The sequence below is a fragment of the Phacochoerus africanus genome, chromosome 3 (assembly GCF_016906955.1).
Source record: "Phacochoerus africanus isolate WHEZ1 chromosome 3, ROS_Pafr_v1, whole genome shotgun sequence".
Taxonomy (NCBI): domain Eukaryota; kingdom Metazoa; phylum Chordata; class Mammalia; order Artiodactyla; family Suidae; genus Phacochoerus; species Phacochoerus africanus.
Genome location: NC_062546.1, coordinates 166,231,131 through 166,353,797, shown reverse-complemented (window position 1 = coordinate 166,353,797; position 122,667 = coordinate 166,231,131). Strand labels below are relative to the sequence as shown.

At 36.7% G+C, this 122,667-nt stretch overlaps 1 protein-coding gene across 3 annotated transcripts; it reads left to right on the top strand.

Moving 5' to 3' along the window:
• The first annotated feature begins 8,204 nt into the window (after positions 1 to 8,204).
• On the top strand, positions 8,205 to 90,358 carry PGAP1 (post-GPI attachment to proteins inositol deacylase 1). 3 transcript variants are annotated; one of them, XM_047773132.1, is made up of 28 exons: positions 8,595 to 8,665; positions 13,850 to 13,918; positions 14,532 to 14,685; positions 18,432 to 18,607; positions 31,914 to 32,085; positions 35,734 to 35,891; positions 39,811 to 39,863; positions 40,664 to 40,730; positions 45,953 to 46,058; positions 47,546 to 47,601; positions 49,264 to 49,347; positions 52,709 to 52,755; positions 53,176 to 53,227; positions 57,177 to 57,254; positions 60,964 to 61,039; positions 64,504 to 64,577; positions 64,685 to 64,736; positions 65,467 to 65,533; positions 65,963 to 66,071; positions 68,604 to 68,642; positions 73,129 to 73,222; positions 74,939 to 75,029; positions 75,819 to 76,016; positions 77,245 to 77,380; positions 78,629 to 78,679; positions 79,206 to 79,393; positions 88,697 to 88,801; positions 89,876 to 90,358. In XM_047773132.1, exons 2-28 carry the CDS (start codon positions 13,910 to 13,912, stop codon positions 90,012 to 90,014), a joined length of 2,631 nt encoding a protein of 876 aa, XP_047629088.1. In that variant the 5' UTR covers positions 8,595 to 8,665; positions 13,850 to 13,909; the 3' UTR covers positions 90,015 to 90,358. The 3 variants fall into 3 exon arrangements, with proteins under 3 accessions (XP_047629086.1, XP_047629088.1, XP_047629087.1); XM_047773131.1 differs by having other exon boundaries at positions 8,603 to 8,665; positions 13,839 to 13,918; XM_047773130.1 differs by lacking the exon at positions 13,850 to 13,918 and having other exon boundaries at positions 8,205 to 8,665.
• Positions 90,359 to 122,667: the final 32,309 nt, after the last annotated feature.

The following is a 122,667-nucleotide window of genomic DNA, read 5'->3' as shown; positions in this document are numbered from 1 at the left end:
GTTTTTGGCTGCACCTGGGGCATATGGAAATTTCTGGACCAGGGATAGAACCCACACCACAGCAGTGACCCAGGTCACAGCAGTGACACCAGATCCTTAACCTGCTGAGCTGCCAGGGAACTCCCATTTCTCACTTCTTTTGTTAAGTCTGTATTTCCAAATGTCAATTTGGTGTCATGCATCACGTCAGTCTTTCTGACAGATTGGAAAGATGGTGGGGCCTACATTCTGTTGGCTTGAACCATTAGTCTTTCTTTTTTTACTTTCTTTTTAGTAACAGGAAAGTTTCCTTGACTTTATTGAGGCTAGTACTAGTTTTTCTAAATAGTGAACTATGGAGTTCCTGCTGTGGTGCAACAGGATGGAAGGTGTCTTGGGAGCGCTAGGACACAGCTTGATCCCCAGCCTGACACAGTGGGTTAAGGATCTGGTGTTACTGCAGTTGCAGCCTAGGTGGCAACTGCGGCTTGGATCTGATCCCCAGCCCAGGGACTCCATATGCCACGGGGTGGCCAAAAAAAACAGAATAAATAAATAAATAAATAAATAAATAAATAAATAAATAAATAGCCAAGTGCTATGAAGCACATAGTAACATTATGTTACTTTTTTTAAAGTTCCTATTACATAGCAGGCAATTTACACAGATATGTGCAATCTTCCCAGCAACCCCCAGAATAGATTTATTCTTCCTGCTTTTCAAATGAGGAAGCTGAGGCTCAAAAAAATTAAATGATTTCATAAGTCATAAAAATTGCGAGGCAGAGGTAAAAGTTGAATCAGGCCTCCTTACATTAGGCTTTTAGTTAAGAAAATTCATTTCAAATTTTGAGCTCCTTCAAAACTGCCTCTGCTTCTTACCAGGCCATAAGTAGTTCAGCATAGAAAGCTAACTAATCAAAGAAAACAAGATATGCACAATTCTACCTCAAAATGTAGTTTGCTTCCACCATTATCTCCCTTTTACTGAGATCTTAAACAGGCATTTGCCCCTCAAGTTCAATAGAAACCCTCTGCTCACCCTGTTTTTAGTATAAAAAACATTTAAACCTAGTTTATTTGTTTTTTTCTCAGTGATTTATCACCAGGACCAGGGAAGATATGCATGGATAATTTTGTAGATAAGACACTCATATGGTAAGAAAGGCAAATGTATAATTCTGTACAGGCTTAGCTTTCTGATACTGCTCTATAAATAACCTAACATATTGAGTGACTATTACTTCAGTCTCTAGCTCTCTAAGAGGAAACAAAATTCTTAAAAATTAATAGTATTTATTTTGCCTTAAGCTCCTTTGAGAGATGTGTTAAAACCATAAATGTCTGCATATGCTTCATAAAATATATGAGTTATTTAAATGGATCTATTAATAAAATTAGTTGTAATACTACAACAAGCAATGACACAATATTTCATATATATGCACAGTGATATTAACTCTAGTGGATAGATAGAACTCTAGTAAAACTGATGCACATTTAGCTAAAGTTTGAATAACACACAATGCCTAAGTTCGTCTGCTATCTCCCCATAATCACATTTCTTGACCAATATCTAATGAGTTTGGAAAATCTGAAAATCTGTCTTGGCTAATGTTTTTTGTTTGTTTGTTTGTTTGTTGTCTTTTTAGGGCCACACTCATGGCATATGGGGGATCCCAGGCTAGGGGTTCAATTGGAGCTGCAGCCACTGGCCTATACCACAGCCACAGCAATGTGGAATCTGAGCCGCATCTGAGACCTATACCACCGTTCATAGCAACACTGGATCCTTAACTCACTGAGTAAGGCCAAGGATCGAATCCTTATCCTCATGGATGATAGTTGGGTTTGTTAACTGCTGAGCAATGATGGGAACTCCTGCCTTGGCTAATGTTAATATTCATAAGTATAGAATACTGAATCTGGATTATTGAATTAGAGATCTTCTAGCTCAGGGATCAGCAAACTATGGCTAGCAGGCCAAATCTGGCCCACCACCTGTGTTTATAAATAAAGTTTTATTAGAACACAGGCACATTTATTTATTTACTTACCTATTGTCTGTAGGTCTGTTCATGTTACTACAGCAGAGTTGAGCAGTTGTGATGAAGCCCACAAAGCTGAAAATGTTTATTATCTGTCTCTTACAGAAAATTTGCTGATTGCTGATTTAGTCGAACTTCCTCAATATATAGATGAGGACACATTTAATATTTCCATAGGTCTTATCAAGATCCATACTTTACTTAAATATATGAACATGTGCATTAGCCAAAAACTCACCATCTTTTCCTATGTGCCTGCAGTTTTCAAGGTAAGCACATGTTTGTTTCACATGTTAGTAGTGCATTCTTTTTTTATGTTAGCTAAGCTAATTAATTTCTTTCCTTCCTTCCTTCCTTCCTTCCTCCCTCTCTTACTCTCTTTTTTACTTTTTTTTTGGCCACTCTTTCAGTGTGCAAAAGTTCCCAGGCCAGGGATCAAGCCCACATCACAGCAGTGACCAGAGCCACAGCAGTAACAATGCTGGATCCTTAACCCACTGAGCCACCAGGGAACTCCTATGCTAAAATTTCTTAATTAGTGTTTTACTCTCCAAGTCTTTTTCAAAAATTTTTTCAAATATTAAGAGCTGTTTTACAAAAAGTAGTCTACTTTGGCTATTTGTATTTACAATTAAGATGTGTTTGAATACCACAAATTTTGCATTTCATAGTAAAAGCCCCGAGTGTACCTAAAACCTTTATTTAAAGTATAGGGTATTATTAAATAAATAAAAAACACTTATTCAAAAACACTTACGGAAGAATACCTCCAATTACTGGGCCCTGTATTAAGCATAGGTATTAAAAATGACTATGTCATACCCTCATATAGCCCATGCCTTTGAGGAACTGGAATCCTTTGGGGGAAAAAGACATATAAGCAGAAAACGAACATAAAGAAGACCCTAAACAATGACTGCATTAATCATTCTTTCTGATTAGAGTTATTATTTGAATTTCAGTATTCATTACCTGAAAATATTAATCTAAAGCCTCCTAAACTATGCTTCCATTAAAGCAAATTTCTGTTGTGTACTTTACCCCAAAGAGAATCCACTGGTTTAACTAAATTTTATAAATAGAGGAATACTGCTTATTCTTCCTCCAGCTTTGCTAAGATATAATTAACATATAACGTTGTGTAAAGATGTAAAATATGTTGATTTTAGAGAAATACTGGTTTTATAAAACACATAGCGCCACTAGGTAATATAATAATGCTAAACCAAACTTTCATGATCTATAGCTGTCTATAGTTTTTCGGATCATGATTTTATCCACAGTAGATACAAATCTGTGGAACAAAGAACAAAGCTATGGTGATATTTTGTGCTACTGAATGGAAATACAATTATTTTCCCCCTGAAATCTATCATTTTTTTAATCCCATCCTTTCCCTCTTTCTTATTTCTTTAAAAAACATTTCATTTTAAAAATATTTATCCTTTTCTTATAAATTGTCATTACTTACTTATATTATTCCCATGAAATGTTAAATCTGAAATTCAATAATTTAAACATTTGACAGTTTTGAGGTTGAAACAGATTATTCAGCAAATGTACATAGTGCTTTATATTCAAAAGGTAGTCTTCATCCTTGTCAATGAGTTCAACTCTCTAGGAGAAAACCAATATACAACCCAAGATTTTTGTCTGGTTTTAATAGCAAGAGACAGCACAAACAGAATTAAAAATCTGGATTGCAAGGCTGAGGCTATGTTCCTCTCATTTTGCAGCAATGGAGACTGAACTGGTGAAAAAAGGGTAATCAGGTTGAAAAATCCTTATTTTCTTTTTGATGATCTATTCTCTGTTTCCTTGGAAACAGAGCTGGCAGCCACAGAGTGGCTAGCATTATGTATTCTTTTCAAGCTTTGAAGCATCAAAGAAAAGGTGAGGTTTATGACTGTAATCCATAGAATCTGAATTATTTTCAAGTAAATTAAAAATGAATATTTATTGAATGCCTGTTACATATAAGGTATGAAGAGGTAAAACTAACAAGTTTTGAGGAAAAAGCTTTAAACCAATTAAATGGAATAAATTTTAGTTTCTAAGAGCTAATCTATAATATATACTTTTTTAAGAGGAAACGAAGCTTATTTAAAAACTTATAATGTGAATATAGTATTTTGAGACCAGTATACTTTATTGAAATTAATTTTAGAAAACAAATAGATTCCCACACCAAACAGCATGATTCTTTTCTCCTGTATTCAAAACTATGTCATACCAAGGATTGTTGCTATGTGTTGAGAGGACAGTTTTACCTCCAATAAAGAAAACAGACATAAACCAAAGGAGCTTAGGCAAACCTAAAAGGTTTTCTCAAAAAAAGAAAAAAAAACTGGTATATTAATTAATTTACTAAATATTTCAATTGAGATGTGATTGTCAAATGATCATAATATGGTCTTTTCCTTTGTGAAAGTTTGTATTAATTTAAGTTTAAAAAATCACACCCTTAAAAACCCTGACTGAGATGAGAAGGCAAGAGTTATAGGCAGGGAGGATTTTTTCTTTTTATTTTAATAAAACCTAATGCAAATCCAAACCACAATGAGATATCAACTCACATCTGTCAGAATGGATATTATCAAAATGACAAGTGTTGGTGAAGATGTGGAGAAAACAGAGCCATCATGTACTGTTGGTGGGAATGTAAATTGTTGCTACCACTATGGAAAACATTATGGAAGTTACTCAAAAAATTAAAAATAGAACTACCCTTTGATCCATCAATTCTACTCCTGGATATTTATCCAAAGAAAACAAAAACACTAAATCAAAAAGCTATATACACCCTTATGTTCACTGTGGCATTATTTATAATAGCCAAGATATGGAAACAACCCAAGTTCCCATCTTCCCCTGATAGATGAATGGGTAAAGAAGTTGTGAAATATATCTATATTCACAACAATCTATATTTTTCAATATATTTGATGGCTCATAATATTCATATATATATAATTACACACATTGGAATATTACTGAGCCATAAAAAGAATGAAATCTTGCCATTTATATCAACATGGATAGACCCATCAGGTATTATGCTAAGTGAAATATGTCAGACAGAGAAAGACAAATACCATATGATTCACTTATATGCAGAATCAAAAAAAAATACAAATGAATAAACGTAACAAAACACAGAGTCATTGATACAGAGTGGGGAGTACAGGGGTGAAACAAATAGGTGAGGGAGATTAACAGGTACAAACTTCCAGTTACAAGATAAATGAGAAACAGGTACAAAATGTACAGTATGTAATATCTTTGTCTGCTGGGAGACAGCTACTAGATTTTTGTGATGATAATTTAAAAATGTATAGAAATATTGAATCACTATGTGGTACACCACGAACTAAACATAGAGTTATAAGTCAATAATACTTCAAAAGCAAACTCAGAAAAAGAGACCATATTTGTGGTTACCAGAGGCAGGGGGTGGAAAGAGAAGGAACTTGACAAAAGTAGTTATAAGGTACAAATTTCCAATTATAAATAAGTAAAAGGAATGTGATGTACATGATAAACATAATCAACACTTCTGTATGTTATATATGAAAGTTACTAAGTGAGTAAATCCTGAGAGTTCTTATCACAAGGGAAAATTTTTTTCTATTTCTTTAATTTTTATCTATATAAAATGATAAACTCACTAAATTTATTGTAGAAAAAAGTTCATGATTGTATAAGTTAAATAATTATGCTGTGTATCTTAAACTTTAATTTGCTATTAATTACATCTCAATAAAACTGGAGGAGAAATAAAATAAGATCTAAGCATATTTATATGCTTCAGGGAAGATAGAATCAGAGATATTCACAGAGACTTTAATTTGCTAGAACTAATTTCCTGAAAAGAAAGGAGGGGGTGGGGACTAAAATACAACTAGAGGGATTTGTTTTTTGTTTTTTGTTTTTTTTCCCTTTTCTTTTTAGGGCAGTACCTGTGGCATATGGAAGTTCCTGGGCTAGGGGTTGAATTGGAACTGCAGCTGCCAGCCTATGCCAATGGTACAGCAACACCAGATCCTTAACCCATTGAGTGGGGCCAGGGATCAAACCTGTATCCTCTTAATCTTCTGGGCCACAACAGGAACTCCTAGGGATTTGCTGTTGATGTCTTCTGATGACATCATAAAGACGCTAATGCTTACTACACTCCAGGCATGGTTCCAAGCACTTGACATGTATTAACTGAATTAGGACCAGATGGAGATGATGAACTTGGGAAAGAAGAGCTGAAAGAATATGTGCCTGAAAAGTCAAAATTATTTCTATGAATATGTAGATGAAATTATGTACTCATTATCTGTTAAATGAGAAAGAAAAAATGGTGTAGGCAGCCTAAAATGAGATGGTTTGAAGAATAGGAAAGGAATTTGACCAGAAACACATAAAAGTATTTCTAAACAGTAATTTTGATACACTGGTGTCAAAGCTTAGAGCCAGACTATATCCTTCCAGGGTTCGACATTTATCAGCAGAGAGGGATCAAAAGACAGAGTTCAGAAGGTTGACAGCACTGGCAGAGGGTGGTTAAGTGATGCTCCATAGGGTTAGGTTAGACATGAAATGAAGCCAGGAGGGAGGTAATAATGGGAAAAAAGAAAGGTAGGAATAGAATGATTACAAACAGAGAGTCCCCTGACTCTCTCTTGCACTTCTTTCTCCATGGACAATCAAGGCAGCAGGTTGCCACAACTCATGAAGGCCACGTGAAGAGTGAGCTCAGTGGTTTCTCTATGGAGTAGAGTCCTCGGGAATGGATAGATCCTGGTTACTTAGTGTCGTCCACCAACCAGAATAACTGGCATCACCCAGGAGCTTGTTAGAAATGCAAAATCTTGGGTTCCACTCCAGAACTACTGAATCAGAATCTGCTTTTTTAAACAGACTCTCGAAGTGACTCATATGTACATTAAGTTTAAGAAGCACCAGGATAAAGAGATAAGCATAGCTTTATCCTTGGTTTATTTGTGCTGGTCATGATATGCTAGGGCAAACAAGGAGCAGACATCCTGCCTGTGATGTTCTCTAGCTCTCAGACTCAATGTATTCCCTTTTTAATGTACAATTTAAATCCTTTTCCAAAAGACTGGTCATCCCGCCCCCTTGGCAATAACTCCTCTGCAATTGCACCCCGACCCCAGGTGCTCTCCTATCTGAAAATCATGGTACTGTACAACATAAACTATAAGCTTCCTTTTAGTTTTAAAATTATTTGTTTTTTTGTATCGTAGCCAAACTTCCTCTGCACAGCAAAATTCCCAGAAAATCAGCCCAAGTAAAATGCAATTCAATCGGTGCAATTACCTACCTACACACACACACACACACACCCATCTGCTGTTGGGTCAGCTTTAGAGGGTGCTACCATGTCTTTCTAACTCCAAACATTTTAGTGTTTTGAAGCTGAATATGAATGCTTTTTGAGCTGATTTTTACCACCTTTGTGCAAAACCAAAACCGAAATTCCTCAGATTGAATTAAGTCACTTGAGGGAGTCTGAGTGGAAGCTTGAGCGAATTCGCCTGCACAAGTTAATGTTAACATGGAACCTATTTCCGAAGAGGTGAGGGTGCTGGGGCGCAAGGCAAGTCAGCGACACATTGATTACGCAGATCACCTATGGGGGCGTCCGGGTTAATGGGAAAACCTGGTAACATTATTTAAGAGATCAAGGATGCTTTCTGTGATTTAGGCTTTCATCTTATACCGAGACCTGAATCGTGCCTACCTGCTGGTGGGATTTTTGTTGTTGTTTGTTTTAATGAGCCAGTGCTTTTAAGCGCTGTTACCTACTGGGCCGAGGTCGGCGGTCAGAGAAGGCAGAAAAAGCTATTTGTTCCTGGCTCCAGCTAACTGGTCCAGAGAGCTGCGAATATGCTCAACCCTCCCTGGGGGAAGAAATCGCGGAGGCCTGAGGCGTTTCAAAATTGAACGGTTAGGGTTTTTAAACTGCACAGGGAGAGCTGTTTGCGACGTGACAGTTGATGGTCTCCGGGCTCTGAGGGGACCGCTCCCGTGGCCCGCCCGCTCACTCTCCTTAATCGCCTCTTCCTCTCCACGCCCGCCCATCCAACGCCCACCCCCAAGCCCTTCCCTCCCCGCGCCTCCAGGACTCCCGCGCTCCGCCCATCCCTCGCTAGTTCTTCTCCCTCCTCGTCTGCTTCTCTTTGCGCTTCACTCGCTTTCCATTTCCTCGCGCCCTCTCCACTCTCCCTCCAGCCCAGCCCACTCTGCTTTCTGCTTTCTCAGCCTTCAGATTCGCGCTCCCGCAGCAAACGCCGCCTCCGCTCTCCCAGCGAGGAGCCGGGTGGGAGGCGTGAGGAGAGGCTGCGCGCAGGCGCACTGCGCGGCAGGGGCGCGGGCTGGCCGGGCGTTCACGCAGGCGCGCGCCGCGCGGGCTTTGCTCCTTTGCGGGCTGCGGGGCGTTCCGCGGTTCGCTCGGTCAGAGCTGGCGGCCTCGCGGCACCATGTTCCTCCACTCGGTCAATCTCTGGAATCTGGCGTTTTATGCCCTCATGGTCTTCATGGCGACTCTGGGGTTGTGGGACGTCTTCTTCGGTTTCGAGGAGAACAAGTGCAGTATGAGCTACATGTTCGAGTATCCGGAGTATCAGGTGAGGTTCCGCTTTCCCTTCACCCGGGCGCTCCGCGCCTCGAGCCCCTCCATCCCGCCCCTTCTCTGCGTTTTCCTGCCTCGGCTCCGCCCACTCATCCCAAGCTAGCTTCTGCTTTCTCCTCCCCCGAAGACTTCGCAGTCCCCCGCGGCCCCCTTCTCCTGCCCTTTGTGTCCTGTCTTCACGGTGGGATATTTGATATCCGGTTCCCAGAGCATCCTTCCCGCTGCCGTCGAGGTGGCTCCCCAGACCCTCCGTCCCCTTCGTGGTCCCACAGCCCCAGCACCGGCTGTTCCGAAGGACCGGGCCCGCCGTCGCTGCTCACCTCGAGAAGTGCCGTCCCATCCCCGCTCCCGAAACCCAAACCTCACCCTCCTGCCTTCCTGCCCTAACAGGTGCCCCGGGCCCTCCTTTGCTTCTGAAGCTTTGCGATTCTTCCGCTCCCTCACAGTAATTTGCGCGTCAGCTCTCGCTTTTCCAGAAAGGAACCGAGCTTCTGCACAGCGTGTATTGACCAGATAGTTCCCAAGGCCACCTTTGAGACTTAAGGGTTTTACCTCCTTGTGAAAGGCCAAACTGATGAGTAAACTAGGAAACTGATGAGTAAATAGGAAACTAGTCCTGTGACGGTTTGGCGGAGCCCCCCCCGTTTTGTAGATTAGGGGTCCGTGCGTTTGCATGCATCCTGTGTTGATGCATGTCGCCTTTTCCCAGTTGCGCCCAAAAATCTATTTCATGGTGTTATTTTTGTTTTCTCATTGTGTTTGCAATTTAAGAGAGACTTCTTTCTCTCCCTCTCTCCTTCCCCACCTCTTTCGTTTCATTTTAGATTTCTTCTGTTTAAATTTTATTGAAGTGTAGTTGATTTATAATGCTGTGTTAATTTCTGCTCTACTGCAAAGTGACTCAGTTGTATATATCTTTTTCATGCCTTTTTTTATTACGGTTGATCACAGGATAATGAATACAGTTCCCTGTGCTATGCAGTAGGACCTTGTTGTTTATCCTATTTTGAATGTTTTTAATCACAGTTGCTTTATTAGCATAGTAGACTCCAGGATTTCATTCATGACCAGCTGTAAACGATATATTACACAATCATCTAAAGAAATTTCTCCTGAATGATTTTTTTTCTTTCTAAACTCCTCTCCTAGTTATGGAATATATATTGGAATGAGAACTCTCTACCATAAAAAAGTATGTACTGTAATGCATATTGATAAAATGCAGTTAAAACCGTAGCAAATTTTTTCAATAAGGTGAAGTATGGAGATCCTGATTGTTTCTGTGTACAGATCATGGAGGAGCGTATTATTTGATTATCCTGCTATTATTTAATCTTAAATCTATGTAAGGTTTAAATTGCTTAAGGGCATCCTTTCCTATGGGCAAAATTCAGATTTAGATTTCATTTGTTTTGAAATCCTTACCTTGGTTTCGCATCAGTGCTTATAAGGAAGTGGAAGCATTTGATATCAGATGCTATTGAAGGAAGAGGTTTTAACATGTTACTGTTCTCTCTTAATTTTTATATGAATATGCCAATTTATGTTTATCAGAAGCTATATATGTAGTTAAATGTGTGAGCTTTTAGGTTAGATTTTTAAAAAAACTAAAAATTGAGCTCTTATAATCTCTCATTTTTCTATAGTTAAATAATTAGGAAACTCTATAGAGTGAAGTAGGTCATTTTACTTTTGTACTGCATCGAAGAGTTTGGTTAAAATAAAATCGTTTTGGGACAATACAATACTGATTCCCATTTATTTTTAGATTACCCACAATTTTTGAAGCTAAATAATTATGGGTAATAACTAGATTACCTGCAATTATTTTAATATTTGCAAGAGTAGAAATTGCTTAATGTTGGGAACAAAGCATGTAGATCTCACAGATGCATTTTGTGCCTCATGAAATTGACTGGAAAGACACAAAATTAGTGTAGCTAATACAAAAAAGAGCTGCTGGGGTTTTTTGTTGTTGAGTAGCCTGTATTTAGTTATTTTTTACAGTTTTGAGGTTTTAGACTTCTGTTAATATGTTAGCACAGTAATAATTACAATGCAGGAGTTCTTTATATACATTTTTAGTAGATTTTTGTTTTTGTGATGTAAAAGCGTCTATTATTTGTATCTGACTCTTAGCCCTTTTATTGTGCACATTAGATTGCCTTGTTTTACAAATATAGTTAAAAGCTGCCTACAGCAATGAGTCATTTTGAAGGTGAAAAGTGAAATTTCTGGATAATTGGGGTTATTCTATTAAGTAAGAACCAGTGGTTTGTTAAAAGTGTCCTGAACATATTTTTCATATTGCTTACTTTTAATTATATTTTATAGTAAGATCTAATTGTTCATATATTGATATCCAGCATATGGAATGTCCTGGTTGTTGGTTTTCTTCTCTTTCTTGATGCTTTTCTTCTTTGCCACTCATTTGCATATTCTTTAGCTGAATTTTAGAGGCACTGAAAGATTAGTTGAAACATGCTCTATTTAGTCTTTATTTTAAAGATAAAATATGGGACAGGAATTTAAAACTCTGTAAAAATTGTTTTGAATTTAAAATCCTGTGATTGTCTGTATCAATCCTCTACCTTTGCTTTTCCTAGATTCACTTATTCAGAGTTAACTGAACATCTCACAAACCTACCAGGCAAAATACACATTATCCTTTAAAGCTTCTTGCCTCATTATGACAGCAAGGCAAAGCCTTATTTGGTAGCAGACAGTTTTAGGCAAATTGTAGAATTCAAGAAGAAAACATCTGTGTTGTGGTTTTTTTCATACAATAATTTGTTTAGCTCTTTTTAGATACATGACCTAACAATTGCTTTCTGAAAGGAAATGTTGATGTTGGAAAATACGAATCACGTATTTTGTTACTAAGTGTGATCTTTACGTAGTATATCATTTATTTAATGACTGCTCTGTGTCAGGTATTTTCTAATACTGGGTATGGGTGAGAGGGAATTAGAGACAGACCTTTTGCCTCTAAGTTTGTCTTTATAATACAATGTGGGAGACAGGAATGAAATGGATAGGTAAAATATAATGTGCTAAGTGGTATAATTTCATTTTAAGAGAGTGTGTTCAAGGCCTTTCACAGAAGACAGCAGCCATGTTTGTCTCAGGTGGTCAAAAGCTATAGAGAAGAGGGTTTGATCCCTGGCCTCTCAAGTGGGTTAAGGATCCGCCATTGCCGTGAGCTGTGGTGTAGGTCACAGATGAGGCTCAGATCTGGCATTGTTGTGGCTGTGGCGTAGGCCGGCAGCTGTAGCTCCAATTCGACTCCTAGCCTAGGAACCTCCATATGCTGCACATGCAGCCCTAAAAAGTAAAAAAGAAAAGAAAAGAAAGAAAGAAAAATTTAAAACATGGCGTGTGTAAATTATAAATAAATAGGTAAAATAATTAGAGCCAAGTTTTAAGGGACCTCTCTCTTAAGTGTTTATTATTTTATATGCAGTGAGGAAACACATAAGGTGTATGTTTTAACAAGATTATTTCTTGACAGCAGTATGGACTGTGTATTGTTAAAATCTTTTTGGGGGGAGGGTACTCATTTAAAATAATCAATGTAAAATATATGGAGTCCTGCTAGTATAAATATTTATTTATTTAATTTTTTTTTGGTTGCTCCTAAGATGTGTTGAGGTTCCCAGGCCAAGAATCAAATGCGAGCCACAGCAGTGACCTGAGCCACAGCAGTGACAACGCTGGATCCTTAACTGCTAGGCCACCAGAGAACTCCTAAATATTTTCTGTTTAAATCCCTTGACCTGTTTTTTTCATCAACATCCTTTTTGTATGCCTACATCTTTTCTGTCCTCAATCTAGTCAATACCTACTTTGTGTATTGTCTTTTCCTGCCACTCACTCCCAGCTTGAATTCTATTGGAAAAGCAGTTTTGCCATTGCCTACAACTCCCACTTTTTATTTTTGTTCTACCTCTTTTTTCCATCTTTATACTTTTTTCTGTTCGATAGTATATGCATTCATATTTTTAAATGTATACTTCCTCATAATATATTAAGAAATACATCAAATATATTCTTTTGCTTATTTTTCTGTCTCCAGAGAATTAAATATTTCCTTTTCAATGTATTTTTTTTTGTCTTTTTGCTATTTCTTGGGCCGCTCCCACGGCATATGGAGGTTCCCAGGCTAGGGGTCGAATCGGAGCTGTAGCCACCGGCCTACGCCAGAGCCACAGCAACGCAGGATCCGAGCCGCGTCTGCGACCTACACCACAGGTCACAGCAACGCCGGATCGTTAACCCACTGAGCAAGGGCAGGGACCGAACCCGCAACCTCATGGTTCCTAGTCGGACTTGTTAACCACTGCACCACGACGGGAACTCCCTCCTTTTCAATGTATTTGATAGCTCCTATTCTTCTGAATTAATTTTCTGAGGTAATTTTCAAGTAGTTCAAAATTTTGTTTAGTTAATATCCTAACAAAGAGTAGTGACCTAATATGTATGTACTGTTAAATTGAGAGGAGTTAACTGTTCCCTTCTTCTCTCACATTTTCTTTTTATTTAATTTGTACCTAAAGAAACAAAATACTACATCACTTTTATTTTTGATTATTTACTGTGCATAATTAATAATGGGGCTAATTTGAGTTGAAGTACATGTACATGTATAAAGCAAATAGTGGGTTTGGTGTCTCTGTTTTCAGTATTTGAGGAGATAAAGTTGCTGGTATCTTAAACATAAGCTCACAGTCTCCAAAGATGTTTTCATGGGGTTATTGGCTCTATTGTTTATGGTAATACCCTCAAAGGAATATTCAGGAATTTGCATCAATGACAGGAATTCTGGTTTTTGGAACAGTGATTTTTTTTCCCCCCCTGTGGTCATTAGCATTTAGCTTTCAAAATTCATATAGTAGTTAATATTTTTACCAAGCATATGTACAAGTATATTACTGCTAGATCATTAAATCTATTGATATTAAATAAAATTTACATTCATTGTAACTAGTTTCATTTTTAATAGTTTCTGTGCCTTAAAAAAAAAAGAGCAGGAGAAAAGCTTATACTTTACTATCACTTTTATAGATGCCTACCTGTTGGGGATAATAGTTAAGACCTCATTTATATTTTGTTGAAAGAAATGTTATGTGAATTACTGGCTCATTTGGTATACAATAATATAATTGCAGCGTATTTTTAGGCGTGCTGACAAACCATGCACCTGGTCCATGAAAATTGAAGCAGATGCTAATTCATTGGAATGTTTATGGTAAGAAGAATGTATATGTCTTGACCAAGACATGGGTATAAGGTTCAGATTGTTCAGAACATTGTAAGTTAAGCTTATTAAGTTGAGAGGTCAGCAAGCTGCCTTATAAAACAAACTTTCTTTACTTTGGATGATGTAACAGCTGGAATATATAGTTGGGCCTGAGTGAAAAGAGAGAGACATTACAAAACAGTTTAAAATAGCAAAAAAGAATTGATTTGATAAGGGAAACCTTTCACCATTTTTGAGTATAATTGATAACTGATACAAAATTAAATGCACTTCCAATTATGTTAACATGGAATTTGCTGACATATACCAGTATTTTTTTTCTTGTCAGTGGCTTTTTTGAGTAATTTGTATTCATTAGAATTTCAGGTAATCCCATTTTATGTTTTCCCAAAGACTTCATGGTTTAAAACTCACATAATTCAAGACTGATTCTTCACATGTGTAAACTAAAAAAATAACATTGTGCATTAAGTGTAGTTTTCTCATCAATAATGTTTTATATTGTACTCTTTCAAATGTGTATAATTGAGAGTTGGGAACAGTGAGAGTGAATTGTATTAATAAAACTGATTAAAGTGAAATTGCTTTTTTTTCCTTATAGAAAATAGAACTTCCTAAGAAACTGGCAAAACGCTATCCTGCGTATGAATTATATCTTTATGGAGAAGGATCCTATGCTGAAGAACATAAAGTTCTCCCTTTAACAGGCATTCCTGTTCTCTTTCTTCCTGGTAATGCTGGAAGTTATAAGCAAGGTAAATCTCAAAAGTAAATTTTGAAAGCTGTGAAATTCAGTTGAAGAATTTATCAGATACATATTTTGTGTTAAGTACCATGCTAGGCATACTGAGAGACACAAATATATGACCTTTTGTCTGAGAGAGATATGTGTGGGAAGTATGTAAAGAATTGTTGAAGACCACTTTGCAAAGAGTACGTAGGAGAAAAAAGAGTAAGATGGGATGAAATAAATAGATGATATAGGGATTTGGGAATCAGTACAGAAAGCGATTTATGTTAGATGTAGAGGGTTCAGAAAACAGAACCTAAAGCATCAGTTAGAGAAGTGGATCAGTGGTCTGTGTTATGCTGAACAAGAGGGGAAATTGGTTTCTTTCCTTTGGAGCTATTTAAATTAGATCTAGAAATAATGAGGGGAACAAAGAAAGGGGGGGGGTAGGGAAGTTACATGCATAGATTCCAAATTGAATATTTGCTTGGAGATATAGCAGTTATTTCTGACATAAGAGTTAAGTAATCAGGGAGTAATTTCACCTCAAATATGCTCTTTTTTGTTATTAGATGGTATATTCTTTTATATAATGAGACTAGAATGATTTCAACATTTAGTGTAATTACTTACATGTTTATTTAGCTACGAAGTATTTATGGGATACCTACTATGAACCAGGCAGTATTCTAGATATCAGGGATCCAAAACAGATCAAGACAGATTAAGTTTCTCCCGTTGCTCAGTGGGTTAGGGTTCTGGCATTGCCACAAGCTGTGGTGTAGGTTGAAGCTGCAGCTCCAATTTGACCTCTAGCCGGGGAATTGCCATATGTCACAGATGCAGCCATAAAAAAAAAAGAAAAAAAAAAGTTCTTATTGAGAAGATAGCTATCAAACAAGTATATCAGTACTGTTAAAAGTTAGAAAGAAAAATAAGCCAGAGTGAGGGATAGAGGATAAACAGGGTCAGGAGATGGCTAGTTTAGATGAAGGAGAGGCCAGTATGAGGAGATGATATTTGCATGGAGGCTTGAATGTAGCAAGGGACTGAAGTATGTGACTATTTGCAAGAAGACCCAGAGACAGGAATGTGCTTGGTGCGTTCAAGGGCACTGAGACTAGAGAAAGTAAAAATTAGATGAGGATGGCCAAGTAGTCACAGACTATATCATAAAAGCTGTGAAAGAGATTCAGTATTTTGATCTAGTTGTGATGGGCAACTGTTGGAGTGTTTGGGTAGCAAATGATATACTGTCATTTTTTTGGTTTGTTTAGTTATTGTACTTGAAATATAACACATCTATAAAGAAATGCATAAAATATAACTTCAGTTAAAAATTATTATAACGTGAATAGCCGTGGAACCAAAACCCAAGTCAAGAAGTAGAAGGTTGCTAGCACTCTGGAAAACCCCTATGTGCCCCTTCCTGAATAAAACTCCCTCACTTCTTTCTACATGAAACCACAGTCCTAACTTTGAGGTCACCATTTTCTTGACTTTTTTTTTTTTTAAGATTTTTTTTTTTAATTTTTATTTATTTATTTATTTATTTTGCTTTTTTAGGGCCACACCCGCAGCATATGGAGGTTCCCAGGCTAGGGGTCCAATCGGAGCTATAGCTGCCAGCCTACACCACAGCCATAGCAACGCCAGATCCTTAACCCACTGAGCGAGGCCAGGGATTGACCCCGAAACCTCATGGTTCCTAGTCGGATGCGTTTCTGCTGCACCACGAGGGGAACTCCTTGACTTTCTTTATAGTTTGAGTGTCTAAGTATGCATCTCTAATGCCGTCTACTTATTTGAGGCTGTTTTTAAACTTTACAATGTAAAACATAACCAGTATGTATTGTTTCGTGTCTGACTTCTTCCACTTAACATCGTTTTTAAAATTTATCTAGGTTGTGCTGTGAACTGTGATTCATTCATTTTCCTCACTCAGTGTTTTTCTGTTTTATGACTGTTACTATAGTTTAAACATTCTATCTTTGGACCTTTGTGTTGTTTACATTTATTGGCAGTTACTATAGTGAACATTCTTCTTCATTCTTCTTATCTAGGAGCACATAAGTCCATATTTCTGTAAGACGTAGGAGTGTAATTCTATGTCACAGTTTAGGTGCGTCTTTTTATTTTTACTGGTTGTGCTAACATATACTCCCAGAAACTGCATTATACTACCCTTTGCTCCACTTCCTTGACAACATGGGAATTGCCAGATTTTTTAATTTAACCAGTCTGGTAAGGGTGATTTATTTTTAATAAATGATCACTCTGGCTTTGCTGTGTAGGGAATATGCTGTAAAGAGATAAGCATGGAAGTAGGAAAGATAGTGATTATACTAAACATCATTAATCATCAGGAAACTGCAAGTCAGGAGCACAATGAGATACCATTTCGTACTCACTAGGGTAACTATAATCTAAAAGACGGATAATCGCAAGTGTTGTTGAGGATGTGAAGAAATTGAAACCCTCATACACTGCTGGTGGGAATGTAAAATGGAATAACCACCTTGGAAAAGTTTGGCAGTTCCTCAGAATATTAAACAGAGTTTTATGACCCAGTGATTCCATTATATGAATCAATACAAGAAAAATGAAAGCATAGATCCATACAAAAACTTGTATACAATTTTCATAGCAACAGTATTCATAAGAACTAAAAGGTAGAAACAACCCAAATGTCCATCAGCTGATGAATGATGAATAAATTATGATATATCCATATAATGGAATATTATTCAGCAATACAAAAGAATGAATTACGTGCTGTAGTGTGGATCAAGCTTAAAAACATAAGTGAAAGAAGCCAGTCACTAAAGACTGTGTATTATATGACTTCATTTATAGAAGTGCACAGAATAGGAAAATACGGAGGGACAGAAAGCATATTAGTGAATGCCAGAAATCAGAAGAGAAATGAGGAGTAACTGGTAATGAGCATAGGGTTTTCTTTTTGGGGTGATTAAAATATGTCCAAAGTTGGATTGCAGAAATGATTGTGCAGCAAATATACAAAATATCATTGAACCATGCACCTAACATGATGAATTTTGTAGTATGTGAATTAAATATGTTTTAAAAAATGGAATGACAAACATGTTTTGTTTGCTAAACCATGTACTGTAACTTTTAGTGCCAGTTAATGTAATCAGTTCACAATTCTGTGAAAGGGTTTGCAAAACAAAACCTAAAATAGTAGAAGCAGAGGGACCATTTAGGAAACTATAGAGCAGTTCAAGCAAGAGATGATGGTGCTTGGATTAGAAAGGTGGTGGTGGAAATAGTGAGATGACTTGATTGGGGATATATTTAGAAGGGAGGGCATAACAGGATTTACTGATGATTGGATGTCATATATAAGAAAAAGAGACAAATTAAGCATGAGTGTTTAAACCACTGTGATGAGCTGTGATGAACAGATGTTTCTTGTAGGAATTTTCTCATTCTTAAAATGCTCAAGTGTGACAAAATTCCTGTTTCTTATTCTTCCAAGAATCTTTCCCTTCCCTTTTATCAATTATTGCCCCTACTAAAGGGGATGCAGGCAGAGAATGAATAAACTGTTCACTTTATATTTAATTTTCAAAAATTTAAAATAGAATAAGACAGAACTGCTAAGTTGGTTTGTTCTTCTAAATTGATAGTATTAAGGATGTCACCCTGAAATAGTGGGGTAAAGTTGTTTATTAAGAGACTTTGAAGCAAGAATAGATGAAACTTAAAAATTTTGTTTAATGTGCTCTTTGCCCTTTTCCTTTGCAGTTCGTTCTATTGGCTCTATTGCTCTTAGAAAAGCCGAAGACATTGACTTCAAATACCACTTTGACTTCTTCAGTGTGAATTTCAATGGAGAACTGGTGGCACTGTATGGTGGAAGTCTTCAGAAGCAGACTAAGTTTGTTCACGAATGCATTAAAACAATTCTCAAGCTCTATAAGGTATGAAATAATCATGCAAGTCAATAGTGATCAACCTATTAGTATCTTTATTTTTTGTTAAAGGGACTCAACGTATTTTAAATTATTTATTTGTTTATATAGACGTTGAAGCAAAGGTGGCACAGAGTTTTTGTGTGTGTATGTAGGCAGCTATTATTTGAACTCAGTGATGGGTTTTGAAGTTCAAGTTCAATTTATAAGAACCCTTATGAATTTTAGGAAAACAAATTTAACTTTATAAATAAATTAGGAATGTACTACATTTCCAAAAAACTGTTAGTGTGGTTTTCTGCTTCTAGTTTTGGCTAAATAACTGGTACTAGAGCAGACCACTTCCATACGTAAATGACTATAAAACTAGCCAGGGTATCTGAAGCCCATGTTTTCAGATGTTGGACAACCAAATACTAAAGGACTGTGATCATTGAAAGAGGAAATGTGAGGTGAACCCCATAAGTGCCTGACTTTCTGCCTGGAAGCATTTTCCAGACCACAGGGTAAATATTTAGAGATCAAGCAGAGCAGATTGATATCACTAAGCTGAGGAAGGCAGATATTGGAATATGGGACTACTGAAATGGTTTAGATTTGTGGTCAGGGTAGGAGAAAGAAGAGAACTAGGCAGAGAAAGGAGCCCTATAAACTTGAACCTTTCAGTCTTTGAATGCCATGCTGTGTATGCATGGGCAAGAATCTGAAAGGCAGTAGCATACTGAAGAGGGAGTAGTGGGGGTGTGTCTGCTCAGGTGCCAGGAACAATGGGGAATATGAGTCTATAGAGAAATTTAAAAGAACAATACAACAGACTAAAACTCATTCTGTGTCAGAAATTCTAAAGTGTCAGAGATAAAATTCTATTACCTACAAAGATAAGTCACTTTCTCTCTTGGTGGGCCGCTGTGCAAGTCCTGGCAAAAACACCTGCTGGGGAATTGTGAATTGCAGTGAGATTGGAGAGGCCACATGATGCTGGAAGACAGGCATTCTGACCAACTAGTTAGAAAGACCTAGAGCTACTCAAAGATCCACCTTACATATAGGCCTCAAAAACACTGAAGTTAAGGATTTAGAGTAAAAGATGCATACAAAGGAACTGCTGAGGTATCTCAGCAGGGACATGAAAACTATTTTTTAAAAAAAGAACAGAAAGGAAAAATCTCGAACTGAAACAATATGTATCAGAAATGAAAAATTCAGTAGATAGGCTTTAAACAGCTTGAACACTGTGGAACAAGAGATTATAACCTTTGGGATAGTACTAAATAGTCTAACACTTGTAATTAGAATCCCAGAAGAAGAAGAGAGAGAAATATGAGGAAAAAAATATTCAGAGAACCAAATTTACAGTTCTGATTAAAATTTTCAACCCACAGATCACGAAGGTCAGTGAATGAATGTCAAGCAGAATAAATAGAAAATCACACCTAAGTTCATCTTAGTCAGATTATTCAAAACCAAGGTAAAGAGATTATCTTAAAAGCTTCCAGAGGTAAAAACTTTTACGTACAAGGAAAACAGAAAAAATGATCACTGCTTTCCACTAGAAATAAACCCCAAAACAACAGAACATCTTAAAGACTTTTGGTGGAAGATGATGTGGGAGGGGACTTTGAAACTAAAATTACATATCTCACAAAAATAATCCTTCAAAACTGGGTAGAATAAAGCATTGTCAGAGTAACAAAAACTCAAAGTTTTGTGTTGGGTAGAAGAAAAGAGGGAAATAAAAAGTCACCCATAGTTGAACAGCACAGTAGTAATTGCCACAGGTAAGATTCATCCATGGATGCTAAAATTACTGGGTGGAAGTTTGAAGAGAGAGAGGATATTCATATGAGTTTCACACTATCTTTTCTAATATATTTATTAACTGTAAAAGAAAAGAATTTCATAATAAGAAACCTAGCAGATATCATCACAGATTATCATCCTAACCAAGGCTAACATTATCAGTAGTAAGCCATATTGATATCATGAATCGCCTTGACATGTTGCAACATAGTTTCTGTAGCCGGTGGCATTATTGTCAAAAACGCATAACCACATTCTAAACATGGGAAAACTTTAGACAAACCCAAATTGAGAGAGATGCTACAAAATTGCTAACCCTTCAGAAGTATCATGGTCATAAAAAATGTGGAAAGATTGAATAGATTAGAGGAAACTAAGAAATAACAATAAATGCAAGGTGGGATGCTGGATGGAACCTGAAATAGAAAAAGTACATTAATGGGAAAGCTTATGAAACTGAAATTATGTCTACAGTGAATACTATCACACCACTGTTTAAATACTTATTTTTAAAAATTTTTATGCAGGTCAGAACTCCTGTTTTCCAGTGAATACTATTGCATCAGTGTTTATTTACTTATTTTTTAGATTTTTTATGGCTGCACCTGCAGCATCTGGAAGTTTTGGGGCCAATCAGAGCTGTAGCTGACAGAGTTCCTCTCATGGCTCAGTGGTTAACGAATCCGACTAGAACCCATGAGGTTGTAGGTTCAATCCCTGGCCTTGCTCAGTGGGTTAAGGATCCGGCGTTGCCATGAGCTGTGGTGTAGGTTGCAGACGCGGCTCGGATCCCGTGTTGATGTGGCTCTGGCCCAGGCCAGCGTCTACAGCTCTGATTAGACCCCTAGCCTGGGAACCTCTATATGCTGCGGGAGTGGCCCAAGAAAAGACAAAAACAAACAAAGAAAAAAACAAAAGAGCTGTAGCTGAGTCCTACACCATAACCATGGCAATCAGATCCGAGCTACATCTGCAACCTACACCTCAGCTTGCGGCAACACCAGATCCTTAACCCACTGAGCCAGGCCAGGGATGAAATATGCATCCTCATGGAGACAATATAGGTCCTTAACCTGCCGAGTCACAATGGGAACTCCTAACTTCTTGATAATTGTAGTGTGGTTACATAAAATACTAACATCAGGGATAACTGGGTGAGAGGTATATGGGAACTCTGTGCTATTTTTACAACTTTTCTCTCTGATTCAAAATTAAAATGTTAAAAAATTTACGGTAAAAATGTATTAAAAGATTTATAATTTATTTAGAAGGAAAATACGTAGTAATATTGAAAAGGATGGGAAGAGGAGTAAATAGGATTATTTCACTGTGATAAGAAGTATAATATTAATTCATGGTGTGTTGTAATCTATATTGTGTAGGTTGTACGTTGTAATTTCTGGAGTAACAACAACAACAAAAATGTAGCTAAGGAGCAAATGGAAGAGAAATACAGGTGTACCTCAGGTGTAGAAGTGTCTATTTCAGACTGCTGCAATAAAGCAGATATCACAAGTCACATGAATTTTTTTGTTTCCCAATGTATATAAAAGTTAGGTTTACACTATGCTACAGTCTATCAAGTGCATAGTAGCATTATATCTTTAAAAATGTACATACCTTAATTTTAAAATATTGCTAAAAAAATAAAACAAAATAAAATATTGCTAAAAAATACTTACCTTTATCAGTCATAGTACCAACACCAAAGGTCACTAATTGCAGCTCAGCTTAACAAATACAATAATGTAAAAGTTGAAATATTGTGAAAATTACCAAAAATGTGATACGAAGTGATCAAATACTATTGGAAAATGATACCACTAGACTTGCCCAATGCCACAAATTTTTTTTTTATTATAGTTGATTTACAATGTTCTGTCAATTTCTGCTGTTAAAAAAAAATACAATTCTGTGAAATATAATAATGTGAAGCACCATAAAATGAGGTATGCCTGTACCTAGTCTGAAAGGAGGAAAGAAACAAAAAGACAGATGGGACAAACAGTTAACAAATGGCAAGATGATGGAGTTAAACCCAACTATATCAATAATTACATTAATTGTAGATAAACACTCCAGGAGTCCAGGAGTTCCTGCTGTGGCACAGTGGGATTGGTGGTATCTTGTGAGCACTGGGACACAGGTTTGATCCCTGGCCAGTGCAGTAGGTTAAGGATCTAGTGTTGCCACAGCTGTGGCTTAGGTCCCAATTGTGGCTCAGATCTGATCCCCGGCCTGGAACTCCATATGCTATGGGGCAACCAAAAAAGAAAAACAAAACAAAACAAAAAATTCCAATTAAAAGGAAGAGCTTGTCAGACTGGATAGAAAAAGCAAGACCCATCCAACTATATGTTAATCTGAATATTGAAAGCAAAAGCCACTTTGAATATAAAGATCCTGATAGATTAAATGTAAAAGAATGGAAAAAAATAGAGACACAAACACAAATCATATGAAAGGTGGCATGGTTATCTTAGTATCATTTAAATAGCTTATAGGACAAAGAATATTACAGATAAAAGAGGGTCATTTCATAATAATAAAAAAGTCAGGTCATAGAGAAGGTGAAAGAATCTCAAGTGAATATGCACTGAATAATTGAGCTTCCAGATTCATGAAGCAGAATCTAATGAACTAAAGGAACAAATAGGTAAATCTATAATTAGAGTTGGTGATTTCAACAATCCCCTCTCAGTAATTGATGAAATAAATATAAAATCAGTAAAGTATAGACTCAAGCACTATTAACCAGATTTACTTGTTGACATTTATAGAATACACCCAGCAACTATAGAAACTGGCTTAGAATTCCTATTGTGGCTCAGTGGTAATGAACCTGACTAGTATCCGTGAGGATGCAGGTTTGATCCCTGGCCTCACTCAGTGGGTTAAGGATCCAGTGTTGCCACGAGCTGTGGTGTAGGTCATAGACATGGCTTGGATCTTGCATTGCTGTGGTGTGGGCCAGCAGCTACAGATCCAATTCGACACCTAGCCTGGGAACCTCCATAAGCTGGAGATGCGGCCCTTACAAAAAAAGGGGGGAGACTGGCATAACTTACTAATATTTGTAGACCATATCCAACAACTGTAGAAACTATATTCTCTTTAAATGTACCTGAAACTTTTACTAAGATATGCCATATGCTAGGCTATAAAACAAGTCTGAGTAAATTTCAGAAGATTGAAATCATACAGGGTTTACTTTCTGAACATAGCAGAATTAAATTAGAAGTCAACAACAAAAAGATACCTAGAAAACCTTCAGATATTTGGAATTTGAGGATTAGAGGTTAAATTTGAGGTTAGACGACCCAAAGGTTAAAAAAAAAATCACAGGTGAAATTTGATGTTTTGAACTGAATTAAAATGAAAACACATCATCAGAATTTGTAAGATTGAAGTAGTGGTTAGAAAAAAATCATAGTTTTAAGTGCTTGTATTAGAAAAGAACAAGGTTTAGAAGTTCCCATTGTGGCACAGCAGAAATGAATCCAACTAGGAACCATGAGGTTGTGGGTTCAATCCCTGGCCTCGCTCAGTGGGTTAAGGATCCGGCGTTGCCATGAGCTGTGGTGTAGGTTACAGACGCGGCTCTGATCTGGTGTTGCTGTGGCTGTGGCATAGGCGAGCGGCAACAGCTCTGATTAGACCCCTAGCCTGGGAACCTCCAGATGCTGTGAGTGCGGCCCTGAAAAAAAAAAGACAAAAGACAAACAAACAAAACAAGGTTTAAAAGCAGTCATCTAACCTTCTAACTTGAGAAGCTAGAGAAAGAAGAACCAAGTAAACTCAAAGTAGGTAGAAGTAAGGAAACAGTAAAGATGAGAATAGAAAACAGTCAAAGAGTAGAGAAAAATATTGATAGCAGTTGCTGACTCTTTGAAAAGATATATAAAATTGATAAACTCATACATAGACAAATTAAAGAAAGAAAGGACCCAATAATATCAATGAAAGAGAGGTAAGTTTCCTTGTGCTGCAGCAGGTTTAGGCTCCTGGATTGTGCACAGGTCACAATTGTGACATAGGTTTAGTCCCTAGCCCCAAAACTTTCACATGCCTACAGCTGTAGCCAAAAAAGTAATGAAAGAGGGGATGTCTTTACAGAGCCTACAGATACTAAGAAGCTATTAAAGGGATGTTATAAACAACTTCATGCCAGTAGATTTGACAACTCATAAAATGCACAGATCCCTTAAAAAATAAATTACAAAACAGACACAAGAAGAAACAAATCTCTATTTCTGTGTCTATTTAAAAATTTTTGAATTTGTAATTGAAAACCTTAGTGCCAAAAAAACTCCTAGAACTGAATGACTTCAGTGGTGAATTCTATCAAACGTTTAAAGACAAAATAATACACATCTTACTCAAACACAGAGACTATACAATAGCAGCTCATTTTAAGAAACCAGCAAATCCTGATTATCAAATCAGACGATGAATGACATTGTTTGAAAAGAAAGACCTTTGGCAAAGTCACAAGAAAATGGTGAGTATTCAGAAATTAGTGAACAAGTGAAAGGTGAAATTTTAAAATGCATTTACAATAGTATCAAATAAATTCTTAGGGGTAAATTTAATAAATAATGTACAAGACTTGTTCACTGAAAACTGCAAACATTATCATGAAAATTTAAAGAAATTCAAAATAGATTGACAGATCAACTTTGTGGAGTAGAGGACTCAAAATTAAGATGTAAATTCTCACTAAGGAGATCAGTAGATTTAATGCAATATGAATCAAAACCAGCAGGTGTTTTTTTTTTTTAATTCGATAAGCTTATGTGAAAAAAATCAAAGTTAAGAATCAAGAAAGCCAGTCTTGAAAACGAAAAAAGAAAAAAAAAAAAACAAACCAAAAAACAGTTGGAGGACTTGTACTGCCTGATTTCAAGACATAACAGTGAAGCTCTAGTAATCCAGGCATGGGAATTCCTATTCATCTTGGAAATGAAATTTGGACATCATAATTCTTTGCATAAGCCAGCATTTTAAAATTACTTCTGCAGCAAGTATTTTTTGAGCTTAAATCTACCCTTACTATAGTATGAAACAAACCATGTTATAAGACCTTTTATGTATTTGATATTTATTGGATAAGATAAATAAGATGTGATTATAAAATATTTATTTCCATAAATGTCATTCACAATGAAAAATCATGTTTTTGGAGTTCTCATCATGGTTCAGTGGTTAACGAATATGACTAAACCATGAGGTTGTGAGTTCGATCCCTGGCCTTGCTCAGTGGGTTAAGGATCTGGCGTTGCCATGAGCTGTGGTGTAGGTCGCAGCCTTGGCTATGATCCTTCATTGCTGTGGCTGTGGTGTAGGCCGTAGGCCGGCGGCTACAGCTCTGGTTAGACCCCTAACCTGGGAACCTCCATATGCCACGGGAGCGGCCCTAGAAAAGACAAAAAGACAAAACAAACAAACAAACAAAAATCATGTTTTTAATGTTATATACTAGGTAATTTGTTTTTCTTCCCCATTTGTTGTTGTCATGTTTTCTCTAATTAATGTATATTAAAGTTATAATAGAACTAACAAGCTTTCTTTTAAAATGAGGCTTTTAGTAGTTCTAGCAGTAAAGGATTCAGCATTTGTCACCACTGTGACTTGATTTTGATTCCTGGCCCAGGAATTTCTGCGTGCCATGGGTGCAGGTATTAGAGAGTAATATTTATTATTAGAGAGTAATAGTTCTATATAAGCAAGTACAGTGGGGTTAGAGATAATTGAGTCTGGTTGAATGGATACGATTTGGGTATGGGAAAGTGAGAGGACGTTTTAGATGGAGAAAACCACATTCATTCATCACATGAGTCTGCATGCAATTAGAGGAATGACTACAGTGGAAATCCAAGCCCTCATGGACCTTATGTTTTAATAGGGAGAGGCAGACAGTAAACATAGTAAATAAAAATATGTATTATATGGTGATAAATGTCAGGAAGAAAAATGAAACAGGAAGGAGAGATGGGGAGTTGAGGATAGAAGACTACAATTATACATACGGGTACCCAGTGAAGACCTCTGTTGAGAGGAAGGAGGTTTAATACAAATGAAAGATGTGAGGGAGTAGTCCATTTAGATATCTAGCAATATCTAGATATCTAGGCAGGGGAAACGAACATACGAGGCAAACACATGTGTACTGTATTTGAGGAAAATCAAGGAGACTGGTATGGCTGGAATAGACAGAGTGAGTTAGTACAAGGAGAGTTTGGAAGGAAGGCGGTTTTTGTTTGTTTGTTTTGTCTTTTTTTTTTTTAGCCTTTTCTAGGGCAGCTCCCACAGCATATGGAGGGTTCCAGGCTAGGAATCTACTCAGAGCTGTAACCGACGGCCTACGCCACAACCACAGCAACTCGGGATCCGAGCCACGTCTGCAACTACACCACAGCTCATAGCAACGCTGGATCCTTAACCCACTGAGCAAGGCCAGGGATCGAACCTGCAGCCTCATGGTTCCTAGTTGGATTCATTAACCACTGCGCCACGACGGGAACTCCAGGAAGGCAATTTATTTTTTTATTTTATTTTATTTTTTGTCTTTTGTCTTTTTTGTTGTTGTTGTTGTTGTTGCTATTTCTTGGGCCGCTCCCGCGGCATGTGGAGGTTCCCAGGCTAGGGGTTGAATCGGAGCTGTAGCCACCGGCCTACGCCAGAGCCACAGCAACTCGGGATCCGAGCCGCGTCTGCAACCTACACCACAGCTCACGGCAATGCCGGATCGTTAACCCACTGACCAAGGGCAGGGACCGAACCCGCAACCTCATGGTTCCTAGTCGGATTAGTTAAGCACTGCGCCACGACGGGAACTCCCCAGGAAGGCAATTTAATCAAAGGAATGACATGTTTTGTTTTTAGGTTTTAACAGTGTCATTTGGGATATTTTTGAGGATAAACTAAAGGGATGTAAAGGTGGAAACAGAGATACCAGTTAGGAGGCCGTTGTAGTAATCCAGGCAAGAAATAATGGTGGTTTGCATCAAGTTGGTAGCAGTGGACATGAAAAGAAATGTTCAGATTGGTATAAATCTTAAAGGCAACAAGATTTGCTCGCAGTTCAGGTATGGAAGGAAAATGTGAGAGAAAATGAAGAATTAAGGGTGACCCAAACTAGAAGAACTAGAAGGATTAAAATACCATTAATTAGGGTAGGGGGAAATGCAAAAGGAGTAGGTTTGAAAGATATTAAGAGTTCTAGACAGGTTCGATTTAAGGTGCACGTTAGACATTCCAGGTGTGGCTTGTAATATGCAGTTAGAGCTTAAGTTTAGTGTTCAAGAGAAGAGGTCCGGTCTGGAGATACATAACTTGAAGATTGACAACATATAGATACATTTAAAGCCACGGAACTGGATGAGATCACTGGATTCAGGTTGTGAAAGAAGAGAACTAAGAACTGAGGTGTGAATCACACCAGTATAACAAGATGAGGGGAGCTAAGAAGGGACCAGCAAGAGACTAAAAAGAGCAGCCAGTGAGGTAAGAGGAGAACCAGAAGAGTATACTGTCAAGGGAACCAAGCAAAGCATTTCAAAGAGGAAGAAGTAATCAATTAAGTTCAGTCCCACCGAGGAGTTCCCGTCATGGTGCAGTGGAAACAAATCTGACTAGGAACCATGAGGTTGCAGGATTGATCCCTGGCCTCTCTCGGTGGGTTAGGATCTGGCGTTGCCGTGAGCTGTGGTGTAGGTCGAAGACGAGGCTTGGAACATGCGTTGCTGTGGTTGTGGCGTAGGCCTGCAGCTATAGCTCACATTCGACGCCTAGCCTGGGAACCTCCATATGCTGCAGATGTGGCCCTAAAAGACAAAAAAAAAAAAAAGTTAAGTCAATTGAGAAATTGAAAACAAAGTTCTGTGTAGACAACTGTTTTTAAAGAGTTTGCTGTAAAAATCTATAAAGATGTAGTCACTAAGGAAAAGTAGAAGTAAAAAGGGGTTTTTTTTGGGTTTTTTTTTTTTTTAAGTTTTATGGCTGCACCCACATTATATGGAAGTTCCCAGCCAGGGATTGAATCCAAGCCACAGCTGCAGCCTCTACCACAGCTGCAGCAACACCAGATCCTTTATCCACCATGACAGGCAGGGGATCGAACTCATGCTTCTTCAGTGACCCAAGCCACTGCAATTGGATTCCTAAACTACTGTGCCACAGTGGGAATTCCCAGTTGTTTTTATTTTCTAAGGGAGAATAACAGTTTATTTATATCCTGGTGAGAATGATCTAGGAGAGAGGGAGAAACAGTGATGCAAGGAGAAAGTAGGAAGAGTTGCTGGAGTTACTTGAGAAGGCTAAAGGGGATAGGTTTTAGAGCACATATCTAGGGTTTGGCATTTGCTAAGATCAGAATCACCAAAACCATCCCCAAGCTCAGTGATTCTCCTGGAGGTCTCCTAGGACTCAGCAGATACTTTACTCATGGCTTTGATTTATTACAGTGAAAGGATACAAAGTAAAATCAGCCAAGAAAAAAAGTGTATGGGATAAAGTCTGGAGAAACCAGATGCAAGCTTTCCAGTGTCCTCTTGCAAGAAAGTCACACAGGATTGCAGTTAATTCCTAGCAACAATGTGACATGTATGAAGTGTCATCTATGAGAGAAGCTCATTAGAGTCTCCTGGCCAAGGTTTTTGTTGTTGTTGTTCTTGTTTTTAATTGGGGGCTGGTCACATAGACACACTGTGCATCTGTGCCTTCCATGTACCAAAATCCCAACCAGAAGGATGAAGGTGTTCGGCAGAAACCATTCTATATGAAACAGTTTCAGTACAATAAGCCGTTCTTATCATTTAGGAAATGGGAACCCTTCCTAAATATAAGGTCCCAGACTGCAGACCAGAAGGATTACCTTAGGCCTACTCTAAGGCCTATCCTGTTAACTCTTCTGCTTAAGACTCAGTTTATTTGTGGTAACAAGAGAGGAGGCATAGATGGTGGATTAGTGTGGAGGGTGATGAGCAGAAGTTTGGTAATGGAACATAGGCTATTATGTGAAGACAGAAATTTTTTTTTTTAAAAAGCAATACTTATTTTTAAAATAAAATATGTGGAGGAGTTCCCGTCGTGGCGCAGTGGTTAACGAAACTGACTGGGAACCATGCGGTTGCGGGTTCGATCCCTGGCCTTGTTCAGTGGGTTGGGGATCCGGTGTTGCTGTGAGCTGTGGTGTGGGTCACAGACACGGCTCGGATCCTGCGTTGCTGTGGCTGTGGTATAGGCCGTCGGCTACAGCTCCGATTAGACCCCTAGCCTGGGAACCTCCACATGCCATGGGAGTGGCCCTAGAAAAGGCAAAAAGACAAAAAATAAATAAAAATAAAGTACGTGGAGTTCCCATCATGGCACAGCGGAAACAAATCTGACTAGGAACCATGAGGTTACAGGCTCAATCCCTGGCCTCGCTCAGGGGGTTAAGGATCTGGCGTTGCCATGAGCTGTGGTGTAGGTTGCAGACGCGGCTCTGATCTGGCATTGCTGTGGCTCTGGCATAGGCCAGCAGCAACAGCTCTGATTAGACTCCTGGCCTGGGAACCTCCATGTGCTGTGAGTGCAGCCCTAAAAGGACAAAAGACCAAAAATAAATAAAATAAAATATGTAATTATCAGTGAATAGGTGTTTTGGAATGTAGGTCTCTTTAAATACAGGTGCACAACAGAGAAATAATTTAATGAGATAAGATATATCAATATGGGAGTTCCTGTCGTGGCTCAGTGGTTAATGAACCCGACTAATAACCATGAGGTTGCGGGTTCGACCCTAGACCTGCTCTGTGGGTTAAGGATCCGGCGTTGCCGTGAGCTGTGGTGTAGGTTGCAGACGCGGCCCGGATCCCACGTTGCTGTGGCGTGGCGTAGGCCAGCAGCTGCTGCTCTGATTAGACGCCTAGCCTGGGAACCTCCATATGGCCCCAGTGCAGCCCTCAAAAGAAAAAAGAAAAAAAAAAGATATATCAATATGATGAATATATTACTATGGCAGCATAATTTTTCTGTCTTTTTTGTGATATTTCCAATTTCAAATAAATAATCTAACTTCATATATCCTATAAAATCTAATATTCTAGTATACACCAGCTACAGTTACGTCTCATATCCAGTAAAACAAATGGTAAAAACATGATTTGCTAGACTAGATGTTCTGACTTGGGTTCAGAAAACCAAAGCTAGCTGATAAAAAATGTTTGCAGAACAAAGCAACCAACAAGGGATTAATCTCCAAAATAAACATCTCACAGCTTTGTACTAAAATCAAACAACCCAATTTTTAAGATGATCAGAAGATCTGAACAGACATTTCTCCAAAGAAGACAGACAGATGGCCAAAAAGCACAAGAAAATATGTTCAGTTTCACTAGTTATTAGAGAAATGCAAATCAAAACTATAGTAAGATTCCACCTTATACCAGTTAGATTGGTTATCATCAAAAAGTTGACAACCAGGAAATGCTAGAGAAGGTGTGGAGAAAATGTTCCTTCAGAAACTGTGTAGCACTGGGAACTATATCTAGTCACTTATGATGCAGCATGATAATGTGAGAAAAAAGAATGTGTACATGTAACTGGGTCACCATGCTGTACAATAGAAAATTAATAGAACACTGTAAACTAGCTATAAGGGAAGAAGTAAAAATCATTATTAAAAAAAAAAAAAAAACCTAAATGTAGAACTACCACATGACCCAGCAATCCCATTCCTGGGCATCTATCTGGAGAAAACCATAATCTGAAAAGATACATCCACCCCAGTGTTCATCACAGCACTATTGACAGTAGCCAAGACATTGAAGCAACCTAAACGTCTGTCAACAGAGGAATAGATAAAGAAGATGTGGTACATATATACAGTGGACTCTTACTCCGACATTTTAAAAAAGCATGAACTAACAACATTTGCAGCAACATGGATGGATCTAGAGATTATCATGCTAAGGGAAGTAAGTCAGAGAAAGACAAATATATGAGATCACTAACATGTGGAATCTAATAAAAATGATATGAAAGAACTTACAGAACAAAAACAACTCAAAGATCTTGAAACCAAATTTATGGTTACCAAAGGGGAAATGAGGGCCCTGGAATAGATTAGCAGGTTGAAATTGACATGTACACACTATATATAAAATAGGTAAGTAACCAGGATTTAGTGTACAAATAGGGTAATCTACTTAATACTGTGTAATAACCTATATGGGAAAAGAATCTGAAAAGGAATGGATATATGTATGTGTATAATTGAGTTACTTTGCTGGACACCTGAAACTAATAGAACTTTGTAAAATTTATCTTTAAAAAAGTTTGCACAACACTAAATAGTGTGTGTACATTCATTATAAGTATATGAAGATGTATTTCTGTGTTTTATGATGGGAGGTTATATAAAGTTTAAATTTTCTTTTTTCTATTAAATTGCTCATATGTAGAGAGAAGTATTTAGTATATTTATTATGATACTAAATTCTTAGTCATGCCTTGGTGATTTTTTTGATAGGGTCAAGAATTTGCTCCCAAAAGCGTGGCAATAATTGGTCATTCTATGGGTGGCCTCGTTGCAAGAGCATTGCTTACACTGAAAAATTTTAAACACGATCTGATCAATCTTCTTGTTACACAAGCCACGCCTCATGTTGCTCCTGTGATGCCATTAGATCATTTCATTACAGGTGAGTACTGTTACGTAAGCACTAACTGATCTCCCCATTGTTTAGGATTAAACAAGTCCCTGCAGCTGCTCCCTATAGAGTGTGCTGCAGGTTTATCCTTGTGTGACATAGCTTAGGTTCAAATCAACACCTCCCTTTCTGAAGGTTCAAATCAACACCTCCCTTTCTGAGCATCTCTTCGTGACTTTCAACTTAGGCTCATAACTGGAATTGCTGTTAGTTTTCTCTGTCTAGCATCTTAATGTGGAGGGCATGTGTCTTACAATCCCTAGGTATTTGGGCTTCAGTTTTTCTTGAGGATGACTCCCTGTTTCTCAAAGTGTGTTTTTACTTGCTATGTTTTGTTAACTCTTCAGAGTACTCTATTCAGAATAAGCTTGTATTTAAGTAAAATAGTAGAAATGCCTTGTTTTTAAATAAACAGGTCTGCTAACACTTTATATGGTGAAGGTAGAATTGCTGATATTTATGGAGCTCTTAATTGTATTTTGGGTATTGTAGTAAGGACTTTACAGGGTTATTATGTCATCTGATCCTTCCAGCAGTCTTTTGAGGTAGGTACCATTGTATTGCCATGTTCGTGCATAGAAAAACAGAGGCCAAGATAAAGTTCTTGCACAAAGTCACATGGCAAGAAAGTAGTGCAGCCAGTATTTGACTCTGACAGCTTATTTCTGGGCCTGTGCTTTTAACCTTTGTGTATGTTGCCTCTGAGTTACATTATGATAACAGAGGAAATAAAATTATGGATAATACTGTAATGTTGCAGGGAATTTTGAATAAGCAGTGGAAGTTTGTGACTGCTGTCATCTAATTAAATAGTGATAATGTCACAGAATAAGAATTAAATGCCTATCTCAAATATTAAGTCAAGTATTCAGTGCTTATTAGAATATTGTATGTGTAGAAGAATATCTCTAGAAATAATTATTTTCCCTGACTAGTAAATTTATACTTCTGATCCTGTTAAAATCTGCATTATCTTAATTGTGATAAAATTTTGTTTATAGATAAGTGAAAAATATACCCTAATGACCCCATACCAAAGTAGTTTTCCAAAGCATCTATTTAAACATAACATTGCCAGGGAGTAACTTATTTGCTGGAATATCTGGTGCAACAGTACTTACAGAGAAGTTGGAATTTTTTTCTGTATTACGTATAAAACCTTGCCTGTAGAAATCTTTTTTTTTTTTTTTTTTTTTTTTGTCTTTTTAGGTCCGCACCAGTGGCATAGGGAGGTTCCCAGGCTAGGGGTCAAATTGGAGCTATAGCTGCCAGCCTATATCACAGCCACAGCAATGTGGGATCTGAGCCACATCTGCAACCTTCACCATAGCTCACAGCAACGCCAGATCCTTAACCCATTGAGCAAGGCCAGGGATCGAACCTGCGTCCTCATGGGTGCTAGTCAGATTTGTTTCTGCTGAGCCACGATGGGAACTCCTAAATTTTGTTTTATGATTGAAGTCGTTTAAATTTGCTTTACTAATTCTAGTAATTATATATTATTATTTATAATAGGTTTAGGAAAAAAGTAAAGGCATAGAAAAATCATATTACTTCTCATGACAATTGATAATTCTTTCTCTTACTGCATTTTATTGATATATTAGTTGAGTCATGTAGTTAAACTAGAATACTCAAAATACATCTTAAAAATCTCTTTTAGGGAAAGAACTATCAAGAGGGTCAGGTTTTACTGGTTTTGAAGGATACTGATGGTCTGTCTGTAAATGGCTTAGGCTAAAAGTGCTTCATAGAGTCATGGTGATTTTTCAGTAGTCAGCAATCCTCTGTCTCTTTATTCTGTATTTATTTTATTGCATTAAGCCACAATTAGAATGAAAAAACAAAAATTCAAGTGTCAGTGGATTTTAGGTTTTTAGGAGACCCGTGTGACTTCCAGAAGTAGATTCCTAGTTTATCCCGTGTAGAGGTATTGTCCTTAAATAGGGGAAAGGAAGCCTTGTACTGGTCTCTGCATGTTAGAGGGCCCTAATCTCCTGTTGCCATTCCCCACAGGATGTGGGGTTTACAGGCCAAGCAGCTTTCCCACTTGGAGACTGTATCTTTACTTCTAGACCATGATCCAAGTAATCAGTCTTTCTTGTTCATATGCCTCGAGTGTGCTTCCTTAGCCTCTTACCTGGATCTGTCCTGGGGACAGGTATATATAATCCTAATGAATTGTGGCCAAGAGGTAGCCCTGCATGAGGTACAGACAGAGCTTGGATGTGCATAGGGGTTCCTCATGGTACAGGATGTAATGGGGATGGCAAGGAAAGGAAGACACCACAGTGATCTGCTCTCCTTATGCTGCAGCTGTAGATCTCCACAACAGTCTGCTCTCCCTGTGCTTCTATAATCCAGTGTCCATCTCTGAGGTGTCCTGAAATCCTTAATTTGAACCTGGCCTTCCAGGCTATTTCAGTGACATATTTGTGAAAGTAGGCAGAGAAAATACATTCGATTTAACAGTTTGTTAGCTGGAATTTTGCCTTTTAAATATATAGGCATATGGCATGTATATCCCATTGGTACTCTTATCACAAGCCCTGGAAAAATGTTAGGAATGCGTCTGCTTGGTTACAGTTTAACTGAATACTGCTGAGATCTTCAATGAGAAGAACTTGCTGTTCCAGAATGTTAAAAGCCACCAGTGGGACCAAATGCCAGGATAAAAATGCATTAAGTTTTGACAATCAGTCCAGGAAATTAGAACTCCCTTGCTTTGGCTTCAGATCTTTGACACTAAATTTTTCTAATCTTTTCTAATCGTAGATAAAGTAGTAAAATTGTCTGCAGGTTCTTCCCTTTGCTACACTAAATGGGTAGAACCATCTTTCTTTCTTTCTTTCTTTCTTTTTTTGCTATTTCTTGGGCCACTCCCGCAGCATGTGGAGGTTCCCAGGCTAGGGGTTGAATCGGAGCTGTAGCCACTGGCCTACGCCAGAGCCACAGCAACGCGGGATCCGAGCCGCATCTGCAACCTACACCACAGCTCACGGCAACGCCGGATCGTTAACCCACTGAGCCAGGCCAGGGATTGAACCCGCAACCTCATGGTTCCCAGTCGGATTCGTTAACAACTGCGCCACGACAGGAACTCCAGAACCGTCTTTCTTAAACATCAGATTTTCCATAGCAGAGAGTCCCAAAACAAATGTGAATGTCATACTTTATGTGGTCACCAGTAGGTGGCTGCAGTAGAGAGCTGCATTTATAAGCAGGGACACAACCATGGTTAGGAAGATCTACAACTCCTTAGCATAGTAAATGTTTCTCTTTGGAAGAAGTTCAGGTTTTCTTCCCATACTATGTGACTCATAAACAAATAGTGTCCTTGTGGAATGTAGAAACTTGTTTGCATATGGACTTGTCAAAGCTAATGAAATTACAGTATCTTTTTTCTTTATTGATACTTTTACTAACTCTTAGTATTTGTACTCTGATTTAATGAGAAAAGTAGAGTATGTGTAAAGATACTGATTTTACTCAAAATAGAGAAATGTGGATGATATTGTTTATTGACCATTCATATGGCCTAAACAGAAACTCAGTTTAATATTCATAGTATGGATATATTATTGTTGGAGGGAATGATTACTAATTTTTAACATATGTCTTTTTTTTATTTCCTACCAGATTTTTATATGACTGTAAATAACTATTGGATTCTAAATGCTAGACACATAAATTTAACCACGCTTTCTGTAGCTGGAGGATTCCGGGATTACCAAGTTCGTTCAGGACTGACTTTTCTACCAAAATTAAGCGATCATACCAGTGCCTTATCTGTTGTGGTAATCTTTTTTAAGATTCTACTAAAGTAGTAACATGAGGGATATGGGTATGAAAGGAGAAATATGTAGTTGCTTGAAAGTGATTGCTTAGTTGGCATAGTATGCTATTTGTGTGTGCACATGTGCATGCATGTGTGTGTGAGAGAGAAAGAATATAAAAGAATGAGTATGAGTATTTTGAGAAGGCAGAGGCATGGATACTTAGATCCATGGAAAGTGAAAAGGATTTTAGAAACTTTGTGCAAATGACTTTTATTTATGAGGATACTTGTATCTTGTTCAAAATAAGTGTCTATCTGTTGATTAGAATTTTAAGTGTAAGAAAGTGTGGCCTAGGAGTTCCTATTGTGGCTTATTGGGTTAAGAACTCAGCATCGTGTCCATTAGGATCCTGGTTCAATCCCTGACCTTCCACAGTGGGTTAAGGATCTAGTGTTGCTGCAAGTTGCAGCATAGGTTGCATATTCGGCTTGGATCCAGTGTTGCTGTGGCTGTGGCATAGGCCTGCAGCTCTGATTTAGCCCCTAGCCCACCAACTTCCGTATGCTGCCGGTGTAGTCCTAAAAAAAAAAGACAGAGAGAAAGTGTGACCTAAAGTCCCAGGGCCCCTTGTTGTGTCTCAGTGATATGCTGTATACATTATTACAGTAGTAGTGGAATTTCACATACTCTTGAATTGTAATCTTGAATGGAAGTTTACTGATTTTAGAATTTAAAAATTAGCTCATCAGGTTAAGAACCCGACCAGTATCCATGAAGATGCGGGTTCGATCCCTGGCTTTGCTCACTGGGTTAAGGATCTGGCATTGCCATGAGCTGCAGCATAGGTTGCAGGCATGACTTGTATCTTGTGCTGCTCTGTCTGTGGTGTAGGCTGTAGCTCCAGTTCCACCCCTAGCCTAGGACCTTCCTTATGCCGTGAGTGTGGCCATAAAAAGACAAAAAAAAATTAACTTTGAAAGTATAGGTAGACTCTGATTAATTAATTTGCTAATTATTCTTCCCTGCTAGGATATCAAGTATTTGGTCTTTAGCAGGGATATATAGCTTCTATAAAATAAGTTCAACTTTCCTTTTAGGATTTATATATTTCTTATATTTTTAACCTTGAAGTCTTCAGTTATGAACTTAACTTTTTAACCCCAAATATAAATTAAATTCATAGCATTCCTTTTGTTTTTTAAGTGAGCATTCTTTGTTTCATAGTTGTCCTCTTCAAAGATACTCCTTTGCTCAGCTTATCTGCTATTTGCCCTTCCTTAGATTTTTAATCATTCAATAAACAGATATTACTGATGGCTTGCCATATGTAGAACAAGAATTTTTAAGCTATTATGTTCTTATCTGCAGTTTTTAAATATATAACTGGAGAAGTTGTCATGTACCCATAACAGCTTTAGAACTAATTGGTAAATCTCTCAAGCTCCATTGTTGGTATGGATCCTATTATTTGATGCTGAATATTTTGGGCAGATATGTGCTAGAAGTTCTCAAAACTCTAAATATGAACGCCTTAGTAAACATAGATGTTTGTAGTCATATAAAATTGGGTATAACTTATTTCCTAGTCTTGGTCTGGAACATGATGATGTATTGATAACACATCCTGAAGCTTTTAGAGACTTTGGTCTTTTTAATGACGTGTGTGTGTGTGCATGCCTGCAGATTTCTGTCTTTTCTAATGCATTTAATAATATGTTCTGTTCAAGGCAGCTTATATATCTGTCTTTGATGAAAATATATTTTACTTATTATGCAACTTTCTCAAAGCTAGTTATTGTATAATCTGAGTAAGTATTTAATTACTTGGTTTTTAGCCTCTAAATAATCAACAGTCTTTTTTTTTTTTTTTTTGGTCCTGAAAAAAATTTTATTTTTCCAAGCATTTCTCATTTTAAAAAACAGTTATTAAGAAGTAACTTTTTAGTGATTATCTCAAGAACAGTTAAATGGCATTTTTATCCATTGTGACTAGAAAAATTATTTTAGAGACTTCAGTTACATTAGTAGAGTAGGCTGACCTACTGTAATATTCACTCATGCAGGTAATGGCACTTAAACACAGAATTTTACGTTTTACTCATATAACTGCCCTATGTGTACATTTAAGTGGTGGGTGGTTTTTGGAGGAATCTCATTAAAGGGACCCAGGCTGATAGTAGGTTCCCCCTTCTTAAATGCTTTACTTCCAAGACTGCCCTAATCATAACTGTTTCAACTCACATGAAGGGGGAAAGAACTTTAGGAGATCAGTCAGGCCTGGAGATGGCACACATCACTCTTGTTCACATATTATTAGAGAAAACTTAGTCATACCTTAGAATGAGACTGAGACGTGCAGTCCAGCTAAACGTGTGAAAAAGGAAGAAGATTTTGGTGGACATTCAGCAGTTTTTACCATAAAAATGATAAGCAACTGCTTATTTATTTGTGTTGACTTTCCTTCTTCCGCTCTAGCAAAGAATGAAAGTAAACCAGCTTTATGTACTTGTTAGTAGTAAATTATGTCTACTGTGAGTTCTTACTCTGCTGAGCATCTAATATAACCTTAGAACCACAGTGAACTCTGGTTGTCTTAATTTTTAAAGTAAGTTCTCAGCAGTAATTTCTAAATAAGGTAGCTGATGTTTATAAGTTCATTAAGTATGCTGTAGTTTCCTCCAGCTTTAGAGTCTGAAACCAAATACCTGTTGTTCTTCGTCAAGTACAAGAGTGACAGTGACTTGATGACTCCTTAGAAGTTATAAATACTTTTTTTTTAGTTACAAATAACTTTTTTTTTTAATTAAAGTGGCATGTTCATTGTCTGTAAATTTTCTTGCATATTAGTTTCCTGTTCTTTTGTTTTGACAGTTCTAGGGAGGGCATCTCATTGTGTCTTTGACAGTGCAAAGAAACTGTGAAAAATAATACCAGGTTTACTTAATTTTCCCCCATTGTATGTAAGATACTGTTCACAGGGAGGTCATTACTTTGCATGAAAAAAAGTTTAATTCTTGGAGGGTGTTGTGCCATTGTTAGGAAGCCTTCCACAAATAATTAGATTTTTTTAGTAGGCTTTTGCATTTCTCTCTCTAACCAGCAGTTTGTATCCTAATGATCTAGGGTTTTTTTTTTTTTTTTTTGGTCTTTTTGCTATTTCTTTGGGCCGCTCCCATGGCATATGGAGGTTCCCAGGCTAGGGGTGGAATCGGAGCTTAGCCACTGGTCTACGCCAGAGCCACAGCAACTCGGGATCCGAGCCGCATCTGCAACCTACACCACAGCTCACGGCAACGCCGGATCGTTAACCCACTGAGCAAGGGCAGGGACTGAACCCGCAACCTCATGGTTCCTAGTCGGATTTGTTAACCACTGTGCCACGACGGGAACTCCAAGGGTTTTTTTGTTTTTGTTTTCAAAATAAGTAAGCCTGGACTCCACCAAAAGAGTCTAATTTGGTAGTTTTGTGATCAGACATATTTATTTTGAAAAATCTCCCCAGCCTAAGTATTTCTCAGGCACACCCTGATTAGAGTTAACATATTAAGTGATAGTCTAGTCAGAACTAAAGTTACTAAAATATCTATTGTAACTTATATATACCCTAAGATTTATTAAAGAATTGTAAACTCAACCTGTTATTAGAGTAATGAGTTAGACATTAAACTACAGTAAGTAATCTGGGGATGTTTTAATAATTTTTAAAGGGTAATTTAAGCTTGACTAAGCAGTAATGACAGAGAATTATTGTATGTAGGAAATATCTAAATATTTTTGGATCACCTTTTATAAGAATGCATCATTTTAAAATGTCTGTGTCATAAAATAGTGGAACTAATATTACATGTTTCTACATATTAGCCTATAAGAATTTCAGGACTTTTGCAGACTAACAAATATGCTTTTCTTAAGTATAGTTTTATTTCTTTCCTTTCAGAGTTCAGCAGTGCCTAAGACCTGGGTCTCAACAGACCACCTTTCCATTGTATGGTAAGTTCATATAACTTATTTTAGTAATTAGTGGTGGTCCTCTTTTCTCATCAATGAATTGCATGGTTTGTTAGCTTTCTTAGAGCTTTATCCATAAATAAATAAGGATTGGGGAGAAAGATTTACTTAGGGGCTTAGAACTCCAACCTTTTTTCTTGTCTTGGTTTTTTGACCAAGGTGTCCTTGACAACCTATAAAATCTTCTCCTAAAGAACAAGTAGCATCAGTCTCAAATGAAGCTATTCTAGAGTTTGTCATATTTGGGCAGAATCAAAGACACTTACAATTGGGCTTTTTGGCCAGTCACCAAACTCGGGGACTTGATTAATGACTATTCTAGAGCAGCATATTGAAAACCAAGTAGGAATTAGATTTACCCTTATTATAAATAAATAAATAGGTTAATATAAGGATGGAGAAATACATAGTCCCTAACCTAGTATCTTTTCTATGTTTTGACTTAAAGAATTCTCTTCTGACCCTCCTCTGGTTTTGCAGTCAGTGGCATCTATAGGAACCACAACAGTTCAGACATAGGAAGATGGGGTAGACATGGAGATTTAGGAAAGATAGAGGGATCCTGACAGATCTGCTCTCAAATATCCAGAAAGACCTAATTTGCTTTATTTTTATGTATTTCAGCTTTAAGATATATGCTTAATAATAAGGACTCAAATAATTTGAGTTTTCAACATTAAGGGAAATTCATATATTCCATTAAATTATAGAATTGTTCATGTTTGTATCAAAGGTATATTTTTAGAGGAAGTTTCATTTATAACATTTATTTTGTTCTTTAGGTGTAAACAATTGCAATTGACTACAGTTCGAGCCTTCTTTGATCTTATTGATGCTGATACTAGACAAGTATGTATTTTTAAATTAAAGGTTATTTCAGCAAAGCAAAGCTTTTGTTAGAGCAGTGATAGATTTGATAACTTTTTTCTTTGATGAAAATAGAAGCCTCCACCTTATATTGACTGTATTAGTTTCCAAATGTAACTACCTTTATTTTTTCTGATACTACTTTGATCACTATTAATAAAGACTGCAATAAAACTGAAAACATGAAAGAATACCTTAAATCTTCCTCCGGTTATTCCCCTTTACCGTTTAAAATTTGATATATATTCTTCTTTTTTTCACCTTAAGGGAAATAATTATTACAAATATCCATATGTAAGAGTATCAAAATATCTACATTCATTGAATACACAAGTGCGCCAGAACTTAAATTAGGTACTTCTAGAGTCAAACCTTTTCTGTATTGAGATTTAAGATAGAAACTCTCCAAGCCAGTGATTTTCTAAGTTGTTTAATCACCAGGACACCTGGAAATCATATTAGTCTTTCATGTCTTTCTTGTATCCTTACGGGTAAATTGTAGTGGTGGGCACCAAGGATTTCAGCACAATTCATAGAATTCTACCTATTAACTTAATTTTTATTTTCTTCCTGTGTACTGGGAACAAATTGCCATTACTCAACCTTAAGCAGACTTTCACCTCAGGTCATTTTGCAGTGCATCTCTGTCCCATAGAAGTATATTTTGAGAACTGTGGCTCTGGCTTCTTCTTTTGGAGGAAAAGTTCCTTGTGTTTTAGGTAATTTTTTTCATTATGTGAGATATTTTTGGATTCTTTCCCTGAAGGCTCCAGTTCTTTGAGAGACTATCATGTGTGGCTTCTTTCTCAATAGATCTTTAGGTCATGCTTTCCCTAACATGTGTTTTGACCTTGTTTCTGTAGCTCTCTTAGGAGTATGGTAGAGTCTGTTCTTTTCCTTAACCCTTCAGAAAACTGCATAACTGTTATTAGAGAGAATGATAGATACTTAGCTCTCTCCTGAAGAATGCAATAAGAGAGATCCAAATTGTTCCGTTTACCGTATTTCAAACCACAAGGTACCATATTTAAATTAATATATTTATTGAAGTAAATCAGCTTCATAGAGTTAACACTGCTAGCACTGGAATCATGTGGTCCTGGAATACAAACATTTTTCAGTTTTTCAACCTTGTTTAAATTGTGAGTCTTTAACTATGGCAAATGTTTTTAGTCCATGCAACTACATATGATAATACAATCAATTAAAACTTGTATTTGACCAGTTTGTGTTTGAAATGACATTTGGTAGGTTTAGGAAAAACACCATTTCATCCAGTGAACAGTTGACTCTCATACAGGTGTATTCTTTAAAAATTGTACCTAAAACCAATTCTAAAAAAATCAAATCTTGTTTTCCATTAAAATTCCAAGATGAGAAAACTCTTAATACTGACATATAATATAATTCTGGGTGGATAAGTATTTTGGAGACATATTTCAAGGAACAAATGAGAAATTTTTGATAACTAATACTGCTAAGAATCAAAGTATTATATGAAACTTCTGTTTCACCAACTCACTATATATGATAAACTAAATATTAGATAATAAAGTCTTAAGATATGATTCCTACTCTTTAAGAAGCATATAGTTTAGGAGGAGAAACAAACATACATACAAGGAAACTGTAACTCAAAGAATAATTAGTCCCAAACATGTGGTACCAAGGAATGAGTATCAGAGAGTAATTTTGAATGGTTATCAGTATAAAAGTCATAGCTGAAAACTTGTCAGTGGGTTGATTCCCTAGATAATAAATAAGGATGAGAGAGTCCTAACTTAACTGAACTTTTGGTAGAAAGTCCTCTGGGCTTTTAATTGGTTTCAGAAAGGATGTAGCTGCTTTTTTTTTTTTTTTTAATTACTTAATGAAGTTTATGACATTTATAGGTGTACAACAATCATCACACCAAATTTTGTAACATTTCCATCCCAAACCCTAATATATCCCCTCACCCCCCAACCTATCTCATTTGGAAACCATAAGTTTTTCAGTCTGTGAGTCAGTATCTGTACTGCAAAGAAGTTCATTGTGTGTGCCTTTTAGATTCCACATGTAAGTGATAGCATTTGATGTTGGTGTCTCACTGTCTGACTGACTTCAATTAGCATAATAATTTCTAGATCCATTCATGTTGCTGCAAATGCCATTATTTCTTTCCTTTTATTGACTAACATTCCATTGTGTATATGTACCACATCTTCTTCATCCACTCTTCTCTTGATGGGCATTTAGGTTATTTCCATGTCTTGGCTATTGCAAATAGTGCTGCAGTGAACATTGGAGTACATGTGTCTTTTCGCAGTCATGGTTTTCTCTGGATAGATGCCCAGGAGTGGGATTGCTGGATTAAATGGTAATTCTCTTTTTAGTTTTCTGAGGAATCTCCATACTGTTTTCCACAGTGGTTGCACCAGTTTACATTCCCACCAACAGTGTAATAGGGTTCCTTTTGCTCCACATGCTCTCCAGCACTTATTGTTTGTAGACTTTTTGGTGATGGCCATTCTGGCCAGTGTAAGGTGGTAACTCATAGTGGTTTTGATTTGCATTTCTCTAATAATGAGTGATGATGAACATCTTTTCTTGTGTTTTTTCGCCATCTGTATGTCTTCTTTGGAGAATTGTCTGTTTAGATCTTCTGCACATTTTTTGATGGGGTTGTTTGGGTTTATTTGATATTGAGTGGTAGAAGGTGTTTATAAATTTTGGAGATTAATCCCTTGTCAGTCGCTGCATTTGCAAAGATTTTCTCCCACTCTGTGGGTTGTCTTTTCGTTTTGTTTAGGGTTTCCTTTGCTGTGCAGAAACTTTTGAGTTTAAGTCCCATTTGTTTATTTATTTATTTAATTTATTTATTTATTTTGTCACTGCTCTAGGAGGTGGATTTGAGAAGATGTTGCTGTTGTTTATGTTGGAGAGTGTTTGGCCTATGTTTTCCTCTAAGAGTTTTATAGTGTCTGGTCTTATATCTAGGTCTTTAATTGATCTTGAGCTTATTTTTATGTATGGTGTTAGGAAGTGTTCTAATTTCATTCTTTTTCATGTGGCTGTCCAGATTTCCCAGCACCACTTATTGAAGGGACTGTCTTTTCTCCATTGTATATTTTTGCCTCCTTTGTCATAGACTAGTTGACTAGGTGCATGGGTTTAATTCTGGGCTTTCTGTGCTATTCCACTGATCTGTACTTCTGTCTTTGTGCCAGTACCATATGGTTTTGATGACTGTAGCTTTGTAGTATAGTCTGAAGTCAGGGAGCCTGATTCCTCCAGCTCCATTTTTCTTTTTCAGGATGTCTTTGGTTATTCTGGGTCTTTTGTGCTTCCAAACAAACTTTAAAATATTTTGTTCGAGTTCTGTGAAAAATGTCCTTGATGATTTGATAGGGACTGCATTGACTCTGTAGATTGCCTTGGGTGGTATAGTCATTTTGATAATATTGACTCTTCCAATCCAAGATCATGGTATGTCTTTCCATCTGTTTGTGTCATCTTTGATTTCTTTCATCAGTGTCTTATAGTTTTCAGAGTACAGGTCTTTTGTCTCTTTAGGTAGGTTTATTCCTAAGTATTTTATTCTTTTTGATGCAATGGTAAATGGGATTGCTGCTTTTTTAAAAAAATAAAAAATAATTTTATATTAGACTGAGTTGATTGCAATATAGAGTTTGCATCAATGAAGGTAAAATTCTAATGTCCTCCAGTCTGGTTACACAATATCTAGAGGACTGTATTCTATTTTGTATATCCTATTTTAAGAGAGACATCAAACCTGAGTTTATCCAGAGGAGGCAGTCAGAGTAGTGAAGGATTTGAAATAGTTCTGTGAAGAACAGTTGGTGTTTTGTGAAGTTGTTTAATCTGTAGAAGAGAGGGCATGTAACATCTTTAATTTTTTGAAAATCTGTTCCCCGATATACTATTTCAAAGTAATAGGGAAGCAGATATTTGCTCTAAGTAGGGCAGAACACTCTTCTGCTAAGAATTTTTAAAATTGGAATGTACTGTCTTACAAAGTAGGAAGTTAGAAATGTTCAAGCAGGAGTTCCCGTCATGGCGCAGTGGTTAACGAATCCGACTAGGAACCATGAGGTTGCGGGTTCGGTCCCTGCCCTTGCTCAGTGGGTCAACGATCCGGCGTTGCCGTAAGCTGTGGTGTAGGTTGCAGACGCGGCTCGGATCCCGCGTTGCTGTGGCTCTGGCGTAGGCCGGTGGCTATAGCTCCGATTCCACCGCTAGCCTGGGAACCTCCATATGCCACGGGAGCGGCCCAAGAAATAGCAACAACAACAACAACAACAAAAAAGACAAAAGACAAAAAAAAAAAAAAAGAAATGTTCAAGCAAATTCTAGGTGACTTCCTAAGGTTGAAATGATTTAGTATAGACCTGCATCTTCACTGTCTTTTTTTTGTCATTTTCTCACTGTGTTGTTGAGAAAATCACTTACCTGTCGGAACCTCCAAGTTTAAACTAGAATATCGAATAGTGGTAGATTTTAAATGGATTTTATATGCTAGTACCTTTTTTTAAAGGGAGGGACTGATATAAAGTTGCTAACATTTATTATATTAGGATGTTTTAAAACATTCAACAGAAAAATCCAGTTTACTCTAATTTTTATTTCACAAAAGAAAGGGTATTTTGACCCAAAGAAAGTATGACAGAGTAAATAAAGGAATTTTCTAAGGAAGGGCATTTGGCAATTTAATTCATTTTCTCTAGTGGCCACTGAATTCTATGTTGAGGGATTGGTGCTGGTCTCAGTTTGGAAACTAGAATGTTGGAATCACTAAACCAGAGGGTTTCTTAAGTTCTTCTGATTCTGTATATCTTTATATGTTTTTATTTTTAGCAGTGGCTTCAGAGGCACTATTGCCTAATGGTTAATAGCATGGGCTCTGGAGCCAGGATCCCTGGGTTTCAATCCTGGACCAGACTCTTAAATGGAGTGTAACCTTGGGAAAGTTTCTTAATTTCCCATGTTTTAGTTTTTTCATATTTAAAATGCAGGTCAAATTTTAATATCTCCTAGAGTTCTTATGGTAATTAAATGAGTGAGTAACATGTTAAAACACTTAAAACAGTGCGTGGCCCAGGGTAACTAACTGTTGGCTTTTATCATTATTTCTTGAAACAAAGTTTCATGAAGTCATCACAATGAATATAAAAGGATACAGGATGTATCGATTTTCTTTCTAGATAACTCAAAATCCCAAGAAGAAATTGTCTGTTTTGAATCACCACTTTATAAGACACCCAGCAAAACACTTTGAGGAAAATCCGTCAATAATTTCTGACTTAACAGGTTGGTGGTAATAACATGTTTTGATTTTAAGTAGAGCTTTATTTTTAAGTAAAATTTGTTATTAACAGACAAATTATTTGAAGCTATAATACTTCAGGTATTATAATCCTATTATATTTTATTAATTTCCCTATGCTGGTTTCTTATGAGGTTCTTGGCTAAGGAGGGAGAAAGTAAAAAAGCAATTTGTGGAGTTCCCGTCGTGGCGCAGTGGTTAACGAATCCGACTAGGAACCATGAGGTTGCAGGTTCGGTCCCTGCCCTTGCTCAGTGGGTTAACGATCCGGCATTGCCATGAGCTGTGGTGTAGGTTGCAGACGCGGCTCGGATCCCGAGTTGCTGTGGCTCTGGCGTAAGCCGGTGGCTACAGCTCCGATTAGACCCCTAGCCTGGGAATCTCCATATGCCGCGGGAGCGGCCCAAGAAATAGCAACAACAAACAACAACAACAATAACAACAACAAAAAGATAAAAATAAAAAAGCAATTTGTAAGATATTGCTGATAAAAATTTTGTATTGAAAATAACATGACAGTAGAAAAATTTAAGAGTAAATGTCTCTGTTCGCCTGCTAGACACATAAAATAAGTGCTGTGTCATTCCTGACTTAGCTTCTTAGTATCATTTTTCAGTCTTTTGGTTTAACAGTACATCTTTTGCTGGTAAATTTTGTTTTCAAATGTATGTCATACTTTACTGAGTTTAGAAAATGAAATATGCTTTCTTCTGCTGGTAATCCTTATAGTTTAGATACTAAACAGATTTTTTTTTCTGTCTTTTTGCTATTTCTTGGGCCGCTCCCGTGGCATATGGAGGTTCCCAGGCTAGCGGTGGAATCGGAGCTATAGCCACCGGCCTACGCCAGAGCCACAGCAACGCGGGATCCGAGCCGCGTCTGCAACCTACACCATAGCTCGCGGCAACGCCGGATCGTTAACCCACTTAGCAAGGGCAGGGACCGAACCCGCAACCTCATGGTTCCTAGTTGGATTGGTTAACCACTGCGCCACGATGGGAACTCCCCAAACAGATTTTAAATGCTTGTGAGTATTCCTTGCTGATGAGCATAAAGAGAACATCTCATTGAATTTTCTATTGTAAAATAGCCAGTGTTCAAGACACTGCTTTTTTTCTTTCTTGTGTGTCTTTTTAGGGCCGTACCCGCAGCATATGGAGGTTCCCAGGGTAGGGGTCCAATCAGAGCTGTAACCGCCGGCCTACACCACAGTCACAGCAACGCCAGATCTGAGCCACAACTGTGACCTACACCACAGTTCACAGCAATGCTGGATTGTTAACCCACTGAGCAAGGCCAGGGATCCAACCTACAACCTCATGGTTCCTAGTCGGATTCATTTCTGCTGTGCCACGACGGGAACTCCAAGAAACTGCTTTTTTTCCAAATTCTGTTGTGATTGAGAAATTCAGTAAAAGAAATCACTTAATATTAAAAAAAAAGTGAAGTAAATTAATTTCTTTTATCTTAGGGACATCTATGTGGGTGCCAGTAAAAGTGTCTAAGTGGACCTATGTGGCTTACAATGTAAGTATACCAACAATGGATTTAGCATTTTTTTCCAAAAATATTCTTTCAAAGTTAGACTCTTTTAAGAGGATAACTACATGTTATTTTCCCATATTAAATCAATTCAGTAATAATTCCTTAAAACCTAGTCAGTGTTCAATTTTCTAGTTTTATCATAATGGTCAAAATGTTTTGTTATTTCTTTGTTTTCCAGTTTGTTTAAATTAAGGTACAAACAAGGCCTGCGTATTATATATTGTTATGTCTCATTCCTCTCTTAATCTCTAATACTTTTTCCACCCTTTTTTTTCCCTTGCGGTTAGTTTTTGGGGAAAAAAGGCATTTGTGCAGTAAGAGTTTCACATAGTCTTGATTTTGCTGATTGCTTTCCTATAGCATCATTCAGTATATTCCTTTGCCTACTATTATGTGATTTGGCAGGTGAATCCAAATGCTTCTTCAGATTTCTGGTTTTTGTTTTGCTTTTGTTTTTGCTAGACATCTCTCTTTTGTTAGCAGTTATTGATGAAGAAGGCCTAGATTCATTTGGGGGATGCAAATACAGTGAGATGTGAATTTGATTAACTAATCCGACTAGGAACCATGAGGTTGCGGGTTCAATCCCTGGCCTGGCTCAGTGGGTTAACGATCCGGCGTTGCCGTGAGCTGTGGTGCAGGTTGCAGACGCGGCTCGGATCCTGCGTTGCTGTAGCTCTGGCATGAGCCAGTGGCTACAGCTCCAATTAGACCCCTAGCCTGGGAACCTCCATATGCAGTGAGAGCAGCCCAAGAAATGGCAAAAAGACCAAAAGAAATAAAACATAAAAAAAAAACTGGAACACTATATAGAAAAGCTTCTCATCTACTAAATTTATCAAAAGTGGAACAAATTACAAAGGAAAAAATGATAATTGTTTGGATCTTATATTTACTGGTTTTCAGAGTAATGTGTTGGCTCACAAATGTCCTCCGTCAGTGACTATAAGATGTTTTGGGGGATGGTTCCTCCAGTGTTATTATGATCTTAAACGTTTCTGTTTTTCTGTCTGAACTAAAATACTAATGTTGTTCTGTCTTTGATACTAAAATCGATATTAAAATTGTTCTATCTTTGACCCCTGGAAGACATTTCAGGGTAGCTTCCTCAATCTTTTTGATACAGCGGCTCTTTAGTTGTCTTTGATATTTTCCTCACTTTCTAGTATGAGAAGGTATTTTAGCTAGTTGAGTAACATTTCCAGTCCCAGGCCTTAAATCTGCTTTTTGTCTAAGGAGCTGTTCCTATTATTTGGAAAATGGTATCTGAAAACTAGTTTGGGCACTAGAGATGTTTATGGCTAATGAGTTATCATTTCTTAGGCCTTTTCAGTGAACAGAGCTAAGAAGTGTATTTTACCTTGGTCATAAAACCAAAAAACAAAGCCACGTAGACAAAACAAACATGTATTCATACTGATACTTCCAAGACAAATTCAGGACTACAGAGTTTGTACCTGATCTATCTTGCATCTGTATCTTCTTCCCATTCCTAGAAGATTGGTTGGTTCTCAACAATACCAAGAATGATAGAATTAGAACAACTAATCAGAATTAATTAGAAAAATTCTTCACTTACCTGAAATTTTGAATGAAATTTTCTAGCCTCATGATCATTTTATGTTTCCCTCTTTTTTTTTTCAGGAATCTGATAAGATATATTTCACTTTTCCCCTTGCAAATCATAGAAAAATCTACACTCATGTCTATTGTCAAAGCACTATGCTGGTAAGAAAATTGGTACATTTTATGTAAGTTTAAAAGGCTTCCATTTATTTTTAAGGTTCAACTACTGTCTAATGGATGTCATCGTTAGCTATGAACTATTATTTAATCTATTAGGTGAAAAACATTTATCTGGAACAGTTTTGATTGAAAAGTACTAATCACAGTCCTTCTGTACCCTAATATACTATCAGCTTATACATTTTCCCTCTAGTTTAAGACTTCCACACTCTTTTTCTACCTTAATTTCAGTATGTTTAGGATGAATGTATTCTGAATTCAATTCAGAGCTCCTTTTATTCTCAAATTCTGTTTAGTACTTTAAAGAATAGATATATTTAAGCAAGGTTGTTCTTTGTTTTATAAAGTAAATCCTATTTTTCCATTGGCTTTCATACTCTTCAATACTTTTTATACCAAATATTTTCTAAAAAAGCATAGTTAATGTTTTGTTACAGTGGTATTTAGTCATACAGTATCAGTATGATGATTTTGTTTGTATTTCTTTTTAATGAGTACCTACAATGCCAGAAACATGTTAGATGCTCTGAGTATACTTTTTTATGCTAGGAATGTTTAAGTAATAATTTAATAATTTATCAACACTTCTTTCAGGAATTTGTTTCCCAATTTGGGTTCTTTTCTCTCTATTCTGATTTTTTTTCTCATGTTCTAGGATTCTTCACTTTATATTTGCGTCTTTCATAATTTCAAGTTCTCTCATCTCCCTTTTGTTGGGTTATTTGTATTTTTTAGGACTAGGATCTAATATATCACTTAGTTGCTTGACACTGCCATTTGACCATATAGTAAAGTCTTTAGAAAAGATAGTAGGCAGGCATTGTGGGCTAGATGCTAACGAATACTAATTTTAGTGGGATTGCCACAGTTTTACATCTATCAAAGAATGTTTTATAAGTAGAGCTGTGTACTTATCACATCAGGAGGTATATAATATCTGGTTGTCCCACTTTTAGTAGCAAAGGCATATCAGTGGACTCAGGTGGTATCAGCATGATCCATGGATTAAAAAGTTCCTAATCAGTCTTTTACCTAATGATTTTAGGAGCCATTAAGGGCCTCATTTCCTCATTTTTTTACTGTAGGTAGTTTTTTTTTGTTTTTTTTTTTTTTTAGATCTATAAATTTTATGATCAAGTAGCATTTTCTTTTCTGTATACTTTAGGAGTTAGCAAATTCTGAGTGGCTTTTTCCGAGATTTTCAATACAAGCTTTATAATTAATTGATTTAGGGGTGTTTACTAGATGACCTGAAATTGTTCTTTTGACGAATTATAACAACACCATGTTTTAGGGTGGGTTTGAATAATACTATATTCAGTCTGTTGATGAATGAATCAGAGTTCTCTATACACTGAAGTAAGTTGTGTGGAATACATGCAGTTTTCATAATAACGGCTGTGTTTGAGGATAGGCTCCTTTAGTAACTACAAAAACCCATTTCAAAACTGGGTTGGATCTTGAGAAATTGCCTGATTTTGTTTGCCTAGGCTGTGCACGTCTGTTCTTTTGCCTTTATCGCGTCATGTTATTTTTCTGGGGAGTATAGGTTAATTGATAAAGAAGTACACAAGTATTTTCCCAGCAATGGAGAGCAGAGAAATACCACATTGTTTTTGCTTTCTTTCACCTTGCCTTTCTGTATTCTTGAAAAATGTTGTAAAATTTTATTTAGGCTCAATGAAGAGGCTATGTCTGCCTGATTAATCTTTTTCCTGAGGGCTTAGCATAATTCCTTGGCCTTGGAATGGTCTTAATAAATATTTTTTTTAATGGTTTGTTCCATGGCATATGGAAATTCCCAGGCCAGGGATTAAATCCAAGCTACATCTGTGACCTGTGCCACAGTTGTGGCAACACCAGATCCTTTAACCCACTGCGTCAGATGGGGGATTGAACCCATGCCTCTGCAGTGACTCAAACCTCTGCAGTTGGATTCTTAACTACATTGGGAGCTCAGTTAACTTTATAAATATTAACTGAGTGAAAAGATTGTTATTTTATTGTCCTGTCTGTGTACTTTGGGGAAATGTACATAGCTGTCTCAGCAGTGTTTCTCTCTTATGCCCTGGTAGGATTTCAGTAGCTGGATCATTAGATCTTGGAGTATTGCTCTTACTACTTCATTAAAAGTTGTAGTGAAAATCTTGGATTGTACTGCTCTTAAATGACTGGGAGTTCCTGTCATGGCACAGCAGAAACAAATCCATCTAGGAACCATGAGGTAGCAGGTTCAGTCCCTGGCCTTGCTAAGTGGATTAAGGATCTGGCATTGCCGTGAGCTGTGGTGTAGGTTGCAGACATAGCTCGGATCTGATGTTGCTGTGGCTGTGGCATAGGCCAGCAGCTGTAACTCTGATTGGACCCGTAGCCTGGAAACCTCCATATGCCGTGGATGCAGCCCTAAAAAACAAACAAACAAAAAATGACTGGAGCTAAATACATAATATTTTAAAAATACCACAGCCATCTCTGAAGCATTCCCAGACTGTGCTAATAACCAGTTTTAGTCCTGAACCTTGGAACCAAGCCAGGCATATTCTCAGTTGCATAGAATTTATTTGCCTTGTAATCAAATGAGAACAAATGATAAAAAAGCTGTACTTAGATTGTTATTTTTTATTATTTGGCCCTGGATTTTTTTAATGTTTCCATTAAAGTCAAACTCTAGTTGTTCATTCTTCTATTGTTATTCTTCTGTTCTATTTTTTAAATGTAGGTTACTTTCTTTGTGACTACCTAATTCAAGTGTAGACATTGCTGAACTCTTTTATTTTTTATTTTTGGTCTTCGTCTTTTTAAGGCTGGACTCATGGCACATGGAGATTCCCAGGCTAGGGGGTCAAATTGGAGCTGTAGCTGCTTGGCTACACCACAGCCACAGCAACACAGGATCGAGCTGCGTCTGGGACCTACCACAGCTCACAGCAATGCCGGATCTTTAACCCACTGAGCGAGGCCAGGGATCGAACCTGCATCCTCATGGATGCTAGTTACATTTGTTTCCACTGAGCCACAATGGGAACTCCATACTCTTAAAGTGTTAGGTCAGAAATTAGAATTGCTTTGCAGTATGCTGTGAAGAGATAACCCATCAGGTCAGTGTCTCATACTGCTGCTCCATGTTACTTTCTTACCTGTCTGTGTTGACATTAGACTTCTTTGCTTAGCCTTGAGCTGTATGACTTTTGACAATGTCTTGGATACATTTTTAAATAACAAGTTGTTGTTATATGTTTCCATTGTGTCCATTGACCCTATCATATAACAGTGAAATGTTGAAGATGCCTATTAGATATAATTATTTTCTATAATACTTAGTGTGCTTTGTTCTTATTAATAGGATACAAATAGTTGGATTTTTGGCTGCATAAACAGCACTTCTATGTGGTAAGTGTTTTGAACCTTTGTTCATTTTTCTCAACATAATGTATACTCAAATCACACTTTAAGCATAGTTTCATACGTTTTTTTTGGTATCTAGATTTTCTTTATCTAGAAAAAAATTTTTTCAGACATTCTTAAGCTCATTTTGCTACCGTACTAAATTATAGTATTCATTTTAAAATTAAAGGAAATTAACATACTAGTAATTTTTGCCAACATTGATAGTTGGTTGCTAGGAAAAACAGTTTTTTATTCCCAGAGGAAAAGTGGGTAAAGTGTATTATTGGATTAGACTTCTTAGATTTGACTTCATTAGAACTCTGATAGGTTCATTGATGGTTTCTTTTTTCTCTGACACTTATATATAATTTATAATACTCTGATATATTTGTCCTTAATTGTATTTTCATATTTATTTCAAAGCCGGCAAGGAGTTGATTTATCATGGAAAGCTGAACTGCTGCCAACAATTAAGGTAAATTATGGTTTTAGAATGTTAACATCCAGGTAATATTGAGCCTATAGGCATTGTACAGTATATTCTTTTGTAAATTCATCTGTGTTAAATGAACTTGAGATTTACTAATCTAATTTAAAATATTTTAGAAATATTTTCTCTAAGTTTTTTTCCTTAGCTTTCAGAAGTTAAAACTATAAGTCAGCAATCCTAAATAAAATTAAATCTGTATGTTATAGCATCATCCAATAGATACATTTTTTTTTTGTCTTTTTGCCAATAGATAAATTTTTAAGAATCAGTTAAGGGTTTGTTTGGAATGTTCTATCTTAAAATAATAAGCTGAATACTCAGAATTCATTTTGGAGAGAGGACCTACAGTGGAGAAGTAAGCATCTCAGAGACACAAAGCATTTTTCAACTTCACTGTTATTTGTAGTTAAGCACTTTAATAACCATCTGCTTTTATTTAGTACTATATGTGATTTATTTAATAATTTAGTGATTTCCTTAAGCAGCGCTGGTAGGTCAGCAAGTCTTTGCAAGAGGCTGATTTGCATACTCACAAAATTTATTGTCGAGAAAATAAAACAACTCTTAAGATTTGATGAAAATACCTGTTCTAATGTCCAGATTGTATTTATTATAACTGATAATCTTATGCCACTGTTGAAAGTTTTTAGTCTTCAAGTAAATCTATATTTTAAAAATATATTTCCATAATGAATACTGTGCTCATAGATTTGAATGTGAAGCCCTCTGCTTGGTCCTCCTGATAGTCTCCCAACTCCAGTTAAGTTAGTTTTTTGTGCTCATGAATGTTTCCATTTGCATAGTCAACTTTGTACTATACCAGCCGAGAAGAATGATGACAATGAATAATTGCAAGTCCTGACACTTGACTTTGGAATAGTTGTGGGGTTTTTTTTGTGTGTGTGTGGTTTGTTTTTTTTTTTTTCCTTCTGTCACCTTGATCAGTCTTACTTTGTGCATAGGGATTCATTTGGCTTTGTATATATGAAACATAATTGATTTGACTCGTGAACATTTTAACCAGTCCCTCAGTGGTTCTGTCCTAACTGCCTACAGGAGCAAAGCAAACAGAAGTTTGCGTACTGATTGTTTGTAAGGTATATTAAATACTTCCTTGCATTTCCAGGTTGGATATCCTATCCAGTCTATAATTTAAGAGTTATGAAGAAATAAATGAAGAAAATCCTGAGAAAATGTCACTTTGCTGCTATTTTTTAAATGTTATTTCTTAAATCATAAAATCCTTATATAATTTTTTTAAAGTCTCAAAGGTTAAATAGTGTATTCACCTAGTTCTAAGACCCTGTGTTGTTTGCTCTAAATGTAAAAAACAGGAGTTCCCATTGTGGCACAGCGGAAAGGAATCCGACTAGGAACCATGAGGTTGCAGGTTCGATCCCTGGCCTTGCTCAGTGGGTTAAAGATCTGGCGTTGCCGTGAGCTGTGGTGTAGATCGCAGATGCGGGCTTGGATCCTGCATTGCTGTGGCTGTGGCGTAAGCCAGTGGCTACAGCTCCGATTGGACCCTAGCCTGGGAACCTCCATGTACCTCGGGTGCGGCCCTAAATACACAATAAATAAATAAATAAATATAAGAAACAGCTAGATGAGCAATAGGAGAACAAGTTTTTCCAGTTGCTTACTTGCTGTAGTGGATACTGGAAGAAAATGCCAAGCAGCATTAACAAGTTGCTAGAATTTGGGGAGAAAAGTGGAAGAGAGAAGTTAGAAAATAAGGATTAGAATATTCTATCTTGGAGTTCCATCGTGGCTCAGTGGTTAATGAATCCGACTAGGAACCATGAGGTTGTAGGTTCGATCCCTGGCCTTGCTCAGTGGGTTAAGGATCTGGTGTTGCCGTGAGCTGTGGTGTAGGTTGCAGACACGGCTTGGATCCTGCTTTGCTGTGGCTCTGGCGTAGGCTGGTGGCTACCGCTCTGATTCAACCCCTAGCCTGGGAACCTCCATATGCAGCAGGAGTGGCCCAAGAAATCGCAAAAAAAAAAAAAAGAATATTCTGTCTTTTGCATTTTCAGTTGAAGAAGATTATAATTATTAAATGCAAGTAAGCTTTTCCATTATAATGACAATTAAAGTTATATATGTGTGTGTGTGAGCCATTAATAGAAAGCACACAAAATTATTTTGTGATGAGGTTGAAGGGAAAGAAAAGATTAAAGTGAAAAAATTTTGTAGGTTTTATTCATATTTATATCATCTCAACAAAGGTAATGTCGGATGAGAGTCATGCCATGTTTGTCATCCTTGCTGATGGAACTATTAATAAATAGACTCCTCCAGCAAAGCACTTAATAAAGTCAGTTTAGGGACTTCACAGTACTAGTCACATGGAACTTTTCTGTCATGGTACAATGAAGAAGTTTCTAAAAACACACAAACCACAAGCCAAGAATTTGGCACATCCAAATGGATTTATTGCTAAAAACAAACAAAATAGTTAACTTTGAAAAGTTATATGAGAAAAATTATCTAGTCACTACTTTGACTAAATCATACTTTGGCACCAAAGCTTTTGCCACGCAGCAGTAGAACTTGAGGATTTCTGACATCCAGACACTAGTGTTTGATCTTCTTTGTTGCCTCAGCATTAAGATCACTTTTCCCTTAAAACACTGAAAAATTTTGAAACTTCATATTAATCTTACCTTCAGTGTAACAATTTTCATGAATATCATATTGCCAGATTCCAACTGACATTATAATTATATGACAACCTTATAAGGAAATGTATTTTGACACTGATATAAGTATTCCAATCCTAAATAAGTTATTGAGAAAAATGATTCTTAAGAATAAATAATAAAAGCTCTCAGAATGGATGGCTACACAGAGTAACTGGTTCTTTCTTATTAATTTATCTTTCATACTGTCTGTCGTCTGGTTGGTTTCAGTTGCCTGAAACTTTTGTTTGTGTGACCCTTTTTAGGCCCTTTGATTTGCATTAGAAAATGTATGTCTGTTGCAGAGTCGTTGTCGAGTAAGTTGAGGTGCAGCCCAGTAAGTTGAGGTATACTCCCAGGTGAATCTGTCATGCTGTTTGAGGGTCACTCGGTGACAGTTCTTTAACTTCAATACCTCTATCCATCTTGTTCACATTGGTGCTTCTGAAGAACAATGGAGAGTAATGAGTGCAGAAATTTCTTAATGCGTATGGATTATTACAACATAAACTACTCCCACCCCCACATCTACTGTCAGGAAAAAAATTGACTTGAAAACTGTTTAATAGCCTGGCTTTTCATTAAATAGACCAGTCCTCCTATCTATTCATTCCTCAAAATATGGACTCTAAGATATGGTCTTAATTTTGAAAAGAGAATAAATGTTCATTTGGTGAAGTGTATTATTAAACTTGTTGTATTCATGTCATTTACTGAATAAATTCCAGAGGATGATGTTTATACATATCATTAGCCAACAACTGTTTATTTCTTAGGCTAGATCAGAATCATTTGAGATTTAATTGTAGTTCTTCCATCATATTGAGCAACCATTCAGTCATCAACTATTGAATGCTCATATACCACCAAAATAAATGTAGAGATCATAATGAACATTATGCAAAACAAATAGACAAATATTAAAGGACACCAAATCTGGCAGTAATTATGTGAAATAATTAAATGTAGGGTTTAAGCGTCATTTGTTTTATGGGAAAGGATACAGTTCAAGGAATATTTTTGGCAGTCCATATTTACATAATTATAAATTTGACTTTCAGCAGGCTCATTGACCTGAAAATATAAGCATGGGCATTTTACAAAGTATTGAACATAAAGTTTGAAATTAGTTTTTTCATAACTTATTAAGTAAGAAATGTGTTTATCATTCATCATACTTTTAACATGCTTTAAGCTCTGTATATTCTGAAAAATAAAATCAGCTTTTTTTCTTTCTTTTTTTTTTTTTTTAGTCTCTGACATTAAGACTCCAAGACTATCCATCTTTGTCTCATCTTGTTGTTTATGTACCATCTATTCATGGAAGTAAGGTAACAAACAAATTAAGGTTGTTATCAGAATGTTTTGGGCGATACTTATGCTAAATATTTAAGTTATTTTTTTATGAATTCCTCAGCTTAGGGCTTATCTACAACAGTGACCAGTTTGGTGATCCACTTAAAACTGTTTAAATCATTAGGATCAACTACTCTGACTTGAACTAAGCAGAATAAATTTAGGGTCTCTTTGTTTCAAGTGGGAATTAGTTCCACTTCATCAGTCTCAGAATCTGTGAGTCTTTTATGTGCAAAACTCTATGCTAGGGATTATATGAGGCACACAGATGAGGAAGACATGAGCCCTATTCTTAAAAAGCTCCATACTGTTGGGTAGGGGGAGAGAAGTAGAGTTGGTAGCCAGAGGAAAAGTGAGAATAAAAGAGATACCCAAAAATGTGTAATACAGATCAGAATATAGCAAGTAATGAAGTGTTAAAGGTGAAGGTATCTCTAATTGATGAAATCAAGAAAGGCTTTGTTATGAGGTTATATTTTAAATTGCCTTAAAAGATAGTTATGGTTTTTATAGATAGAATGAACATTCTAGACCTGGACTGTCCAATATGGAAGCCACTAACTATTTAAATGTGTAGCTATTTAAATTTAAATTAATTAAAATTAGATAAAAGTAAAAATTTAGTTACTTAGTTGTATTAGCCACATATCAAATGCTAGTAACATCATTGCAGAAAGTTATAATGAACCTTATAACTGTTGGGACAAAGAAATCGATTCAAACATGGAAAGTGTGGAGTATGTTAGAAAATAATGAGTAAGTAAATAGTTACTTTAAGAAGCGTGGGTACCATGGGTAGAATAGTAGTGGAAAAAAAGTTTGGAAAAATAGTCATGGCCATATTATAGAGGGCCTTGATTGGAAGAGTCAGGATTTTATATAATTCAGGAGAAGTAGGGAGCTGAAAGATTTTTCATCATAGTAGAAATGGGACCAGACCTCTTTATTTTGGAAAGTGAATCTATTTATGGTATAGGATGGATTAGAATACCTCTTAAGGGGTTATGAAAGTTTGTAGGAGTAGGAATAAAAGTGTGATGATTTTTGAGAGTTATAGGCAGGGAAAGAAGATGATGGCGGTGAAAAGACCCTTTATCCCCCTTTCCACATCACCCAATGAACTTATCGTTCAAGATCTAGCCCAAGTGTCCCCAATTTTCCTTTTCCAAATGACTCCATTTACCTCTTATTTATTCTCATGATACTTTGTTTATAACTTCTTTGAGGAATTTTTTACACTGAATTATAACTTACTTGTTTATGTCTTTATTGCTATCAACATAGTATCAATTCATTGAGAGCAAGGACTGGATAGATCTTACTCTACTTTGCATCCTTAGCTTTTAGCAAACACTGCCTGAATCCTCAAAAAAGTGTTTCTTGAATGAGATTTGAGATTTGGGACCAAAATCATTAGGAAGATTTAAAGGAGAGGGGGATATAGTTGGTAGTCTTCTCAAAGACTGAGTCTCACAAGTACCTTATAATGGATTCATTGTTTTGTTTTGCTTAGCTCAAGTGAGAGGTAATTCAACATCTTCAATACTAAAAGCTCTCTTTAAGGGTTTTTCTTTCAGGTAAGTTGGTTTTGAATGAATTTAACATCTTTCCCAAACTTGGAAAGGCCTTCTCTGGTTATTCCAAGAAATTAATGAACCTTTTGCAAATAGCCAATCTTAGCAGCCTAATAAATACTTAATATGTCTTAACACTGTGGAAAGTAACACTGCTGACTTTAATGTTGCACACCCAGTCTAACAGGGATGGTAATTTAGGCCTTTCATAATTTCTACATATCTGTTATAATCCATCATCAGAAAGAGACATGTATTTAAATAGGCAGCTTAAAATTTTTTTGAGGGAGTTCCTACTGTGGTACAGTGCATTGAGAATCTGACTGTAGCAGATTACTGCGGGTTGCTGAGGAGACACGGATTGGATCTCTGGCTTGGCATAGTCGGCTAAAGGATCTAGCATTGCTGCAGTTTGCAGCATAGGTCGGAGCTATGGCTTGGATTTGATCCCTGACCCAGGAACTTTCATTTACCACAGGTGCGGCCTGAAAATAAAATTAAAAAATAAAATTTTTTTGAGACAAGTGATAATATATTTCAAATAAAAATATGTAATTATCTGCACTTTTGATGACAGAAAACAGATAATTAAGTCACTAGAAATTTACTTACATTGAATATTTCGAGACAGACCCTTGAATTCTTTCTTGGGTAAGGGTTTTATTCTATTAAGGAATAGTCAAGTTTTTGAAGATATAATAAAAATTATATTATTTTAAATAATTGCTTAGAGTGATTTAAAACTGCTTCCCTGACTCAAGCAATGTCTTATGCAAAAATACTTTGTAAAAACATAATGAATAATCTCGTAACAGCTATTTTCTCTTTTTTTTTTTAGTCTTTTCTAGGGCCGCATCTGTGGCATATGGAAGTTCCCAAGCTAGGATTCGAATTGAAGCTGCAGCTGCTGGCCTGCGCCACAGCCACAGCAGCTTGGGATCCGAGCTGCCTCTGCAACCTACACCACAGCTCATGGCAACAAAGGATCCTTTAACCTCCTGAGCAAAGCCAAGGATCAAACCTGCATCCTCATGGATACTAGTCAGATTCATTTCCACTAAGCCACAATGAGAACTCCACCTCATTTGTTTTTCACTTTCAAAAACAATAAAAATTTCACCCAAGAGTCAAACAAAATAACACAGCTTTAAACACAATTCTGGGTGTAGTTACTGGAAAAGCCTAGGGTAGAACCCACTAACTTTCTGCCTTTTGAAAAAAGCAGACTACTTGCCAGTTACAGTTAGGCATCAAATTAATTTCTTCCTCAGCTCCTATAGATGAAAGTAATTTGGTTGGTTGTGGAGATGATTTTAATGAAACCATTCTTATAGCAGACAGCTGAGAGCAAAGTTCCTTATGCTGCTTATGTTATTTGACAAGGAAAGTCTTTACAGAAATTGTAATGAAGCAGATGTCACATTATAAGTTTACTGTTTTTGAAATAACGTTTTTTCTTTATATATAACGAATCATTTTTCATTTGCATAATCATTGTTTAGCTTGAAATAATCCTAATAAGAACATTAGTCATCTGTTGATGAATGGCAGTATGTCTCCAGAAGCCTTTTGTAGTCTACTTAGACTGCAGATAGGTAATAAATAGGGCATTTAAAAAAAAGAAAAAAAAGAAAAACATTGAAAGAAGAAAGAGTTGGAAATAAAGACAGATAAAGAAGAAAGGAAAAAAAAAGATATAATAAAGTCACATTTCACTTTAATGATGAAAGTATTCAGAGATGTATTATCTAAATTCCGAATTAATCTCGAGTTGACCTTGGCTCTTAATGCTTTGACCCATCCTTGATGGGTTCCTCTTCTTCAAACACCTAAAACTATTCAAGAAAGTTTTTCTATGTATTTGTTGTTTTAGAGATGAATCCTCTAATAATTTATCTATTAAGCTTGTTATTCATATTTTTTAGCTTAGCATCTCTCCTTGACAAATTCATGCCGCCTAAGTACAGCCAGAGTTAGTGTGATAGATAATAGATAATACTTTCTCCAAAACTGAAGCTTATAAATTTTTTTTTCTACTCAAATATCAAGTGAAGATCTTTTATTATAAATTTAATTCCCTTTTTTCCTAATAAATCGTTATTTCTTACAGTTTGTTGTAGATTGTGAATTCTTTAAAAAAGAAACGAGATCCATACAGCTACCTGTAACTCATCTTTTTTCCTTTGGTAAGTCTTTGATTTTGGAAGCCTTAAGAGTTGCTTTTATTTTTAAAAGGGTGCTGATTTTATTTTGCCAGTTAGTTGCAATAAAGCAGAGCTTTGTAACGTTAAGTATCTTTTATATACTTCAAGTGTAGTTCTTAGAATAACCATATGATATGGCTCAGTGGTTTGATTCTTATTTAAATCTGGGCCAACAGTCATCTTCTGAGAAGAGAACTTTTAAAAGAAACTTATCCTTAATCATATACATTTGCAGGTAGTTGTGTGTTTGTGTATACATATTTTCATTTGAACTTAAACAACATTTTGGCCCTTTTTATGAAATGTTTATTATAAGATATAAATTGCTATCTACTCTATGAAGGTTTCAAGACTTCTCTAAATCCCTTTCCCAGTTTTTTTTTTTTATTATGGTAGAATACATATAACTAAATATTCCTTTAATTTTATTCTGAAATAATTTTAGACTTGATGGAAAAATTATAGAAAGAATGTAGAATCCCTGTATATCTCTCATTCACCTTAACATAAACAACATAATTATGGGAATTAAGAATTAAGCACTAGTGCAATACTGTTCACTAAACTACAGGCTTTATTTGGTTTTCATGGGTTTTTCTGTCAGTTTCTTCTCCAGGTTCCCATGTTGCATTTAGTTGTCATGCTTCCTTTTCTCCTCTGATCTTTGATAGTTCCTCAGTCTTTCCTTGTCTTGTATAACGCTGATACCTTTGAAAAGTGTGGTCAGTTATTTTGTAGAATATCCCTCTACTTGGCTTTGTCTAATGCTCTCTTATGATTAGACTGAGGCTATACATTTGGGGCAAGAATATCGCAGAAGTGATGTGTACTTATTGTATCATGTCCAAGGATATATAATATCACCATGTCTAATTACAAGTGATGTTAACCCTATCACTTGGTTACGGTGGTGTTTGCCAGGCTTCTCCACAGTAAAGTTACTGCTTTCCTTTTTATGATTAATATCTTGAGGGAGATAATTTAAGAAAGTGTAAATATCCTGTTTTTCTTCAAAATTACACATTAATTTTAGCATCCATTGGTTTATCTAGTCTGAAACAGTTATTACTGGCGTTCTATATTTATTGAAATTCTTCCTAAAAGAACGTTATACCTTCTCCCCCATATATTCATTTATTCAATTTTATTTATATTAGTATGGACTTAGGCATATTTATTTTATCATTGGGTTATAATCCATTACTAATGTTACATTTTTTGCTTAAGTTTCTCCAGCTCTCGATATTGGAAGTTCTTTTTAGGTTGGCTCCTTTGCCCTTTTGGCATGCCCCATCCTTTCAGTATACATATATATTTTTTTGTCTTTTTAGGGCTGAACCCCTGGTATATGGAGGTTCCCAGGCTAGGGGTCAAATTGGAACTGTAGCCCCTGGCCTATACCACAGCCATAGCAACACTGGATCTGAGCCACATCTGCAACCTACACCATGGCTCACAGCAACTCCAGATCCTTAACCCACTGAGTAAGGCCAGGAATCAAACCTGCGTCCTCATGGATACTCATCAGGTTTGTTTCTGCTGAGCCACAATGAGAACTCCCTCATTATATTTTTTTAATATTCCATTCATGAAAAGAATCTATATTACTTGACAGAGAAAACTTTCTTAAGGTTTTTAATCTATTCCTTTCTTTTTTGGTTTTGATAAAAGAATATACAGAATAATACATAATTGACAACTCTGAATCACCTCATTAAAGACACCAAGGTTATAAAATAAGAGCTCTGCCCTCCCAGCTCAAATTTTTAAAGTTGTGACTCTGTGGTTACACGCACCATATTCCATTCCATCTTGAGAGAGGTGAAGATTGGGGCTTAATTTTTCAGCCACAAGAGAGCCTGCTGGGCATTTCTCCTTGTTTTAATTTATGCTCAGCTGAACTGATTAATACTGTATAATGATAGTAAACTGATCTCCTAAACATAATTGATGAAGGTGCTTCTGGAATATGTTAAGCAATTTTAAAATTAACCTATTAAAAGAGAAATGAATCTTGTCTTGTGAATTGTCGTTGTAGCTTAAAAATACTGTGCCAGTATTATAACTGACCTCCTCTAACACTTTTGATATCTTAGATTTAATAATAAATTAATCCTATAAAATTGGATTGTGATGATCATTGTACAACTATAAATGTAATAAATTCATTGAGTAATAAAAAAAGGAAAAAAATGAATTAAATATTTAATGTGCTTGAAGAAGAGTTGGCAAAATAAAATATTAAATATAAGTATGTAAATAGCAAAAGAACTTTAGCTGTTTTAAAAGTGAAAACATTCAGGGAAATTTATGCTTTGATCATTGGTGAATGTCTCACATTTTAAGTTATAACACAATCAAATACTTGTGGCTTATTTGTTGATATGTCTAAACTTATGGAAACTGTTAAGCAGTCTCTCAAATGGGCCTGTCAGCATTTTAATAATGAAGATGTTCTTTCTAAAATCTTCAGGATGTGAGTCAGGCTGAAAAAAAATGTTTTTAATTAAGTATAATGTTCAGCTTCTCATTTCCCTTTTGCCATTGTGGAAAGCAAAATTGTAAATTATTTACTTCCTGTTGAAATATTTTCAACAACCAAGAATTAGACCATTTTTCTTGAGAAAGAGGGTAGCTCAGTGAATGGTATTTTAAATTAGATTAAGTAAAATGTGAAGTCTACTTTATATTTACTCCTTTTTCTCCCACTGTTCATTTTGAGTTGTCTTAAATTCAGTGCTCTATTTTAAAATATTGGTCACAAAAGGTACTCATTAAGATGGTTTGTACATGAATGTCTTAAGTTAGCATTGTGTTTTAGAAAGTGATTTATTAATCACAGATTGATGATACAATTTACATTTAGCATTTTTACATGTAGATAAAATTTCCTGTCTTTTTTCTTCGATCCAGTTATTGATCATGTAAAATAGGCAACATTTTGAAAGAACTGGTTATGCGTTTGAAGTAGTGCTAAATGTGCTTGATAGAATCTTTCATCACATAGTACTTATTTTTTAGTTAGCAGAAATTCAGTGATAACACTTGATCAATATTTCAAGACTTTTTTGTCAGGTGCTTTGTCCTGTTTTTTCTTTTCAAAGAAGCATCTGAACAGTTGCATTTGTGTATTTAAGCAATTAGTACTTTTGTACTTTGTAAAAAATTTCTTGGTTCTACAGCAGGAACTCCCATATCATCTTGACCATAACCAAGATATAGTTAAGGATATGGCCGTGTCTCTCTGGTGGCTCAGGTCACTACTAAGGTGCAGGTGTACTCCCTGGCCTGGCAAAGTGGGCATTGCCACAGCTGTGGCTTAGGTCACAGCTGTGGCTCAGATTCTATCCCTGGCCCAGAACTTCCATATAATGCAGGTGCAGCTAAAAAAGAAAGAAAAAAATTTTTCTGGTATTCTAAGTAATATAGTACTTTTAATTTAACAGGATTGTCTTCAAGGAAAGTGATATTAAATACAAGCGGCCTATTCTATAATATAGAGCTTCTGAACTTTGGACAGGTAATTAATTATCTTCACAATAACAAGGATTTGGCTTTATTCTTCTGTTTAGTTAAACTTGTTTTTTGTTTTTGTTTTTTTCATTTTTGTGATCAAACTCTTATTAGATATACCAGGCTTTTAAAATCAGCGTGGTGAGCAAGTGCTCAGCAGTCAAAGGTAAGTTGGATTTTCTGAAAAAATAGCATTGTCATTTGAAGAATCATTAGATCTTCACTTGAATTCTTTGTAATACTTATTTTTCTGTATATCTTATTAAATTAAAATTAAATATACGATAATAGAAAAGCTGTTTGTATTTCCAGTGGATTTCACATAGACCCTTTCTTAACAGTAAATATTGTCATCTGTTTCAGTCTAAATATCCACAAATTAAAAAATACTGAAATTCCTGTAGTGGTTCAGGGGGTTAAGGACCCAACGTAGTCACCATAAGGATGTGGGTTCCATCCTTGGCCTCACTCAGTGGGTTAAGGATCTAACATTGCCACAAGCTGCAGTGTAGGTCACAGGTACAGCTAGGATCCAGCGTTGCTGTGGCTGTGGTGTAGGCCTGAAGCTCCAATTTGGCCCCTAGCCTAGGAAGTTCCATATGCTGCAGGTATAGCCATAAAAAGAAAAAAAAATTACTGCATGTCTTATTGTAGTAGTAATTTAAATTTAGTTGTTTAATGTTTTCCAATTTCATAGTACTTCTATATGCTGTAATATCTTTTGTAAGTCTAATTAAACATTATTAAATAATTGTCCATAATTTCCTATTTTGTGGTGCAATTCTTAATAGTTATTTTTTAATGAAATGGGTAATTGTGTAAGTAGTTATTATAGTAGCTTCTATAACATTTAGTAGCATAAATTAGTAATACATATTTCATTTATTTTTTCATAGAAGAAATTACTAGTATCTATAAACTTCATATTCCCTGGTCTTATGAAGATTCACTAACCATTGCACAGTAAGTATATGAAATAATTTACCTTAAACTTTTGTGTTTTTGAATAATACATGTTCTACTTAGTTTATTTATTTAAATCATAGTAAAATTTTACTTAAACTATTATAGTACCTCTTAGGAAAATGTAGGTATCCTTTATGTAGCATTGTGCTCATAATATAGTATTTTAAGATTAAAATATACTCTTATTTAAATGATCTAGAATTTAAACCTTACTTGCTTCAAACATGAACCACTTTCCACCCTCTCCCCCAATTCCTATGTCCTAGAAGCAATGTTCAAGTAACAGTGATACAACTGGAAAGGTGTTGATCCATAATAACACATGTGGCATCTAGCTTTCTATTTCATTGTGTGTTGCTGAGGATTGACTTAGCCATGGTTATTTCACAGCATTTTGTATTTGAAAATTGATATTTACCTTTTCAGGGTTCCATCTACCACAGAAATTCCTGTGAAACTCCATATTGCTCAGCCAGAAAATGACAACCATGTAGCATTGTTAAAAATGTACACATCATCAGACTGTCAATATGAGGTAAGTTGTATGTTTGTTTAATTTTTAAGATTTAGTTATAGACAGATGATTGGATTAGGAAGATGTATATATACACAATGGAATACTACTCAGCCATAAAAACGAATGACATAATGTTATTTGCAGCAACATGGATGGAACTAGAGACTCTCATACTGAGTGAAATGAGCCAGAAAGACAAAGACAAAGACCATATGATATCACTTATAACTGGAATCTAATATCTAGCACAAATGAACATCTCCACAGAAAAGAAAATCATGGACTTGGAGAAAAGACTTGTGGCTGCCTGATGGGAGGGGGAGGGAGTGGGAGGGATCAGGAGCTTGGGGTTATCAGACACAACTTAGAATAGATTTACAAGGAGATCCTGTTGAGTAGCATTGAGAACTATGTCTAGATACTCATATTGCGATAGAACAAAGGGTGGGGGGAAAAAAAATGTATACATGTAGGAGTAACTTGATCCCCATGCTGTACAGCGGGGAAAAAATAAATAAATAAAAATTAAAAAAAAAAAGAAGCTAGGAATTATGGGGACAAATGGAAGTTGAGAATTTCTGAAATATTTAAATAATTTTAATTTAAAATTTTTATGTTTAGTGATGCAAATGTGTATTTTGCCTTTTTATTTTAGTAGTCAATTTTTAATATTTTAGAATAAAAATAAAATTTTAGAAAACATAAAAAAATAAAATAAAACTGACTTTCCTAAGTCAAACAGGAAAAATTAAGTTTTGAAAAAATTAATAGCAAAAAAAAAAAACAACAACAAAAAAAGATTTAGTTATAGAGTAAACTAGAAATATGTTTTTATTTTTGCCTTGGATATATGGCAGCATGAAAGCCAATTAATGTAAGAAATAGATTTTTATGATACTTTAGATATTCTGCATTTTGCCTGTTAGCACCATTTCAGTATTTTCTTAGCTGGACCTTTGAAAGTATACGTCTTAATAAGTAATATAAAATAAAATAAAAATTGAGATTGTAGATTAACATTCTAAATTTGGAAGCTCAAAGTCCAGAGTCCTCCATAAATTGAAAAACATCATGAAATCAGCAGACGTGGCTTTGCTGCAGTAATTGAAATGATGTATATGGTTTTCCAGCACTACCAGATAAGCTTAAGGGTATTCTTTTCACCCTTTTTCATTTTTTACCCTTCTTGTTCATTATTTTAAGTTCTATTGGTCATTAAAATGTGCAGTGTAATGCCTGTTGTATTTGTTTTACAATCACAGTAGATCTCTTTACACTAAGAGAAGAGAAATAGACTGGAGAGTAACATTTAATTTCTGTGTGCATTCATGAACTAAAAGAGACCCTCTCTGTATCAGGACATGCCAGCTTTTAAGGATTCCGGATTTAAGTGGTTAAAATACGTACATTTCAATGGTGGCTTTGGTTTTTGTGAAATATCTTACTCCTACTCAGTTTCTTTAAACCAATCTTAAATATTTGGATTCTTTATTAGAACTAACTTTCTTAGGGTAAACTAGAATTAGTAGGTCAAGTAAATAGAGTGTGTCCTACAGTCAAGTTTCAGTTTGACCTGTATTATCAGTTATTTTAGATTTGATGGAATTTATTAATGCTTAGATATCTTGTTTTCTGTTTTTAATGTTGAAAGATTTTTCAAGGCTATATGGTTTTCAGCTTGTACTTTCTTATTTTTTTTGCTATAGAGATAGTAAGAATTCCATTCATCATTTGGCTCTAAACATTGCATGTTCTCAGAACATCCACGTTTTCACAAATACTTTATATTCTCAAAAAAAAGTCCATATTTTGGCATTCCCTGTAGCTCAGGATTGATCGTGGCCTAGGAATTTATGCATGCTGCAAGTGCAGCCAAAAAAAAAAAAAGTCCACATTTTGATAAAATGTAGTCATTTTACAAGTGTTCTATGAAAGATATATTTTCTTCTCCCAAATTTCTTAATATCAGAAGAGGTATGTATTTGCTAAATATAATTAATGATGAATTTTTTTTAAATACTGTCTTGGCTCAGATTTTACTAAATGTACTCTCTTTGTTCCTTGTATTATATCATGTGAAAAGTGTTTTTATGAAATTTACTCTGAAGTAGTTTAGCTCAACTGTATTTAGTACCATACAATGGTAGGTTTGAGATTTTAAAGTACTGATAATACAGGAAGTTGATTAAGTTGTGCTTAATTTTTCAGCAAACATATGCATAGTTTCTGGACTGAGTAATTCATTAAATTTCTTTAGCCTGTATGATCTGGTAATAAGATATTCTAGATAGTAAAGGATTACCACATGTGTCATAGTATTCATCCAGTTGTCCAAGAATTAGATTGTAGGAAAATATACTGAACAGTAAAACTCCACTTTTTACAAATTAAACACTGATGATTTAGAAAATTATTTTAAAATCTTAGTACCTTTAGGTTCATCTAAAAAAATTAATGATTATGTTTACAGATAATGCAGAGTGCTCAGTTAATAAAATGTGAACCAGAGTTTCAGGAAAATAACCTTTTTTAATGATTGTTTTAAACTAGGTGACAGTTAAGACTTCCTTTTCACAAATACTTGGACAGGTAAGAGAGGCTTCTTGTTGATTACTTATTGCCTTGTGAGTAGGTACTGTAAAGCATGGGTTGCAAACTTTTTCTGTAAAGGGCCAGATGATAAATAGTTCAGTACATATAGTCTCTTGCTGCTATGGCCATGACTACAGCTACTTCTTTCTTCATCTTTCTCTTTTTTTCTTCCTTTTCTCACTTTAATAAAATCTAAAAACTGTTCTTGGCACACTGACCTTAGTTGGCCACCTCTGGCTTTTAAGGTACTGCTTTCATGTTTGATACTTCCTAGAAATGAGAGCTGATTCCTGATTTCCAAGGAAATTAGTATTTTTAGCTAAATGGATGTCATACTAAGATTTTATTCATGCTCATACTATGCTGTAATTCATAGTCAAATAGGCAAGCTCAGTCGCATAAATGAACATTTTCAAAGAACTTTTTTTTTTTTTTTTTTTTTTTGCTGCTGTTGTTGTTGTTATTGCCATTTCTTGGGCCGCTCCCGCGGCATATGGAGGTTCCCAGGCTAGGGGTGGAATCGGAGCTATAGCCACTGGCCTGCGCCAGAGCCACAGCAACGCGGGATCCGAGCCGCGTCTGCAACCTACACCACAGCTCACGGCAACGCCGGATCGTTACCCCACTGAGCAAGGGCAGGGACCGAACCCGCAACCTCATGGTTCCTAGTCGGATTCGTTAACCACTGCGCCACGACGGGAACTCCTCAAAGAACTTTTTATGTCGTGCATGTTCAATTTGCGAAAGGTTAGAAATATACATGTTGTATTAGCTTAAATTCATTTAAGGAGTATCTTTCTATGATTTGTAGGCAAATAGTGTTAACAAAAATAATTTATCATGTTTATAGAAGTACTGTGTTATATTATTATTCACCATCATTATAATTTGCAGAATTGTGCATTCTGGACATAAATAAATAATATTGAATAGTCAGAAATTATAGTTTCAAAATACCTAAAAATTTTATTGTGTCTTTTATCACTTTCACTTTATTTTTTTGGTCTGTTATGTTTTGCATTCTAGGCATAGCAGAGATTTTAAGTCATTTAATTCTACCATAATGATAAAACTCACAAATTATAAAATATATAAATCAACAACTCCTTTATGTGTATTATCTCATTTGATCTTCATGGCAACCTGGTGAGAACTAGATTGTGATTATTATTAAATTTGTGAACATTAGACAATTCTAAGTTAATGTGTAAAAAGTTCATGCTGCATTAGAAAGAAAAAATTAAATGTTAGTATAAGTTGGAAAATAGCATCATGGATCATTTTAATAACTACTCTAAAATGTTAAGGGACCAATTTTTTTTAAATTATCTTGTGGAATAAAAGGGAAAATTTCACATTATTATATTTTTAATATGTCCAAAAAGCATGTTACTTTACACGGCATTATGGCTGAGGATGTATCACTCTCTTATCTGTTTCATCCCTGGGGCTCATAATTCAGAATAATGACAAGAAAAGTCAAGTTAACTTGATACTTTTATATAGTCAGGTATAATTGTATGTACAACCAAAAAAAAGACTAATATTCTTATTTAGATATGGAATTTTTTTTTTAAGTGAGAATTTACAGTGTCAGAGGTAGGTACTTTTTTAAATGTTAAAGAACTTGTGGCAATTGAGATAAGTCAATAATGGAAAGCTAGAAGGTAGTTTTCCTTCATGTTTGTTTAAAAATTTGGCTTGACAGTGGTAGGAGGATGAATTCAGTTTGGTATATCATTTTTGTCTTTTAAGAATTGTATGTATTTTCAGTGTTGTTGATTCAGTCAAAGAAGACTGGGAAGAGGAATAAAGAGAAACCACTTGGGAAAATTTTTAGCCTTTGATTAGATAATTTTTCAGAAAATTAATATTTTCTTCAGAAAATGTAATATACATTCATTTCTTTACTCTTAGGAAAGAGAGGACAGAAACTGAAAGTTACTTTCTCAGGAGAATTATTTAAACTCTAATAAATCATTTCCATATAAGAATGTATTCCAAAGTTACACAATCTTTAGATTTTAAGAGAAACTAGAAGTTTGAATTTTTAGATGGATTTTTTTTTTTTTTTTTTTTAGGGCTGCACCCATGGCATATGGAAGTTCCCAGGCTATGAGTCAAATCAGAGCCACAGCTGCCAGCCTGTACCACAGCCGCAGCAACTCCAGATCTGAGCTATGTCTGCGACCTGCACCAGAGCTCACGGCAACACCAGATCCCCAACCCACTGAGTGAGGCCAGAGATTGAACTCACATCCTCATGGATACTAGTTGGGTTTCTTACCATTGCACCACCATGAGAACTCCTTAGGTAAATATTTTAATATTTCAGTGTTGACATCTAATTCAGAATGTAAAGAGATACTGTGCCAAATACTAAAACCAAATGATGCATATCTATGATTGGAATATGGAGGCCAGTTTATGACTGTTGATTGTTGTGCAGATTGCCCAGTATAATACTTTATACTTATCATGATGACACTTTGTATTTAAAAAAGAAATTTATGTTTAGGATACTCTGTGTGTAGGACCTTTTACAAGATTTCTAAAGACAGTGAAGGGCATTAAAGGTTATCAGTAACTGAGCATTTTCTGATCACCTACTTATGCCAGTTACTTTTCAAATGCTTTACACAAATGAGCACATTTAAGCCTCAGACTCCCTTTGAGATAAATGTTATTTGTTGCCATTTTACTAATAAGGGCCTAGAGAGAGGGAGGGGTAAAATAACTTGTCTGAGGACATAGAGCTAGTGGGAGGCAAAGCTATAGTCCGACCTCAAGAATCTGACTCTGAGCCTTGTTGTGCCACTTAACTTCCTTCCAATATCCATAATAGGCATGCTGCTTCCTAGCATGTCATTAGCATGCAGAGAGTATCATTTAATAGTAGGTAGAAGAATGACCTTTTCCCTTTCACTCAGCTATCCTCTTCCTCCACTCAAAGTTACAAACTATAAATCATGAGTATGAGCTTTACGTTTTTTAATTCTTTTTTTTTTGGCCTGCCAACAGCACATGGAGCTCCCAGGCCAGGGATCAGATCCGAGACACAGCTGCAGCAACACTGGATCCCCAATCCAATGTGCAGCGCATCCCAGGACACTGCAGCTCCCAAGACACTGCCAATCCTGTTGTACCACAGTGGGAGTGCCAAGTTTTTTTTAATTCTTTCTCATCAGTTTCATCAGTTTCAACCTAGAAATCCATAAAGAAGCTTCAAGGAGACCTTGAACTCAATGAGATTTTTTTAGATTTTTTTTTTATTTTTTATTTTATTTTATTTTATTTTTTTGGTCTTTTTTTTTTTGCCATTTCTTGGGCTACTCTCACGGCATATGGAGGTTCCCAGGCTAGGGGTCTAATTGGAGCTGTAGCCACTGGCCTCCGCCAGAGCCATAGCAATGTGGGATCCAAGCTGTGTCTGCAACCCACACCACAGCTCATGGCAACGCTGGATCCTTAACCCACTGAGCAAGGCCAGGGATTGAACCCGCAACGTCATGGTTCCTAGTCAGATTCATTTCTGCTGTGCCATGACGAGAACTCAGAGATTTTTTTTTTTATAACATTTTGTGTAAGCATCCATTTCCATACTTTTCATCAGATTGACAGAGAACTCTGTACATCTTCTAAAAAATTATGTTGATTGGAAAACATGCTTTAAAATAATTTCCTTTTAAAACTTTAAAATTAAAAGAAAAACTTAACACTATGTTTTGTTTTATATATGGATTTTTTATAGAGATTAGATTAGCTGATGGAATGACTTGAGGTGCCATAACACAATGGTTATAAACTTAGGCTCTGAGTTAAGTCACATTCCACAAGATTTCCAAAGACTGCAAAGGACATAAAAGTGTAATAATAACAGCTAACATTTTCAGTAGCTGATCATGTTTAAGTTGACACTCTAAATGCTTTATACAAATGAATACGTTTAATCCTTAAAACTACCCATAAGGTAAGTACTATTATTGTCCCTATTTTACTTTTGAGAACAAAGAGATGTAGCAAGTAAGTGACTTGCTTGTCTATTACATTTTTAATTGTACAAGTTACTTGGGCTTCCTGTGCCTAAATTTCTTCACCTGTAAAATAGGGATAAGAACTATATGGAAGAATTTTGGGGAGAGCAGGAGATAATGCATATAAGATGTTTAGTGTTATACTTGGAACATATTAAATGCTCGATAAACATGCCTTGTAAAAAAAAGTTCGTTGCATATGCTACAGAATTATATAATGTCTCTCTGTTATGCCTTTGATGAAAAATTCAGGCAACATGGTTCTAATAAGCTATATATTCTTAGCATTTATTTCACTTAGGATTTTGATACCCATTACTGGAGATGTCTTTGTGGCCTTGTCAGGAAATGTATAAAGTGAAGAATAGCACTTTTATTTCATGTGAAAGTATGTTTATTTCATTAACATGAATATTCAGAAGTTGCCCATTAATTTGCCTATTTTCTAGGTAGTTAGATTTCATGGTGGAGCTCTTCCTGCTTATGTTATATCCAGTATCCTTCTTGCTTATGGAGGACAGTTATATTCTCTTTTCTCAACAGGTAAGAATGTTTGTATTCCTCCCGCACTCCCTTCCTTCCTCAGTGCTTCATACTACATTTTTTAATCCTACATGTGACCAAGGAAGACATACCATTTTCTTGATAATCGACCACCCTTATCTCTCAAGTTTACAGAGGTTTGAGATCCTCTAAGTTTTAAGATATTCACAAGAAAATTCCTTAGTTCTTTTCCCCATTTTATATCTTTGCGCCTAAAGTTTCTTGCCCGTGTTCTGAGGATCTCGTAAAAGGTAGAAGCTCACTGATGAGGTCCTTGTTCATTCTATCCCTTGTGCCCAACCTAAGGCCAAGCATGTAGTAATAAGCATGTGTGTGATATTTGGGCTGTATCAGCTGTATCATTTAGGTCCTGGTACACTGAATGGTATAATTGAGAGTTTAATTAAAGGATGGTTTTAAAGGTATGTGTAGGGTTAAGGGAAACCAACAAAAAATGCTAAAGTATCAGATTAGCAGCAAAGGCATCTGCTACTCCTAGGTTCAAGGACAAGGGAGGGAGCAAACTTAGGGATCTGTAGGAGAGAACAGCGGTATTGCAGCTGAGCTTGGGTACAGGAATTCTGAGCCACTGTCAGCCTGTGACTCAGCAGGGACAAGGCAGGGATATAAATACACTAGCTTCGTTTCTTACACTAGCTTCGTTTCTTCCACTATGCCCCTATTTGCCAGTGCCTCTCATTCACTGAATGCAACCAGAGACCAATCCATAAAAGTCAGCCTCCCAGAATTCTGAGCAAAGGGTGGAGAATGGATCTGGAGAAGAAAATACAGACTGTATAGTGCATTGAGCAAAGCTTTCTCTAGAATATAGCAGTTAGAACAATTTCCCAGCAGCCTAACACACTTGCTAAGCTTGGACAGTGATCAGAGGAGGCAAGAGACAGGAAAATAGAGTGGGGCCAAAAATGCTTTTACAAAGCAGTCCAAAAACCCCCTCCACCATCTCCATTTTACCAAATCCTTCCACAAGCTACTCATTTCCTTCCAGTGACTTTTTGCAATTTGAGTCGGCCTTTGGTGTTCATTTTAATCTGATTTAACCTATATTCCAGGAAGAAGGAAGCAACATTAAGTGTGGTGGTTAATGCACACTCTGTGAATATACTAAAAGCCACTGAATTACATTAAATGGATGAATTTTGAGATATGAGAATTAGGGCTTAGTAAAGTTGTTTTTTAAAAAAATAATCATCTGTGGAGGAGTTCTTTCTGTAGCGCAGTGCATTAATCATCCAGCTTGTCTGTGTAGTGTTGCCGTTTCAGTTCTTGGCCTGGTGCAGTGGGTTAAGGATCCAGAGTAATGGCTTAAGGATCCATTGTCGCAGCTGTGGCATAAGTCACACATGGGTCTTGGATTTGGTCCCTGGCCCAGGAACTTCCATGTGCCATGGGTGTGGCTGAAAAATGGAAACAAAAAATTACCTGTGAAGCTTTGTAAAAATACAAATGATGAACTTCCCGCCCTGGCTTCATGAATTTGTTTCACAAGTGATTGAATGTGTACTCACTCCTATGTAAGAACCACCGAATTGGAGAAATTTTTAATCTTTTGAGAAGAGTCTCTGTAATAGTAATGAAGATCCTTGCTTTCTCTGATTTGAAGTAATTGCTCTTACAAACAATTAAAGATGCAGTGCAATGTATCATATTTAATTATTTTGAATTCTCTACTGCATGTATTTTTTTAATCACTAGGTCATTGCTTGGAATATGCTACTATGTTGGATAAAGAAGCCAAACCATACAAAGTTGATCCTTTTGTAATTATGATTAAGTTTCTGTTGGGGTAAGTTTTATTATCTGATAACATTTTAATTTTGTTTTATATATAAAAATATTATATTTGGCTCCAGTCTGAAATATAAATGTTCATATAGATAAAGCAATTGACTTGTTTTATTAAATGATAGTTTTCTGTTAGGCAAGGCCTAATAAGTATATCAACATTTACTTCAATAGTTTAACCATTTCAAAAGTAATTATTGAACTTAAATATGTCAGTCTAAACTTAGACTGTAAATATACCAGGACTTTAATGTTTGCAAAGGAATGTATGGGGTCCATGATCTTTGGGTATTCCAGGTTTATGGACACAAAGCTTTATAGAATATTGATGAGACAGTGCCTCAGAAGTCTTTTTCTTAACTTCCCATACAAAGTGTATTTAGATCTCTATACCCTACTTAACATTGCATTCTTAATTTATTCAGTTTGTTTTGGTTAAGAGCCGTTACTTCAATGTCTTTCTTCTGTCATTATGACTAGCTACTGATTTCTAACTTTAAAACAAACAAACGAAAAGACCACTTATTGTTTCATTTCAAGAATCAGTAGCGAGAAGTTAAGATGCATTGAGAATTCGGACCCAGAAGCTTGAAGATCAGTAGACTCACTTATTCCCTATAAGGAATTGAAATGTATTATTTTTTTCAGTATAATTGTAAATTAAATGTCATGGAACTTTGGGGACTCTAGTGAATGGTCAGACACCTCAAATATTAAATCTTTGAGAGTTGTTGATTTTTTTTTCTCTTTTATTTGCTTTTATTTTTTATATGTTTTCTTTAATCCACAGATATAAATGGTTTAAAGAATTATGGGATATGTGTTTGTTACCGGAATTAGATGCCATCGTTTTAACTAGTCAGAGTATGTGTTTTCCCCTTGTATCCTTGATTCTTTTTCTGTTTGGAACATGTACCGCCTACTGGGGTGGCCTCCTTTCCTCTACATCTGTGAGACTCCTTTCTTCATTGTGGCTAGCTTTGAAAAGGTAAAGAATGAATGACTAATAGCTTTCTCAATGCTCTAAAGTAAGAAAAAAATTGTATTTTGATAGGTAACCTTAAAATTAATTTGCTTTCACTAAAGTATTATTTATTTATTTATTTATTTATTTATTTATTTATTTATTTATTTAATCTTTTGACATTTTAGCACCATACCTGTGGCATATGGAGGTTCCCAGGCTAGGGGTCTAATCAGAGCTGTTGCTGCAGGTCTACGCCACAGCCACAGCAACGCCAGATCCAAGCCACATCTGCAACCTACACCATAGCTCGCTCCTTAACCCACTGAGCGAGGCCAAGGCCAAGGCCAAGGATCAAACCGTCAACCTCATGGTTCCTAGTCAGATTCATTTCCACTGCACCACAATGGGAACTCCCTATAATTTTTAAGGAAAACTGTGTGACTAACAAAAAACGTGGTGTCAGTATTAAAATACATTTTTGTCATAGTCATTTTTTTCAAGTTAAATGCTTTATTTGATTTTCACCTTAGTGCTTTAGAACTAATCAAAAAAGTTTGACAGATTACACAAGTATTTTTTAAATTTTGCTGTTGTAAATCTTTCTGTTGCTGAAACACTTTCCAAGGAGAAAGTATTTCTCTGGCAGTGTTTTTATATGCTGATTTTCAGTCAAACCTGAGGGCAAGAGACTCCAATCAAGGATCAAATTAGATGAAATGTGTAAGAGCTCTAAAAACATTTCCTGGAGTTTTATTATAGGTCTGAAGACAGTTTGAAGTCACTGGTAGATTTTTCTGGTAAACCTGTGATCTGGTTTCCATTTCCTGTCCTTTTCATGGGCATTATGGTATGATATTTCTTCCCCCACCCTTCTGAGGTGCATCTGGCATTAATACTATCACATGGCTGAGTGACCTCAAAACTTTTAAGAGACAGAAAATTGTTCCTCTTTCTCTCAAGATCGGAAATGTATGGCACAAGGCCTAACATCTTTAACGATGTTTTTTCTTCCTTAGTACAAATACCACCTATAGTGTATAAATACAAGAGGTACTGTCACAGTGTATTATAAAATGTACAGATGTGTGTCAACCCTCACCTTTATTTAGAAAAACTTACTGCTTACCTTATAGTGCCACTTGCACATTAATAAGAAGGAGAGGCTGAGAGATCACTTACTGTTTTATTCTTATATGTGACTGTGTAAGTAACTCTTAACATGCTTTTGAAAGCTTTACTCTTATTCCAGGCCCTCTGAACTTCCTAAAGAAATCAAGATAATATCACCAGACTTGCCCATTTTGACAATTGTTTTGATTATAGTTAGTTGGACAACTTGTGGAGCATTTGCCATACTTCTTACTTATCTTTATTATGTGTTTAAGGTATGTCAAATAAATAATGTCGGAAGGGCTGAACTTTGTATCAGGCAGGCATAGAATTTTTTTTTAAGTTGTTAAATGTTTTTTTGATCACTGTCTGAAGTACCCTTCTGTTATATAATAATTGTAAGTGTAAAGTTTTTTTTAAAACAGCCATTTCAGATATATGTTAATTGTAGAACTGAAGTTACTCATCTGAGTTGGATCTCTTTGTTAACAAAGGAAGGAAAGGAGATATAATCTGTTTTAGGTTGCTTCATGCTCTAGCAAGTAAAGTTAACTTTTTAAAAAACATTTTACTCCAACAGTTTTTATTCACACCTCCCTTTGAATGTGGGTAATAGACAAAACAAAAAATTATGTCAGTGGGATCCAGCTGTCAGTCATGCTGAGATAATGTAAAATGTTACAGATGTTGCTAAAGAATCACAAGACAATGATAAAAATAATTAAGCTGATAATTTTACTGAGGAAGTGAAAAACATACTTCCAGGAAGGCCAACACATTGAAGAAAGGATCTAGGTTATATAACCGCATGTTCTCCACATTAATCTTATGTAGAGGCTATTGATACCAGAAGATTTTTTTTCCTGTTTTAACAAAGGTTTATTTGCATCTGCATTTAACAGTAATATATACACATTATAATCAGTTTTCAAAGAGAAGAATACGTCCATCAGAAAAAAACTATTTAGACCTACTTTAATTTCTAAATATAAATTAATTTGATTTATAAATATATTTTTATTTTTAAGTGGATATTTTAAACAACCGACAAAATAAGCAAAACTTGCTCAAATGCTTAAGCAAACTTAATAAATTCATAGATTTTCTTAGGTTCTTATAAACATTTCACCACCTTATATAATTGAGTTCAGATTTTCAAAGATATAAGATATATGTTAAACTCTTTATATTATGCTGAATATAATAAAAATGTTGACTCATACAACACTTTAAGTTGTGTTAGCAAGATGCTCTTCAAGCATAGACTCACACATACAGTGCAGAAGATAAATAGCATTATCCTGGCCCTAGCATACCTGGAAGTTTTTATTATTTTGTTTCTGTTTTTTAATCCATGGTAGCAAGCATATGTATTTATTATTTATCTTTTCCAAAAGAATGTTTTTAAATGTTTAAATGAATGTTTGTTTAGATTTTTTAAATTCCAAATTACAGTGCCTCTCAATTTCAATAAAAATGGTTATCTTTTTTGTTTCAAAATTAAAGTCATGTCTTTTTCATAGATTGTTCACCTGCAAGCCAGCCTAACAACTTTTAAAAATAGCCAGACTGTGGTAAGTTTTATTTGCAAAACTCTTCCATGTTTTTTCACTTTAGTATGAAAGAACATGCAGAAATATAAAAGTTTATTTTTTTAAAAAAGGTTAGATTTTATGGTGTTTAAAAGATGCTCTGAATTTAAATAACTTTAAGAAAAGCAATCCTAATGATTATTAAAATAGACTTAGATTGACCAAGTAAAATTGATCTTTGTCAATACTTGTTTTTGTTATTACAAATTATCTTTTAAATTTTATTTCAAGTAGTTACTTAGAGGATATAATCTCAGCAGTGGAAATAGCAAATTAAAGGAATAAAAATTTTATAACTGATAACTGCTCTAAAGTAGTTTAAAACAAGATAATTTCAATATTTTGTATCAATTTGTAATTCATCAAATTGAGGTAATTGAGGTAATTGAATATAATTCTGAGTAATTCATCAAATTGAGGTAATTGAGGTAATTGAATATAATTCTGAATAAAGTGATAAGCTTAAATTTTGCGTAACATGTTGATTTTTTACTTTATTGCTTTATAGAATCCCAAACACTCTAGAAGAAGTGAAAAAAAATCCAATCACCATAAAGACCCTGCAGTACACCCGCTCCGTTTATCTGCCAATGATGCTGAAGATAGTCTTCGTATGCACAGTACTGTGATGAACTTATTAACGTGGATTGTATTACTCAGCATGCCATCTTTAATTTATTGGTTAAAGAATCTTAGGTGCGTTTTATTTCTATAATTACAATTTATGTGATTCAAACAGAGTTCCCGTCGTGGCTCAGTGGTAATGAACCCAACTAGTATCCATGAGGATTCGGGCTCAATCCTGACCTCACTCAGTGGGTTAAGGATCTGGTATTGCCATGAGGTATGGTGTAGGTCACAGACACTGCTCAAATCCTGTGTTGCTTTGCTGTGGTGTAGGCCAGCAGCTACAGCTCTGGTTTGTCCTCTATCCTGGGAACTTCCACATACCTCAGGTGTGGCCCTAGTAATAATAATAATAATAATAATAATTTGTGTGATTCAAAGGATAAATATATGTAAGCAGAGACTTATTAAATTCTTAATTTAGTAAGTCTTCCTCAAGGAGTTTCCAGTGTGGCACAGCAGGTTAAGGATCTGTCGTTGCCACAGGCTGTGGCAAAGCTCAGAGCTGCAGCTCATACTTTTGATCCCTGGTGCAGGAACCTCCTTCCATATGCCATGGGTGTGGCCATTTAAAAAAGCAAAAGCAAGAGGAGACAAGATGGTGGAAGAGTAGGGGGACACGCTCGCCCTCTCCCACAAACACAACAGAAAAAGCACATCTACAGAATAAATGACTTGCACAGAACAGCAACCAATCACTGGCAGAGGAACCTAAACTCCAATAACGGCAAGAAGTTCGTGACATTACTAGGCAAAACAAGAGAAAAGAGGAGAGTGAGAGAAGGTGAATCCAAGCTGGACGGGCGCTCCCAAAAGGGAACTGAGGAGGAGAAAGGGATCCCGCACCCTGGAAAGTCACCTACTCTGGGGAAAGATCAAACGAACTGGAGGAATCTCCAGATGCAGAGAAGAGTGTAGCAGTAAGTTGGAGTACTGAAAAGCCAATCAAGAACCGAACGGACCATCTGAACTACGGGCACCGTCACCAAAAACTGAGACGCCTGGGTGGGGGCTGGGCACCAAGTCCTCCACTCCAAAGGTTAGTCCCCGGGAAAGGGTTGGGGGTGCGGAGCGGAGCAGAGACTGTTTGGGAGGTCTAGAAACTAGTCTGTCAAGTTTGACGGGGCAGAGACTGCCTGGGAGACTAGAAAACAAAGCTGTCGCAGAGGAAGGGAGCAATACTCTAGGGGCAGGGAAGTGGAAAGCCGTATCAGAGGGAACCTGGGAGAAGAGCCTGGTCTGCGCCCGTGCTGGGGAGGGGAGAGAAGAAGGGGTGGGTCCCCATAGAATACTCCCCACACCACAGCAAGCTTACAGGCCTGCTAGCTAGCAGAAAGCTGTGCTTCCCAGTGCATCCCCTCCCCCCACCCCCGCCACCCCCTACGCTCTTGCCGGACCTGGGGCTGCCTGCCATCCGGAAGGGCTAGCCTCAACAATTGCCTGAAGCCTACCACCTCAGGGGCTGTCCCTGCACAGGCCTGCTTGCCCTTTGGAGGGGCTACACCTCTGCAGAGCAGCACCAAACACCACCAGCCCCCGAGAAAAGGCCTGCAGCCCAGAAAAGCTAGAACAAGCCTAGCCAGGCCGTGAAAGGATCTGCCTAATTCTCAGACGGTCTTTCTGAGTCAGGCTGCCCTGGGGAGGAGCCTCTTGGGTTTTCAGTGGCCCTGCTAGCCTCCCAAGCCCTCAGGGGGTGCCGAGCTCTAGCAGATCAGCTGTATAGGACTGCCAGCTCCAGGCAGGACCCACTGCAGCCCAGAAAAACTGCAACAAGCCTGGCCAGGCCGTGAAAAGATCTGCCTAATTCTCAGATGGTCTTTCTGAGTCGGGCTGCACTGGGGAGGAGCCTCTTGGGTTGGCAGCAGCCCTGCTAGCCGCCCAAGCCCCTAGGGGGTGCCCCACTCCCGCGGAATAGCTGCTCAGCACTACCAGCCCCCCGGAGGAGCCTCTGCAGCCCAGAAAAGCTACAACAAGCTTGGCCAGACTGTGAAAAGATCTGCCTACATTCTCAGGCCGTCCTTCTGAGTTGGGCTGCCCTAGGGAAGAGCCTCTTAGGTTCTCAGTAACCCAGATAGCTGCTCCAGCCCCCAGGGGGTGCTGCACTCCTGAGGAACAACACCGCCAACCTCCTGCAAGAACCCCACAGTCTAAAAACACCACAGCCTAAAAACACCAGAGCAAGCAAGCTCTGCCTGACCAAGTGAAATCTACTACCATCGTGGTGTGGACCTCCCAGTCCTGTCTGCCCTCAGGAAGTCCTCCTTTGCTTCAAAGAAACCCTGTTAGCCCCATCAACACTCCAGAAAAGCCACACTGCCTCAAAAAAGACTGACAACAACGCCACCCCTCAGGAAACATTCCACGGCAGTGACAAGGCAAACACTGCCGGATCACGGAGAGTACAACTCCCTCAGGAGAAAGAAAACAACAAGCAAGATGAAGGAGCTGAGAAACCACCCCCAGTTAAACCAACAGGAGAACTCACCCAAAACAGTCAACAATGAAACAGACCTCTGCAGTCTGACAGACCTGGAGTTCAAAAGGAAACAGTGAAAATACTGAAGGAATTAAGAGAAGATAGGAACAGTAATGCAGATGCCCTCAGAAAGGAACTAGAACATATAAGGAGGAGCCAAGAAAAACTAGAAAATTCATTTGCAGAGATGCAAACTGAGCTAAGGGCAGTAAGAACCAGAATGAATAATGCGGAAGAACGAATCAGTGATATGGAAGATAGAATAATGGAAATCACTCAATCCGGTCAACAGACAGAAAACCAAATAAAAAAACATGAAAGCAATCTAAGAGACCTATGGGATAATATAAAGCGGGCCAATCTATGGATAATAGGAATTCCAGAAGGAGTAGAAAAAGATAAGGGAATGGAAAACATTTTTGAAGAAATTATCACTGGAAACTTCCCAAATCTAAAGGATACTGGGTTCAAGATACAGGAAGCACAGAGGGCCCCAAACAAATTGAACCCAAATAGACCCACACCAAGACACATCATAATAAAAATGGCAAAAGTTAATGATAAAGAGAGGATCCTAAAGGCAGCAAGAGAAAAGCAGAATGTTACCTACAAGGGAACCCCCATAAGATTATCAGCTGATTTCTCTACAGAAACACTACAGGCCAGGAGGGAATGGCAAGAGATATTTAAAGTGCTAAAAGGAAAAAATATGCAACCTAGAATACTCTATCCAGCAAGAATATCATTTAAAATAGAAGGGGAAATAAAATTTTTTTCCAACAAACAAAAACTAAAAGAATACAGCAACACAAAACCCAGGTTAAAAGAAATACTGAAAGGGCTTCTCTAAACCAAAAAGAAAGGAAGGAAAGGGAAGAAAAAAGAAAAAAAAAAAAAAGAAGAGGAAGAACTAGGACTGAGGAAACCACAATCAGAGAGCAGTCACTCAAATAAGCCAGCATACAGATTTAATCATGAACATGCTTCAAACAAAATAAAATTAAAAAGAAAAAAATAAAAAAGTCATCAAAACCATAAAATGTGGGCAAGGGATGTTAGGAAGTAAATAACCCTTTTGGTTTGTTTCTTTGTATGTTTCTCTTCTTACTTTTAATATAGTAATGAAGTGTTGGAACTTACAGGACCATCAGGCTAAAACACACAATTACGGGAAGGGGTTAGCATACTTAAAAAACAGGGCAACCACAAGCCAAAACCAAATATTGCATTTGCAAAAAATGAAAAAAAAAAAAAACACTCAAGCAGATAATAACAGGAGACCATCCAACCAAAAAAAAAAAAAAAAAGAAAGGAAGAATGGAGAACCATAGAATCAACTGGAACACAAGGTTCAAATGGCAATAAATAATCATCTATAAATTATCTCTTTAAATGTCAATGGACTGAATGCCCCAATCAAAAGACACAGAGTGGCTGAGTGGATAAAAAGGCAAAAACCTTCCATATGCTGCCTACAAGAAACTCACCTTAGGACAAAAGATACATATAGATTGAAAGTGAAAGGGTGGGGAAAAATATTTCACGCCAAAAGACATGACAGAAAAGCGGGAGTCACAACGCTCATATCAGACAAAATAGACTTTAAAACAAAAGACATAAAGAAAGACAAAGAAGGACACTACTTAATGATTAAGGGATCCATCCAAGGAGAGGATGTTACTATCGTCAACATATATGCCCCAAATATAGGAGCACCCAGATACATACAACAAATATTAACAGACATAAAGGGAGATGTTGATGATAATACAATCATAGTAGGAGATCTTAATACCCCCCTCACATCAATGGACAGATCCTCTAGACAGAAAACCAATAAAGCAACAGAGATCCTAAAGGAAACAATAGAAAAGTTAGACTTCATTGATATCTTCAGGACACTACATCCAAAAAAAGCAGAATACACATTCTTCTCAAATGCTCATGGAGCATTCTCAAGAATCGACCACATATTGGGACACAAAGCTAACCTCAATAAATTTAGGAGCATAGAAATTATCTCAAGCATCTTCTCTGACCACAATGCCATGAAATTAGAAATCAACCATGGGAAAAGGAAAGAGAAAAAACCTACTACATGGAGACTAAACAACATGCTACTAAAAAACCAATGGGTCAATGAGGAAATCAAGAAGGAAATTAAAAAATACCTTGAAACAAATGATAGTGAAGACACAACCTCTCAAAATCTATGGGATGCTGCGAAAGCAGTGCTCAGAGGGAAATTTTTAGCAATACAGGCCTTTCTCAAAAAAGAAGATCCCAAATTGACAACCCTCCACCTAAATGAATTAGAAAAAGAAGAACAGGGAATTCCGATCGTTGCGCAGTGGTTAACGAATCCGACTAGGAACCATGAGGTTGCAGGTTCGGTCCCTGCCCTTGCTCAGTGGGTTAATGATCCGGCGTTGCCGTGAGCTGTGGTGTAGGTTGCAGATGCGGCTCGGATCCCACGTTGCTGTGGCTCTGGCGTAGGCCGGTGGCTACAGCTCCGATTCCACCCCTAGCCTGGGAACCTCCATATACCGCGGGAGCGGCCCAAGAAATAGCAACAACAACAAAAAAAAAAAGACAAAAGACAAAAAAAAAGAAAGAAAAAGAAGAACAAAAAAGGCCTAAAGTCAGCAGAAGGAAGGAAATTATAAAGATCAAAGAAGAAATCAATAAAATTGAGACTCAAAAAACAATAGAGAAAATTAATAAAACCAAGAGCTGGTTCTTTGAAAAGGTGAACAAAATTGACAAACCCCTGGCCAGACTCACTAAAAGAGAGAAAGAACCCAAATAACCAAAATTATAAATGAAAAAGGAGAAATCACAATGGATATAGCAGAAATAAAAAAAACCATAAGAGAATACTATGAACAACTCTACGGCAACAAGTTTGACAATCTGGAAGAAATGGACAATTTTCTAGAATCTTACTGCCTGCTAAAACTGAATCAAAAAGAAACAGACCAACTGAACAAACCGATCACTAGAAATGAAATTGAAGAGGTCATAAAATCACTCCCTACAAATAAAAGTCCAGGACCAGATGGCTTCACAGGTGAATTTTATCAAACATATAAAGAGGAATTGGTGCCCATCCTCCTTAAACTCTTTCAAAAGGTTGAAGAAGAAGGAATACTCCCAAAGACATTCTATGATGCCACCATCACCCTCATTCCAAAACCAGACAGAGATACCACCAAAAAAGAAAACTATCGCCCAATATCATTGATGAATATAGATGCAAAAATTCTCAACAAAATCTTAGCCAACCGAATCCAACAACATACCAAAAAAATTATACACCATGACCAGGTTGGGTTCATCCCAGGTTCACAAGGATGGTTCAACATACGCAAATCAATCAGCATCATACACCACATTAACCAAAAAAAAAGTCAAAAATCATATGATCATCTCAATAGACGCAGAAAAAGCATTTGACAAAGTCCAACATCCATTCATGATCAAGACCCTCGCCAAAGTGGGTATAGCGGCAACATTCCTGAATATAATCAAAGCCATTTATGAGAAACCCACAGCAAATATAATCCTCAATGGGGGAAAACTGAAAGCTTTCTCACTCAAATCTGGAATAAGACAGGGATGCCCACTCTCACCACTGCTCTTCAACATCGTTTTGGAAGTCCTAGCCACAGCAATTAGACAAACAAAAGAAATAAAAGGCATCCATATAGGAAGAGAAGAGATCAAACTGTCACTGTATGCAGATGACATGATACTATACATAGAAAACCCGAAGGACTCAACCCCAAAACTCCTTGAACTGATTCATAAATTCAGCAAAGTAGCAGGATAGAAGATTCAGAAGTCAGTGGCATTTCTGTATACCAGCAATGAAATATTAGAAAAGGAATACAAAGATATAATACCTTTTAAAATTGTACCTCACAAAATCAAATACCTCGGAATACACCTGACCAAGGAGGGAAAGGACCTATATGCCAAGAACTATAAAACTTTCATCAAAGAAATCAAAGAAGATGTAAAGAAATGGAAAGATATTCCATGCTCCTGCATTGGGAAAATCAATATTGGAAAAATGGCCATACTACCCAAAGCAATCTACAGATTCAATGCAATCCCTATCAAATTACCCATGACATTTTTCACAGAACTAGAACAAACAATCCAAACATTTATATGGAACCACAAAAGACCCAGAATCGCCAAAGCAATCCTGAGAAACAAAAACCAAGCAGGAGGCATCACTCTCCCAGACTTCAAGAAATACTACAAAGCCATCAAAACAGTGTGGTACTGGTATCAAAACAGACAGACAGACCAATGGAACAGAATAGAGAATCCGGAAATAAACCCTGACACCTATGGTCAATTCATCTTTGACAAGGGAGGCAAGAGCATCAAATGGGAAAAAGAAAGCCTATTCAGCAAGCATTGCTGGGAAACCTGGACAGCTGCATGCAAAGCAATGAAACTAGAACACACCCTCACACCACGCACAAAAACAAACTCCAAATGGCTGAAAGACTTAAATATACGACAGGACACCATCAAACTCCTAGAAGAAAACATAGGCAAAACACTCTCTGACATCCACATCATGAATATTTTCTCAGGTCAGTCCCCCAAAGCAATCGAAATTAGAGCAAAAATAAACCCATGGGACCTCATCCAACTGAAAAGCTTTTGCACAGCAAAGGAAACCCAAAAGAAAACAAAAAGACAACTCTCAGAATGGGAGAAAACAGTTTCAAATGATGCAACCGACAAGGGCTTAATCTCTAGAATATATAAACAACTTATACAACCCAGCAGCAAAAAAGCCAATCAATCAATGGAAAAATGGGCAAAAGACCTGAATAGACATTTCTCCAAAGAAGATATACAGATGGCCAGCAAACACATGAAAAAATGCTCAACATCGCTGGTTACAAGAGAAATGCAAATCAAAACTACCATGAGATATCACCTCACACCAGTCAGAATGGCCATCATTAATAAGTCCACAAATAACAAGTGCTGGAGGGGCTGTGGAGAAAAGGGAACCCTCCTGCACTGTTGGTGGGAATGTCAATTGGTACAGCCACTATGGAGAACACTTTGGAGATACCTTAGAAATCTATACATAGAACTTCCATATGACCCCCCAATCCCACTCTTGGGCATCTATCCGGACAAAACTCTACTTAAAAGAGACACGTGCACCCGCATGTTCATTGCAGCACTATTCACAATAGCCAGGACATGGAAACAACCCAAATGTCCATCGACAGATGATTGGATTCGGAAGAGGTGGTCTATATACACAATGGAATACTACTCAGCCATAAAAACGAATGACATAATGCCATTTGCAGCAACATGGATGGAACTAGAGAATCTCATCCTGAGTGAAATGAGCCAGAAAGACAAAGACAAATACCATATGATATCACTTATAACTGGAATCTAATATCCAGCACAAATGAACATCTCCTCAGAAAAGAAAATCATGGACTTGGAGAAAAGACTTGTGGCTGCCTGATGGGAGGGGGAGGGAGTGGGAGGGATCGGGAGCTTGGGCTTCTTATCAGACACAACTTAGAATAGATTTACAAGGAGATCCTGCTGAATAGCATTGAGAACTTTGTCTAGATACTCATGTTGCAACAGAAGAAAGGCTGGGGGAAAAATGTAATTGTAATGTATACATGAAGGATAACTTGATCCCCTTGCTGTACAGTGAGAGAATTAAATAAAATAAATAAATAAAACACATTTAACTCAGAGAAAAATCTAAAGTTCTCTTCAACTTGGTGTCTTGTTTGCCTCAGATTACAGTGTTAACATGAGTTTATCAATGTACTCCTATTAAATGCCTCTAAAACGCAAAAATAATAAAATTAAATTAAAAAGCAAAAGCAAAAACGTCTTCGGGAACAAGAAGGTGTCACCTGAAATTTAGTTTGAATATATTCACATTTTCTTCTTTTCAATGAGAATATAAACTCTGTAAATATAAGCTTCTCCACAATTTGCCCGAAAAAGAGGGGGTTGTATTTTATTTATTTTTAACCTTCTTTGAGTCTAGAAGTACCTGAAAATGTGCTTTATTTTGCTTATTTATGGTATTCATAACGCCTAGTACTTTATGTATTTTTCAATTCATGTTCGATTTTATGTTTTCTTAAATTTGGGAAGAAGAAAAATGCTTACATTTAAAATATTAGAAATAATGAAGTGTTTTCTTTTCTAATATGTCCTTTACATTGAACTAAAATAAATGATTAGCTGTTTTACTGCTGAAAACTCATTTGCTTTGCTACCTGGTAAGTGTACTAGGTTAAACGAGAGGTTAAAAATGCCCTCCAGTATTATTTCTAGAATATCTAGTTAATGGTAAACTGTTTTTTTTTTTTTAAACCCACCTTATCCAGTTAATAGCTAACTCTTGCTGAATATAATTTTTACAAATGATTCAAAACTTTCAGATTAGCTAAATACAGGAAGTTTTTGTACTTTTTTGTTTGAAAAGTTGACAAAAAAATATAAGTTCAGTAAATTAAATCAGGTTACCAGATGTTAGTATCTTTCCTTTGTCCCTTATTTTAATAGTAATTTGTCTTATGAAAATATTATTTATGTATGACCTTTCAGGTATACACCTATTATAAAGAGAAAGTGCTTCCATATTGTGTATTTTCATTTCATTTAGTATTTTCTGAGCATAATTCTCCATATAAAACCTTCAGTGTAAAGATGATGTAGAACAAAATATATTTATCACAGATTTCTTGAACTTTAGAGCTCTTTCATATTAATATTGCTGCTTGTAATTTATTTAACTTAATTCTGATAATATAAAATGATTGGGTATGCTTTGTTGATTTAGGTTTTTATTTTTTTATTTTTTGACATAGATATTACTTTAAACTTAATCCGGATCCATGTAAACCTTTGGCATTTATCCTTATTCCAACTATGGCAGTTCTTGGGAATACTTACACTGTTTCAGTAAAATCAAGGTATAGTATTTTAATCTTTTTATCACATCTGTTCCTGGTCTTTATCATTCTTTCTTTTATATCTGAAACATGTCCCTTTGTTCCTAATTACTTGGTCTGTCCCCAAAGGTAAAGCCATAATAGTAATTATGGTTTATATGCAAATATATTTATTTTCTTAATTGTGAGTTTTGTTAGGTTATAGTGGTTTTTTTAGGTTAACTCTTAAAAGATATGGTATCTAAGGTTTGTTTGCCCAAAAGTAGTGGAAGAATGGAAGTGGGTAGTAATAGAAGTGAAGTAAGATTGGCCATGGCTTGATGGTTTTTGAAGCTGGGTGATGGGTACATATTGGATTCAGTATAACAGTGTAATACTGTTAATCTATTTGTATATATATGTTTAAAATTTTACGTAATAAAACTTTACTTTTCATTGACTGGTTGTTTGCTCTGGGAACCTTTTCAGTTGATTCTGACAATAGTTGCAGGTATTCTAAAATCAGGCAGACCCAGAGTTTAAATCTCAAGCCTTGGGTCTTAGGTAAGTTTTTTAGCCCCTCAGTCTCTCTGTTTTCAGAGTAAAAAGTTATTAGTATTTCTTGATCATATTTTTCTTTTAAAATGTTTAGTTTCTTAGCCTTTATGCTCCTGTTAGGAATTAAGGTAAGGGATGGTTCCGTTTTTATTTGGTTCAGGTTTTTTGGCTATCATTGAGTAGGTGAAAAGAAATACTCCTATCGCTATGGCTTAGTAAACATTATTGATTTTTTGGGGGGTGTCAGGTGGTTAGGCTAAATCTCTAGAAATAAAATTGCTAAATAAAAGTCTAACCTAGTATTTTTCTGTTGTTAAAATTTAAAGGACTAAACAGAACTGGTTGCTAACTAATAGAAATATTTTTTCCTTTTCTAGCCAAAATTGACTTATATTGATCATTAAAAAATTCTGGACAGTTAAATTCATTGTATGAAAAATTACTTCATCTAAAATCACTTAGAACACTATCTCAAACTTGTATAAAAGATTGAAATATTTAGGTTTTTGCTCAAAGTGTAGATTACATTATAATGTATATTTCTCTGTCTCCTTACAGTAAATTATTGAAGACGACTTCACAGTTTCCACTTCCTCTGGCTGTTGGTGTGATTGCTTTTGGGTCGGCACACTTATACAGGGTTCCATGCTTTGTCTTCATTCCTCTTTTACTCCATGCATTATGCAACTTTATGTAAGATTGGATTTGACAAGTAATGATGATATATGCCTTTAGGGCCAGTAATAAGAGGGAATGTATAGATCCTCCAATATGGACAGCAAGATCCTTTGGAAAAGACAAGTCTATTTTTACAATATTAAAAATAGGAAATTAGTTTTGTAATGCTTGAGGAAAGTAGTTGAAGCATGGTTTTGTTTGTGGTGTGACATCTGTGTACTAGTCATTTTTGAAAAATTTGTCGAAGAATGTGATGGCCACTGTCCTTGAGGACTCCTCTGCATAGCAGCTAGTCTGCCTGATTGGCCATGCCAGGGGTCTTCTCCTAAACACTCAGTAAATGTAGCATTGCTTGTGTTCTCACCTCAAGCCTTCTGTTCATTTCATCACACTTTCTTCTGAAAAGTGGGTTACTTTGTATTTGACAGTATACATATTGAAAAAAATAAGTCTTAAAAGATTAATGAAATTTACATCTGTTTGGTTTCTCAAAAATAAAATAGCCATAGTCTGTAGACAGTTTTGACAGCCACAGTGAACAGAGTAGGTATTTTGTTTTCTTACAACATGAGAAGAAAATTTTAATTCTAAGGAGACATGTTTTCTTGGTAACCAAGCAAGAATGATGAATGGAAACATAATTCAAATTCAAAATTTAGGGGAATTTTCTTATTACTTTTCAAATAAGAATCTTATTTGGTATTTTTAGTGAATATTAGGAGACTATTAAAGGGATCTGTTGCTAAATTTAAAGACAATTCTCACAGATATTTACTTACTGGCATTGGAGCAGTTCAGTTGTTCAGTCTGTACCATTATTTAGTTCATTGACCCCGTGGTTGCCAAAAGTGCCTTGGGTCATGATGGATTGTCTAAAATAGTTATGTTCCAGTGATCAGAAAAAAACTCTAGATTTGCATAATTTTTTTCTACTGTGGGGAAAAAAATCAGCATGATCAAGTGCAGTACCATATTTGATGTATAAAATTATACTATAATGGAGTAATAGTGGACAAACTGCTACCCCATTAATAAGATAAGTATAAACAATATACCTAAAAAATGGGAGGACTTAGGCCCTAGATTTAATAGTAGAGTCTTAACTTGGCAAGGTCATTACTGTTTGACAGATAAGAGAGTAATATTTCTATTTCATTTCAGATTCCAACTCAACTTTTAGCTACAAAAGAGTAGGAAGTAGATAATAGAGCTAGGTTTCTTCTCCTTAAGATACAATAAACTCAAGCTGGGTCATACCTGGGAGCTCTTCCATTAGTTATATATGCTTAAATATCCAAAACCTCTCAAGTATTGTCCTTAAGTCCCAGTAACTCCACAGCTGCACCTGTGACCTTCAATTCTTAGATGTCCTAGAGTACCAGGTTCATCTTACCTGCCATTGCATCTGGATTCCATTAGGCCTCTCAGTTGTTACTGCCTATTGGAATGTTATCCCCACTTTACTACTTGTAGAGTGTTACCTCATTTCTTCTCTCAGTTGTTCCTCAGGTCCTTGCTGTTTTGGCATCATTTGAAGAGGGTTTTGCTGTCATCTCTGAGTATCGTAAGTTTGCTTGATTCCATTGCTTTCTTTCCCATCTTCATGTGCACTATTTATATTTTCACTTACTGAGATCATTAAGGAGAAGTGATAACCTCATGGTAGACATGGCAGGCATACCAGGCTCTTGTTTGAGAGAAGTAACAAAAGGGATAAAATGCAAAATGCTTGTGTGGTTAATACTTAAATGGACAGGGAATTTATTAAATTATATACTTTCCTATGGCATACCATATACATATTTAAATAAGGACACATGTGCCTATGTTTAGCTATACAAATACTCATAAACAACTTCTGTACATTTGGTATCTTGTTTTTTCACCTCTATTATGGTGGTATTTCAAGTTACAGGTTAAGTGTGTCCTTTAACTATTTCTAAATTTGAACTTAGGTCTATGTACAGAAAGAACTTTTTAGAATTCATTAATTTGAATCTTCTACCCTATCAACAGCTATAATCACTATGTTTATATGATCTAAAATCTCCCTGTTTAGTCATTCCTACTTGTGAATAAAATGTAAAGAGTTTAAAACTCTCATTTGTGACTAGTGCATTAGCTTTTTAAAGCAGCAGACTAGGCACACTAATCATCACCAAAATATTTTCTTGTGAGTGTAGTTATAGTCAAGTCCTAAAGTCTTTTTTTATTCCAACAAAATATTTCATTTTAGGACTATAAAAAGGACTCTAATTAAACATGTTCTGAACAATAGTACTTGGGTCTTTATGTGAAACAGACAGATACACACACATTTTGACAAGGTCTTTATCAAGTCCTAATGTACTTTCAACCCAAGTAACTATCAGAGAATAAGCTGTCTGAAGATTAGCAACAACTGATGTTTCTGTCATTTGAGGAAAGGAAAGTACTGTGTCTTTAAATAATACATTATTTCTACCACTCTTACAAACTATGTTATTTGCTGGCAAAACAGCACAGGTTTATTAGCAGTGTTATTAAAAGTAAAGTTGGGAGTTCCCGTCGTGGCGCAGTGGTTAACGAATCCAACTAGGAACCATGAGGTTGCGGGTTCGGTCCCTGCCCTTGCTCAGTGGGTTAACGATCCAGCATTGCCATGAGCTGTGGTGTAGGTTGCAGACGCGGCTCGGATCCCACGTTCCTGTGGCTCTGGCGTAGGCCAGTGGCTACAGCTCCGATTGGACCCCTAGCCTGGGAACCTCCATATGCCGCGGGAGCGGCCCAAGAAATAGCAACAACAACAACAACAAAAGACCAAAAAAAAAAGTAAAATTGTTTATTGGAAGTTAAGGATTATCTAATTTAGCAAACTTCTGAGCTCTACGTTTAACAACATTTTATTTAGAATTATTTGAGGGTTTTTTGTTTTTTGTTTTTTGTTTTTTTTCTTGCCACCCCATGGCATATGGAGTTCCCAGGTCAGGGACTAGATTTGAGCCATACTAGTGGCCTAGGCCACAGCTGTGGCAATGCCAGATCCTTAACCCACCATGCCAGACCAGGTCTCAAAATTGCATCCTGGTGCTTTCAAGACACCACTGATCCCATTGCACCACAGCTGGAGCTCCTAGAATTTTTCGAGTTTTGAATAGCCTTTATACTTATAAAAATTACTCCTGGACCATATTGTTGATAACTAGATCAAATATAGTCTGGACAGGACAAACACTGAGTACTTTTAGTGTTTCTAAAGATTCTTTTGGAGTTAACTACTATTATAATTTGGAAAAGATACTGTAATAGAAATCAGGAACACTTTTTCTCTACATTTTTTACACACATTCTGGTAGCTCTTTTCTTTTGTCAGAATGAAAATATTAAAACAGTAGTCCTAAAAAAAATTTATGCCTGATTAACATTAATTTTGGGTCACTTCAACATATATTAATCATGTATTGACTAATCTTTAATTTTTTTTCATATTTTGGTGAGATAAATTCACATGTATATAATGGAGTATGTTTTGTTTCAATTACATTATAATATCTACATGACTACACAGTAAGGAATAAGAACTGAAGAACTCTAATAGGCCTAGCAAATGCTTGTTGTCTGTTATCCTGTCACTCCTACAGATGGTGCACATGTCTCTCACACGCACGTACATGAGGCAGATTACCTGATTTGTTCACTATTTAGTTTCTAAACTCTTCTTAGCTCACAGAGACTTTTGACTTACGGCATAGTGTATTATTTTTACCTCACTGCTCATTAGCGCCTCTTACAGAAGGTGGTCAAGTGAAATAAAACTCAGTAAAGGTAAAACTCAGTTTTCAGTTTAGTTCTTGAAAGCTGAGGAATACAGAAGAGACACAAAGATTATGAGATAAACTAAGGTTGTTGATTCCCAAATCCCCAGACATTTCAGTTGGCCTGTATTTTTATCTTAAGCATTAAGATCTGAAATACTGTAATTATCTTGTTTTATCATGAGGTTTAGTATGCAACCTTACAGTGTTGCATTTGCAGTTTTAGTAACTTGTTAGTTTCAGGATCTTCTGTGAGTAAGGCGTTTATTGATTTTTTTTTTTCATCATCACTTTTGGGGTTTTTTGTGTTTCAGATTTATGAACTTACATATCATAGGAAACAAGATACCTTGTGAAGTTCAGGGCTGGGGAGTTAATTTGGGGTGCATGGCACTCCCCAGGTTAAAGGAAGGCAAAGTATCTTTGTATTATAAAATTAGACCCAGATAGAAAACTTCCTGCCATATAAGGTAAATGTAGAAGATACTTATACGAAACAGTAAGATACTTGAGAGCTGAAATTTTATCCCAGTTTTTGTCTTTTTAGGGTCGCACCCACGGCATGTGGAGGTTCCCAGGCTAGGGGTTGAATCAGAGAGCTACAGCTGCCAGCCTACACCACAGCCACAGCAGTGTGGGATCCAAGCCACATCTGCAACCTACACCATAGCTCGCCGCAACAGTGGATCCTTAACCCAATGACTGAGGTCAGGGATTGGACCTGCGTCCTCATGGATACTAATTGGGTTCATTACCTGCTGAGCCATGACCAGGAACTCCTATCCCAGTCTTTTTGAACACAGGACATTTCAAGTTCTGTGATGAACTTTTATTTATAACATAGTACTCATGCATTCTTTCACAATACATTTTAACAGCCTGAGGAAATAGAAAGTTTGTAAAGCCACTCTCATTCTTTACTTTTAATAAGGATGATAGGAAAGAAAAATGAGGTCAGTAATCCAAATCCAAATATGTGTACTGTAAATATTCAGGAATTCACATTGCTTGATAAATTATATTGTGAATACAGATGGCTGAATTTTATATATTAATAATTTTAAGAATGGAATAAAATTTGGACAAAGTGAGAATAGACTGTTATTTCACTTACAGTGAAATGTAGCAGTACACCTGAATTGGTAACATCACTTTCAAAAGTTAGATGATAGTCTAGGTTACATCTTGATTACATTGTCTATAGTCGAAAATTTTTAAATCAAGTACAGTACTTTCTAAAAATGTTTGGCATGTTATGGTGCCAAAAATGACTGTGTTTCGAAATACCAAGTAACCAGTTAATTTCAGATGACTTTGTATAGGGCTTGATGTATGTGAGTCAGATTATTCTGTGCTCATTCTGTACATTGTAACTTTGAATACTTATGAAAAACTGTCTCTGTTGATATATTTTGATTAGTTAGTATAAATTTGTTTCCATAGTTGCATCCTAATCTTAGTTCAGGAAGTCTAAAAGTAGCCATTTTTGTAAAGTTCATATGATATTTTTTTAGTGTTATTTTGGTTTTTAGTACTTATATTGTAGAAATGTTACTAGTAAAAGATTTATAGACAAAGCAGAGGACTATTAACTGTTCAAAAGCCTAAGTGATAGGCATATTTTGTATCTCATGTTGTGCTTGTTTTGTTTCATATTGGACTTTTTCCATCCCTTTTTTAGGAAAAAAAGACATGTTTGAATTTTTTTAGCTTAAAAACTCTACATTGGAAAATAGAACTGTATTCATTTGGTTAGCAAAACATACTTTGCCACCAAAGCTAAATGAAACTGTAAAATACCTCCAGATATTTGTACCAATGAACTTTTCTTACTATATTGGGATTAAAACAAAAATAATCTTTTCAGTATTTTTCATCTAGGACTTATATTAAATATGTCACTCATCAAAACTTATATTCCATACCCTAATTTTTTTTTAAACTATGTAAAGCTTATAGCATAGTGTGTTCTATCTTGACTGATTTCTGGAATGTTTTCTGGTTTCATTGAATAAAGTTAGTTTACCCAGTAATGATCTTTCAGTAATTAGTTGAAAAAATCATTTAAGTAATCTTGGTTCGGATTCATTCTGTAAAATTTTAACTTCTGTTGCCCAGATCGTTTTTAGTACAATCGTCTCTCATTTATGTAATGGAAGGTTTACTGTGGAATTTTCTTGTTTTCCAGTCAGTCCCTTTATACAGTTGTGTTTCATAGAGGAATATTATCTGCCAGAACGTTACATAATACAATGAAGTAAAATTGTAAGATGCAGTTTAAAAGAAGTGTTATAAAAAAAAATCAGAATGCAGATACTAAAGTGTTAACATTAGTATGGTAGTGTACTCCTGAGAGAAAAGCAGAAGTACAGTAGACTTAGAAACTCTTGTGTTTATCTGGTTGAAGTTCTTTAATTTCTCTCCTAGAGAAATTTTCAAAGGGCATTTCATTTCAGTCCTTCATATTGTGGTTTCTCCCATCATTTAATGTCACTTAACTTTTTTTGCCCAGTAATGTTGATGCAGTTTGCATAAGAAGCCTTAGAAGTAAAGAGGCAGCAGAGAAAGCCAAGTATTAAAATATTTGGCCTTGATTTAGTTTATCCAGTTATCTGGTAAGGACATGGATATTAGTAAAAAGATGATATACAAGACCTAAAAATTTAATGAACATCATTTTTTGCTCTAAGTTGTTTGTGTTGAATAATTTTATCCTAAGTAGGAGATGCCTGTATTTAACATAACCATGCTTTCTATAAAATCAAATATGTATTTGTTGGAATATTGGTAAAAATAATTTTATCTGTCTCCATTGTGGAGGGGGGAAAATCCAATTTTTATTGTATATACATTAGAAAGTTGTACTGTGCATTTACATTTTTGAAAATGTGAAAATGACATATATATTATTTTGAAATGATTGTATGACCACTTCTTAAACTTATGACTAACTATATATGTAGCAGCATACCCATAAGAAACCAGACCAAAACTGAATGCATATTATCACTGTGACCTTGAACTTACAGTCATTTGGGATAAAACAGACTGTGCCTTAAAATGATGAAGAGCTGCCCTGCAGTTTTATAACTGTATATTTTATTATGGGTGGAATTCTCAAATTGGCCCCAAGTCCTTTTAGTTGAGGTCAATGAAGTAAAAGTTTAAAATAAAAGTTGATTGATATTTCCTTTAGTGTTTACTGAACTATTGCTCTAGAGTCTTCCCTTAATTTCAGAGTTCCTATTTCAAATTAAAATTGACTTACACTTCATAGATGTAGAAAATTAAATTTGGCTAAAGTTTCTGCAAATAAATTTATTTTAGTAACAATTGTGGTACTTCTGAACTTATTGCACGTGGAAAAATCTTAAATATAATTTTTGTCTTTAATGAGTAATCTTTCAAAGACAGGAATTTTTCCCTAAAACCTGTACTTTTTTCCTCAGATTACTGAGGCATGTATTTGTGTATCAAATAAAGTTAGGTTAGTCAATAATGATTTTTCAGTAGTTAAATATAAACTCAAATTCAGCTTTTTATTTTTAAGCATTATTTTCCCTTTTACTTTTTCCTTACTAATTATTTTTAAGGTATCAAGAAAGAACTGGCTCCAGTTTTGGGTGGAGTTTTTCTAATATAAAGACTTGCATTTTTACTGTGCTTATTTAAAATAATGGATATAATTTCTGTTAAAAACAAATTATTCCAGTCATTAGGACATTCATGGTCTCTGCTAAAAGATGCCCCCATCTCTGTGTACTCAGAATTTTATGTGTCTTTTTCAGTTTCGGTTTTGAACATAAACTCAGCATATTTCTTTCTTCTCATTTTACCTTCAGTACCTCCCATAAAAGACAAAAGTATAGGTTTCTCTAAAAGTATGTAGAAAGAAAACATGTCTTTCCTTAAAGCATGGTCAAATTGAGGTGGAAATAGTCTGGGCAAGGGTATGTAATAAACTACATGGCTGTCAACCTGCATCAGTTTCTATATTATAGTTAAAAGTTTATAGAGGACATACTCTGTGTTATGCTGAGGTAGATTCAGTAATTTATTTGCAAATCGATAATTTTGTTCTCATCCAGAAAATTCAGTGCATAGTAACAGTACCTGACAGTGCAAAGGAACTTGTCCTATAGTATATACTGAAAAATGATTGTCACCTTGCGGATTTTTCCATTTAAACATGCATGAACTTCTCCAGTACTTTGTACAATGTATGGTGTACTAAATACATTTGTGTAATTTTGCGTGTGTTTTTTGTATGATATAATTAACATTACTACATTTAACTGGTTGTAATTCACAAAAAGTGCTATTTATTGTACTCTGTAGAGTGTTGTGAATGTTTTTCATCTATGTTTCAGCATTATGGTATAGGTTTTAATAGATAAATGTTTGCCTTCAGTCTCTGCTCAGGTATTAATGTGTAGCAATTTTGGGTGCTTTCTTTTTAATCCGTCATAATCTAGTGTTCTGAATGTCCAATAAATTTGGTGAACAAGAACATGTGCAGAATTGCTTACCGGTTCACATACTCCACAATACCATCTCATGAAAACCCCATAAAAATAATTTCTTTACAGCATGTCTAGCATTTCAGAAGTTTGAATGCCCCTAAGCATGGGACATGATACACAACAGGTAGTATTGGAAATATTGGAAATCACAGGTAAATATGGGGAGCAAGATGAATTCTTTTTTTGTGTGTGTGGGGGGGGTCTTTTTTTGTCTTTAGGGCTGCAACTGCAGCATATGGAGGTTCTCAGGCTAGGGGTCCAATTGGAGCTGTAGCTGCCAGCCTATGCCAGAGCCACAGCAATGCGGGATCCAAGCCACGTCTGCAACCTACACCACAGTTCACAGCAACGCCGGATCCTTAACCCACTGAGCAAGGCCAGGGAGCGAACCTGCTTCCTCATAGATGCTAGCCAGGTTTGCTAACTGCTGAGCCACGAAGGGAACTCTAGCAAGATAAATTCTAGTATTTTCCGGTGTGGTATTTTATAGCTTCCCACATGTGTTTGTCTGGACATTTCATGGTTCATGTTCTATTTTAAGTAATTACACAGCTATGCTTCTTCCAAAGGCCATGTTTCACTTTACTTATACTAACTAGATGTATATTCTTGACTGCCCCATTTCCCAAATTACATGGGAATGATTTAGTCACTCTTTTGCAAACTGACTCACTGGTCATCCTAGAACTACTAAATTTGATCTGTAGAGAAGAGACCTGGGATTCTGTTTAGCAAGTTCCTCAGATACAGTAATTCTCAAACATTGCTTTAGTCAATAAAGTTTAATTTCTAGAAGCAGCTAGAAGGAATGTCTTTAGGGTTACAAAATACCAACAGAGACACTGCATATTTGATTATTTAGTATAGATCTAAACTTTACTATGAAACTGATGAGAAGAAGAAAAGTGGGTAGGACATCTCTTGAGGGATGAGACATATTGATTAGAACAGTGTTTTATAAATATTTTAACCAGCATCTCCAAAATATGAACTTTTATAAATTATCTGCATGTGCTAGATTTTTTTCGGTTTTTTTGTTTTTTGTTTTTTGTCTTTAGGGCTATGCCCACAGCATGTGGAGGTTCCCAGGCTAAGGGTCTAATTGGAGCTTTTGCTGCCAGCCTGCACCAGAGCCACAGCAACGCCAGATCTGAGCTGTGTCTGTGACCTACGCCACAGCTCAGGGCAACACTAGATCCTTAACCCACTGAGTGAGGCCAGGGATCAAACCGCAACCTCATGGTTCTTGGTTGAATTCATTTCCGCTGCACCATGAGGGGAACTCCATGTTAGCATTTTTTATATTATTGTTAAAAATATCCCCAAAGAGTAAATTTTTTAAGATAATAGGTAACTAGAAGCTTTAATATTTTCCTTGGATGCCTAGAGGATTATCTTGAAACCACTCCAAAATGGAGACTCTTGGTGTATACAACATAAAAATCTCATAGGCCTTTGCCATTGGTTTTTCTTTTTTCAATTCCCACTTCATCTTCACTTTCTTTCCATTATATATACATGGGTGCGCCCATGGCAGGCAAAAGTTCCTGGGCCAGGTATCAAATCAGCACTACAACAGTGAACCCAAGCCACAGCAGTTCCAATGCTGGATCCTTAATTGAGGCACCGGGGAACACACACACACACATATATATTTTATTGCTGAAGAGCAAACTACAAATTTAACTGCTTAAAATGCCCTATTTATTTACTCACAGTTCTGTAGGTCAGAAGTCTGGGCATAGACCAACCAGGTTCTGTGCTTAGAATCACACTTCTGAAATCAGGTTATCAGCTGGGACAACTGTCCCATCAGAGACTCATTCAGCTTGTTTGGTGGAGGTTCCTGTTTTCTTGCTTGCTATTGACTTCTCAACTCCATATGCCTTTCCCTGACTAGTCCTCCGCAAAAGGGCAGCAGCAAAGACCAAGCGGCAAAATTCCTCTCACTTCTTAAACCTCTTCAACTTAACTTTGTCTCTGATCCAGATTTAGAGAGCTCCTGTTAGTAACTAACTCAAGGTCAACCTTAAATACATGGGCAAAGTCCTTCTTGTCACTTAAGGGAATATGAGCATACTCCCATCATACAACTTCTGCCCACTCAAGGGGCATGGATGATACAAGGTATGTTTGTACACTAGAGGCTGAAAATCTTGAAGGCCATTTTAGAAGTCTGCCTACCATGCAGTATCAGGGAACTAAAGTATCATAATTGCTATGCTTAAGTCATATTTTACTCCATACTTTTAATTGAAAGAGCTGATAAATATAAATTGTTTTGGTAGAAAATATTCGATTATTGGATTGAATTTTAAACAACCCTTAGAAAGAGAAAATGAGAACAATCTCCCATTCCTCTGTGTGTGTGTGTGTGTGTGTGTGTGAGAGAGATTAGAAATGGTTTTGTTCTTTTTTTTTTTAATTGTATGGAGTATAGTTGGCTTACAATATATTAGTTTTGGGTGTACAGCAAAGTTAATCGGTCATACATATACATATATCCATCCTTTTTCAGATTCTTTTCCCGTATAGGTTATTAGAGAATATTGAGTAGATTTTTCCTGTGCTATACAATAGGTCCTTGTAAGTTATCTATTTTATATATAGTATGTGTATGTTAGTCCCCATCTTCTAATTTATCCCTTCTCCTTATGTTTACCCTTTAATAACCATAAATTTGATTTCACAATCTGTAAGTCTGTCTCTATTTTGTAAGTTTTTATATAATTTTTTATTAGATTCCTCATAAAAGTGATACCATGATGTTTGTCTGTCTTTGATTTTCTTCACTTAGTATAATAATCTAGGTCTATCCCTATTGCTGCAGATGCCATTATTTCATTCTTTCTTAGGGCTGGTAATATTCTATTGTATATATGTACCACATTTTCTTTATCTCTTCTTCTGTTGATGGACATTTATGTTCCTTCCATGTCTTGGCTATTGTAAATAGTGTAGTGCTGCAGTGAACACTGGGGTGCATGTATCTTTTCAAATTATGATTTTCTCTGGATAGATGTCCAGGAGTGGGATTGCTGGATCAAATGGTAGTTCTATATTTAGTTTTCTGAGGTACCTCCATATTGTTTTCCATAGTGGTTGTACCAATTAACATTCCTACTGACAGTGTAGGAGGAGGGTTCTCTTTGTTCCACACCCTCTCCAGCATTTGGTATTTGTAGACATTAATGGTGACTATTCTGACCAGTGTGAGATTCTGACCAGTACCTTACTGTAGTTTTGATTTGCATTTCTTTAATAATTAGTGATGAGCATTTTTTTCATGGGCCTACCGGCTGTTCATATGTCTTTAGAGAAATGGCTGCTTAGGTCTTCTGCCCATTTTTCAATTGGGTTGTTTTGTTGTTGTTGTTGAGTAGTAAGCTTTGTTTATATAATTTTAAGATTAAGCCCTTGTCATTTGCATTGTTTACAACTATTTTCTCCCATTCTGTAGGTTGCCTTTTCCGTTTGTTGTTGTTTATGGTTTCCTTTTCTGTGCAAAAACTTGTGTGATTAGGTTCCATTTGTTTTTATTTCTATTGCATTGGAAAACTGCCCTAAGAAAATATTTGTATGGTTTATGTCAGAGAATGTTTTGCCTATGTTCTCTTCTGAGTGTCCATTTTTTATTGAAAGAGAGAGGGTGCTACACAAGCTGTTTGTTTATTTTGGTGATTAATCCCTTGTCAGTAACTTTATTTGCAAAGAATTTCTTCCATGTGGATTGTCTTTTGGGTTTTTTTTTTTTTTTTTTTTTTAATGCTTTTCTTTGTGCAAAACTTTTTAAGTTTAATTAGGTCCTATTTGTATATTTTTGTTTTTATTTTCATTTCTCTAGGAGATGGATCCAAAAAGAGATTGCTTTGATTTGTGTCAGAGAGTGTTCAGCCTACATTTTTGTCTAAGAGTTTAGTATCCAGCCTTGCATTTAGATCTTTAATCCATTTTGAGTTTATTTTTGTGTATGATGTTAGAGAATCTTCTAATCTTCTAATTCCATTTTTTACCTGTAGCTGTCCAGTTTTACCAGCACCACTTACTGAAGAGACTGTCTCTTCTCCATTATATATTCTTGCCTCCTTTGTCATAGATCAGCCGACCATAGGTGCATGGGTTTATCTCTGGGCTTTCTATCCTGTTCCACTGATCCATGTGTCTGTTTTTGTGCCAGTATTATACTGTTTTAAAGACTGTAGTTTTGTGGTAAAGTCTGAAGTCAGGGAGCCTGATTCCTCCAGCTTCTTTTTTTCTTTCTCAGAATTGCTTTGGCTGTTCGGGGTCTTTTCTGTTTCCATACAAATTTAAAAGATTTTTGTTCTAGTTCTGTGAAAAATTCCATTGTCATTTGATAGGGATTGCATTGCATCTGTAGATTGCCTTGGGTAGTGTAGTCATTATGACAATATTGATTCTTTCAGTCCAAGAGCATGGTATATCTTTCCATCTATTTGTGTCATCTTTGATTTCTTTCATCAGTGTTTTATAGTTTTCGGAGTACAGGTCTTTTGCTTTCTCAGGTAGGTTTATTCCTAGGTGTTTTATTCTTTTTAATGCAATAGTAATAAATGGGCTTGTTTCCTTAATTTCTCTCTCTGTTCTGTAGTTAGTCTGTATGACTACAAGAGATTTCTGTGTATTAATTTTGTTTCCTGCAGCTTTACCAAATTCATTGATGAGCTTTGCTAGTTTTCCTATAGAATCTTTAGGATTTTCTGTGTATAGTATCATGTCATTTGCAGTGACAATTTTACTTCTCTTCCAATTTGGATTCCTTTTATTTCTTTTTCTTCTCTGATTGATGTGGCCAGGGCTTCCAAAGCTATGTTGAATAAGAATGGTGAGAGTGGAATCTTTGTCTTGTTCCTGATCTTAGCAGAAATGCTTTCAGCTTTTCACCACTGAGAATGTTAGCTGTGGGTGTGTCATATATGGCTTTTAGTATGTTGAGGTAAGCTCCCTCTGTGACAACTTTCTGGAGAGTTTTTAATCATAAGTGGTTTTTAATCAAAGTTTTTGTTAAAAGCTTTTTCTGCATCTATTGAGATGATCGTGTTTTTTTTTTATTCTTCAGTTGGTTAATGTGGTGTGTCATACTGATTCATGGATATTGAAGAATCCTTGCATCCCTGGGATATTACCATGTGCTCATGGTGTATAATCCTTTTAATGTATTGTTGGATATAGTTTGCTAATATTTTGTTAAGGCTTTTTGCATTTATGTTCCTTAGTGATACTGGCCTGTTAATTTTTTTGTGGTATCTTTATCTGGTTTTGATATGAGGGTGATGGTGGCCTTGTAGAATGAGCTCGGGAGTGTTCCTTACTCTGCAGTTTTCTGGAAGAGTTTCAGAAATATAGGCATTAACTCTTCTCTAAGTGTTTGATAGAATTCACCTGTGAGGCCATCTGGCCCTGAACTTTTATTGGGATTTTTTTTTTTTTTTTTTTTGCTTTTTTAGGGCCACACCCACAGAATGTGGAAGTTCCCAGGCTAGGGGTTGAATCAGAGCTACAGCTGCTGGCCTGTACCACAGCCACAGCAATGCTGGATCCCAGCCACATCTGACCTACATAAAGCAATGCCAGATCCTTAACCCACTGAGTGAAGTATCCTCATGGATCCTAGTTGGGTTCCTTAACTGCTGAGCCATGAAGGGAACTCCTATTGGGACTTTGTAAATTACACTTTCAATTTCAAGACTTGTGATTGGTCTGTTCATATTTTCTATTTCTTCCTGATTCAGTCTTGAAACGTTGTAACTTTCTAAGCATTGTTTGTTTATTCTAGCTTGTCCATTTTATGGGCACATAGTTGCTGGTAGTAGTCTTTTAGGATTTATTTTGTTCTTCATTGCTTTGAACAGGCAGAACTTGGATATGGCCTTAAATTAAGGAAGAGTAGACCCTCTTGCCTTATCAAATGAATGGAAACATTTTACTGTACTTAATACACTTTCATGTTGGGTATTTGGTATGGGTCAAGAGTAATGACTCTAAATCAAGCAAAATTATATGAAATGGAGCTTTTAAAAATGCTTCTAGTGATTTGCTTTTCTCTTGAATCTATTTGGAGAAAGAACTAAGTTTCATAGGCTTCCTAGTATGCTTAAATCATACCATGTTAATGGAAATCTTGAGGCTTTGCAATTAAGTGCTCATGGGAATATTCATATGTGTAAGTCAACCTATCCTTCAATATCAAATAGTTCTGTGAAGGCGTGTTCATATTGACACGTGCTCAAAAAGATTCTGTCACTATACTTTTTACCTTAGTATTTGTGCCATTTTGATCAAGAAAGAATTATAGAAGGTTAAGAGAAAAACAATAATCTAGGGAATTGGAGTATGTTTTACTGAAACAATAAAGGCCTTTTTACTATGGAACTGCAAAGATTTAGTTAGAAGGTGTTTGAAGAGTAAACTTTATGATTCAGTCTCTTCATTCCCTGGCTTGCAGACAATAAGAGTATTTTATGTGTTGGACATTACAGAGATTGTTGCCCTTAAGAAAGTGATAAAGGATTGGAGTGGAGGAGAGAGGAAGAAAACCTTTCTATAAAAGTTTTGGCCTACTGGAGAAAAAAGGAATTTAGTTAAAAAAGGAATTTAGTTAAGAATGGAACTTGGTTTACCCTTTTTAGAAAAACAAGGTATGCAATGTAGTTGCATTTTAAACTGGCAATATGTACTATTCACTGCATTTAAAAACCTTTGTTCTGGGAGCTCCCACTGTGGCTCAGAGGAAATGGATCTGACTAGTATACATGAGGACGCAGTTTTGATCCCTGGCCTCGCACAATGGGTTGAAGATCTGGTGTTGCCTTGAGCTGTGGTGTAGGTCGCAGACATGGCTTGGATCCCATGTTGCTGTGGCTGTGGTATAGGCCGGCAACTACAGCTCCGATTCGACCCCTAGCCTGGGAACTTCCATATGCCATGGGTGCATAAAAAAAATAAAAATAAATTAAAAAGTTTTTACTTTACCCCAATAAACATAAACTTTACCCTATAAACTACTATAATATGTAAGCTTTAGTTATATGTAATTTTACTTATAATAGTATATATAATGGAAGAATAACTTATTAGATATAGTTAAATTATTATTTTTAATTCCTAGCAAACCTGACAAAAGAGTAGACATGTAGGCACCGATAAATTTTCTTCTGTTGATTTGTACTGGTAATATTTTATTTTATTTTATTTTATTTTTTTGTCTTTTTGCTATTTCTTGGGCCGCTCCCATGGCATATGGAGGTTCCCAGGCTAGGGGTCCAATCAGAGCTGTAGCCAGTGGCCTACACCAGAGCCACAGCAACGCAGGATCCGAGCCATGTCTGCAACCTACACCACAGCTCACGGCAATTCCAGATCCTTAACCCACTGAGCAAGGGCAGGGACTGAACCTGCAACCTCATGGTTCCTAGTCAGATTCGTTAACCACTGCACCATGACGAGAACTCCATACTGGTAATATTTTAAAATTTCATTGTAAGGAGTATTTTTAAGCTACTTCTTCATTTTTTGGTAATTATGTTAGATAAAACTAGATAATGTGATAAATAATAATTTAATTCGTGGATTTTTTAACTGGCTCACATGTACCACAGTTTCACAGTAAGCTTAGTGTAAACAGGTGAAGGAATAAACTATGGGGTTCCCAGTCTTTCACCTACAAGCTATAGAATTCCTACCCTTCTCTTGGAATATAGCCTACACACAGTGTGTGATCAGCTATTATAAAGGCTGAGTGTGTGAGGGCATTGCTGTCAGTCCATGTATAAAATGCTATCACATTAATTTCTTAGATTAGAAACATGAAAATTATGTTTTCCTTCTGCATCCTAGTATGTTATATTGATCGCCACTTAGAATGTTCACAAGCCCCTTTAGAGAAACTCAGTTTAGAATATATTTTGGAAGCCTTTGAGGTTGAGAAGTTTTTAATATCTGTATTGTATTATCCCGAAGGCAAGAAATTAGGTCTCTGGATCAGGAACCAACTGTTACTACTTAAAGCAGTAACAACATCCGTTCCCCTGGCCCATTCTTCCCACATGAGGGCAATGTGAGCAGAGCCAGGTGAATATGCAAATGCAGTTTTCTGTCTTGTACTGCACCACAAGGGAGGAACCCCGATGTTATGAGTCTGGGAGTTTATATAAGCTACATGCTGCCCTCCCCTCCTGAGAGAGGAAGTGAAATCTTTGCTCCCAAATGTTCTACAAAATGTAAACAGATAGCTCCAGATTTTGTCTCCCCATGAAATGTAAGCATGTGGCTCCATGAAACAGGAGGCAAGGATAAGAAGAGAGTTGGAGAGTAACTGTTTCTGGGAAAAGGAGATGTTTTCTTCACAGCATGTCAATTTCCTTCTTTCCTTCTCTCGTGCAGAAACATGAAAACACACAAGGCATTGTTTCCTTTATAGCCTCCAGGGGTACAGAAATAATGCCTCACTCAATGCTGTCCTTACTGTTAGAAACATTTAGTGACCAAATAAATTGAGTAGGGTGCGTTAAGTGTCATGATGTATGATCCTTCAGTTGTGATCTATTGAGTAGGATAGGCAGGAATGAAACCGGCAGAGCCAACGTTGGTGGGTTCTTTTCTAATACTAAAGTTTATAAAATCTTTGTGTATAAAAAATTAATGGGAATATGCAGGATAGAAGGAAAGTAAGTGAGACAGAAGAGGGATATCATTTATAAAGCTGATGCAAAATTTGGAATACTGCTAATTATGATTCAAACTAGGTTGGGAGCCAGTAAAGAGTGAACCAAGGTAAGGGTGACCTTAAAGTCTGGACCCTTTAGGGCTTAGCACTGATTGGATGTTGTAGACAAACCTCTTTCTATGTTAGATTTGTCCTGGGACCTTGCCTGACTCTCATAATGTGTTGCATATCATCCTCATAATACAAATTTCTTGGACTTCCTGCTGTGACACAGTGGGTTAAGGATCTGGAATTGGCTCTGTGGCAGTGTGGGCTTGAACCCCAGCCTGGCACAGTAGGTTAAGATTCAGCATTGCTGCTTGGGCTCAATCCCTGGCCTAGGAACATCCATGTAAAAAAAATTTTCTTAAGTTGCTTCCAGCCAGTAACCTATCTTACTTTTTATTATCCCCACGATCTCACCTACAAGGTGGTGAGTGGAAAATGGGTATTCTAAATCTCCATTTTGTTCTTTCTTTATCTTGTTGCAATAACTTATAGGATTTTTTTTAAATTAAAGTATAGTTGATGTACAATATTTCTTCAATTCCTGTTGTACAGCAAAGTGACCCAATCTCACACAATTCCCTGTGCCATACAGTAGGTCCCCATTGCCCATTCATTCTAAATGTAACAGTTTACATCCAAAAATCCCAAACTGCCCGTCCATCCCACTCCCTCCCCCGTCTCCCCTGGGTACCATAAGTCTTCTGTCCTTGGCCATGATCTGTTTCTGTTTTGCAGATAGGATCATCTGTGCCATATTTTAGACATAAATATCTGATATCATATGGTATTTGTCTCTTTCGTTCTGGCTTAGTGTAAGAATCTCTAGTTCTGGAGCTCCTGTCGTGGCTCAGTGGTTACTGAACCTGACAAGCATCCATGAAGACGTGGGTTCAATCTCTGGCCTGGCTCAGTGGGTTAAGGATTTGGTGTTGCTGTGAGCTGTGGTGTAGGTCGCAGAAGCAGTTCAGATCCCACGTTGCTATGGCTCTGGTATAGGCCAGTGGCTACACCTCCGATTCCACCCCTAGCCTGGGAACCTCCCCATATGCCACAGGTGTGGCCCTAAAAAGACAAAAAAAGACAAAAAAAAATTTTTTTTAAGTAAAAAAAAAAAAATTGTTTTTTAAAAAAGAATCTCTATTTGCATCTATGTTGCTGCAAACAGTATTAGTTTTTCTTTTATGGCAGAGTAGTATTTCAAGATATATATGTACCACATTTTTTTTACTGTTTTAAATTAACTTTTTTTTCATTGTTTCAATGAGATTATAATGCAATAAGATCTTCAGGTGCAAAAATACATCTAACTAGAGTCATTAATCAGAAATACATGCTGTGATTTGACTTTGAAAGAAAAGAAAAAAATCATAAGAAAAACTAAAAAATATAAGCAATTTCTTTTGATATAAACACTCCAGACCATATTGTGGGGTTTGTACAGGCCATCTTGTCACCTGTACTTTATTCTTTTAGCAGACAGTCACTAAGTACCTCTTGTACCAGAATCCATGCCAGACATATTCGTGTTCAGTTTCTCATTTCATTCTCCATAAAAACCTTTAGAGGGAGGGTTCTTATCCCCACATTACAAGAAAAGAAACAGTCTCAGAGAAATTAAGTAATTTGCCCACAGTAGATTTCAAGTCAGACTAATAGAGTTCTTCCGTGGAGGCTCTGCAATGTGTAATAATCAATACCAGTTCACTTCCTACTCTCTGTGGATATCTTTTCTGACCGTACTAGTTACGCCTTTTGCCTCGGAAAAGTGTTTCCAATGATCTACCCACACCTTCCTTGTTCCTCTTTCTATACATTTCCCTAGAGTTTTCATCTAACTATGACTTCAGGGTTATATTGTTGATGACCCACCAGATCAGACAGACTTGCTCCCTTGTTTCTGTATCTAAAGATCTCTGAGTCAGTGGCAACCGCATTTGGCTTCCCTGAGACTGTATCCTCGTCCATAAATTATGATAATATTTTCTTACAAACTTGGAGTGAGGTTTCAATGAGATAATAGACCAAGTGTACCTGACACATTGATGCTCATGAAATGATAGGTCAACTGAAAAAAGAAGCATAATATAAGAGTTGTGAATTAAGTGTTATTTGGGGTAAAATGAGAGCTATAGCCTGGGAGACAGCCTCTTAGCTCTGCGAAACTGCGTCACAGAGGTAGGGAGGAGGTCAGTATATGATTTTACTGAAGGGGGTTAGTGCAATTAAGTACACATTTTGGCAAACAGTTGCTGCTAATCACAGGAGCAGATAGTGCCATTAATGATTTTAGTGCTTTTCTAGGTATGAGAAGGTACAAGAAATTGGGCACGTAAAATCGACTCCTGAAAAGTAACCTGACTAGAATAACTGCCTGTTCGGTAAGTTTTTCCCAGAACACGGAGTGTCTCATTCCTGATCTCCACCCTGAACTCCTTTCAGTGTATTTTGGAAATCAATGACTCTAGTGGCTATTAACTTCATTCTTGCAGAGGCAGTTGGTGAGTGACAATTGCTAGTTGGCCGTGCTTTCTTCCTAGCTCTCCAAACTAGTTTTCTTCAAACTGGACAAACTCAGTTTCAACTCTTAGCTGAAATTTAACTTACCTTTACTCTCCCTCCTTAATTAGCGATTCTTTTTAGTCTCCAAATTTTTATTAAGTCCTCCAACTACACAAGTTGAAACTTATTTATCATTTCTCCCTTGCTTGGCATCTAATTGCTCGCCGTCCAGTTCCTCCCTTGCATACCCAGCCCTAAAGAGTCAAGTACTTTAGGGTTACCTTTGCTTTGGTACACTCGTTTCTGGCTCCCACCCTAGTTTAGACCATCATCACTGGTGTTCCAAATTTTCCAGCAGCTTCATATGTGATCTCCCTTACCTTTTCTCACCCATTTCCCTTTTATCCTGCATATTGCCATTAATACTTTCCTTTTTTCTTTTTTTCCTTTTCTGTCTTTTGAGGGCCACACCCGCAGCATATGGAGGCTCGCAGGCTAGGGGTCTAATCGGAACTGTTGCTGCCAGATCCAAGCTGTGTCTGTGACCTACACCATAGCTCATGGCAATGCTGGATCCTTAACCTACTGAGCAAGGCCAGGAATCGAACCTGAAACCGCATGGTTCCTGGTCAGATTCGTTTCCGCTGCGCCATGATGGGAATGCCCATTAATACTTCTTAAAACAGAAACTTAGCATTATCATTCTCTTTTCCAAAACATTTTAATCTTCCCCCATGTTCTATAGGAAACAATCCAAACTTTTTGACCAGTCTTAACAGTTTGAGCAATTTCCAGCCTTCTCTCCTACCATTTCCCAAAGACACTCATCCCCTCCTCACCCAGGCAATTTCAGTTAGGATTAGTTTGCAAGAAACAGGAAATCTGGAAAACAATTGTTTAAACAATCCAGTTTTCAGGTAGAAAGTCCAGGATAAGACTCCATGAAGTCAGCAAGAACCAGAGTTCCTTTGCCCAGTTGTTCTCCATCTTTAATGTGTGGCTTTCATAACAAGATGGTGACTGCATGGTATTTCCATTCCAGGAAGGAGGGGAGATTTTTCCTCCTCTCTTTCCCACTTTCAAGGACCTCCATCTATAGCTCATAGGCCAGAATAATATCACCAATAAGAAATGAAAGGGAGGCTGCAAATTCAAATTTTTAACCTGGATGTGTGCAAACCCAAACAAAGTCTAAGAAAAGTGTGTTAGTCTGCTTGGGCTGCTGTAATAGAATTCCATCAACTCCGTGGCATAAACAATAGAAATGTATTTCTCACAGTTCTGGAGGCTAGGAAGTCCTAGCATGAATGTGCCAGCTGACTGAAAGTTAGGACTCCAACATGTAAAGGGGTCTAATTGGAACTGTTGCTCAGTCCATTGCAAAATGGATAAAAGGAAGCAATGATCTCAGTCTGCTGAACAAGCAAACTGGGCATCTCCTTTGAGTATTTCCTCCCTTTTGTTACTTCGCTGCCTCTGCTTAAGAACTTCTTCGTCCGGCACCTCTACTATCAACATTTTCTCCATAAAAATCTCCCAACTGCCACAGGCAGGACTGATCTTCTTGTCCTTCCTCCTAGCTCTTACTATCATAAGATTCTATTCCTATCCTATAGAATCATCACATTAGGTCTTGTGTACTCTTTTCTACAGTTCTTAATAATACTGACATTTACTTAGCATCTGCATGTCAACTGCTATGCTAGCCTTTTATATGTATCATTTCTAATTCTTACATCAACAGTGCAAAGGAGGATTACTTCACAGATGAGGAAGTTGAGGTGCAGAGAGATTAAATAATATTTGCCCAGGGGAAGAGCAGAGCCTAGATTTGAACATGGTTAAATTTGGTTCTGAAACTCTTCCACTGCACCAGACTGTTTCTCCAAGTAGATTGTCTGCTCCGAGCAGACAGGGATCTTGTCCCTTTCCATACACTTCTTCATAGTCCCACACTTAGCAATGCCTATTTTACATGATAGAAATTTGTTAAATGTTTTTCAAGTGAATAATTATAATAATGATCCAAGATAATTCAAAATCCTGATATAACAAAAAAAAAATTATGTCTGTAACAAAATTGCCTCCATATCGCTACCTACTGAAGCTAAGTGGTAAGTACATGGAGTTCTATTTATCCTGTTCTCTTTATTTGTGTATATATTGGAATTTTATGTAAGAGGGAAATTATAATTATGGTCCAGGTATTACATTTACTAAGTAGATTAAATACAAAGAGATACATCCAAAATGCCATGGAGAAATTAAAATTTTTAAATTCTTTAAAAGCCCAAATCATAAAAGAAAAAATTGGTGAGTGAGACTTCATCAAAAATAAAAACTTCTTCAAAAGACAGGGTTAATAAAATGGAAACACAATTCACAGGTGGGAGAAAACCAAATATACATTTGATAAAGAATTTGTATCCAAGATATATATAAAGGAGTTCCCAGCTAGTAAGGTTTGATCCCTGCCCTTGCTTAGTGGGTTAAGGATCGAGAGTTGCCATGAGCTGTGGTGTAGGTCACAGACTTGGCTCGAATCTGGCATTGCTGTGGCTGTTGCATAGGCTGGCAGCTGCAGCTCTGATTCAACCCCTAGCCTGGAAACTTCCATATGCCATGGGTTCAGCCCTAAAAAGACAAAAAAAATTCATATATATATATATGTATGTATGTACACACACGCGCATATATATATGTACACACATACATATATATACACACATATAAAGAAGTTTTAAAATTCAACAAGAAAACAACCACATTTATAAGAGCAAAATACTTAAAATGGACACTTCACCAGAGAAGACATATGGATGACAAAATAAGCATATGAAAATATGTCCAACATAATCATTAGGAAAATATAAGTTATAAACACAATGCCTAAAATTAAAATTTTCAAAAGCTGGCAACACTGAGTGCCAGTAAATTTTGAAACAACTAGAATTCTTGTACATTGCTGGTGGAAATGCAGAAGAGAATGTCACTTTGGAAGAAAGCGTGGCAATTTCTTACAGATTTAAACATATCTTTACCCTATGAACCAGCAATACCACTCCCATATGTTTCCTCAAAAGGAATGAAAATTTGTGTCCACACAAAGATCTCTATGTAGATATTTATAGCAACTTTATTAATAATTTTCCCAAACTGGAAGCAAACCAAGTGTCTATCAACTCACTCATGGATGGAAAACATGTGGCACATCCATAAAATGGGATATTACTTCGCCAAAAAAAGATGTGGCCAGCTGATACGTGAAATAATATTGATGAATCTCAAATGCATTATGCTAAGTAGAACATGCCAAACTATATGATTCTACTTATATGACAGTCAGAAAAAGATAAAACTAGCAACAAAAAGCAGAGGAGTGGTTACAGGTGAATTGACTCCAAAAGTACTTCAAGGGAATTGGGGGGTGGAGGGACAGTGACAGAAATGTTCTAAATCTTGATGTGATGGTGATTATGTAATGGCACACAGTCATTAAAATTCCTGGAACTGTTTACTAAAAGATAGAATTTACGTATTAATAAACCCGATTTAGAAAAATATAAACTTCCCACAGCAGGAAACTCCAGGCCCAGATTATTTCAGTGGTATTGAACTTCTATTTCTATTGAACGTTGTGTAGCACCAATGTTATACAACTCTTTTGGAAAATAAGAAACACCACTTCCTAAATCATCATATGAAGCAAGTATAGCTCTTTTTCAGAGCATGAAAAAGAAATGACCAAAACAGTTACTGAAGAACATCCTTTGTTAATATAAACATGAAAATCCCTAAAAAAATACCAGCAAATCAAATTCAGCAATATATAAAAAGTCCTCAGGAATGTACAAATCAAACTTAGGACTGGTAATTGAATCTAGTAAGGTCACAGAATTTAAGGTCAATATTATCAGAAATATTTTCTATGCACAAACATCAAAGAATTGTAAAATATATGGTATTTTATAAAAATAAGATACTTAGGAATATGTTAAAATATGCTATAAGATCGCTCCATAAAAACTAAAAAATATTGCTTAGAGAACATTTTAAAGCCCTAGGATAAAGAGAAACATAATATTCATTGATTGGAAAACTTACTATTTTTAGGATGTTATTTCTTTCCAAGATGGTATGTACATTAAATGCAACCCCAATAGAAATTCTAGCAGGCTATTTTTCTAAAAATCTACAAGCTGATCCTAAAATTTTTATAGAAAAGCAGACAATTTCAAATAGTCACAATCTTGGAAAAGAATCACAGCAGTACTTGATTTCAAGACTTACTATAGAGCTACAGTAATCAAGATAGTGTGGTATTGGTAAAAGTATAGGTAAGCACATCAGTGGAAGAGAACAAAAAGGTCAAAATTAGACCCACACATTTATGGTTGATTAACTTTTGATAAAAGTGCCAAAACACTTATCAAAAATCTATCAATGTAGATGAATCATAAATCTAAATGTAAAAGCTAAACTGTAAAGCTTCTAGAAGTATATATAGGAGAAAGCTTTGAGTTGTGATTTAGGCAAAGGTGCATGGATAGGATTAAAAAGTCAACAATTTTAAACTGGTAAATTTCATCACAAAGATTTCTGTCATTAAGAAAAATCATTAAGGCAAACCACATATAACTACATTTCTGACAAAGGATTTGTTTTCAGAATATATAACAATACTTTTACAGCTCAATCAGAAAAACCCCAAATAGCCCAATTTTTAGAAGGGGAATTTTAAGAAACAGAAAACAGGAGGTAGTATTTTTACCGGAAACCTAGAACATCCCGACTGCCACTTGGAGCACATCATTGTTGGAGGATTAGGATGACATCATCTTTGCTACTGAGATTTCTTAGGAATTTTCCCAGAGCCAGGCTCACAGAATGTACTTTTGAAGGGAGAGGGTAGAAATTTGCTATTTATTCTATTTTGTTTAAAATAATTGTATAACATATTATGCACCTAGAGAACTAGAGTTCCCAGAATACTAGGAACTGACCATCAATTGGAGGGAGGTATTGTTAGGTTTGTTTTTAGGAAAGGGGGTTGTTGATTTTCTTTTTTCTTGATGAAAGCTCACTGGCTCTATTTGGAGCTCACAACTGATAAATAGCACCAAGAAAGACAATAATTTGCCCATTGTGTCCAAAAATATCCAAATACCCATCTGAATTGTCCTCAGTTTTCCCCTTTTCTGAAACTACTCCCTTTATCATACAAAATATGTGTCTGGAAATTTAGATAATGTTTTAAGAATGGCGTTTGTTCCAGATAATTAGATAACTTTATCAATGGTTTAAAAAAGTGGTCCATTACAAAATTATGTGACCCTGAGATGAGGTCTTATCTAATTTAATAGTCCAAGATAGAAACTATTCTTATCTACTCTGTATCAAAAAGACATTTGAAAGTATAGTTTTTCTTATGCTAAACCTCAGATTCATAACAGATATTTCAACCCAAATCCATTTTGTATTATGCATTGGACGACAGAAGAAGCTCCACCATTCTCAAAAGGGAATCAAGAATTTAGATCCAGCTTCTAGGTGTGTTGATGGTATACCATGGTCGGCAGAAGCTAAAACAGTTGTAGTGAGTTAGGGGTCTTTCTCCTCAGTGGTTGCCCTGACATCTTGACATTCCTCGTATTTATTTCCAATTGGCCACTATAACAAGTTACCAACAAGTGGGTAACTTAAAACAACAGAAATTTTATTTTCTCATAGTTCTGGAAGTCAGACATCTGAAATCAGTATCCCTGGAGTTCCTGTCGTGGCTCAGTGGTTAATGAATCTGACTAGGAACAATGAGGTTGAGGGTTCGATCCCTGGCCTTGCTCAGTGGGTTAAGGATCCGATGTTGCCGGGAGCTGTGGTGCAGATTGCAGATGCAGCTCGGATCCTGTTTTGCTGTGGCTGTGGCGTAGGCTGGCGGCTACAGCTCCGATTGGACCCCTAGCCTGGGAACCTCCATATGCCTCGGGTGCAGCCCCAAAAAAGACAAAAAAAAAAAAAAAACCAAAAACAAAAAAGAAAAACAAAACAAAAAACCAAAATCAGTATTCCTGAGCCAAACTCAAGCTGTGGGCAGGACCATGCTTGCTCTGGAGCCTCTAGGGAAGAATCTATCCCTTTCCCCTTCCAGCATTTGGTAGTTGCTCACATTCCTTGGCTTGTGGCCCCAACTTTAGAATAATTGGAATAAAAAGTGCCACACTCCTCCCAGTTTCCATTGATTTGTGTGCAACAATTAGCTTGAATGTTAATCTACACTTTACCAGTCCAGTGAGTATTCAATCCAAATCATCAAATATTTATTAACTACCTACAGGTATCTGTTCCCTCTTTATTAAAATATGATATTATGCAAATCTTTAGATGAACAATACAGACTAGAAATTTAACAAGGCTCAAATGTCAAAAGAACGTACTAGGAATCTAAGCTCAAATTCTACCTGAAGAATGATGAATTCCATAAACATTTGTGATAGGCCAACCTATTCTATGCCAGGCATTTTGCCTACCTCTGAAGAATCAATGATCAAAAAGACTCAGTGCCAACTTCTAGGAGCTCACCTTGGAACAATGAGACATGTGGAAGCAAAAACAATCATCCAAATTCAACAAGATAGAAGCTGTTGAAGTCACTAAGTAGTTTCTTTGTCTCAGAGATGTGACATTTGAGGTGAAAGTTCAAAGACAGGGTGACATTCTGAGAGCACATAGAGTTAAAGAAATTCCAGGCAGAAGCCACAGCACGTTCAAAGACACCGAGGTGTAAGTGTGGGCGGTGTTCACTGGGGAGGTCAAATGGCTGGAATGTTGGGATTGAGTCAGACAGAGGGCCTTTACATCATGGCCAAGTGCTTAGACTTTATCTTATAGGCATCCTGAAGCCACTAACGGTGGATGTGATGCTGCTAAGCTCTTTCAGAGCTGTATGACTTTTTCTCTTGTCTCTGCACCAGGGAGAGTTGCAAAGCCAAACGTGTTACCAACCACCTCAGGCTCTATGCTACAAAAGCAGACTGCCTGATTAAAAGCTAAGAAATGATTTAGCCTTCTAAACTTTAGGAAAAATCCTTTTCTCCTTTAATTATGACTTTGGAGATGCCAGTATGGCCTGAAGGGATAGGGTATTGGGACCTGCTTCTCAAATCCAGGCCGAGAAAATTTGATTTGTATTTCGGTCGCCTTATGAATCTAGATGTCCACTTTCTTGTTCTGTGTCTCCAAGCTGGCTTCAGATCAAGTGTGACTATCATGATTTTTACCTTTTGTTGCTTCTACTCCTTCATCTCAGATGCAGGAGAAATAACTTGAACTAGGGGTGGCACTGAAAGTTCGGTGCTGGCTGGCCCTTTCTGACTAGCCCACATCATGGCATTTCTCTTTCAGGAAGGCTGGTGTCAGGGAGAAAGACCAACCAGAAGAGGGATTTGGGGAGAAAAGGAGGCTGCTGCCAAGGCTCCAGCTGATGATAACAGAGAACCTGATGAGAGCAGATGCTGTGGAGCCTGGCCAGGTTTGAGAGCAAACGCTCTCAAGGAAGGATGGCCACCCCACATAGCCCTTGTCCTCCTTCCTTAATGAACCCAGGCTTCTAGAAGTGGCCCATACCCTGCATGAAGAAGTAAAAACAGCTGTAACATGTTTCTGAAAGAGGATCTCTTAACCTCTTCAAAATACCTCTTTTGGAGTTCCCATCATGGCTCAGTGGTTAACGAATCTGACTAGGAACCATGAGGTTGCCGGTTCAATCCCTGGCCTGGCTCAGTGTTTAACGAATCTGACTAGGAACCATGAGGTTGCAGGTTCGATCCCTGGCCTTGCTCAGTGGGTTAAGGATCTGGCATTGCCCTGAGCTGTGGTGTAGGTCGCAGATGCGGCTCAGATCTGGTGTTGCTGTGGCTGTGGTGTAGCCGGTAGCTACAGCTCTAATTAGACATCTAGCCTGGGAACCTCCATATGCTGTGGGTGCAGCCCTAAAAAGACAAAAAACAAAAAACCTCTTTTAACATTTTTTAAACAAAACAAAGGAGAACAAAGAATAAAACATTTCTCTGTAGAGAATGGCTAGAGAATTCTAAGAGTCAATTCTCTACAGTCAGAGGGACTTACACTTTACTAATATTGCCAGAAGGAATGAATGGGCAGCCATATTGCCATATTGTGGAGGTATTTGGGAATGTCATAAGTTTTTTTCTTTTCTGTTTTTTTCTTTTTAGGGCTGCACCTGCAGCATATGGAAGTTCCCAGGCTAGGGGTCCAACTGGAGCTGCAGCGACTGGCCACAGCCACAGCCACAGCAACATGGGATCTGAACCACATCTGTGACCTAAACCATAGCTCACAGCAATGCCAGATCCTTAACCCACTGAGCGAGGCCAGGGTCAAACCCACGTCCTCGTGGATACTAGTCAGGTTCGTTACCACTGAGCCATGATGGGAACTCCTATCATAGGTTTTTTTTTTAAATGAACTTATCCAACTCTAAGCCCTTATATGAATGGAGTTGGGGAGCGGAGATCCAATTTCTGTGGTTTCTGGCCTTCCCTCACCTCCCCTGGGCCTCACAGGATCTGGAAGCTTGATGTGGCCCCAGGATATAAGAGGTGAGCCTCTCCCATCCATTGTAGTAGTCTTGGTGGGTCCTCTTTGCTTCTGTTCTGTGCTTGGCAAGAGTCTTATCCTTCTTCTCTCATCTTCTCTTCAGTCTGTTTTCAAACTGAAATCTGCCCACTGCCACAAAAAGCAGTTATGATTGCTGTGAGCAGAAATCTGCATGGCGTTCTCTATTGTTCATATGAGCAACCTTTCCATTATCTTTGAAGGTCTCATCATCATTGAGGAAGCAGCCTTTAAACCGTCATCTTCTATTTCCCTTACTCAGACCAGGAGGAAGAAGAAGGAGATTAAATTCACATCCCCGTTCATGATTAGGGCTAAATAGCTATGCCAGCTCTGCCCTTTCTTTTCCTGATAACGACAGGAAGGATTTGAATTAGGTTACGTAGTCCAACAATCAAGTGGTTTTAAAATATCTCTGTGCCTCGCACACTATCCTCTTCATTAGTGTCCTCTCCTCATCTTTACCATTACTTTTTGAATTTATGCTCTAATTAAGTTTGTGATTCAGTCAACCCTTATTTATTGGATTTCTTTTATGTGATAGTACTTTGCTGAGTACTCTATTTTGCTCTCAATTTCTGGTGCAGAAATACCAGCAAAGTTCCTTAATTGAATGCCTCTAGATGTAGAAGGCGGAACAGCCCAAACTGCTACTTTTATGCATGCTCTTTTTAATGAAGAGGACAAATATGATAATTTAGACTTGAAATTACTGGTTTGGGAACCTGAACTATCCTGATTTTGTTCCCCTGCCCCCCCCTTTTTTTCCTGTCTGTGCATGCAGCATATGGAAGTTCCCAACCCGGGGATCAAATCTGCACCACAACAGCAACCTGAGTCAATGCAGTGACAATGTCGGATCCTCAACCTGCTACACCACAAGGAAACACCTTTTCTCTCTTTTGATTGGACTTATCAACCAGTAATTGCAAAATATCTACTGAGTACTGTATTGATACATTCTGAAGAAAATGTCATCAACCTTATCAGTAATACATTCTGCTTTTCAAAACAGAGACTTGAGGTTAAGAAACAAAAGAATTAAAAATAATTGTTTTTATTTAAATAATTTCTTTTAAGTCAGGAAAACTCCAGTCTTAGTGAACAAGGTGATAATAGATGTATTACTTTTAGTTCTTTGCTCCTTTGAGAAACTATAAATATTTCCTAAATGGGGAGATCTTAAAAGGGAGAACAAATAAACCGTGATATATACACACACACACACATTTTTTTTTAATTTTTTTTTTTTTTGGTCTTTTTAGGGCCACACCCATGGTATATGGAAGTTCTCAGGCTAGGGGTCGAATCAGAGCTATAGCCACCGGCCTAGGCCACAGGCACAGCAACACCAGACCTGAGCCCCATCTGTGACCTACACCACAGCTCACAGCAATGCAGGATCCTTAACCCACTGAGTGAGGCCAGGGATCGAACCCACAACCTCATGGATACTAGTTGGGTTTCTTACCACTGTGCCCAACGGGAATGCCTGTGTTTTTATATGAAAGGAACTAAAGTTAGAAATTATTCATGGATAAACAGCTGTGCAAACCTATTCTAATTTATTCAGTCTTACCATTTACAGTGGTCATTGTCTATGTTTAAGGCTCAACTGTTGATACTTGGGGAATGCACAGGTGAGCCTAGTTTAAGGAATTTACAATGTTAATAATATTAACACTTGAATACTTCAATATTATTAGGTGCTTTAACTTTGAAGTCCCAGAGCTTCAAGCAGAGTTGAGATAAGGAAATTCCGGGATATTGATTTACTCACTGGACCACTGACTTTTAAATAGTCTCAAATCTTAACATTGAAACCCATGATGACAGGAGTTCCCATCACGGCGTTGCTATGGCTGTGGCATAGGCTAGCGACTATGGCTCCAATTCAACCCCTAGCCCGGGAACCTCCATACGCCTCGGGTGCGGCCCTAAAAAGACAAAAACCCCAAAAAGCCTATAATGACTATACCTTCCCTTGACTCCATTTCTCCCCCCGGTTACTGCCTTCTTTCTTTTTCTTTTCACAGCTACACTCAACACCTGGGCATACTCATTCTCTGCTTTCTCTCCATCCACTCGCTTCTAATCTAATCTCAACTTCATCTACCAAAACATCTCTAATGCTCCATGGACCCTTTCCAGTCCTCATTTTACCCAACTTGCTCCTCCTTGAAATACCCTCTTCTCTTACTCCTATACTCTCCAGGTTTTCCCCCTACCTCCAGGGTGTCCAATGTACAGATTCCTGTTTAAGCTTAGTTCATGTTCAAAATTTCTCAAAGCTCAAATCCTAGGCCATCTTTTCTTCTCATTTTCTAATCTTCACTAAGGTGATCTCATCCTTTATATGCCAACAACTCTCACATTTATATTTCCTTCCCAGACTTCTCTGAGCTTCAGAGTACTCTCTGTCCCCACTGGGAGATTTCCAAGGGCTCCTCAAACTCAACTTGTCCCAAGTGGAACTCATGGTCTTCACCTCTTCATGCCAATGTTTGATGTGCCAGCAAATGGTACTGTAGTCCACTTAGCTGTAGAAGCCTGAGACCTGGGGATTGGTCTTGAAACTCTCTTCCTTTTAGCTTTATCTCCCAAGAATCCAGTACAGAACCAATAGCTTCCAACTATCTCTCAGATCCATCCACAACCCTGCATCTGTACTTCCGCCCTAATCCATCTTCCCCTGCCTGGACTATTGCAGTAGCCACTCATCTGGTCTCCCATACTCCTCTTTTCTAGCTCAGTATGTTCTCCCCACTGCAACCAGAATAGCTTTTTTTTTTTTTTTTTTTTTTTTAATTGCAAGTCTAGGAGTTCCCGTGGTGGCTCAGTGGTAACAAACCTGACTAGTAACCATGAGCATGTGGGTTTGATCCCTGGCCTCACTCAGTGGGTTAAGGATCCGGCATTGCTGTGGGCTGTGGTATAAGTCGCAGATGCAGCTTGGATCTTGCGTTGCTGTGGCTGTGGCGTAGGCCAGCAGCTGCTGCCCCAGTTCGACCCCTGGCCTGGAAAATTCCCATATACCTCAAATGCAGCCCTAAAAGAGGAGCCAAAAAATAAATAAATTGCAATTCTGATCAAGTCACTTGAATGCTGAAACTTTTTAATCACTTAGCATTGCTTGCAGCAGAAAGATGATACTCTGACTACCTTTAAAGGCCCGTTATGACACCATCCACCCACCCCATGCCACCCCCGGCCCTTGTTCCCTCTACTCCTCAAATACTGACTTAATTTCAGTTGCTTTAATGGGCCATGGTCCTTTCAGTCACAAGGTCTGACACAGTTGTTCACTTTGCTTGAAACTCTTCTCCCTCTGTCCTTTCTAGGTTGCCTAGGTAACTCCTACTCACCTACTAGATGCAAGGTCACTTCTTCACAGAAGCCTTCCCTGATCCCTGAGACCGCATCAAATTCACTGGTTTTATACTCTCATAGCACCATAATCTCAATAGAAATTATCATTTATATTTATATATTCTGTTGTATAATGATTTATAATTAGTGTCTATCTTGCCCACTAATCTGTTAATTTAAGAGAATAAGGTCTCATTATTATTCTTACCATTTTACCCCCAAAGCCTTGTGCAGTACCTGGCACACATACTAGACACTCAATAAAGTTTGTTGAGGAATGAACCGAGACATAAATAAATGAAGGTCATAGTGACTTTCCCGAGGTCAAGATGGCAAGACTGAGATCATGGCTAGGTATTCTAATTTCTAAGACAGATTACTAGTCTTCTCAACAAAGAGCTTGTCCTGGACTGCTCTGAATTTGGGGGGAGCAAAGCAACTTTACAACTCATCAAGTCCAATTTCTCAGCCCTACCATTTTTTTCAGATGGCATTGATTCAGAGAAGATATTGTAAGTATAGTAATTTTTCTTCTTTCCACAAAACATGTGCTATCTTTTTGCTCTGCTTTGAAGAGGTATTATGATAAATCATCCCACTACTTAAAACTTGTAAAGCTTCTTGAGATTCTCAGTAGAAATGTAAGGTACAGGTCAGAAAGAGCAATTTTGTCTCTTGCAATAGAATTTTCTGTTTAAAAAGCGTTAATTTGAAAGGCCGATAGCTCCAACAGAGTGTTATATTAGGTGGGATAATTGTCCTCATATTTCCAGCTGCCGTGTATATACTTCCTCTTAAAAGGGAAAAGGAGAAAGCCACTTTGCCTTGTGTGTTTTAAACAATCCAAATAAAATGTTCAGTGGTTGGAGGGGAGTCTGCTGTACTGAGGACAAATAGGTTCACTGTTAGCCCTGAAGAAGCTTGAAGATGTCATTCTCAAGGGTCTTTGTGCTGTGGATGAAAGTGGAATCATTATTTTTGAACTCCCTTGCTCACGTCAGTGACTCCCACCTGCATGCAGCCAATCCACCGATTATAAGCAGCCATGAATCGCCTTGCAGATTTTAGGCAGGGTAACCAAGCAGGGCTAGGCAAAGCCAAACTCCTGGTAAGCTTTATAAG

Bases quoted from the DNA above. Each gene is read 5' to 3' on its own strand.
- PGAP1 (XM_047773130.1), top strand. From the start codon at position 8,519: ATGTTCCTCCACTCGGTCAATCTCTGGAATCTGGCGTTTTATGCCCTC. The intron at 40,731-45,952 runs GTATGTATTTTT...TTTTCTTTCTAG, and splicing joins TTGATGCTGATACTAGACAA to ATAACTCAAAATCCCAAGAA. The intron at 57,255-60,963 runs GTAACAAACAAA...TATTTCTTACAG, and splicing joins CATCTATTCATGGAAGTAAG to TTTGTTGTAGATTGTGAATT.